The 137,937-nt window shown below is 54.9% G+C and overlaps 7 protein-coding genes across 12 annotated transcripts; 1 reads left to right on the top strand and 6 right to left on the bottom strand.

Annotated features, from left to right (window-relative positions):
- Positions 1 to 7,606: 7,606 nt before the first annotated feature.
- On the bottom strand, positions 7,607 to 9,290 carry LIF (LIF interleukin 6 family cytokine; the record flags this gene model as incomplete). The annotated part of the gene is made up of 2 exons (XM_079942705.1): positions 8,732 to 9,290; positions 7,607 to 8,017 (listed from the first exon to the last, which is right to left on the bottom strand). Exons 1-2 carry the CDS (start codon positions 8,969 to 8,971, stop codon positions 7,607 to 7,609), a joined length of 651 nt encoding a protein of 216 aa, XP_079798831.1. The 5' UTR covers positions 8,972 to 9,290.
- A 17,290-nt stretch (positions 9,291 to 26,580) lies between these two features.
- Positions 26,581 to 29,595, bottom strand: OSM (oncostatin M; the record flags this gene model as incomplete). The annotated part of the gene is made up of 3 exons (XM_079943072.1): positions 26,581 to 27,165; positions 27,788 to 27,921; positions 29,562 to 29,595. The coding sequence occupies 3 exons, from the start codon at positions 29,593 to 29,595 to the stop codon at positions 26,581 to 26,583; spliced, it is 753 nt and encodes a 250-aa protein (XP_079799198.1).
- Positions 29,596 to 42,639: 13,044 nt separating this feature from the next.
- Positions 42,640 to 47,382, bottom strand: CASTOR1 (cytosolic arginine sensor for mTORC1 subunit 1). Of its 2 annotated transcripts, XM_079942147.1 has the most exons (9): positions 47,148 to 47,382; positions 46,483 to 46,553; positions 45,113 to 45,300; positions 44,895 to 45,027; positions 44,497 to 44,620; positions 43,925 to 44,038; positions 43,675 to 43,757; positions 43,485 to 43,579; positions 42,640 to 43,357 (listed from the first exon to the last, which is right to left on the bottom strand). In XM_079942147.1, the coding sequence occupies exons 1-9, from the start codon at positions 47,258 to 47,260 to the stop codon at positions 43,289 to 43,291; spliced, it is 990 nt and encodes a 329-aa protein (XP_079798273.1). In that variant the 5' UTR covers positions 47,261 to 47,382; the 3' UTR covers positions 42,640 to 43,288. The 2 variants fall into 2 exon arrangements, with proteins under 2 accessions (XP_079798273.1, XP_079798272.1); XM_079942146.1 differs by lacking the exons at positions 46,483 to 46,553; positions 47,148 to 47,382 and having other exon boundaries at positions 45,113 to 45,667.
- Positions 47,383 to 48,324: 942 nt separating this feature from the next.
- On the bottom strand, positions 48,325 to 79,953 carry TBC1D10A (TBC1 domain family member 10A). Its single transcript, XM_079941802.1, has 9 exons — positions 79,667 to 79,953; positions 60,684 to 60,783; positions 56,998 to 57,105; positions 53,457 to 53,563; positions 52,659 to 52,773; positions 52,511 to 52,576; positions 51,622 to 51,811; positions 51,349 to 51,503; positions 48,325 to 50,617 (listed from the first exon to the last, which is right to left on the bottom strand). The coding sequence occupies exons 1-9, from the start codon at positions 79,873 to 79,875 to the stop codon at positions 50,147 to 50,149; spliced, it is 1,521 nt and encodes a 506-aa protein (XP_079797928.1). The 5' UTR covers positions 79,876 to 79,953; the 3' UTR covers positions 48,325 to 50,146.
- Positions 79,954 to 83,506: 3,553 nt separating this feature from the next.
- SF3A1 (splicing factor 3a subunit 1) lies at positions 83,507 to 107,115 on the bottom strand. Of its 3 annotated transcripts, none has more exons than XR_013831259.1 (17): positions 106,945 to 107,115; positions 104,091 to 104,212; positions 98,787 to 98,997; positions 97,356 to 97,613; positions 95,205 to 95,279; positions 94,337 to 94,487; positions 93,775 to 93,968; positions 92,678 to 92,795; positions 92,227 to 92,412; positions 91,382 to 91,503; positions 91,035 to 91,280; positions 90,269 to 90,476; positions 89,630 to 89,784; positions 88,519 to 88,620; positions 88,334 to 88,405; positions 85,782 to 87,594; positions 83,507 to 85,391 (listed from the first exon to the last, which is right to left on the bottom strand). XR_013831259.1 is itself a non-coding variant. In XM_079942298.1 (16 exons), exons 1-16 carry the CDS (start codon positions 107,005 to 107,007, stop codon positions 87,493 to 87,495), a joined length of 2,385 nt encoding a protein of 794 aa, XP_079798424.1. In that variant the 5' UTR covers positions 107,008 to 107,115; the 3' UTR covers positions 83,507 to 87,492. The 3 variants fall into 3 exon arrangements, 1 of the variants encoding a protein (XP_079798424.1); XR_013831260.1 differs by having other exon boundaries at positions 83,507 to 85,359; XM_079942298.1 differs by having other exon boundaries at positions 83,507 to 87,594.
- A 74-nt stretch (positions 107,116 to 107,189) lies between these two features.
- CCDC157 (coiled-coil domain containing 157) lies at positions 107,190 to 122,591 on the top strand. The gene is made up of 11 exons (XM_079942302.1): positions 107,190 to 107,339; positions 112,951 to 113,209; positions 115,131 to 115,302; positions 116,003 to 116,648; positions 117,340 to 117,417; positions 117,771 to 117,961; positions 118,287 to 118,463; positions 118,632 to 118,800; positions 119,898 to 120,037; positions 120,489 to 120,577; positions 120,667 to 122,591. The coding sequence occupies exons 1-11, from the start codon at positions 107,294 to 107,296 to the stop codon at positions 120,914 to 120,916; spliced, it is 2,217 nt and encodes a 738-aa protein (XP_079798428.1). The 5' UTR covers positions 107,190 to 107,293; the 3' UTR covers positions 120,917 to 122,591.
- A 211-nt stretch (positions 122,592 to 122,802) lies between these two features.
- Positions 122,803 to 128,625, bottom strand: RNF215 (ring finger protein 215). 3 transcript variants are annotated; one of them, XM_079942299.1, is made up of 9 exons: positions 128,282 to 128,625; positions 127,882 to 128,025; positions 127,328 to 127,399; positions 127,162 to 127,247; positions 126,583 to 126,739; positions 124,504 to 124,623; positions 124,283 to 124,426; positions 123,938 to 124,040; positions 122,803 to 123,848 (listed from the first exon to the last, which is right to left on the bottom strand). In XM_079942299.1, the coding sequence occupies exons 1-9, from the start codon at positions 128,564 to 128,566 to the stop codon at positions 123,826 to 123,828; spliced, it is 1,134 nt and encodes a 377-aa protein (XP_079798425.1). In that variant the 5' UTR covers positions 128,567 to 128,625; the 3' UTR covers positions 122,803 to 123,825. The 3 variants fall into 3 exon arrangements, with proteins under 3 accessions (XP_079798425.1, XP_079798427.1, XP_079798426.1); XM_079942301.1 differs by having other exon boundaries at positions 124,283 to 124,411; XM_079942300.1 differs by having other exon boundaries at positions 124,504 to 124,620.
- Positions 128,626 to 137,937: the final 9,312 nt, after the last annotated feature.

The following is a 137,937-nucleotide window of genomic DNA, read 5'->3' as shown; positions in this document are numbered from 1 at the left end:
GCAAGTCCGAACTCCCTCGGAAGGCTCCAGGGGAGGATTCTCCCTTCCTCTTCTAGTGGCCCCAGGCATTCCTTGGCGTGTGGCTGCATCCTTGCAATTTCTGCCTCTGCCTTCATGTGACCATCTCCTCTTCTTTCCTCTGCGGGCCTCTTATAAGGACACTTGTCCTTGCATTTAGGGCTCACTTGAAAAGTCCAAGATGATCTCACCTCAAGATCCTTAATGACATCGGCAAAGATTCTTTTTTCCAAATATGGACACCATCACACAGGTTCCAGGGATTAGGACACGGATATGTCTTCTTGGGGCCACCATTCAACCCACTGTAGCGGGCGATGAAGGCTATGCCCCTCTCCAAGGTGGGGGAGCAGAGCAGGCAGAGGAGGATGCCAAGACTTCTGCCCATGGGCTGCCCGCATCTGGTCTTTGCCTGTGACACACTCTTCAAAGAACCGTCCTTCTGGGGAACTGGGAGGGTTCCAGCTGGCCTGCTGGGGTCGGAGAGGTGGGGCCTTGGTGAGCAGGGCCAGGAGAAAGCCTGCTGACAGGTAGAGCCCTTCCCGGCTTTGATTCATTGACCATCTGGGCAGGAGCTGGACTGAGCCTCTTGGAATTACAAAAATGCCTCACACATATTTTCCTCCCAGCCGGTGGTTTTGTTCTCAGCCAGCGGAGAAGGCCTGTCTGCTCCCTAAACCCCACTCAGCCTCCCATCCCCTCTCCCGTCTGCGGCTCTCTCTGCACGCCGCCCACCACTCCCCCCAGAGATACCCTCTCCTCACCGCCGTCATTGAGGCTGGACTGAGCAGGCTTGACCGCGTCCTCATAATTGAAATATTTGGCCCCTGAAGTGAGGCCACAGCAGGGCAGTGCTTCCCCCAAGTCGAAGGGACAGATTCAAGCTGCGCTCTGCTCAGGCAGGAGGGGGCACGGAAAGTGTCCTGGACGCTGAAGCCAGGGGCCCCAGGGGACCACAGTGGCCTTGGAGTGAGGTGAGGACAGAGACTCAAGGCCCACCGACCCCCAAACCCCTGCCTGCATCACGGTGCATCCTTCCCACCCCTCTCCTCATGCACCACCCGGCATCACTCCAGCCTCACAGAATCTTCCAGGAGGGAGGAAGTCAGCTGATGTCCATTTTATAGGCATATTATACATCCATAAAAAGGTTTTTCAAAATTCTGGGGATGGGGGTGCTTCTGAGGCATATTCAGCCCCTGCTTCAACCTCAGGACTCAGAAGTCCACTCTTGGGTCGGGCCAGAGCCCCAGTCTGTAACTGCGTTGTCCTGGGCTCTTGTAGAATTCCTGTCATTGGGCTGCATCGGATGCTAAGCATTAGCTTTTGCAAAGACCGCTGCAGAAAGAGCTCCTAGGAATTCACTCACTGCAGTAGGGCCCATCACATCACCCACTACCCCCATGGGTCTCAAGGGAGGAATCCCCTTCAGAACCCAGTCCCAGGACAGGCTGTGTTTTCCCTGAGGCTCTAGAAAGCCTCCTCCTTTTTTTGCTTAATAGATCACATTTCCCTTTTTCCTTTAGCTGCCAGGAATCTCAGAGCCAACTCTGAAGCTCAGCCATGATAATTATGTGGCCCCTCGTGATCTGAAACATTTATTTTCTTTCTCTCTGTGGTCTTAGTTTTCTCACTCTGTCTCTGTCTTCTCCGATGTTGATTCTCTTTATTTTATCAGTATTTTTATAACGTGCCTTCTGTTGCAAGATGCTTTGCATGCTGTTTAGGACAAAGAGGACTATAAATAAGGAAATAAATATATAGTGTTTCCATTACGATGTTAATTTTATTGCTGAAAATGTGGTTGTTTAGCATGATAATATAATTCTCCTTCTGCCTAGTCTGAATCTAGGGCAGAGGTGACCTGGGAAATTCTTTCTTCCACTGCTGACCCTTGAGCTGCTTGGGTCTGAAGCCTGGCTCGTAGAGTCTTGACAAGGTAAGTGGACAGATGATGAATGTAAGGATGAACAAATATAAGGAGCCTCTCTCAACAAGCTGAGTGATGGATGTCAGGAGAGTCCCTTAGCCTCCTGGGGCCTCAGTTTCCTCATCTGTAAAATGGACTAGTACTCTAGTCCCATCTCAGAATGGTTGGAAGGATCTCCCGATGGGTGAGAAAATGCTTTGTAAACTGTAAAGCGCAGGGTCATTACAGAGCCCGTGGGATTGTGCCTCTAGCGGGATAGCTGTTGACAATTGGCTTCTTGGTAAGGGGGAGGGAGTGTCTCTCCTGTCCTGTTGACCTCCCGAGAGCCAGGATGGGAGAGGGCTCAGTTGGGTACCTGGGCTGCCCCTGGCTCCTCTCTGGGCTGGACTCCTCCAGGCCCGCGACTCAGGGTACCGTCGGAGGAGCAATTCACTGAAAGTTTGTCCGCCCTGCTCCCTCTCTTCCTCGTCAGCCTAGCCCCCCGGCCTTGGACTCAGAGCTGTCAGCTCCTCCCTCCTGCACTCACTGGGGGAGAGGACCCCCTTTCTCCTGCAGAGACGGCTCTGGGGTCTGAGGCACTGGGTTCTCTTTTCTCCATCTCTACCTACTGATGGGCCGGCCATGCCAATTCACGCAGCGTCTCGAGTTCCCTGCTCTCGGGTGCCTTTCGGCAGCCTCGTGAAGTAGATAGGATGGCATTCATCCCCGATTCCTCTTGCAGTTTCACAGATAAGAGAGCTGAGTTCACTCTGGAGGGTCACAGGACCGCATGTGGCAGTACGGCGAGGACCCAGGCCTCAAGGGCACAGCCTTCCCAGCAGAGCGGCGGCCTCCTTTCCTCCCACCCACCGACTGTTTCACCTCCTGCGGGAGGATCACCCAATGACCAATTAACCACCCTGTGTTCTCTCTGGCCACAGCAGGGCAGAAAACAAAACACCTGCCCTCTCTTGGGGTGAGAACTCCCCACAGAGGTGAGGGAAGACCCCGAGGGCCGGGCAGCCCAGCCAGCACCCCCAGGATGACATTTAGGATCTGATATCCCTCCTGTCCACTTCCCTCCTGTCTGAGCTTTGGTGTTTGCTTTGTTTTCCTCTAGTTTTCTAGCAAAGGTTTCTTTTGAAAAGCTTCAACCTTGTCTCCCACGAGAGAAGGAGAAGTGGGGGACGCTGGGAGTGTGGCCTGGAGGGGGGATTCAGCTAGCCTGCCCCCTCCCTGCCAGGAGCTTCAGGAGAAAAAGTCTGAAACAGCTGTGGGTTTGGGGGCCCCCAGAAGCCGCCGGCCTCTCCCTCCCAGGCAGCTGCCCGCCCTGCAGCCCTTGGTGACTTACACTTGGCGTCTTGGTCGACTCAGGAGGAGAGGTGGAAGGAGGGCAGAGCAGCCTTTCTTGGGCTTTAACGTGCACTCGGATCACCTGCGATCTTATTAAACGGCAGATTTCAATTCAGCAAGGATCTGCTCCCTCCCTACCCAAGACTTGCTGAATTGAAATCTGCCCTTTAATAAGAGGCAGTGATGCCACCTTCCTGATCACCCCCAGGTGAGGCCAGTGTTGCTGTGAGTCAAGGCCCTTCTTGGCAGAGAAAGCAGAGGACCTCGGCCTGAGCGCCCTGCTGACACCAGGCAGTGAGCGCTCTCTCCGCCTTGGCTCAGCACCTCCTCTGTGCCTCTTCCATCACACACACACACACACACACACACACACACACACACACACACACACACACACACACACACACACACACACACACACACACACACATATGTTCACTCACTGTCCCACTCGCCTTGGAGCTTCCAGAGGCATGAACTCTATCCTACGCACCTTTGGAAACCTACACACGACCTGACACTTACAAACATTCACGAAAGAGCACGTAGGTGGCTCTCAGAAAACTGCCCACATCCCTAAAGGAATCTCAGCTGGGGGAGCCCTGGACCCCAGCAAAGCACCGGGAGAGACTGGGGGCTGCTCCAGAGTCGCTGCGTCTGTGACCATCCGGTTCCAAACTCTCTTGTTCTCCAAGGAAGGGGGTCCCAGGAGGCTGGGAAGAAGGTTGCAGGGAAAGGGGGTCCCCAGATGTGACGCAGGAACAGGGACAGCAGTGTCTGAAGTGGGAGAGCTCCTCAGGCCCAGAAGAGCCCAACAGAAGCCCTGGTTTTGGCCCCAGTGTCCTGCGTGATTCCGAACAGGACCTCCTGGTGGCACCCCATGATCTGGAGCCCCACCCACCTTGTCCTGCCCGTGCCAGCGTTCTGCCCACCCCGCCCGCACCCATGCCGGCACCCTTGCCTGGTGGAAGCACCCCATCTTCCCACCCGCCCGCCCCTGGCCTGGCAGAGCCCCACCCAGCAGGGCGCCCAGGACAGAGACGGTCCCAGCCCCTCCAGCCCCGTCTCCCCACATGAATACAATCTGGAAAGCTTGCCAAGAGTAGATTCTTTATTAATTTCTCTTTTTTTCTTTTTAAAAAAGTATTCCTTCAGTATAAAAAATAAATATTTTAAATATGACATTGAATAAATAAAAATAATCTGTCAGTATGAAACATTCCCACAGGGTACATTCATCAATAGGAATTTGTCCCCCAAGGCCAAGTCCTTTCCAGTAGAAAGGAAGGAGGGAAACACGGAAGGATGCACAGAGCTAGCAGTGTGGATGGGAGTGACGCCCAGGTACTGGGTGTGGGTAAGGGACAGGCGGGGTTGTGGAGGGGGGTGGCAATCCGGAAGTAAGAACATCTGTACCATCTGAAGGGAAATTAACCTCTCACTTGGCTGTGGCCTCCAGCCCCACACGCTATGTCTTTCCTGGAGAGCCAGCGAGGCAGAGCTGGACTGCTTCTATTGGGGAGACATCTCCAAGGAGGGGACAAGGAGAGGGGGAGAAGGATGAGGGGGAGGAGAGACAAATAAATAGTGGTGCTTTCTCATTTAAAAATTTTTTAAATAAATAAGGTCCCCAATACCCCTCTTTCGATAAACTGCAAAAGGACTGTCCTAACCCCTCCTCTCCTGCCGGCCTCTCCCTCCTCCTCGGGCTGGGGCCGTGACCCAGGATGCAGGTGTGGGTCAAAACCAGATAAAGGAGGAAGTGGACAGCTTCCTGCCCTGCAAAGCTTTTTTCCACACAAAGGCTCCAAAATTCAGAGATGCTGTGCAAAGTGGGTGCCCATCTGCCAGACAGGTTCTACAAAGAGCACTGAGGACGAGGGTGAGGGGCAGAGCCGGGGCTACGCCTGGGGGAGGAGAATCGCTTGGTCCCCGAGCCTCAGAGCCTGCCCAGGTGGGCCTGGCACGGGGAGTCTGCGTCCACGGGATGATGAGACGAAGGGGGACAAGCCGGCTCCAAGCCTTCCAAGCCACGTTCACTGAAGGAGCAGAGCGACGGGGGACAGCAGGCTGAGATCCTGGACAAGGCTGAGCGTGACCCTCAGTGTCTTAACCCTCAGTTAAGACAGTGTTGGAAAACATGTAACCATTGTGGTCTCCGCCACCACCCGCCACAAAACAGTCTTGCCAACGGGACGGACAACTCCCACCTCCAGCCCCCGACCCCAGGCCTCAGGGCCTGCCTACTGCCTTGCCCACCTGCCCTCCGATGGACACGGGTAAAGTGCTCGGAGGAGGCAGAGGGGTGCAAAGTGAGTGCAAAGCACCAAAATCGTGCTGGCTGAACGGCTAGGCTCGCTGCCCGCTCAGGGTTTGAGAAGACGCCAGAACCTTGCTCTTAGCAGCTGCCCCAGCTCTGGGCCCTCCTCCCCTGCTCCCAGACTGGAGGGCGTTTCTCCACTAGCCTGGCCCCAGCACAAAGGAAAGGATCAGGTTCCCTGCCTGGGAGCCCAGACATGGGTGGGGGTGTGGGGGGAGGTGGGGCAGGAGGGACCACAGCTTCCTGGTCTGCATCCCAGGGCCTCCTCGTCCTCCTCTCCAGAGCAGGGGCCTCCTCCCTGGGCCGTCCAGCTTCCTGAGGTCCAGCCAGGTCCTCTCGCCCTCTGTGGGTGTTCAGGCCACCCGAGAAGGCACTTCCCCGCTGGGTGCTGGTCAGGACTGTTCCAGGGCCCCCAGACTGCTAGTCTAGAGGCAGCTTGAGGACAAGGAAACAGCAGCAGGTGGGCCACCAGGGCTGCCTTGCCCACTGCTCCAGGGGTGCCATCTCTATGGTGAATGTTGCCTCCAACAGCACAATTCCAGGGGGCGCCGGACAACACAGTGTTGAATGGGCCCCTTGGAGCCAAGCAACATGGTGGCCCTGGGAAAAGGTCCCTTGGCCACTCCACAAACTGGCCCAGCCTGCCTCGCAGCCAGGGTCCCGATAGCCCCAGAGCCAGTTACCGTTAGGGTGGGGGTTGGAGCCGGGTCCCCCGTCCCCTCCCAGACTGACCAGTTCTCTCAGCTCCTGACCCTTCTATGAGCCTCACCCATAAGGCTTATCCCACTTGTAACATCTTCGACTTCCAGACCAGGCCCTGCTAAGGCCTGGCCCCGGCCCCTGCAGAAGGAGCCATCATATTATTTCTGCTGGAGAGGGAGCAGGGAAAGGGGAATTAACTTTGCTATTTAAAGCACCAATAAGTTAATATAAATAGGGCATCAAAATAAATAGACAATCATGCTGGGTCAGACACACAGCACCCTTGGATCTCAGGCTTCCTGAGACCCTGACCTCAACTTCTGCTGTCCCCTTGCTCCGGGGTCCAGCGATGGCCTCTGGTGCCCCTCAAGTACCTTTGTGTGACCTCACGGGGCCTCCGTGGGCCTCAGATGTGAGCTGCCACTCTGAACTACTGCATCCACCCCTCCCTTACAGACCCTTGCCCACAAGACTCTGGGTCCCCTCAGAACCCCCTCACCTGACTTTACAACCCGTCCACCTCCCCACACCCCGCCTCCAGGTCCAGCCGCCAGACCCCAGCCACCGGGACAGCAGGACAGACTGCGGGCTCAAGGAAGAAGAGCCCATCGAGACTTTCAAGGGCCTCTCTTCCTTCCCAGGCCTGAAGGTGGCCTCTCTGCCTCCCCAGGAGGCTGAAGGCCAGCGACCTCCTTCTGGAACCTTCCACCTGACAGTCCTAGGCCTGAGCTCTCCAATCACACCCAAGACAAGGCAGCATCTCAAACCAGAGTTCCCTTTCTAGCCTTCCACTCACCATACTTGTAGGGGCCAAGGATCCTTCAGGATCCCAGCCCCTCTGGGCTGCCTGAGTTCCAACCAGACCTTTCAAGGTCTACCGAAGGGGCAGCGAAGGCACTGATAGTTGTCGTTCTGCTGGGGGCCAGGCAATGCCCCCGACCCCTGCTGTCTTGCCCCATGGTCAGGGTCACTGGAGGCAACTTGTGTGGTTTGCTCACGAAGACCCTGGCTGAGGGGACGAGAAGGGGCCGAAATCCAGCCTGACACCGGGTGCCTGGCTGCAGTATCCCAGAAGAAGGGGCACCTTCTTCTAGTTGGCGCCATGTATAGGTTCTCCCTCTGGGAGTTTTGGCTCTGCTTGGCTTCATCACAGCCCACCCTGGAGGGGAATAGACTGGCCAGGAACCCCTCGGGGTCTGCGAGCAGCCCCCACTTGGCTTGGGCACTGCTCTGGGCCCCGGCCACAGTTTGAGAGCCACCTAAGTCTAAGATCTCAGGTCACTGTGCGCTATGAGACCTCCCGTCTAGAAGGCCTGGGCCACCACAGCGATGACCTGCTTATACTTCCCCAGGAGCTGACAGCCGAGCTTCTTCTTCTGGAAGACGTCCTTGCCTGAGGTGTCTGGGCCGTAGGCCACGTCCACGTGGGCCACGTGGTACTTGCTGCACAGGCGGCAGAGCACGTTGCTGAGGAGGCCCCGCATGACATCTGCCGTGGCGTTCAGCTTGCTGTGCAGGCTGTGGGCACTGGGATTGAGGACCTTCTGGTCCCGTGTGATGTTGCCCAGGGAGGCGCCCAGGTACGCGATGATGCGGTACAGCTCCACCAGCCGGGCCCTCTCCGTGCCATTGGCGTGGAAGGGCGGGAAGTCGGTCACATTGGGGCTGCACAGCTTGTCCAGGTTGTTGGGGAATGGCTCCCCCTGGGCCGTGTACTGAGGAGCAGAGGGGCGGAGGGGAGGTGACATGGGAGTCAGGGATGGGTGTTCCAGCCCTGCCACCAAGCCTCTGGGTCAGCTCTTGGGCTTCAGTCCCCACACCCCAAACACAGTGGCATGAGGACCCAATCACTTGCCCTGTAGGCATCTCGGGACTGTCCTGAGAGCCTGAAGTAATTGTGGGTGTGGATTCCCTTGGTAAAGCATCCAGGCCTATACCATGCAAGGAATTATCCTCCTCATCACAATCATCAGGACCACATGGGGACAGAAAGGAAAACCCCGAGTCTCACCTCCAACGTGTGCACCACACACACTTGCCCTTTCACCCACTGCACTCACCCTCTTCCTGGGCGGCTCTGCACCCCCGTCAACCACAACCCGCCGTCTCTCCCAACAGCACCCTGCCGTCCACCTCACCGCCTCCTTCTCTGTCTCTCATCGGCCTCTCCCTCCACAAGGTGGAAGAATCTCAAGGCTAGAAGTGCCAGGCACCCCCTTCTCCAGGCAGCTCTGCCCCTATCTAACTGGGCACCCTAGGCAAGTGGCGGAGCCTGGGCCAGGGGGTGGGGAGGAAGCTGAGGGAGTCTGGGTGTGGTGGGACCAGTCCCCCTCCCTTCCCTTCCCTGACCAGCCCCGCCAGCCCAGGTCCCTGCAGCAAAGCCCAGCCCCTCCCTCCCTCCTTCCTTGGTTCCCTGGGGGGAGACTTACATAGAGAATAAAGAGGGCTTTGGCACTGCTGTTGAGCTGAGCCAGCTGGTTCTTGATCTGGTTCATGAGGTTGCTGTGACATGGGTGGCGTGTGGCACAGGTGGCGTTGACAGGGGTGATGGGAAGGGGGCTCCCCGCTCCGTGTTTCCAGTGCAGAACCAGCAGCAGGGGCACAACTCCTGGGAACAGGCAGGAGGGAGCCATGAGCAGGCAGGTGGGGGGGTGGGCAAGAGGTCTCATGGTAGAGGATGCGCCTCATCTCCCTCAGGGACACCAGTGTCTCCTCTCAGCCTCCAGCTCTCTCTTCACCCAGCATGGCTGTTTCTTACTTTCACGATGTCACCAAATCTGCTTCTCTGTCCCCCTCCCTCCAGAGCTCTAACCCTCTGTCTCTGCTTCACTCCCATCGATCACTCCCTGCTGTCTCCTGACAGGAGCAAGGCGCAGGACGTGAGCTGTTTCTACCAGTTGGAAACTGGGTGCAGGGTGACACCATCCTGGCCTCTGGCTGGAGGGTACCACGCCCCAGCCCCAGCAGGTCTCAAGGAAAAGAGCAGCCCCTACCTCCCCACCTCCCAGGATGGTCCAGATTCCTAAGTGTTATTTCACACTTCAATCTCCCAGAGTGGGCTTCTTAGGGGACCATGGTGGGGGGGGTTCTGCTGACCCTCATCTCCCAAACCTGTCACATGATTTTGGCTCACTGGGCCCTTTGTCCCCTAATTCTGTGGTTATCCTTCTCCAAATGTGGCCACTACCCTATCTAGGACCCTCAACTCCACCCCAATTCTGCAGTTCTGCCCGCCCCCCACTCCATTCCCAAGTCATTCTTCAAAACTTCCTATCCCACTCTGTACTCCTCCTGGCCTCCATGCCCTCCCACTCCTGTCTACTGGTCCTTGCTCCAGGTTGTGGGTTAGGACAAGGAGAATCCTGGGGTCCCTCAGTCCCCCAGAGCCTTCGGGAGGGCAAAGGAATGGTGCAACCAGGAAAGAAAAAAGGGAAAATGTCGCACGCAGCCAGGTGGGCGGGGGAGGAAGGAAAGTGAAAGGTGACAGGAGAGCTGAGAGCTGTCCGGGCCTGTCCAGGATCGCCCCTCCCCGCCCAGGGCGCCTACTTTCCGCCTCCCCCCACCCCCCTTGCTTTCCAGGTGACCCAAGCATCAAGGGCTGGGGTCGGTGGACCTGTGAGGCTGGAGAACCGATGAGGTTGGGGGAAAGGGTGGCGCGCAGGAGCCGGTTCCCCTCCTGGGACAGTGGCAGCCTCAAGTTCACTTCTGGGTCCCCTGTGCCTCCCAGCATCCCCCGGCAGTGCTGAGGCCCCCGATGGCTGGGGGGCCCCCACACCCCAGGCTCACCTAGCACAGACCACAGCTTTCCAGACACTAGCAGATGGAGGCGGCACCTGCTCCCGTCCCGGACCGGAGTTTGCAAGCTGCTCAGAGGCCGGCGCCCCTCCCAGGGAGCAGCCCGGGACGCGGTTGGAAAAGAGAAAGCGGAAAGACAGAAAGAAAGAAAGAAAAAGAAAGAGGGAGGGTGAGTCCCGGAGAAAGCTGAGCTGGAAGAGCAGCAGGAGAGCCGGCGGAGCGAGGAGGAGGAGGAGGAGGAGGAGGAGGAGGAGGAGGAGGAGGAGGAAGGCTGCGGCGCACCCTCCCTTGCCCGCCAACCTGCGGGCCCCAGGGCGGGCTGGGCGCGCGGCGCCGGGACCATGTGCCTGCTCTCGCTCCCGGCCGCCACCCAGCGCCTCCGGCGGCCCGGCGGGCTGCGCGGGCGCCCCAAGTGTCCATGTGTCTGCGGCGAGTGGGTGTCCCGCTCACGATCGCCAAGTGCCCCAAGTTGCCGCTGCGCCCGTGGCGGGGCGCGGAAGCCGGCGCGGGGCGGGTGGATTTACCTGCCGCCAAGACCTTCATTATGGGCTGGACTCCAGAGGGCCTTGGAGGAGACCTTAGATGCCTGCAGTTTTCAGAGGTTCATGCTCAAATGGGGAATTTGCCCGATTTATATACTGGAGCCTGTGTTGTAAGACAGAGAGAGAAACAGCTATATTTAGCAGGGATCCCCGTCCAGGAAGTTGTTTGAGGTGCATCATAGGAAATTATGAATGGAAGAAAGTGAGAGTGAAGGGGGGGCAGTGAGGGGGGAGGGTGGCGAGAGCAGACTTTTTCCCTCTTCTAAGAATTTGATTGATAAAATTATAATGAACTCTTCAACAAAACACCCTGCGGTTTTCCTGCGTGGCTTGCCCTGGGAGTTGTTTGAAGATGGGGAGGGGGAGGAGGGTCCCCGAGTCATCGGTGTCCCTGGGCAGTGGGTACCCCAGACAGCCCTGACTCACCTGGGTTTGGGGAGGTGGCTTGAAACTAGGCAAGCAGACGGAGGCTGCCACCTGTGGCCCCCTGTTCAGGGGGTTTGGGGGTCAGTGGGGAGGAGGCAGACTGGGGCTTGGCTGACAAGGAGGCTCCAGGAAGAGGGGCTGGGGCCCTGGTGTGGACTTTGGACGGTAAAAAAGCGAAACTGAACGTGGGCGCTGGAAGCCACCGCAGAGGTGGCCTCCTCCAACCTGCCCGCTGCCACTATGCAAAGTGGGGCTCCCGTGGGGACAGGTTGTCCAGGGTCCCACAAGGTCAGGCCTCCTGACTGCCATCAACAAGCCTGCATTGATGACCACAGGTACCTGTGGGGCTGAGGAGGGGGCTGGGAAGATGGGAGGTGAGGGGTTGCTGTGACTCCCTTCTCTGGGGAGAGCCTGGGGAGGAGATTCTGGGAAGATGTGATGTTTCTGGCGTTTACCTAAAACTCTTTGCACCCTTCAGGGGAGAGTGGTCCAGCATTTCCATTTTGAAAGGACATTTGGAGCAGAGACTTAAGGAGGCTGAGCCAGTTGGAGCCAGGTTTGCTCCTCAGGACGCAGAGGGATGGCTGAGGAGAACAGAAAATGTCTTGGAGGGCCCTTGGGGCTCAGCATCAGAGAATGATTATGGCCCCCAAAAGGTGCTTCTGGAGTCTCTTAGGCAGGGTCACAAATACTGGTGTCTATCGTGGCCAGGTAGATTCATAAATGAGTAAGGAGGGGCAGGAAGGAATGGTGAGGACTAGGGCAAAATGAGCACAGCAACTCCTCCCTGGCAAAAAGCATTCAAAACAAAACAAAAGAGGTGGGGGAGTGCTGGTCAGACACATCTGGGGCTATGTGGTCCCACAAGTTGCCAAGGGCGCCCCCGCTGCAGCCCTCCCACCTGACCCCAACCAGAGAACGAGGCAGGAGAGTTGCTTCTCCAAGGCCAGGGAGCCCTGCAGCCTTTCCCTGGCCCCTGATTCCCTCTGCCCACCCCCTCAGCCCTCCTCCATGCCCCCAGCTCCCGCCTCTTGCCACATCCCGGAGGACCTGCCCAGCATTCGTTCATTCCTCCGTGCCAGGACGAGCCCTCCTGCTGCCGCCGTGCCCCCTCCCCCCCACGCATGCCCTGCCCTCTCCAGGCTGCTTCCTCCCGGCTCTCCCAGCTTGGCCTCGGCTGTGGGGCGATAAAACTGCCCATCCCAGCGGGCGCTTCCCAGCAGGGAGGAGGCTGGTAGAGCCCACACTGGCTTTCCTTCCTCCTCCCGGCCGCTCCACACCTTGTGTCTTCCTTGGGGGCCATGGAAGGCCCCAGCTGGCACTCGCCCCTCTCATGCACCTGCTCTGGGGTCTGTGTATGCCCCTAGGAGGTCCAGCCACCCCAGCCTGTCTCAGGCAGCCCCACACCTCAGGACATCCCAGCTCACCTCCCTCCCATAATCCCCCAGGCCCAATCTCTCCTGCAGGAGGGCCTGAGCACGTGGGGAGCGTGAACTCTGGATCAGCCTCCAAACCCCACCCCCACATCTCCCGGACCCCTGTCATCTTCCTCATCCTGACTCTTCTGATGTGGACCCCAAATCCATTTGACCAGGGCCCCACAGAGGCCCCATCTATGGATCCCCTGTTCCCCCGCCCAAGTGTCTCACTGGGTGCCCTGATTCTCCTGGAGGCCGCCTCCTCGTCCCACTGCCCTCCTGCCACAGTTCCTCCCCTGCATCACTCCCAGTGGACTTGCCGGGCCTTGCACTGTCTTCTGGCTGCCCAGACCCCTCCTCAGCCCTAGAAAACGCCCCCAAACGCCATGTAATCTCAGCCCCACCCCACAGGAAACAGGAAGTGGGGCGGAGTCTAGAAGATACTTCACCCTCGCCCTGACTGGCCCCCTCCCCTGCCTCAGTTTCCCCTCTCACGGTACCTGACTTGGTCTGTGCTCCCCAAGTGTTCTGGGCCCCTCGGCACCCCAGGCCCAGCCTCCCTCTCCTGTCCATGTCCAGCCACCACCTGCACCGGGCCTCTCGGGGGCAGGCCGGGCAGGGTCTCGGAGCTGCGGACCCGTGAGCCGCCTGCAACGTGGCCTCGGTCCCCGGGAATCGGCTGCCCAGGCGGCGCTCCAGGCCAGCTTTGGTCTCCTGGAGTTTGTTTTCTTCCTTCCCTCTCTACGCTGCTATGTGTGTGTGTGTGTTTTCCCCAGCTTCCTCACGGAAGGCATCCTCCCTTCTTGGCTGCCTGCTCCCAGGGTCGTGACCCCAGGCCCCACCCTGGAGTGGCAGCCCCAGCCCGGCCCCTTCCAGCTGTGACTTCATCCCCAGCCTGTCCTGCTTCTGCACACTGGGCCTGCTGGGGATTTGACCGGCCTCAGGGTGAGGGGGACAGCTGGGGCCCACATAGGGCACCCTTAGTCTGGGGGGGGCGGCCAGGCCGGGGCTGGGGGTGCTCCTCCAGGCGGCTGTACCATCCACCTGCTCATCTCCAGGAAGCGAGTCCAGGGCCGGCCTGGGGCCTCCCCAGGGCCCCTGAGGTCTCTTTCTCTCCCACTCACTTTGGCGCATGTGGCCATTCAGCCCCTCCTTTCCTTCTGATTCTCACTCACCATCCACAAGTCTCTCTTAGAATGTCAGGTGGGGAAGCTGAGGCTCAGAGAGGTGAAGACACTTGCCCAGGGCAGCACAGAGAGTTAACAAGAGAATGAGGCCTGGAGCCCTGGCCTCTGGCTTGAAGGCCACAGCTAATGCCAGGAGCACCTCATGCTGCGATGGGAGCAAGGGGTGGTGAGCTGCATTCAGGCCGCTTCTTCCGGGAAGCCTCCCCTTCCTCCCACAGCCCAGGTTAGCTGAGTCTGCCCAGTCCTGCCCACTCTCCTTTCAAGTGGGAACAAGTCTCATTCCTCCCTCTTTGAGGGCTTGGTTGGGGTCTGATCCTCATTTGTACTCTTGACAGCACCTGGCTCAGGGTTACATCAGAGCAGATGCTAAGTATTTTCTAAAAGCATTTTAGTTTCCAAAAGCTGTCTGTGCCAAGTCTCTCATGGCGAGAGGAGTAAAGTCTGCTGGTTGGAAGCATGGACTTCAGCCTCAGTCAGAGCCGGGTTAGAGGTTTGAGTCTGCCAGTTATGAGCTGGGTGACTTTGAGGAAGTGACCACATCCTGGCCTCAGTTTTCTCATCTATAAAATGGGAATAATGACACCTGTGCTGTGGGTTTGCTGTGAGGGCTCAGGCTCAGCGCAGTTCTGGGAGCCCAGCCAACCCTCTGCTCGTCAGCATTGATCCTCCTCACCGTGGAGGAGTAGGGGTTCTTGTCCCCATTTTACAGATGAGGAAAGTTGGGCATAATCCAGGGCTAAAGGGGGAAAGCTGGGCAGGAGAGGGGCCTGTTCATTCTCTCCTGATGGATAATGGAAACAAAACACCCTCGAGCCTCCAGCTTCTGGGGTGCCCCAGGAAGATCAGATGGGTTGCTGGGGGGGCTGGCACGGCGGTGGGCTCTCTCTCCCTATGTCCTATCCTGGCCCGTGACCAACCGCACCCCAGGCTTGAGCTGAAGACAGTGGCTGACCCAGCCTCACCGCCCCCAGGAGCTGATTCACCCCCAAGGCCCATCTGAGAAGGAAGGAGACATAGTTCAGCTCAGAGGGGCTTGAATCACCAGCCGCCCCCTGCGGAGCCCTGGGGGGAGTTGTGGAGGTGGGGGACAGCCCCTGCCTGCCTGTCTGTCTCTTTCCTGGGCCCCGGGGCACTCAGGGGAGAGGGTAACATGGCAGTGGCCATTGGCAGGGGGTGGCAGGGAGGTACCCTCACAGCCAGGCATCCTGTGTGGGCAGCCAGGAGCAGTTACTCACCAGGTAAGCAGCTCTCTGGGCATCGGGGAATTCCCCAAGGCTAGTGACCCAGAAACTGAGTGCTCTGGGCAACCCCCATTGCCCAGGCCGGCCCCCCTCCTCCCTCCCCATCCCTCTTCCCTGTCCCCATCTAAGATCTCAGTTCTCTGAAAACTCAACCAGCAGCTGCTCTCAGACATCAGCTCAGGCCCCGCTCCTCGCCTTGACGCTCCCACCTGGGAAATGAGCACAGCGGAGTCAGATGGGCCCAGGGGAGGAAGTTGGGGGCCAGAGGGAGTGGCCCAGGACCAGAGTTGGTGAGGGACAGCCAGAGGAGACAGGAGAAGCTCAGGAATTCCTGGCACAGCCCTGGCAGTTGGGTATCCTGTCCAAAAAGGCAAAAACACCTCATTATTCAGCACTTGAGAAAGGAGGATGTAACTATACCTGCAGGGCTGCCCACCTTCACCATCTATATGCTCTCATGTACTTTCCTGTGACCGCTGGCTCGGCTTTGCAAGTCACCTTTGGTCCCTTTGGGGCTAGGGTGGTAGTACCCATGAGTAAGGGTGTGTCTTACAGCCAGGCAAACATGGGTTTGATTCCTGCCCACACCTGTGACCTGGGGCAACTGGCTTCCTCTCTCTGAGCCCACTGAGAGTGGGGATGCGGTAGCGCCGGGCTCATGGGGCTGTCATGAAGATGTTAAGTGGGAAACACACAGTGCCTGCCACGTGGCAGCCATTCTAACCAGAGGTTGGGGCGGCCACAGGAGGGGCTCAAACCCCAGCCTGAATCAGGGGCTTGGGTTGGGCCTGGGTCCAGGGGTCCATGCTCCACCCGTGATCTGAGAGTTAGGACAAGGAGGGCTCCTGGGTCCTCTCAGTAGACAGAGTGTGGCGTGGGTCCTGGGGGAACAGGCAACCTCTCAGAGCCTCTGCAGGGGAATAAGCAATTCTTCCCACCTTGGGAATAAGCAACACTTCCCTTCCAGCTGTCTTTGAGGCTCTTGAGGTCCAGCTTTGGGCCTATAGTCTGCCCTTCTCACCCTCACCCCATCAAATCTCTGGCAGGGACCAGCTACACACCCTCAGGGCCAAGTGGGAGCCAGAAGCCAGTCTGGCCTCCTGCCAACTGTCCCCGGCATCACCCCGACATTTCCTGACTGGTTCTGCGTCAGGAATCACACCCCTGGAGGTGAATCAGAGTGACTGCATATTTTTTCTTCAATTCTGATAGAAATTGCAAGGGAAGCAGCAGCCTACAGGGTTCCGATCATCAGTGGGGTCAGAGGCCTGCCTCCGAGGTCCATGCCAAGTTGCATGGGGCCTGATTCCACTGCAGGCTCTGTCCTCAACGTCTCCATCTTTAGAATGGGTGTCTCTCCTCCCTGATGGTTCAGGCATCAGCCCTTAATGGATCTGGCATTTTAGCCTCTGCAAGCACTTTGACCTCCCCCAGGCTCTCTCTGAATCTTGAACTAGCTTGAGACCATCGCAGGCAGAGGTAAAGAGCGATATTTTCACACTGTAAGTCTCTGCCTCTTAGTGGATCATGGATTAAATTTAGAGGGTTGCCGCCAGCACTTTTAAAAGAAAATAGAATCGCAAAATCACCCAGCATTGCCCAGAGCGAGGGCAAGCGCCGCTCGGCGGAATTTTGTTTCCGTCGTCTGGATGTGTCAGCGTGTGCATCACCCTCTGGTTGCAAGGTGCAATGTGTTTCTAACTGTGGGTCTCAGTCAGAAACGTTTGTAAGCCACTGGTATCAGTGATGAAAACCAGGCCCTGAGGGGCTAAGGAGTGACTTGCCCGAGGTCACTCGGCAGCTGGCAGCGTGGGGCTCCTGACTGCTCCTCGGCTGCCATCCCTTGCAGCCCAGGAGTGGCAGGAGGTGCTGCGGGCAGGGTGGGGCTGGGCAGGTGCTCACGGTCGGGGGTGGAGGCCTGGCATCACCCGATGCCAGGACAAAGGCCCTCCCACGGCCTGGCCTCTCACCATCCACTCCCTTCCGCAGCCTCAGATCCCCGGGCTCCCCACCCCGCCCGGCCCTGCCCGGGTGGGGCCCGGAATAGTCACAGGCCTTCCTCACTCTGCCACCGAGCTCTTCATCCTCACTCGGGCAGCGGGAGGGGGACGCGGCTGCAGTCCCCGCTCCAGGGTAGCCCGTGGCCCAGAGGCCCAGCCCATTTCTGGGAGTGCCCGCCGGGCTCCCCTTGGGTCTGTCTCTCCGCCGAGTGGGCATTTGCATGTGTGTGCGTGTGTGGTGAGGCCGTTTGTGTGGCTGTGTGTCTGTGTTGGGCTGTGTCTGGCCGTGTGTGCGTGTATGTGTGCGTGTGTGTGTGTGGCTGGGAGGGAGTCGGGGTGGACACACCTCTGGCTGACTTTGTGAGCCCCCTGTGTGATTGTGTGAGTGTGTGTGTGACCGTGTGCCTGGATCCTGTACCAGTGGATGTGAGTCTGTGCGTGCCAGGGGTCTCTGGACACGTGTGGGGAGGCGTGACCCTGTGTGTGTGTGTGTGTGTGTGTGTGCGCGCGCGCGCGCGCCCCCGAGTGTGTCTCCAACAATCCCTGCTCCTCACCCTCCAGCCCCCGCCCCTGGGAACTCTGTGGCAGCCTCACGTCACGGGGGCCACCAGCAGCTGGTTTCCTCCCCACCCCGCCCCAGCGCCGCCCCCCTGCCCTGGCCACCCTGACTCTTGGCTCAGGGACTAAGCTGATGTCAGAGCTGAGCTGACAGCTTCCTTCTCCCACTGGATTTTCCAAAAGAGAGAGACCACAGCCCGGCTCCTATTAAATAATCTCGGGGTTGGTGGGGGGAGGGGGGAGGATGTTTCACTCAGTGATTTCCTGAACTCAGAGGCAATAAACAGAACAGGAAGCAGCCCCGCGGACCCACTCAGCCTGAAACCGGCTGGCCCTGAGGTGGGGACTGGCGTCCCCTCCCCCAGACAAGCTCACTGGGGCCACCCTGACCCGACCCCAGAGCTGATGTCAGGGAAGCAGCCAGGCCCTCTCCCCAAACCGTCCTTCAGCGCCAGCACGGACTGAGGAAACCGTTCTGAGGATGGTGGGTGGGAGGTGATGTGAGCCTCAGGCCTGATGATAAGATGGAAAGAGTAGAGTAGCCCAGTCCCAATGGGCAGGGAGGATAGAGGGGTTGAGGCCCGGCTGAGGTTGGACCGTCCTCCTCCTGGGAAGAGAAGAAAAGATGAGCTCCCTGAAGTCAGGGAGGGACAGGACCAGGTAGGGGAGGAGCTGGGGGGAGCCGAGAGGAGAGGGCCAGGCTGCCCCCTCTGTCCTCCAGGTAACCTGGGTATGACACCCGTCCCCACTACCCTGCACCCTTGAGCCACTCCAGCCCTGCTTCCCATGCTTTCTGTGGCACGTAGCTGGCCCATCACTGACCCCAAAGGCCTTATGAGCTTCTCTCCTGCCTGCATCCCCCAAAGCAAGCAAAGCACTCACGAGAGTCCCCTGTTATCTCCGGTCCTAACACCCATCCCCACGGGAGACACTTTAATCCTGGTTTTACAGACATGGAAACTGAGGCTCAGAAAGTTGAACGATTTGCCTAAGGTCACACAGGGTGCGATGGAGCGAGCTCTCCAGCCCACGACCCCACAGCCTCCCTCAAACTGGAGCCAGGAGGCCAAGTGTGGTCCAGGGCTCACTGGCAGCAGGGGGCCAGGGGGGTCCCCAGGATGAGTCAACCCCAGGATCCCCTCCTTCTGCCTGGGCCGGCCGCTCAGCTGCTTATCAGCTGCAGGACTCCATGACACAATCCCGCTCTGATCTCCTGCCCAGCCTGGCCTCCTCCACCCCTGCCCCACCCCTGGACCCCGTTTCCGCTTCCTCCCTTTCTGGGTGGGACCACGCCCGCCCCAGGATCACAGTGGACTGTCTAGAGAGCTGGAGTCCCGCAAGCCCCTCAGTGGCTGTGGTCTCCCCAGAGTCCACTCTGGTCAGCAGGCTGGCAGCAGGAGACCCTCACATAGAGGGAGGACAGTGGCCTGTAGTTCCTGACCCTTAGGCTCCCCTCCAAGAGCCCACCTACCTCCTAAAGTGATGTTAGCCTGGGAAACTTAAAGACCACCCTGGCCTCTGCCACCTCCATGTCCCCACTTGCAAAGGGAAAAGGTCAGAAATAATGAGGGGGGTGTCAGGGGTGTGGGGCTGGTGGTCTCTTCAATCAGCCAGGCCTCAAGGGCAGTCCTAGCTCTGCCACTCACGGCCTCAGACATGTGACCTCATTGCTCAGACCCCAGTTCCAAGAGTATAAAATGCGACACAATGTTGTCAACCTGAGAGGTTAGCATCACCCTCTGGGAAACCCTGCAGCACAGAAGACATGCCTGAGTGACTGATAGTATTATTATCTTAGCTGTTAAAACTTCACAGGTGGGGCCCAGAGAGGGGAAGTGACTTTTCCAAGGCCACAGATTAATGGCACATCCCCAACAACATGTGGGCTGCGTGCCTCCCTCAGGTTCCCAGACAAGGAGTCAAGAATCCCAGGTTTTAGTCCTGATTAGCAGTGGGGATTCCAGAAAGAACCTTTTAGGAGTCTCGGTTTTCCCGTCTGTAAAACCAGCCTAGAGAAGGCCATCCGTCTCCAAGGATCCAGAAAGGCTCTTTGAGGTGTAAACTACGGGATGGGGTTGTAGAGGATAGAGAAAGCCTCCCAGGCACCCTGGAGCGCTGGACGCAGCGGGGGGTGAGGGCCAGGTCCGGGGCTCGCGGCTCAGCGCTCGCCAGCACTCAGCCACTGAGCTTAGCCCCAAGCCGCGGGCTGCAGCGCCCCCCACTGACCAGTGGGCAGCAGGCACCGTGGCAGGGGCACCTCCAGCCCTGGGTCCACCTGACTGGGTCAGTGCCTCCCTTAGGGCTGGGCAGGGCAGGATTTGGGGATTGAGGAAGTTGGGGTAGATGCCTGGGGCTCGGAATGGAGGGTAGGCCGAGGCCGTCAGCCAGGGCAGGGAAGGAGGCCAGCAGAGGGGTCCTGGAGGGGCCTCTGCCCTGCTGAGCACCTGGCGGCGGGGTGGGGGTGGGGGTGGGGGGGTGTGCATTGAGGACTGGCCACAAGGAGGAGCCAGAGACCTCATGCAGCGGGCCTGGGGTGGGGGCTGCGTGCCTCCATCCAGTGGGAGCTCTGGGAGGAGGGGCGGGGGTGGGGGGGGGTAGGAGGGAGAGGAGGGGGAGGAGGGGGACTTCTGTCCCTTCCCACCCCCCTCAAGCCCCAGGACCACCTAATCCCCACCCAGGACAGGTTCTGGGGACAATGTCCCTGCCCTCCCAGGAGCCTCTCCCCAGTCCTGGGGAACTGCTGATGGCAAGATTGGGGTCCCACCCCTTCTCAGGTTATTTATGCCAAGGTGCCGCCTGCCCCTCTGCCCCCCGGTGCCAAACTCTGTGAAGACTTTACTTACATTTCTCCTTTCTCCCTGCATGGTCCCATGAGCTGCTGCCCCCACAGTTAAGCCCATCTTACAGAGTAAGCAAAGCACAGAGAGGTCGAGTCCTCTCTGGGTCAAGGTCAAAAGCGTAGGGGTCATGACCTTGACCGACCACACACCCCAGAGCCTCCCTTGAGAGACTTCACTTTAGCAAAGACTCACTCTCTTTTCCCGAAAGCAGAGGCAGGCGGGGGCCACCCTGTGACCCACCACAGCCCCTTCTGGGGGGACAGGGACCCTCTACCTGCCAGGTCTCCATCCCAGGGAAAGCTAGGCTGCCACGAACTCAGAACCCTCCACTGCTCTGGGGAAAAGGGAACTTGAGGGCCCCTTGGGAATCCAGGAATCAAGACCCCCAGGGGTGACCCCTTCGGGATGACAAAGCCAGGACTCCGGCCTCCCCATCCAGTACTCTCTCCTCTGCCCTCTAAACCTGCCATGATCTTTAACCCCTCAGGTGTCCACATGACACTTTCACATCTGGTCTGAACTCTACCTCCACAGGCTCAGAGAGATGTGCAGGGCACATCTTACCATGCCCATTACGCGGTCGGGGAGACTGAGGCCTGGAGAGCCGGGTGGGCCATCAGGTGCCCCCGACACATGAGGGAAAAGGTGATGTTTGCCTGTGCTGAGGATAAATTCGGGGAAGCCTACCGTGGTCTGTGCCGCACCGGACCCTCCAGCGTCTGGCGGGGTGCTTGCTGGGTCTTCAGTGGGGCACCATCGACGTTGGGCCAGGCTCCTCTGCTTCTCTCTCCTGCTGAATCTTCTCTGGAGACAGCTCCTCACCCCGCCCCCGACTTGACTTCCCGTCCAGGGCCGAGTAGCCCCGAGGCTCCCCCCACTTCCACCCCACCCCCTGGCTGAAGGGTTGGGGGCAACAGGGGCCGGGAAGCCCAGGTCCCTGGCCAGACTGCACCTGACACAGGTGGGGCAGGGTCTTCAGGCTGGTTGAGGGGAGAAGCAGGGCCAGGGGTGGGGAGGGGTCGTCCTTGGGCCCGGCGGCCCCTGCCCTGTGCTGCGTGGCGAGGCCGCCGGGGCCTGACTCACGGCTGACTTGGCCGCGCCCAGCCCGCCAGGGTGATCCAGGCCGGCATAAGGCGATGACTGGGCAGCCCTCCACATGACCGGCCGGGGTCGGCCTTAGGTGTTTTGACTCAGACCTGCCACAGGCCGTGTGCACCAGGGCCATGTCCCCTTGTCCCCATCCCTGGAAGAGTCACAGGGCTGCAGCCAACCCCCGGACACGGTGCCCCTCAAGCGACCACTCCTTGCCCTGGCACCCACCTCAGAACCCGGGAGCCACCTGGCCCATCTGGTCCGCCCTCCTCCACGGGCTCTGGGGCCCCACCTGCCCAACCCCCTCCCTCAGAGACCTTCGCCCCTCCCCGAGTCAGTGGAGCCCAGCCCTCGGGGACGCCCCAGGAAGCAGGGAGCGGGGTTGGCTGAGCCCAGGGCCTCCCCACTCTGACCGTGGACTGTGACCCTTTCCTCAGCATGGAAAAGGGGTTCTGTGGGCACTCCGGGTCCCTGGCCTGGCGTGGGTGGTGGCGGTGAGAAGGGGGGACAGGAACAAAGACAGAAGAGCTGTGAAGAAAGAAACCAACAAGGAAAAGGGAAAATGAGGGAGAGAAAATAAAGAGGACGTGGCTCGGGCACCTGTTCTGTGACAGCTTATGACGGCAGCGCCAACAGACCCTGCGTTGCATTGTTTCCCAGAAAATCTCTGCTCTGGCCTGGGAGGTGTCCAATTACCTGAGTCTGTTGTGCAGACAGGGAAGCCGAGGCTCAGCCCGGAGGTTACACGGGCCACGGGGCTGGGGTTTGAAGTCATTTTGCTGAACTCCCAAGTACTTTCCTGTCCCTTGAGAGAGAGAGCGTTCAAATCACATCAGAACTGGCGGGCAGCGAAGGCGCTGAGGCTATGGAGGCCAGAGGCCCAGATCTGCCGTTTGCAAGCCGGGAGTTTGTTCTTTAGACAGACTATAAGTGCTGGCACCCCATCCTTGCCTTTTTTCCTGCAGTTTCCCTGGAGGGCCCCCCCGTCCCAGGAAACTTTCCATCCGTGTGTGTCATGTTCAGGGTTGACTAAGGGGCTGTGACTGTCACCCTGAAAAACTTGAGAAAGAAAAGAAAACCCAGCTTGTGGTCGATTCCAGCAGCAGGGTTGCCCGAGGACTCCTTATCTCCCTGACCCTGTACCAGCTCGCCCATGGCCTGCGGCTGCTTTGTCCCTTCACATGAGCCACTTGGGGGAGCATATGCTATTTGCAGGCTCACAGGGCATCGCCACTCTGGGAAAAGCATGCCTTGTGGGGGATCAGCTTCACACTGTGGCACAAAAGCATTATTAGAACCCCTCCCCCGCTACCCCTCATGCCGGATGGTCATGGGAACCCTGATCTCACAGCAGTTGTCGCTGTAGTAGGTGGGGGGGGTGACGATGCAAGAGGGCTCGTTCTGACTCCAGGTGCAGACACCAGAAACAACCCCTGCAAGCTGCCCTGCCCAAAGCCCCAGGGAAGCCCCGCCAGCCACTCAATGGGGAGTTAAGGAGGAGGGGCCTGGGAGGGCGGGAGGAGGGGGAGGGGGAAATGCAGGCACTGGGAGGTCAGGATGCCTGGATGTGTTGGGGGCCAGCTGAGCATGTAGCAAATGCAGAGATGAGCTGGCAAGGTTGGGTGGGCCTGAGAGCAGGGCCCTGGCTGGCTGTGCTGAGGAGTTTGGAATCGATGCCTCGGGCAGCAGGATGGGAGGGAGTCATCGAAGTTTTGTGAGCAGAAGACCTGACAGTGAGATGTGTCCAGGGAGTCAGGACCTGGTTGGCGGTGGGAAGAGAAGGAGGCACGTGCCAGGGATAGGGTGTTGGAGAAATCACAGGATCAATGGGGAGAGAAGAGGTTGAGGCTAAGGGAGGTTGAGGGAGGTGCGCTGGGGTTCTGGAACTTCAGTGGGGGCGATTAGGAAGCAGAAAGGTGTGGGCTTGGGCCTGAGTTCAGCCTTGAGGCACCCACAGGGCACCCAGCAGATGCTCTGGCAGCTGGGTCTGTGGATCTGGGCCCAGGCTGGAGATGGCACCTGCAGCTGTGGTCTCATCAGAAGACAGCGTGGAATTGACAAGTCCTCACTGATAGGACCCCCAAGAACCCCACCCCAGAGTCTGGGGCTCCCTGATCTGCTTCCTGCTGGGGGGGTGCAGCTCCAGTTCAAAGCAGCCCCAGACACCTCTCCCGGGGCTTAGCCACCTCTCTAGAGGCTGGCAGGGGGCCCAGGCAGGGGTGAAGAACAACTACCCTGGGCTTCCCAGCTCTTCCTCCACAGACCAACTTCTATCCTCTCCGTGGGCAACCACATGCTGCCTTAGTGCCAACTCCCCTTCTGCTCCGGGAACCTGAGGGTGCCTGGCTTTCGGTGTCTGCCACCTCCCACCCAGAGATTCCCAGCAGCCCAGCCCGAGGAAAGTCCCCCACCCCCATGCTGGGGGTGCAGCAGAAAAGAGCAGAGGCCAGCCCCTGCCCTTGGCCACACGTGGGTAGCGCCTGTCTAGGCCAGGCTCCCTGCCCTGCTCCTCACTGAGCTCCTGCTGGGTGCCAGGTACTGTGCTGAGAGCAGAGCAAGGCAGATGTGGTTGGTCTCCATCCTTGGAGACTCCAGGCTAGCGGGGGAGGCAGACGGCAAAGCAAACCAAGAGAGGCCCCCCACGCGACAGTTTTGAGGAAAAAAATAACCAAGTTGTTAGACCCAGAACACGGATGGGGGTAAGAATAGCCGAGGATGCACTAACCAAAAACCAGAGCACAGCATTGCAGACAGAGAGAAGAGCACAGGCAGAGACCTTGTGGTGGGAGGGTACCCTGGGCATATTGGGATCCCCAAAGTGGCTGGTGTGGCAGGAGCCCGAGAGCAAGAGAGAGCCCATTGGGGGGCAGTAGAGACCCTTACTAAGTGCTTGGTAAACAGCCTGGAATATATTGGGCGCTTGTTGGTTGAGAGTAAGAGACCTGGAGTTCTAGCCCCAGCACTGCACTAACTCGCTCCGTGACATTGAGCAAGATGCTTCCCCTCTCTGGGCCTTTTTGATAAATCAGCAATGCTCTCACTCACTATATCCTCATCCTTGAATGCTCGGAGCCTTTGCCCTAGCTCTTCCTGCCACCTACAGGCTCCACCCCTTCTCCTGTGCGTCATTCAGTCCTCAGAGTAGACATCACCTCTTCCAGGCACCACACTGACAACCCACGTCACCTGACTCTCACTCTCTATTACATCACCGCTTTCTTTTGCCAAGCTCAAGCTCACACTGCAACCTCAGATGCTCCTGTTGGTTCTTTTGCTTGTCTGTTGTCTGTCTGCCCCCACACTTGGGAGCTCCGTGCCCCCGGGGACTCGTGAAATTGTCAGCAGAGTTACAGAGGCTGAAAGGTGACAGGAGGATGCTCCTGCCCTGGCATCTAACGGGCCTGAATTTAAAATGTGCCCGCCCCCAGTAAATTTGCTCTGAGGACTGAAACTCTCTGAGCCTCGGTCTTCTCATCTGCAAAGTGGGTTATATCTATTGCGGGGAGTCCCACACAGGGCTCTCTTCCACCCCATGTTAAGTCCTGTTCCCACCAGAAATGGGACTGATCCAGGTCACGTTCATCGGCTTCTGTGAGCCCTTCCTTTGTAGCCGCTGCCTCAGCATGTCATCAGCCTATAGATGACCCTTCCGAGGCGGGGCCCTGAGCATCCGGAGAGAGCCAGGTGGAATCCCTATCCACCCCGGGGCCCTTCAGGAAGCAGTTTCAAGCACCTACCAGGTTACAGGCCACATGTGAGGCAGGATCTATTATTATCTTGTCTGTGTCACACAACACACATCAGCACACATACCCCCAGCCAGACACCCACAAGGGCCCAGAGCAACCCATACACTCCATCCTTCCTCCCTCCCCTCTGGCTCCCAAACCCCAACACCCCTGGTCCCCAGCTTCTCAAGAGAGACCCATTCAGAAACAACAAACACCTTGTCTGCGTTTGAGATGCCCCACAGTCAGAGCCCCCAGCTGCCCCCAGCTGACTGGGGTGTGCGACTTCCCTTCCTGGATAGAGCAAGGACCCCCCAGCCCAGGCCCCAGGTGGTGGATGCTTGTGGCCTTACCACATAGGGACCCACCCGCCAAGAGGCTCCCCCAAATCCTGTCCCACAAGGCAGCAGAGAGACACAGGGGCTTTAGAAACCAGGCAAGTTTTAAATATATGTTGGCACAATATTAACATTAAATACACATTATAAATAAGCCTTATAAATAGGAAACAGATAAAAACTGATTTAAAAAATCTATAAATTAGTCATGTCCCTCCAAGGAATTGGCCCAGCAGCTTCTGGGACCCCCTCCAGGAGGGCAATGGTTTCAGCATAAGAAAATACCACGATGTACCACCAGGGGGAGCAGCTAGCACCCAAGACCCAAGACCAGGCGCTTCCAGGTGCTAGCTAGGAGGTCTCTTCCAGAGAACTCAGTCTGTGCCCAGTGGCCATCTGTACTGCGTATCCCCATGTATGGAGAGAATTTGATATCCACCCTATGTCACAGAGTCCCAGCAACTGACAGGCAGAGAGGGCTGTACATGGCCCCCAAGCCCTTCGAATCACAAAGAGAAAACTGAGGTACAGAGAGGTAAAGTGGCCTTGCTGAGGCCACACAGCAAGTTAGGGACCAACCTTGGACCCCCCCAAATCAGTGCTCTTTCTAGTGCACTCTGCCCCATCACAGCTGCCTAAAGTGAGGTCATCCAGACATCCAGGGGTCTGGCCCGAGACGTGATGAGGCATAGGAGGCCAGCTCAGGCCCTGACCTCCCCGCCTTGGAACCAGGCCACTAGGGAAAGGAGGAAGTATGGGGGCAACGGCCCTGCAAGTCATGAGAGGGACAGTCCGGCAGGCCTCCGGGCAGCAGAGCAGGGGGTGGCAGCCAGTCTGGCCATGAGTCATCCTGTGTCATCAGACCCCTGAATCAATGGAAAGTTGGCCCCGTGTGGACCTGACCTGGCCACCCCACCAGACTGAGGAACTCAGGGCTGGGGGGCTCAACAGCCTGACCCTATGTCCCTAGCCCCGCCCAGAGGAGGTAGAGGGGCTGCACGGCTCCCACCCCTTAAAGTGCACTTCTGAGAGGCGGGGAACAGAGGAGAGCATGATGGCAGGCCCTGGGGCTGCGCCATCCTGCAGAGTACCTGCTGACGTTTCACCCTAAGGCTACCGGGGAAGCTGTCCCCTCGGCATGAGTCTCCTGTCCCTCCGGAAGGGCCACGTCCTGCGGGCCCCCCCTCTGCAGGGCCTGGCGAGGGCTGTGTCTCCAGGGGCCCGGCAGGGGCTGTGTCTCCGGCTCCGGCTCCGGCTCCGGCTCCGGCTCCGGCTCTCCCCCCACTCCTGGAGGACCTGCCCCACAGAGTGCATGAAGCGGTGGTAGCCGTGCAGGAACCTGCAGCTCTTCAACTTGTGCTGGAAGGCGTCTGAGGGCGGTGTGGGCGGCGGCGTGGGCCCGGGGCCTGGCTGAGTGGGCTCAGGTGTCTCTGCCTCTGAGGAGCTGCGCAGCAGCTGGGACATGCAATGGATGTTACTCCTGAACCCGCGGATGTTCAGTCCCACCAACTGCTGGGCTTCAGGGAGGTCCTGATACAAAGCAGTCAGTCTGTGCAGGACGAGGCCCAGCGTGGCATTGAGGGTCTGCAGGAAGCCCTGTCTGCTGAGCCCCCGCAGGGCGTCCTCGCTGGGGAAAGCCCCGGGGCGCTCCCTGCAGTGCTCCTTCAGTCCTGGCGTGTCCAGGCCTTGGATGCGGATCTGTGGGGAAAAGACAATGCAGGGGTGAGAGCTGGAGCCCCCACCACACACACACACACACACACACACACACACATGAACCTGCTCTGCTCAGCCTTGAACTGCTGGACCTCATGTACCCCCCCTTCCAATCCTCCCATTGTACAGATCCAGAAACTGAGGCCGAAGAGGGGCGAGGACTCCTGGATCACTGCAGGTGAGGTTAGAGGTATGCCAGGGAGCTGGAGGGGTGACCACACAGGTGGTGATTGTGGCATGAGGTGTGTCATTGGGGAGGTGACGGGAGGTGACATGAGCTCAGGAGGGTGGGACTGTTCACTGCTACATCCCGGTGCCTAGAACAAGGCCCGTGGTAGGTGTGCAGTGAGCACATGGGGCAAATGGACGAATGAGGCAATGGAGTTGGGGTTCACACTCCAGGCCCACTAAGCTGGGGGAGCTGCACTGCCTACTTGGCATCTCAGGGTTAGGCCTGGGATGTTCGCCGTGGCCCAGGAATAACGCGGAGGCTCGTTTTCCCCCCAGCCTCAGATTGAGTAGGGCTTGGGCCTGTCCTCTCTGGGACTCACTGCTGCCCTAACCCCACAGTTCTCTGAGATGCCCCCAGGGGCCGGTCACTCACATAGGGGTCCAGGAGCGTGCTGGTGTCCTGCATAAGGTCTGCCTGACGCCGGAGCTGCAGGAGGAGTTCATGGTACTTGCCCAAGCACTTGCTTGTGGCCGTCATGCTCAGGAACAGGAGTCCGAGGATCACACCTGGGGCAGAGAGGGGACATGTCACCTGCCTTAGTGAGGAAGCCACAGGTGGGTGCCTTTCAGAGAGGAGGTCACTCAAGCGGGCCTCAGAGGGCACAGCCCATCATCCCCAGCTTTTTGCCATTGGGGGCGGGGCTGGGCACGGTGCATGCACGGGGCTACCTGCTGGGAGCTCCACCACCTTCCCAGCGAGTCACTGCCCAACACCCAAAACAGTGGTTGCAATTCACCAAGTAAGACTTTGAGAAGAGGTGGTGGGGCCTGGCTAGAGTCAAGCCTGCCAAACTCAGGAGCTGACCTGGGGTGGCCCAGGTGGGGCTGCTCCCTGCAAGTCCTCTGGGCTAAGGGGTGACCACTGCTGCAGGCCCTGAACCTGCTGTAACAGACCCCACCCCCCCACGCAGGTGCGCTCTGGAGGATTTTGCAGCCCAGGAGCAGCTAGACACCTTGATCTATGTCTGCAGAACCAGGAGAGGCTGCCTTTCCACCCAAAGTTTCCATCTGGAAAGGATACGTGAGACCATCTCGTCCATGCCCCCATTTGACTGACAGGAAAACCAAGGCTCCAAAGGAGAAGGGCTTGCTCGGGTCACCCAAGGCCAGCCCGTGACCCCATCTCTCAGGCCTCCCTCCTCTCTCCGTAAGTGGCCACTTTTGTCAGGCCCACCAGAGATGCTGTGAGCCAGAACATTCTGGGGGGCGGGTATAATTACCACTCCCCTGCCTCCCCCCACCCACCCACAAGGCCCTGGCAGCCACGTGGTCGGAAGGGCCTGTGGCGCAATGGCCCGGAAGGCAGTGACACCACCTTCCCTTCCTAAGAACTGTGGCCCCTTGGGGAAGATGCTGCTGGGGAGGCCAAGGGGCCAGGCGCCTAGGCACAATGACTACCAGGCAGCCCTCGCCGGCCCCCAGGTACCTGCTGCTGGGCTCGGGCAGGGGGGCTGGTGTGGGCACAGCGCACGTGGGACTAGGGTGCCTGCATGGGTGTGCGTCTAGATCTGTGCGAGGCTCGAGGAAACAGCTGGCCACACACAACCGTTGTGTCCCATCCAGGGCAGGGGCCCCGGGCTGCATGTGGGGGTTCCCAGATTGGTGAGATTGAGGGTTCCAGATGACGTCACGTGACTCTGTGTGCATGTCATCCTGTGGGTGTGGCTATGTGCGCTGTGTGATTGTGTGGGCTCCAGGGCCCCCAGGCCCGGCTGACAGTGTCCATTCATCCCAGAGCCTCCAAATCGGGGCAAGAAGGAGGCTCCACAGCCCTTCCAGACATCACACCATGATGCTGCTCAGCTTCTGCGGCTTCCTCCTTTGCCCCAGCACATCTCCCACCTCCCACCTGCTTCCCTGGCTTCTCCCGCAGTGATCCCCTTCCTTCACTCCCTTGCTCCCAGAGTTGACTCTACATCACCCTCCCCGTGGAAGCCCCCTGGTAATATCCTTCTCTACCCTGTGAAGATGCTCTGTTCTCAGTGGATCCCTCTCTTTGCCTGACCCCCTGGCTCTCTCCCCTTCTCAGCATCCTCTGCCCGGCGCCTGGCCTCCCCTATTCCTGGAGGACAGAGGGTGCCCCTGCTCCCCGCTGGCACCCATGAGCACAGCAAGCAGGTGCTGGTGGGGAGGAAGGAAGTACTTACTGAGCAGTGTCCTCCGCATACACTGTGCCCGCATGCTGGGTGACCGAGCTCTGGCCTGCGCCTGCCGGGGGTGACACCTCCAGGCTTGGAGCCCTGCGGGCTGGCAGCCACTTTATGCCCGCCGGGAGGATTGGCCAACACCTCGTGAGGTGGGTGGGGAGGGGGAGGGGGGAGGGCAGGCCTTCTGGGAACATGACCCCAAAAACCAAAGTTTCCACAGGCGGCCAATGGGCGCTGGGTGCGGTGGCATGCCTGCTCCTCCTCCTGTTTTCTTCGAATTCGTTCTTCGAGGTCAGCCCCACGCCCAAGGATGATGCAAACCGCAGCCTCAGCCTTCCTGGGGTGAGCAGGGAGCAAGGGGGTCCATGCTCGCTGCAGGGGGCTGTGCCCGGGGTGGAAGGGAGAGTCCACCAGCTGGGCTCCTGGAGGGCGCACAGCCCAGTCCCAGCCCAGGAGCCATCGGCCTCACAGGCCTCTGTGGTTTGGGGCTGAAGGGAGCGAGACATCTTCCTTCTTGAGTGCCCTTCCCGCCCTCCTGCCCGGGCTGTTGGGACATCTGTGAGCGGAAACCACCGGGCTCTGGGCACAGAGCCAGACCCAGGCTGGCAGCCCCGAGATTGTGGTTCTGGCCCCAGGACCTGCATCCTCCAGTGGGGCTCTCAGCCATCTCCTTTCCCCCACCAGGCACCCCTCACATAACCAGCCTTCCCCATCCCAGGCCCATTGCCCACAGCCAGGCTCTTTTTCTATAGACAGGGCCCTCTAGGGAGAACCAGGCACTTGAGGCAAGAGAAACAGGAAATTAGGGTTCAAGCCCACTGACATGCTGTGTGATCCAAGGCAAGTCGCTTAACCTCTCTGGGCCTCAGAGCCCCACCCACCCACCGTAAAATGAGGATTCGAAAAGTATTTCCCAGCCACCTCACAGGGCTGCTGCAGTCATGGACATACAAGGCAAACGCCCTTTGAAGGCAAAAGGAAAGATGAAAGTCTGATTCTAAGTACTAGCTGTCGGGAGGTGGGGTGGGGGGCCGGAGGAGATGGGGAGTTGCTGCGGCGACCGTTGGGGACCAGGTTTCACTTTCTCTGAAAGATAGTGATCTTGAGTCAGTCCTCTGCTTCTCACAGATGAATGAAGGGGCCAGAGACAGCACCTCCCGAGCCAACCTGCTGCTTCAGCGCAGGATAAACTGAGGCCTAGGAGAGGGCAGATGAGGGGGTGGAGGGGCTGGCCCCGGCCTGCATGCCATGCCCGGCAGCCCCAGCACATCCAGCAGACCTGGACGAGGGTCCTTGGCCTGCACCCTGAGGAGCTCGGTGGGGAGGAGGATGTCAAAGGCTGAGGAGCCAGGGTGGGGCCCCTGAGGGCTGCCAGGGAGGCCTGAGCTGCTCAGGCCCTGTGGAGCCTGGACTAGGAAAGCCAAGGTGGCCAGAAGGAGGAGGGCCAGGCACGCTCCCACCCATCACCACCCCGGCACCCATCATCACCACCAAGGCCGTTCCCACCAGCCCTCCCCTCTGCAGACACACCCACATCGCTCATTTATGCAGTCAACAAACTTTCACTTGGCCGCGCGCTTTGCCAGGTGTTGAGGATCTAGCAGTGGGCAAAACCAGAGGCACCCCACCGCCAGGAGGCTTCTCCTCACCCCCACCCACTCCCTGGTGCCCAGCATGGTCCTCATCACACCGTTGCCACCCCTGAGGGCGGATTCTGCCACCCCTGAGGGTGGAATCCGCCACCCCAGTTCCGGATTCTCCTCCCAAGAACGTCACTTCCGCTCGATTTCTCATCTCGGTGCCCACCTCCAAGAGGCGGCTTCCTGGGGCCCCGGCCAGTCCGGGATCCTGCTTCATTTCACATCTCTGATCTCATCTTGCTACAGCCCTGGGAGGGAGAGCGGCCGGCAGGGATGCCTCAGCTCTCTTTAACGAGGAAACGGAAGCTCGGAGAAGCTCAGGGCCGGGCTCCAGGCAGGAGAGCCAGGTCTGGCTGGAGAGCTTCGTGCCCCTCTCAGGGGCTCCTTGCTGACCGACCTCCACAGTCGTGGGACAGCCCGGTGCTTTCACCCCTCGGTCCAGAAGCCATAAGATCTCCTCGGTTTAAAGAGGCCTCCAAGACCCAGAGACGTTGAGGTCGCCCCTCCTTCAGTTGCCCTTTGTAGAAATCTTTAAGAGGAGGGGGGCATTCAAACTAGGACTGTCACATCTGAAAGACCTCGCTCTGAGCACGAGGCTTTAAACTTATATATTAGTTTGCTTGGGCTGCCATAACCAAATGCCACAGACTGGGGGGCTTAAATGACAGAAAGGTATTTTCTCACAGTCCTGGAGCTAGAAGTCTGAGATCAAGGTGCCGGCGGGGTTGGTTTCATCCTAAGGCCTCTCTCCTTGGCTTGTAGACAGCCGCCTTTTCATGGTCTCTTCCCATGGTCACCCCTCTGTGTATGTCTGTCCTGATCTCTCCTTATAATGACACCAGTCATGTTGGAGTGGGGCCCACCCAATAGCCTCATTTGACCTCGATTACCTCTTTCAAGGCTCTATCTCCAAAGACAGTCACATTCTGTGGTGCTGGGGGTTGTGACCTCAACACACGAATTTGAGGGACACAATTCAGCCCCTAAAAGCTTGCAAGAAGAGGGCATGGTTGGAGGGCAGCAGGGAGCGGGGACACTGGCAGGGGGAACCCGGAGCTGGGTGGGACACTGGCAGGGGGAACCCGGAGCCGTGATGTGCAGGAGGGCGGGGAGTGCCCCCAAGGTGAGGAGGCCCCGCTCCCCAACCGAGCAAAGCGTGAGGGGAAGATGCGTCAGCGTTTCTGGTGAGGTCAGCGCCCGGTGACGTCCCTCTCGCCAGCAGGAAGGGCTTGCAACACGGCCCTGCCGGTATAAATAGGTTCCCCGACCACAGGGTCCGGGCTGTCCCCTCTTCCCAGGCCACGTCAGGCAGGTCCGCGTGATTCGGAGGGGAAGAGAGGCCCGGCTTGGTTCCTCAGAGCTGCTGCTTCCTTGCCTTTCCGGCCCACCCTCCGGCTGGGGAGCCCTCCATCTTTAAACGCAAGGACAGGATTCGGCATGGCCTGAGGGGCAGGCCAACACTGGAGCAGGGGGTCACTGGGCTGGATGCAGAGGCCGGCGGGGTGGGGGGCAGAGATCAACCCAGTTCTGGTCTCCATCTGCTTGTGGGCCCAGTGTTCCTGGCCCAGTCACACCCCCTTTCTGAGGCTCAGTTTCCCCTCTGTAGACTGAAGTGCCACAACTTAGTACTAAAGAGACAAAACAACCCAGGTTTTAAATGGGCAAGTGATTTGAACAGACATTTCTCCAAACCAGACACAAATGGCCAAGAAGTACCTGAAAAGATGATCAATATCATTAGGAATCCGGAAAATGCACATCAAAACTATGAGATGCCACTTCACCCCCACCAGGGCAGCTATAATCAGAGACAGACAATAAGAAGTGTTGGAGAGAACGTGGAGGAGTCGGATCCCTTGTGCACTGCTGGTGAGAATGGAAAAGGGTGCAGCCACTTTGGAAAAAATATGTCTCTTCCTCAAATGGTGAACATAGAAATGTCATACAACAAACAATTCCACTCCTGAGTATACACCCAAGAGAACTGAAATCATATGATCACGCAAGAACTTGTGCACAATTGTTCACAGCGGCATTTATTCACAAAAGCCTGAATGTAGAAGCAACCCAACTGCCCATCAACAGAAAATGGATTTTAAAATGTGGTCTATCCATACAATAGAATATTATTCAGCCACAGAAAGGAATGAGGTACTGATGCATGCTATAATGTGGATGAACTTCAAAATCATCATGCTCAGTGAAAGAAGTTAGTCACAAAAGGCCACATAGAGACTCCCTGGCAGTCCAGTGGTTAAGACTCCACGCTTCTACTGCAAGGGGTGTGGGTTTGATCCCTGGTCAGTGAACTAAGATCCCATATGCCACACGGCGCGGCCAAAAAAAAAATTGACGAAAGGCCACGTAACATTCTGTTTATAGGCAATGTCCGGAATAGGTGACTCCATAGAGACAGAGAGTAGATTAGTGGTTGCCAGGGAGTGGGGGATCTGGGGAACAGGGGTAGTAGCTTATGCGTACGGGGTTTCTTTTGGGGGGATGAAAATGTTTTTGAACTAGATGACTGCACAGTCTTGTAAATATACTGAAAACCACTGAATTATACACTTTAATGCATTTGATGGTATGTGAATTGTATCTCAATTTTGAAAATGCAGGAGCAAATGCTGCCTTACTGGATGGTCAGTGTAATTCAGTGAAGAGTGCACGCCAGTGCCCGGCCCATAGCAAGTGTCCGATGACCACTTATCCCTCCTGCCACTGGGGCAGATGAAGGTGCGCATTTGCTTATGTCACAGGGTGACTTTGAGGGCGGTTGGGAAACACGTGTTACATAAACACCGGGTGAGCAAGGATCTTCCAGGGCCCCCACGAGGTCACTGAGGTCACTGTCAGCTGGGGGGTCATTTGACTCAAGACCTGCCACAGTTCTTCTGGGACCTGGTATGTCCATGGGGATGAGACTCCATGCCCTCCCCTGCACCCAGTGGCTCCGCCCAGTTGGGTGACTGACTGGTCCTCCTTCCAGGGGCCTGAACACCTATTCAGGGAAGGGCAGAGGTGGGGGGGGAACTGGCTACTGTGCAGGAGCCTCACGCCAGCCATCGGCCCCCAGACCAGGCCCTGCCATGGCGAACCCCTAGGCCGAGAGGAAGGCAGGTGGGGGCTGATTCGTCTACTCTGAGGTGGGATAACCAGGAGCTGAGGGTGCAGACGGCCCCCACCCCCAGGCCACCCTCTCTGAGCCCAGGGGCCCCTCTGTAAGATTTGGGGACAGGCGAGATGACCACAAAGAACCCACAACCCTATAACGCCCCAGGGGTCCCATGGCAGCTCTAAACACTGAGATGGCTCTGTAAAGAAAAGAAAACCTAATCATTAAACTGGATCAGGAAGTCCAATGGAGTTCTGACTTTTCTCATAATGACAACATACGACGCCTATTTTGAAACATATTCTTTTTTGTTTTTAAATAAATTTATTTTTGGCTGTGTTGGGTCTTTGTTGCTATGCACGGGCTTTCTCTAGTTGCAGCGAGCGGGGGCTACTCTTCGTTGCGGTGCACAGGCTTCTCATTGCGGTGGCTTCTCTTGTTGCAGAGCACAGGATCTAGGCGTGAGGGCTTCAGTAATTGTGGCACGTAGGTTCAGTAGTTGTGGCTCGCAGGCTCTAGATCTCAGGCTCAGTAGTTGTGGCATGGGCTTAGTTGCTCCACGGCATGTGGGATCGTCCCCGGGCCAGGGCTTGTACCCATGTCCCCTGCATTGGCAGGCAGATTCTTAACCACTGCACCACCACGGAAGTCCCGAAACATCACATTCTTGCCAAAAATGTCTTGATGTCACAGGAACGTGCTGTCTGCCCAGTGGTGACATTCGAGACCATTTCTGCAGCTCTTCTGGGTGCCGGGCCCAGTTCTGGCCCTTTCACGTGGGCCAGATCTCTGAATCCTCAAAACCTCCTAATGAGGCAGAAATCATGGTCTCCGCCCAGTACGTGGGGAAACTGAGGCCTGAGAGGTGGGGAACTTGGCGGAAGGTCACACAGCTGGGAGGGAGCAAAGGCTCAACAGAAACAAAAACCAGCGGCTCCCAGAGCCGGGAGAGGGGAGGTTGGCTCTCATGGGGGTGGCTGCCTGGGGAGGACTTGGCGACGGAGGTCAGTATTTCTGCAAGTTTGCAAAGACAACGTTGGTTTCATTGGCGGAAAGGCAGAAAAGAAATGCTACAAATTCCACGTTGAGAGAACTGCATGAGCTGATGGGCAAATAGGACCTCACTGGACCAGTTTAGAGAACAGCTGGTGTGGCTGGAAGTCGAACAGGGAGGGAGGAAGGCAAGGAGGGAGGGGAAAACCAAGCCACCACAAAACCACTTTGCTGCCATTGCAGCCCCTCCGGAGGGGCTTGTACAACACAGCTTGGTCCCATCCTCTTGCTCAAAACACTGCCTGGCTTCCTGTTGCCATTCGGATAAGGCCAAAGTCATCACCTCAGTCCCCCAGGCCCTGCCCACCTCCCCAGCCTCACCCAACAGCTCTCTAGCCCACCACTTTCTCTGACCTTCCTCAGCCCCACAGAGGAGCTGAGCTCTCACCCCAGGGCCTTTGCACATGCTGTACCCACTGCCTGAACACTCCACCTACTGAACTGCCATCAGACAACAAGTTTCAGTCCAAGCTTCACCTCTTCCAGTGACCTTCCTTTACCCCAGTCTGGTTCCTGCTCCCTGACCCCACCCCAGAGTACCACGTACCCGTCTCCGTAGCATTTTTCAGAATTGTAAACTCTTACAACTGTGGAGTTGTCTCCCCAGCCAGACTGTAAATTCCAAGAGGGTGCCTGTCTCCAGAGCACAGCACAGGCCCCAGAACGTAGTAGGTGCCCAATAAATCATTAGTGAACGGATGGATGCATGGCCATCTGCAGAAGCCCCAGGCTTCAGGGCCCCAGTGCAGCCCCATCCCATATCCAGTACACCTGCAGCCAGGCCTCTGAAATTGCAAGCCCACCTCGCTGCCAGGTGGGAACAGGCCCTCTTGGAGCCTTTCTCATGCCCTCTCCCCAAGGACATCAGAATCATATCACTCACAATACACCAAAGCATGTGATCTCTTTTTTCAGGAAGCCTCGACTTTAAAGACACTCACTTTTTCTTTTATGATGATTTTTCTAAAGCGAATTCAAAACCTATTCTTTAGCCACTGCAGATTTCAACACTTTCCTGGAGAAACAAACTGAAAAAGAAAAAGCCAAGGCATTTCTCCTGCTTCCTTTAAAGAATTCATTTCAGAACAAATTCTACATAAGCGGCACCTGACAGTCTCGTAGAAAGGGGCCGGTCTTCACTGGAGACAATCCTACAGTCCCTCATTCAACCTGTATTTAATAAGTAACAGTGGCGGGGGGGGGGGGGCACCAGGCCAGGTGCCAGGGATAAATCAGCAAGAAAGACAAGGCTAACCTACAGGAGGGTGAAGTTACCGTGAAGGATGAATAAACACACAGGCCGATATCCAGCACATGGAGGGGCTTGGAAGACCCATTTGCCAGGCTGCCCCTTTCTTGCCCCAGGAGGGGTCCAACCCAGCCTGGTCTTCGTGGTACCCCGGGGTTTAGCAATGCACCTGCATCCTGAGCAGGTCCAATCAGAATCCTTCCCAGGAATAACGGCAGACCCAGGAGACACGCCTCCCTCACGTGGCTGGGGTTCCTGCGCTGGGACGTCACGAGGCGGGGGTGGGGTCCTGCCGAGTGGGCAAGAGGGTGGCTGGTGCAGCCAGGAAGGCCAAGGGATTTCCCTGAGTCCCTGGTCCCTGCAGAAAGCCAGGGCCAACCACATGGCAGGTCCCAACTACACAGGACGTGATGAGAGTCCCGTTTCTGCTAGTTGAGCCGGTTTCCCGGCACTTGCCATGGGGAGTCCTTAGTCCTCACAAGCATGAGGTTGGGGGCAGGAGGGGTGGAGGGCACGGAGGGAGGAAGTAGGATGGGCTGCGCCTGCTCTGGGTGCCAGCTGCAGACAAAGCTCAGAAGCTTTGATCAACAGAGAATGCAGCTGGAAGAAGATGGGAGAACAAGCCAGGGTCCTCATGGGGCTGTCTACGAATTGGGACACAGAGGCAGGACTCACTTGCAGGGATGCCGATTACTGGTCTGGAGGAAATGACCTGGGACAGGTGCTGGGAAGACTTGCTTTCTTCCTCTTCTTGTTCTTGGGGACACGCTAAGGAAACTCTGAGCATTTATCTTGATATGAAAAAACAAACCTCCTGCAGCTCCAAGGGGAGAAAAGGCCATCAAAGCTTGCTCTGTCCAAGGGCCAGCTGGTGGCCATTCAATGGGTGATGGGGTGTGACCAGCTGGCGCCAGGTCACCCTGTCCACAGACAAGTGTGTAAGGAAGAGAAGGGGGACAGTGTGTGGCATTAAACACAACTGCGGGGCATCCCCACAGTCAAGAAGGCAGAGTTTAACAGGCAAAATGTGGGAACCCAAATGTCCATCAACAGATAATGGATAAAAAAAGTGGTTATGTCCATACAATGGGATATGATTCAGCCATAAAAAGAATGAAGTACTGACACACACTCCCACCCAGATGCACTTCAAAAAACATCATGCTGAGTGAGAAGGCTGGACACCAAAAGTCACATATTAGATGATTCCATTTACAGGAAATGTCCAGAATACTGAAATCCATAAAGACAGATTGGTGACTGCCAGGGGTTGGGGGAGGGGAGTGGGAAGTGACAGCTAAGGGGTATAAGGTTTCCTCTTGGGGTGATGAAAATGTGTTGGGAACTAGAAAGAGGTGATGGTTGCATAACACTGTGAATGTACTAAATGCCACTGAGGTAGCTATTCACTTTTTTTTTTTTTGGCTGTGCTGCGCAATCATGCCCCAACCAGGAATCGAACCCTGTGCTCCCTGCAGTGGGAGCGCAGAGTTTTAACCACTGGATTGCCAGGGAAGTCCCACTATTCACTTTTAAATGGTCAACTTTATATTATGTGAATTTCACTTCAATTAAATAAAAATTTAAGGCAGAGTTAAGAACACGACTCCAGGAAAACCAAGAGGCTGGGAAGCAGGAAGTCGACTCCAAAGGGGCTGGAGAGTCAGAGGGTCTCCCACAGCCCCTCCTGTGTTATTGCCCAGTGAGCACCTGTGCATGGGCTTTTTTTTTTTTTTAAATAAATGTATTTATTCATTTATTTTTGGTTGGGTCTTCGTTGCTGCACACGGGCTCTCTCTAGTTGCAGCCGAGGGGGCTACTCTTCGTTGTGGTGCGTGGGCTTCTCGTTGCAGTGGCTTCTCTTGTTGCAGAGCATGGGCTCTAGGCACACGGGCTTCAGTAGTTGCGGCACATGGGCTCAGTAGTTATGGCTCACGGGCTCTAGAGCACAGGCTCAGTAGTTGTGGTACACGGGCTTAGTTGCTCCACAGCATGTGGGATCTTCCCGGACCAGGGCTCGAACGTGTGTCCCCTGCACTGGCAGGAGGATTCTTAACCACTGCGCCACCAGGGAAGTCCCTGTGCATGGGCTCTTGTCAACTTAGAAAAGGCACACCTAAATTTAAAAGGCCAGGGTATGCCAGCTCAGGACAGGGCCTGGAAGCTGCCTGGAGTGGAGGCTCCTGGTGTGAGGAGAGAGCAAGCATAGGTGAGACACTGGAGGGGGAGGGGGGCCAGGGGTGGGGTGGGGGTGGGGGTGCTGGTCTCAAAGACAGAGCAGGGGGGCTGCGGAAGGCTGGAGACAGGGGAGGGAGGGAGCACACTAGTGCTGGGGAAAATATGCTTCTGCAGCCAGAGGAGAGGGAGACCCAAGCAGGGAGACCAGCGGGAGGTCTGGGGTGGCCACACAGGCAAGGACAACCGTGGGCTGACTCAGCTGGGAAATGGGGGGTGCTGGGCTGCAGAGGGCACTGGGGCTGGGTCACTGCAGAGAGCTCAGGCTGAGGGGCATATGCACAGGGGGACAGAAAGCAGGGCTAGACTCCCTTTGGGCTGTAGACAGAAGAGGGACAGAGAAGTGGGCAGAGAGGGAAGAGGGAGACGGGAGAGGCTGGGGGGAAGGCGGCCAGGGGCGGAGGGCAGTGGTGAAGAGGTAGGGCTTGGGGGGCTGGGCAGCACAGCCCACCATTCCCCAGGGGACGGCAGGGAGCTGGGCCTTCTGCTATCAGGGAGAGGGAGAGCAGGGGGCCCTGAGGGAAGTGGGTCCCCAGAAGGAAAGTGGACAAGAGGGTGTACACGGGCACAGGTGTGAATGTGAAAACAAAAGATGCAGACGTGTGCACGCACACGTGGACATAGAAAAACTGCCCCAGCCACAGACAAAAACAGACACACAGAAATACATGCCACAAATGCTCACACACAGGCATAGATGCACACACCAGCCACACATACACAGGACACATGCAGACACGGAGCCAGGCACACAGCTGATGTTTATAAGAAATTGGATGCATGCACAGCCACAGACATCCAGACCTCCGACATGGAGCCATAAGTACAAGGACACATGGACACTGAGACACACGGACACTGAGACACACGTGTAGACAGACACACATACACACACTTTCTGGCCAAAACAGACTTGCCTGTAGATGCCCATGAAGGCCTGCACACTGTGAATGCACACACCAGTGCAGCACACCCATCCATGTGGCACCGTGACCAACCCCCTGGGAAGGGAGCTCTGGGCACCCCCATTTAAGATACCCCTGGCTCGGGAACCCCAGCACCTGGGCCTGCCTGGGAAAGTGAGACACAAACCCCGCCTGCTGCCCAACGGGCTCACCCAGCCCAGCCCAGGGTCAGGGAGGAGGCAGGGCTATGCCTCACGTGCCCGCCGACACACCCATTGCCACGCACCCATTGCCACCAGCGGTAGACACTCAGTCACCAACGCAGACAGCTGGGATTGAGAGGGATCTTGCAAAATCCTCCCGGTCCCTCAGGGTTCAGCTAAAATATCCCTTCCCCCAGGGAACCTCCCCCGGCCCCTAGGGGGCCCTATTGATCTTCTTTGTGAATAATGGTTCTGCCATGCCCAGCTGTGCGACCTTGGTTAAGTCACTTCACCCCTCTGTGAAGTGCTTCGTTTCCCCTCTGTAAAAGGGGGATAATGAGAGCGTGTGTTGAATACATGAATTAATGGAACACACCGCTCCCCTCTCCCACATATGGATGGGGAAGCAGCTTCCCTGGGCTCACAGTCAGTCAGCTGCAGACAGCTTCCCCTCCTTCCTCCTGCTTGGACCAGTCCCACCCGGTGGGACCAGGTAGAACATGGAGAGGGCGTGGCCTTATTCTCCCCTCTACGCAGGAAAATAACCCCGCTCTGGAGCAACTTGGTGAGCGTGGGACCTCACGGCCCTACCCAGCTGGGGTGAGGGTGAAAACCTTAAACCCTGAATTTCTGCTCAAATGCCTTCAAGGAGGGCTGAAGAGGTCACTTCTTCTGTATGAGCATGGAGATCAGAAAGGGTAGAAATGAGCCTGGGACTCTTCACGCCTGAGGTTTGCTCATCTCCCGTCCCCACCCACCCAACAGCCCCCCACCCTGCAGATGCCGGACGTGGGGCTGAGGGGCTGAGGGACTGCGGGCAGGGCCCTCCCCGGGCATGGGCTGCATCTTTCTGAGAACAAGCGCTTAGGCTCCGTGGTCCTCGGCCTCATGCTCAGGAGTGGCCGCGCTGAGGCAGACAGGTGGACTGGGGCTCCAGGTGAGCCAGCAAGTGCCCCCAACCTCAGTTATAAATGACCCAACCCGAGGCCTGGGCTGACCAGACCGACTTCCTTTTCCCTAGAATTCTCTGGAGCCTGGGTGGACAAGGAAGTGGTTCTGCGAGTCCCCCTCCCCTGGCCCAGGACAGCTCAAGACCTACCTGTCAGACAGCACCCAGCGCATCAGCTGTGCGAGAAGGCCAGGGTCATATCCCCTTCCCAGAGAAGCTGTGTTCTCCAGGCACTTCCCAAGCCCTGTGCCCCAAGCCCTGTGCCCCAACCCCAGGGAGGTCTCAGTCTCCTGCACTCCCTGAGCAGGTCTCCCCATCTGTAACCTGCCAAGAAGGCCGAGAGCCGGCCCAGTGACCCCCAAGGACCCTAATGCCCTGGGAGCTAACAATTCCACACACAATTGCATGCGTCTGGTGGAGACGCAGGTGGACATGCTGGCCTGTAGGCCTGGGCCTGAGTTGTACCAGCCCACTGGGGCAGGCCTGTGGCCTCGCACCCAGCCCAATCCCACGGGCAGCCGCAAGATCTAACCATTGCCAGGTTAGGACCCAGTGTGGGGGACCAGGTGAGACCTCACACACTTGGAAAACTGGGATGACAGAAACACCCAAATCAGGCAGTGACTCACAAACTGACAGACAGATGGACAGACCCCCAGAGCTGGACGTGCGGCCAGGAGCTCTCTAGCTACAGGTCAGGCAGCCCCAAGAATTCTGGTTCTAAAATCCCCATCTCAGCCCAGGACATCCCTCGAGCCAAGGCCCAGGGCGGCCCCTCCAGGGAGAGAAGCAGGACCCTCCCCAACCCAAAGACAAACTACAAACAAACACCCCCTTCCCAGGGTCCAAGGGTATAGGATCCTGAGGGAGTTGCCTCCTAGGTCTCAATGCACTCGGGGAAACGGAGGCCAAGGGGAAGGGGCTGGCCCAGGGCGCCCGACCGCCACTCACCGGGCTGGGCTGCGCTCCCTGCTCCTCTGATCTTCAGCCCCCACGTTCCCAGGGGCAGGGTGGGCGCACTGCCAGAGGTCTGGACCCGTTCTGGCTTTTCTGGGGAGCCACCACGACCTCTGAGTACGCTGAAGTCACACCCTTCTTCCCTTCCTGAGCGCGGGCGGGTCTGGGCTGAGGGTACCCGATAACCTCCCCAGCACATCTGTGGGGCCCCATCGGGCCACAGCGGAATCCCAACTCACAGAGCAGGGAGGTGGCCCCTCTGTGACAGGAAACCCCGGCCCAGATGTGCAGAGCCTCTGGCCCCAGCGTGCAGCCATCGAGGGGAGAGGGGGCTCCAGGTGGCCTCCAGGCCCCTGTCCTGTCCCCCCAGCCAGGGGAAGCCCAGTGTACAGACTCCCAGGTGCACACTCTGACTGGCCCCCTCCCACCCCTGCTCCAGGAGAGCCCTGGTTGCAAGAACTGACTGCTCCCGTGAGGGACAGAAAGAACTCAGGCGTGGTCCAAAAGAAAGCAGGCAGCAGCCTGAAGGAGAGGTGCTTTAGGGCTCCCCTCCTTGAGGGGATTCTGCAACAGGCCAGCCACACCCAAGGTCCAGGGAGGCTGGGGGACCCCCAGGCAGGAGGGTCTGGGAGTCTCTTCCCTGTTCTGAACCTTCTGGGCTGTTCAGAAGCAGCAAGTAATGAAGAGAAAGCCTGGACCTCAGAGCCAGGCAGCCCTGGACAGGAATCACGTGACCCTGGCTAAGTCACTCCACCTCCCAGCGCATAGGTCCTTTGTCTGGAGAACAGCAATAGCTCATCTACGCTCTTGAGGTGAGAACTGAGGGAGGTGAGGCCCGGAGCCGGCAGAGCGGGGAGAGTCCAGGACCTCAGGCAGAGGGGCCCTGGGGAGCTGTGGGGCAGGCATGGCCAAGGCCTGGACAACCCCAAGGACCACAGCCTGGCCTGCTCACTACAAGCTCTTTATTAACAAGTTGATTAAAAAGAGAGATAGAGATGTAAAAATACTTTTTTTGGAGGCCCCAGGAAGGGAAGGCACTGTCAGAATTCACTTGGCCAGGAAAGGCAACAGAGCCAGAGGCAGAAGGGAGATCAGGCCTTCTGGGGAGCAGCCGGCCCACCCAGGGCGCTGAGAGGGGGAAGGCTCTGGCCTCAGGCAGGGAATGTGCAAATGCCGAGGCCCCGCAGGGAGTGATGGGTTGAGGGGCTTCCTGGAGGAAGCCCTGAGCACCGTGTTCCCCTGCGATGGGCAGACACGCGTGTCCACGTGAGAGCCAGTGTCTGCACGCAGCTTACATACACAGAGCGGAAGGAGGAGTCCCCCAACAGGAACATCCCAGAGCTTGAGTAAAAAGCTTTGAGAAGTCTCTGGAAGCTTGAGGACAAGGGGAGAGCCTGGAGGCTGCTGTTCCCCTCAGGGCCTCAGGAGCCCAGACCCTCCTGCCGATGCTGGAGGACCTTGATGACACTGCCAATGCCATCCTCAGGAACCTGCAGGCAGGTGGACAGAGGGAGGGGTCAGGGCTGCCCAACTTCCTGTGCCAGCTGGGGCCACCTCCTGCCACCCCACCCCCTCAGCGTCCCTCCAGGGGCCCTGGCCCCAGCCAGCAGCGCTCACCAGGGCATGGTCGAAGTTGAAGGTACTGATGTAGTAGGCGGAGATGTCGGCCGCAGCCAGGGGACCTGCGATCTGGGCCACAATCCCACACTCATCTGAGGGTTGAGGAGAGGTCCATGTGGATCGCCCTGATCCCCACCCCCACCCCCAGCCCTTCCCAAGCCCCCGACACATGAGGTGCAGCCCTCACCAAAGCCCAGGGGCTGTCCGCCGATGCGCACCATCCTCCACAGCTCCCCTGAGGAGCTGGTCAGCAGCAGGTCACTGGGGAACCTGGGGAGGCAGGTGGGCAGTGGGCAGGGCACCCCTGTCCCCTCCTTGCCCCACTATGAGCTCCCTGGGCAGGTCAGCCTGGTGACCTCGGAGTCTGCCGCTCTACCCCCTCCCTCCCTGGGGCTGACTTAGGGCCTGTGGCCCACCTAGGGTCAGGGGTCACATACTTTTTCTGCGTTTCAGCATCCATGACAATGGAGATGTAGCCCTCAATGAGGGAGAAAGCAAAGAAGGTGATGGAGCTGGATCCAGGACCACCGGAGGCTGCCTCCTTAGGGGGACTGGGGAGGGAGAGTAGGCTCAGGTGCTCTGTCCACTCCACCTCCCTGTTGGTCTCCACACCTGGGAAGGGACTGGCACAACTGGCCCTGGGCAGACCCTCCTGTCCCTGGGCCACTTTCTCCCCTTCCAAGCACCCTGACCTCCTGCTGGTGTAGGTGGGGATGGGGGAAGATGATGAACCCTGCTTGTGCCAAAGACACAAAACCCAGGGCCGGAGGGCCTGCCAGGGCACAGCTCAGGGGTGGCTCTGCCCACACCAGAGGGGAGGGCTCCAGCTGCGGCATCAGGACCTTGCCTGAACCTCAGTGCACGATACATGTGCATCGCAGGCTGCCAGGAACCCCAGATACAGAACAGGGCACAGAATCCGCAGAACCAAGGGATGGGCGGAAGGTGGTGGGAAAGAGCACGGGGAACAAGATATGAGGACAAAGAGACAAACGCAAACAAGGCCCACCTGTGTGAATAGAAGAGGACATCAATGAGGGTGGTGGCGATGGCTGGCAGCGTCTCAGGGTCCAGCGTGAGGACACAGAAACGGTTCTCTGGGCTCTGGATGGGATGGACCGTGGGGCTGGGCCCTGCTCCGGAGGGACAAGGTGGTGGCAGGTGAAAGGGCGACTGTGGGCTGCGACGCCCCCTGGTGGCCAGCCAGAGAGGAGGCCTGGGCTGGGTGCCGGGTCACGGTCTACATGCAGGTACCTGCCTGAGTTTTCCTGGCCCCATCTCCCTATCTTATGAGGGGGTCAGTGTCAGCTGGTCTCCCTAAGCCCACAGACCCACCTGCACAAGGGAAGGGGCCCAGTGGGAAGAGAAGCCCCTGCCCAGGCCTGGGTGTCAGAGGGCGGCCCTCACCATGCTGGGCACGGGGAAAGCCGTTGCTGGAATCATCCCTGGCAACGGGCACAGGCTCCCCGCCCACCTCTCGATAAATGTCGAACTCCTGGGCCAGCGTGTGGATCACCACGGACAGGTCCTGCTCTCGCACCTGGGCCACAGGAGATGGCACAACACATGGGTCCCCAGGCACCCATGCCCACCCTGCCCCGCACCAGCACCTGCAGGAAACTCACCAGGATGAAGTCTGTCTGGTAGGTGGACAGCATCAGCACCGACACGTGGTGCTCGGCCAGCGGTGCAATTACTGAGCGGGCGATCTTGGTGACCCCAGCAGCCTGCACTGCTGCGCCACTGTGGGATGACACGTTCAGCACCAGCCACGTGGCCTCAGCCACTTGCAGGAACTCAGATGGGGGCAGCTCTGTGGGGCAGGGGGCACATGCCCAGTCAGGGCCTACAGGGCTGGACCCTGCCCTCAGTTTCCCTGTCTGAGCCTTGGAGAGTTCTACCAAGGTCAGGTCAGGTCTGGAGACTGGAGCTGTCTTCCTCCCCCAAGTTCTGCTCCTGAGACCTGCATGTCTGCAAGGACTGAGAGGTGCTTCAGGTGTTGGCCTGTCAGGGATTGTAACTTCCCAGTTAAGATCGGAGTTCCAAATCCAGACAGAGCTAGGTTCCAATCCCAGCCTCACCATTTACTTTTTGCTGACCTGGGGCAAATGATTTAACTTCTCTGAGCCTTAGTTTCCTCCTCTGTAGAATGGGATGACATTGTCCTGTGGGATCACAGATGCCTTATACCACATGGCACCACCAGGGGGAGCCAGCAGACCACGTTGGCTGGGGGACGCCCTTCCCTCTGAGCAGACCCAGACTTTTCTGCTGCACAAATAGGGAAACTAAGGCCTGAAGTGGTGCTATGCGGGATGGACCAAGCCCCAGTTGGCTGGCCTGAGGCTCCAGGCCTGTCAGGATGGGTCAAGCTGGCAGGAGTAAAAGGCAGATGTCAGCTCCAGGGACCAGGGAGGAACCAGGCTGGCGTCCAGTCCAGAGCAGGGGCCACAACCAGGCGGGCTGCTAATCGCCCAAGCACAGCTAGGAGGCCGGCCAGGATCCTGCCCTGGGCTGGCTGCCTGCATTCCTTCCCCAACCCTCAGACTCCTGGAGTCGCCAGACCAGTCCAGGAGGGGGTGACCCACACCAGGGAGAGAAGTCCAAGGAGAAATAGTCCAAAGGCAGATGGGGGTGGTGGTGAAACAGCCACAGAAACCCGATTCTTGCTCCAGAACTGTAACTGAGGCCCTGTTGCTGGCCTGCGGCTGCTAAGTGTCCTCCACACACAGCCCCATTATAAAGCCCTCGTGGGACCCTATAAGATCAGAACCGTAACTATACCCACTTTACATAAGCGGAAACAAACAGCTCAGAGAGGGGAAGTGACTTGCTCAAGGGCACACAGCCAGTGAATAGTGGAAATGGATTCGAACCCAGATCCATCCTCCTTCAAGGCCCCAGCTCTTGCGACCTTGGATCCTAACATTCGGTGAGAATCTGGCAAAGAACGCAGTTTCCTTCCCCTACTCCCCCTCCCCAGCCCAGCCCCCACCTTTGAAGCCCTCCTCGTCCACCATGAGCGTGTAATCCTCGGGGGTCTCCGTCAGGCTGAAGAACTTGCACCTGGTTGGGGGGCGGGGGCATCTTCAGCCTGGGTGGGGCGGAGGGGGCGGGTAGACCCCCGCCGGGCACCTCCCTGCCCCCTCAAGCCTCAGTTTTCTCCCCAGGACAGTGGGGTGTGTGCCCCATCTCCGGAACTGCGGACTCCTTTCCGCCTCCCCGACCTCTGCAGGAGCCCCCTGCCCCTCCATTCCGGGAAGGAGGAAAGGCTCACCCGCGGCGACAGTCCCGGAGCGTCGGACCTTGGGCCCCCAAGACCAGCCCCTCTGACCCGATGGGAGGCATCTGTAAAAAGCTCCCCGCGGTCGCCAGGAAGGAATGCCCCCACCTGACACCACTAGGAGTTAAGCATTGACCATCCCAGGCTGTTTGCGCCTTAACCGGCCCTGGGAGGGGGCCTCACGGGGCCGGATAGGCGGCGGTCCCAGGGAGCGTAGGCCCAGGCCGGATGGCGGCCGGGGGCGGGGGGAGGGAGGGTGGCAGAGAGGGCTCTCCCCGCCTGCTGTCGCTGGCCCCGCGGCGGTCCTAATCTCCCGACCCCGTCCCAAAGCGACAGTGGAGCCCACCCCCATATGTGCCCCGAACCCGGGCTCGCACCGGCTTCGGCGGGGCAGGAAGAGCAGCTTGATGAGCGGGTGGGTGTAGAGCCAGAGACCGGGGCGGGCGAGGCTCAGCACCCGCACCCGGTGCTCTAGGATGTGCAGCTCCATCGCTGCCCGCACGGAGCCGACCCTGCTGCCAACCTGGCCCAGGCCGTGCTGGGGGCGGGTCGGTGCCGGGGGGCTTAAAGGAGCCGGTGGGCGGCCGAGTCCACGCCGCCACCTACGCCAGCTCCCTGACGGCCACGCCGTGCGGGACGGGCGGCCAATCCAGGGTGGCCACGCCTCCTTCTAACGCCGGAGCCACACTCCTCTCCTTCCAGCCCGCCGAACTCCGCCCCTGCTGCCTCCTCCCCCTCGTCAGTGGCTCGGGAATCACCCTCTGACCCCACCCGCGTCGAGTCCTCTAGGCCCAGCCCGTGCCTCGCCCCCTCTCCGGGCTCCGCCCTTTCCGTTGGACGCCCGCTGCGGTGGGGTCCGGAGCCAGCGGATGCTTGGGGTCATTTCTGTCCTTGGGCCCGCATCTTATGATTAATTTCACTGAGCCTTGGAGGGCCACAAGACGAACCGGGGCTGGGCTGGGACAGAACGCTGCCCCCAAATCCGTGGAACACGGAGGGGTGGGGTCCACTGTGCAGCCCAGGCGACCCTGTGGTTCTCAGCCAACAGTGTCCTGGCGTCTTTCCCCCTCCTTCCTCTCATGGCTCAGCATGGTGCAGGGCCACCAGTGCTGGCTGGGGTGGCGGAGACAAAAGACCCCCAGCAAGGGCTGTCCAGGACTGGTGTTGATACGTACCCCTCCGTGCTTTGTGAACCCTGTCAGTGGACTGACAAGGTGAAACCTAACCTGGACTTGGTGGCCCCCACATCTGTTCCTCTCACCCAACTTTCAGAAAAGGGAGGGCTCCAGCCACCTCTGAGCAGCATGCTGTGGGGTAGGGAGCTGAGGGTGGCCAGGCCTAACACTTGCCCAAAACTCAAACTTTGGGGGAACAGGGCTATGCATCTGGGGCTCACTGGGTACTCAGCTCTCAGCAGAGACTTAAGCCTGCAGTCATTAGCAGAACTTACGTGGCCTGAGCACATCTAAACTTGCTTCATGCCCAAGCAGGCCCCCCCAGCACTGGCAGACACCCCAGATCTGAGGCTTGATAGTGCCAACTTGGGCTCATTTCAACATTAGGGCTGGCCTCCTCAGGTCTACGAAAACCCCAGTGCTGAGCAGGCACCAGCACACCTAGGCTGGCTCCTAGCAGGATGGAACACGCTCCAGGGGCCCTTGTCTGGCCTGAGCGTCTGCAGGCCTCAGATGCGAGGCTTTGAACCAAACAGGTTAAAGCAGGCCTCAGGTCTGATTGGGATCCAGCAGGCCTGAGCAGGCCTCCTGCCTGCTCGGGGGCCTCTACTGTAGGCGAATGAAAGTGGGGCAGCACCTTTCCCGCTGGACTCTCCGGCATGGTGGATCCCAGTGGAACACTGAAGCCACCACATCCTGGCCAGTCCCCTGGAGGGCCAGGGGGAGGGGAGTGTCCTCTGAACCCCTCATCTCGTTGATGGCAGGTGCAGATGGGGTAGGGAGCCACAGGGGTGAGGGGTAGGAGGTAGGATGTGGATCGCTTGCTCTGACAGGTTCATGCGACCCTTGACCTCCTCAGGCCTCAGTATCCCCAGCTGTACCAGAACAAGATGTTCCAGGCTGAGGCCCTGCAATGCCTAAAAGCTCCCAGGGAGGCTCTACTCCTCTCTCTCCCCCCTCCCCCATGGCCTGGCCCAGCTTGGTGGCCTGCCAGGAACAGCCACTATTGTTTGACTGGAAAAGCTGCTTCCTCAGCAGAAGGGGGGCCTCTCCCAGGGACACCCTGTCCTCGCCCTTCTGGTCATCAGTTGTGACCACAGTGCCTGCATGGGTCCTCGATGGCAGAGTCCGGTCACCCTAGTCAGGAGAGGTAGTGAGGGGCTCTGGGTACAAATCTGGATCAGCTTCATCTTTCCCACTCAGCTCCTCTGTTTCCTCATCTGTAAAATGGGGATAATAATAAAGCCTACCTGATCAAACACGTGACACAACCAGTGCAGCCAGGCATATTATAAGTGCTCAGTAAATGGCAGGCGACCTTTTATCACAGATCCAGATTTCGCCCCGCACCCCTCTAACTTTGATGGAGGCCTGGGCTGAGCATGTGAGGGCATTCATGATCACCCACCCTTGGCACCAGCACCTGACCAGAATGAGCACTCAGTACCTTACTGGGGCCCGAAGTGGCATCCAGGCCAGCCCTTGGAGGAGGAAGACCCTGAAAGGACCTCCTTAAGGAGCCCCTCCCCTTCTGTGATGGGTAGGCATCAAAGCCTGGGAGCAGGCCCTGCTTTGCCCCAGCACTGGTGACCCTCCCTCATCCATGGCAGATGGTGGCCATGGGGCAGAGGGGATGGAGTAAGGGGATACAGGGGCCAGGAATAAGGGCTGGCCCTAGACCTGGCATCTCCTCTGGCAAAGGTACTTCTCAGAGAGGTTCTAGTGCTGGGCTGTGACCAGGATGGGGGGCTCTGGAGGGTGTGCAGAAGAGATGCTGAGCACCAGGGTTGGCACCCCCTTCCCAGTCCCTAGCTGCACAGCAGCTCTCTATACAAGCGTTGTTTTATTTCTGTACAAAACCATGTTTCTATTTTACACAAAGAGCACCCCACCCTTTTCCCCTCCCTTTCCCCTCACGTCAGTGCCCTAGCCCTGAGGAGCATCCCCTCAGGAGGCGGGTGCTGAGGGAGGCCCCACCCATCGGCCCTCACTTCTGCCTGCCCCAGCTGGGCCGGCCCGAGCTCCACTCTGGAGAAAATAAATAAGGAGGCTCAGGCAGAATCTGTGCTGGGCCAGCTAGACTCTCTGCCGCCCAGGGGCCAGGCAGCCAGGCCCTCAGAGAGTGGGCAAGCCCTGGAGTGTCAGTCCGTGAACCGTGTAGGTGTGTGGAGACCCCAGCCCAGGGGCCTGAGCTGCCAGGGTTACAAGTAGGTGTCCTCACTCTCCTGGGACGTCAGGCTCTCCTGGGAGCAGTGGTAGGCTGAGTCCTGGGGAGCTGAGTCTTGGGGGTCCTGGTAGACCGGGTCCTTTGGGTGCACATCCCGTGGGGGACATGCGTCTCCCGCAGCAGCTGCCACCTTGGCTTGACTTGGGGTCGGGGGCTTGTCCCACTGCCCACTCGCCTTCGCCTGCTTCCGTTGCTCCTTCTGGACCTGCTTGGGCGGCTTGTACTTGCCTTTGGAACCAGGGAGGGGGGCATCTGGGGGCAGGCGGATGGACGGTGAAGGTTGCAGGGTGGGCCACGGGCCTGGCTCTGCCTCCAGGATGGCCTTGGCACCGTGCAGCCTGGGTGGAGAGTGGCACTGCAACTCACCCCGGGTATCCTGCCAGCGCCGCAGCTGGATGAGGTGCTCACGCTCTATCTGACGCTCTGTCACTGGCAACTCTACCACCTGTGGGGGCAATGACAGGCGGGTGGGCACCAGGAAGAACCTTCCCTTTCTGCGTCCCAGCCTGGGCCCCTGCTCTCCCTCAGCTCCCCAAGCCCTGGTCACTAAAGGCTGACCACGGGAAGGGTGGCAGGTCTGGACCCTGTGGTGGTCACAAGTCCCAGAAGTGAGTGCCAGGTGAGCCAGGCACTTGAGACCCATTGCCTTAGAGGAGAAAGCTCATGAGTCCACTTGCCTAAATATGTGTCACCTCATTACAGCCCCAGAGAGACAAAAATCCACAAAAGAAAGAAAAAAAGGCTGGGACTTTGGTGGTGGTCAGTGGTTAAAACTTTGCCTTCCAGTGCAGGGGGTCCCTGGTCGGGACCGCTTCCCTGGTCGGGAAGCTAGATCCCACATGCCTCGGGGCCAAAAAACCAAAATATAAAACAGAAGCAATATTGTAACAAATTCAATAAAGACTTTAAAAATGGTCCACAAAAATAAGAAAAGAAAGCCAAGGCCATGGTTGTAGGGCCAGGGAGGATGCGGGTGGTGGGTTGCACCTACTTTTATTCCCTAGAACCTAGGCCTGTTCCCCCTCTTCTTGTTCAGACAGAAGAATGGGGCCTGTCCACACTGCTCTGGGCTGCTGAGCACAAGGCCTCAGGGGTAGAGGGCTACCAGGCCCCCCGCCAAAGGGCCCTCAAGTCTCCCCCCCCCTCCCGGTGGCGAGGGGAAGGTGTGGGCTGTACCTCCTGGACCAGGAAGGCCTCCTGCATGATCTTGGGGCTGAGGCTCCGCAACTGCTCGATGGTCTCATACTGGCCTTGGCAGGCTTTGAGCTTCTCAGGGGAGCCCAGTGCGTGCTTCAGCAGCACCAACCCCACCCGGAAGATGATCTTGACTCCTGCATGGGGGAAGCGGGCAATGAGTGCAAGGGGTCCTTTAGAGAGTTTCTCTGGAAACAGAGGCCTCCTGTGGGCTGGGCTGGGGGCAAGGGTGCTCCCCTGAGCCCAGCCCAGTACCTTCGCAGAAAAACATGTCCCAGACACGCAGCACGGAGCTCCAGGGCAAGGTGCGCGAGAAGGCACACATGAACCACTCTGTCATGTAGAGCAGCGGGTCGATCTTCTGCTGGCTGAGGTGCTTGTGGGCCACGGGAGACACCTTCTGTAGCAGCGAGAAGAGGATCTCCCCATCCAGCTGGATGGCCTCCTGGGGGGACAGTGAAGCCACAGGGCCATAACCATGGGCCCACAGCAGCCAGGGCGGGAACTACGCCCGGCCCCAGCTCCAGGCAGGCATCCATTCGTTCCTCAGGCGGCTAATGTTGCAGGGTGTCAAGCTCATGCTGGGTGCTGGGATACAACAATGAGCCAACCAGACACAGCTAAGTCCCCCTCATGGGGCATGTCGTGCAGAGGGCCAGACAGACATGAATTACAGAAGCAATGAGACCAGAGGGAGGGAAGAGGGAGGGGGCTGAGTGACCAGAACATGGCAGGAACAGGAACACTGGGGGAGCGTGTGCCGGAGGTGCCACCTGTCAGAGTCAAGGACAGCTCCGGAGGGCTGAAAGCTGAGGGAAAAGTAGAGTTAGAAGTGGAAGGAAAGGGGCAGAGGTTTAAGCCTATGACAAGGCCGAGGCAGGGAGGAACTCGGTGCACTGGAGGAACAGCGATCCTGCCCAACAGCCTTGCGGCTGGAGGCAGCAACGGAGGGAGTGTGGGACTGATGAGGCTGGAGCCTGGGAGCCCTGACCCTGGCAGGCCTTGGGACTTCAGCCTGAAAGCAACAGAAGGCTGGGAAGGACTTAAGCGGGGACAGGAATGGCTTAGAGAGTTAAGGCCTAGACAAAGGGCAACCAGGCTGGGGCGGGTCTGAGGCCAGGGCCCAGGCCCAGCAAGTACTCACCAGTTTCTCACTGTAGTAGCCGGGCAGGTACTTCTCACAGATCTGCACCAGGCACCAGAAGGCTTGCTGTGGGCAAAAGAGACGTGAGGCCTTGCTGCTGGCTGTTCCCTGCCCGCCAGCCGCTTGCCCGCCCGAGGCCTGGTGGTACCTCAGCAGGCATGTGCATGAGCAGGACGGCGGCGATGGGTGCCTGGGCCTGGCAGTAGCCCTCCTCAGGTCGGTACAGTGTGTAGGCCTTCAGCACACGGAATAGGTCCTGCTGGCTGTGGAGAGGCCAAGCGGGGCAGGAATGACAGGTGTGACTCTGCCACCCACTACCCTCACCTGTGCCCCACCAGATCGGACCTGTCTCAGAATTGCACTTCCCTGGAGAGGGATGTGACCTGATTGTGGTCACCAAGGGGTCAGTCTCCCACTGTAGCACATCGACTCTCACCTCCCCCATTTGACAGGTGAAGGCAGCGGCTCAAAAAGAAAGCAGGGGTCAGGGCCAGGGCAAGATGCCAGATACAGGGTAAGGATGTGTCTGGGTTGGAAGTGTGGGCCCCTCACTCAGCAGCTGTGGCCTCTGAGTCAGACCAGCTTTGTTCCAGATGTCTGTCTTGGTCCCAGGGCCTGGCTTGCCATATCTCTCCTCTCCTACATACCCTCTGCCCACCCAACTCTCTCTATCCTTCTTTCTCCCCACCAAAACCTGTTTCCAGAAGAAGGCAAGGCCAGGCAAGCCCTAGCACTCTGGGGAGTAAATGATGAAGTTGCCCCAGACGTAAGAGGAGAAACTAAGAGGACCCATCAGACTCAAACCAAAGAGGGGAAACTAACAGTGTAGTTTGGGGACCCCAACTCCTGGGACCCCAAGATACCCTCAAACTCATTTTACCTCCTCTCTCCCCCTGAGGGAAAGGGCGAAGAGCCACCTCCAGCCCACAAGGCCCAGCCTGCTCACCCATGGCCCCCCCGGGACACAAACATCTCGTGGAAAGGGAACTGCCGGTGCAGGTCACGCTCAATCACATCCAGCCACTTGGGGTCCCCGGGGGACATGTCCAGCTCCTGGAAGCAAGGTCAAGAGCATCTCTTAGGAGTTAGGGATGGCTAGGAGGATACAACTGTCCCAGGTTTTGGAGGAGCACCCACCACCAGGGAAAATGTCCACCCGATCCCATCAGAGACTGGGTCTTCCCAAGGACAGGTCAGAAAGCTTGGGCAGGGGCAGAGACAAGCAGAGCAGAGTCCTGGAAACCCTGACAGGTGATCCAGGCTCCAGGAAGACCAGTGTGGGTAAGAGTGTCCATCATAGCTGTGGCTTGAAATAACCTCTAGGCACTTCATTCAGGACTCAGACACCTTATGTTACACCCTTAAGATGGAAGGCGACTATCAAAGCAATGGCTACCACCTGGAAGCACCACTCTGAGCACAGTTTAAGACGGCACCCGTGGGCCTCACTGACTGTCCTCCTCAACCCCCAAAAGGCAGGTCCTATCATTACACTGTTCACAGATGAGGAAACTGAGGATCAAAGAAAAGCTACTTGCCCAATGCCTCGTGGTTAGAAAAACGGTGTTGCTGGGCCTGGAAGCCAGCTTGACTCAGAGCTGTCAATCCCAACTCCTCTGCTGCCCATCTCCCTGTACAAGTGGTGCCACATATTCAGGAAGGTGTGTGTGTGTGTGCCCTGCTGCACTGAACACTGTAATGACACCTGTCAAACCATTAGCCTTGGAGCTATCTCTGGGTGCTGGGGTTTCAACAAACTTTTACTCTTTTCTTTGAACTTCCGTGAGCATTTTAGCATGAGTTCCATTTATAAAAACAAAGCTACTACACACAAAACAGTCACTACTTGGTCATTTGAAATGTTCTATATCTTGACTTGCTTGTTGGTTACATGGGTATTTATTATTTGTCCAAACTCTGAACTGCATGGTCAAGATCTGTGCATTTTACTTTACGTAAGTTCATACCTCAACTTTAACCAAAGAAAGAAAAAAATCAACAGGAAGGAAACCTAGAGGGCTGAGCAGAGAAGCAGACAAAGTACTCATAGCCTGCCATGCTGGGAAGTGTCAGGAGAGGCCCCCAGGAGGAAGGCTGGGTCCTCAGCAAACACATGGATGGGTGTAGACCCAGGTACCTGCCCAGCAGATGACTTCATATAAGTCCCTTTTGCCTTTTGTGCCCCCTCAGTGGGGGTGTCCCAGCACTGAAATATGGACCCTCGGGTGCCAGGTAACTTGACATGAGAGAATAAGTACTGAGAGAAAAAGCTGACGCAGTGCTGGAGGCTGGAGGGTGGAGGGAGGGGCCAGGCGCTTCCACGGAGGGCCCTGGAGCAGGCACATGGCTGAAGAGGTGGACGTGCAACCTGTAGAGCCCCACACACCCTCAAGATGGGGGCCTGTGTGTGTCCTATGCACCCTGCAGGTCAGGCCCAGGGCTGGATACTGTCTGAGTACAATGCAGGTTTGCTTTTGTCGGAGGGAGAGGAGGGTCCCACAAGTTCTCCTGAAGGTTCCAGTGAGGTGGGGACCTGGGAACCCAAAAGGTCAGTTGCTAGGATATGCTCACCGGCTACCTCACCAGACCAAGGCACTCGGCCACACAGGGGTGGGTGAGAAAGGAAAAGGTGTAGCTGAAGGGCCTGCAGGGAGAAAGGGTACGGGGAATCAAAGGCAGGTGTGGGCCACTGGGGATGATGCAGGTACCGCAGCCCCCAGGGAGCCTGCAGGCGCTGGCGCCATCGTGAAGTGAAGCCAGAGAAGAAAACCAAGTAAGAAAAAGGCTGGAAGGTCCTGCTCTGCCTAAGGAAGGAGGAAGAAGTAGCAAATGCTGAGAAGAAGGAGCCACCAGGGGCTGAGGAACCTTCCCTGACAGCTGAGGTTGGGGTCAGCTGCCTGGGTCTGTGGGGGAGCACAGGAGCAGGATATGCTGCCACCACCAGCCCCATCACTGCACCCTTGCCTCTGGGCTCTTGTGCCCACAGCAGCCAGAGGGAGCTTCTCATCCCCGTCCACTTCCTCTACCTCACCCACAGGCAAAGTCCTTCCAGGTGTGTTCACAAACCACTGTTCTGGCCCCCAGGACTGCTTTGGGGACCCACCACTCAGCTTCAGAGCATCTTGAAGGCCTTTCTTGGCAAATCTACCTCCTCCCACAAGCAACCTTCAAGACCCCACAGAGGTGGTCAATTCCTCTCTGGACGTACCACTCCCCAGACATGTAAAGCACAGAGAACTGCGTGCTCCGCTGCTCACACAGGATGCGTTCATGTCTGCTAACTGTGGAACCAGGAGGCTGACTGGGCCACCCAAGTCTTGGCTCTCATGCCTGTGCTCTGGCAGCCAAAGGTAAGCTATGGGCTTGGGTTGAGACTCCCACCCCTGAACCTCCCACTCTGTCCAGAATGCAGCCCCCTGAAATGGAAGAGATGGAAGACTCTGGAGTCCAGAGGCCACCTGAGTGGGGCACAATATTGGTGCTCTGTGGGACAGTCCAATCGCCCTGATTCAGGTCTGACCCCGGCCAGACACTCCACCAACCCCTGATCCCCCGGGGCCAAGTGCTGCCAGCAAACAGCTTTCACCTCCTCCAGGTCAACGGCAGAAACTCTAGGCTGCCCTGCCTACTCTTCTCAAGGAACAGGTTTGGCGGCACAGGAGTGTTCACTGAAGCATGAAGCATGAAGCATGTCAACAAAGAGCTGGTGGCTGGCAGCTCTGTCTCATTGCCTGTTACCAGCTCCAAGAGCCTGGGAGATACCCTGATGCCTGGGGCCAAGTCTGGCAGGTGAGCCAGGGCAACCCCGGGGAAGCCAACTGACTCCCCTAGTTCCCTAGAGGAGCAGGCTAGAGGAGCTGCCCAGCCCACGTGGGCCCCAAGAAGCCCCATGAATGGCGGTGGTATTCTTCACACTGGCAATCATGGAGCCAGGGGGCAGCAGGAGGGGAAGGCATGGCTTCAGAGGGTAACCTCTCTGACCCTGACTGGCTTCTAAACTATAAGGATACTGGTTTGGCTCTGCCATCCCTAGTGCAGACAAGCCCATAAGCAACACAGGTGAACCATGTCTAGCTGGCTTGGACAAGGCAGCAGAAAGAGTAGAGGACGGGAGGCCAAGAGGTGTTAGGGTTCTGTGGTCCTGCTGGGCAGGCCCCCAAAGGCCCAGAGCACAGGGCCCAAGGCAGTCTGGGAGGTGGCCCACTGAGTCCAAGAGAGCAAACCTGGGCGGTTGTCAAGAGGAAGAGCTGGAAGTGGGGAGCTTCAAATCTGTCCATCCCACTGAGGCCTTCTCAGGGCTGGAACCTCAGATGAGCAGTACCCCCAGGAGTCAGAGACTGACCAGGCCTGGCAGTCAGGCTCTTGACAAGTGATCTCATCAATCACTCATACTGCTGAGGTCCAGGTGAGCACACAGAGGATCACTGCCACGCAAAGGAAGTCAAGAGACGAGGAAGGGAGGACAGGGTGAAGGAAGGGCAACTCACGTCAAACTTTCCAGGGTTCTGCTGCAGCTTCACCTTGCCTCCAGACAGGTATTGCCAAGCACGGCCCCGCAAAGAAGGTGGGATGCCCTTCTGGCACCGCAGACGGATCTGAAAGTCAAAACGAGGGCTGTGCCTATGCATCCCACTGGGCTGCTCCCCCAGAGGCTGTGTGCTAGCCCACCCCTTCTGCTGGTGCTTGTCAGGCCTTCAGTGAGCATGTCAGCAAGAGCCGAAAAGGGGAGAAAAGAGGACTTCTCCCCTGTTGCTACAATATTGCAATCAGATATGCTGCCACCAGGTGATGGCAGAGTCCCCGTGTTCCCTGGTCCAGTGATAACACAGGTATTCTTTTTATTTTTTGACCACGCTGTGCGGCTTGTGGGATCTTAGTTTCCCGACTACCAGGGATTGAACCCGGGCCCTCAGCAGTGAGAGTACGGAGTTCTAACCACTGGACCGCCAGGGAAGTCCTCAACACAGGTATTCTTGAAGTCTACCACAGGATTATGAATCCCCATCACTATTTACCGAATCAAAATGGAACCATACAAGTTAGAGGATCCCCATGGGATGTCACCAGGAAGGGATCTGCACAATGTGGAACACAGCTCAGCCACAGGGTGAGTAGCTCACGAGATGACCCAGAATGTGCCCAGACACATGGCCTGGGCACTTTCATGGGAGTGTTTGTTTAAGCAGCTATGTGGCAGGACACATCCGGCCTAGAGAAAAGACCTCAGCAGAATTCAGAAGGAAGATGGGAGCTGATCAAAATGGCTCCCTCTTTGTTTGGTCAAGAATCCCCTCTCTTCTGCTCTCCCTGACCCTAAGCTCCCAGGATTACCAGACCGCGGCCGAGGCAGCTGGCCTGGGTACAAGTCCTGATTCCAACCCTTGCTAAATAAAATGGCACAGGCTTTCCCCACTACTCACAGCGCTGACCTTACTTAGCCAATCACTTCTCATCAACAGTAAGATCAAAATGATAACAACTAGGATTCTATTAGAAGTGGGGTGGTGGCAGGGGGGACATGCCTAGCCTGACACAGTCTGAATTCAATAAATGATGGCTTCATCTCCACCCCTCCAATCCCAGAAGGATGCCTGACACAGAAGCCCTGGGCCTCAGGCTCTCACCTAACTAACTTCCCCTCACCTGGAAACCCCCTCAAAGAGTCCCAATGGAAGCTCTCAGAGGAGGGAGCACAGAAGGCCCGGGCTTCCTGATGACCAGCACAAACAAGGCAAAACTTTCCAAGGGTCAGAGAGAGTCAAGAACCAGGAAGGAGACAGGCAGACAGGCTGAGGGCAGTAGGGGAAGAGCAGAGTGGCTGGTCATAGGAGCCAAGTTGAGCTTCTGGGACTGCCTGCCAAGTGGGGAGAGGAAGGGAGCAGAAGGAAACTGCCCCAGACTCCACGAACAGTTTCCTGCTGCTGTGGGACAAGGGTCTCCTGAAGGAAGCCGCTTGGTCTGGGCAGGCTTTGGCAAAGGGAGGCCCAGAGCCACAGGCCCTTTAGGCTCCCCTAGGGCCAAGCTCAGCTGGAGCCAGCCCCCACATATCACAGCCCTATCATACTTGGCCTGCCCCAGGGGAGCCCAGGAATACCTTCAGTCCACTAAGTTCTCAAAGAGGCCGCACCCTCACCCAGGCCCAAGGCTGGGGAGGTGGGGATGGAGAGCCAGGAATACAGCCAGCCTTTCCCACTCTGGCCTCTGGAATCCTCCTCAGCACAGGGGTGTTGGCGATCATAATCTCCTCCTTAGGGAGGAGGCAAAGGTGGGGATCAGCAATGATAAAGCTAGAGACAGTGCTCAGCAAACAGAAAGCACAAGGGATTATCATTATCTGAGGTAAGGCCTTAGGAAAGGAGAGATGTGAAGCCACACCCAGCCTGCTGAACTCCAGGAGGGCAGGGCCAAACTTTGAGCAGAGCCCTACAGGGGAAGACAGAATTCCAGCTAGAGCCTGCCTCCCTGCAGGGCCTGGTCCCAGTCCTGGGGACTCAGGATAAGTGCAGTGGGTCTGGATCCACTTCCTGTTGCAGGTGTTGTCCTTCCTGTGCCACAACTTCCTGACCATGGGGAAAGCCTAAGCCTGCGCAGCAAGGCAGTAAGAGCTCCCAGGGCCAGCACTGCAGGAGAGAAGCAGAGGGCTAGGGCCTCTGGGGAGGGGAGGGTGCAGCCTCCTGCAGTGGCCCCTGCTGGGCAGGAGTAGCCTTGGCCTCTAACCACAGTGCCAGGGAAGCAAAGGGGAAGAGGAAGTGATGCTGGCTGCTCTGCTGAGAGGAGCTCCCCAAGGCTCCCCTCTGGAATCCCCATCTGCGAGGGAGGCTGGGGTGAGAATTCCACAGCCATCTCCCTGCCAGCCAGTAGTCACCACAGCAGACAGTGGAGAGGGAGCTGAAGCTCAGCATAAAAGCCCGAGAACTGAGGAAGCAGGAAAACTGACCCCAGAGTCAGGCAGGAAGCAGCTGAAGAACAGCTGCTCTAAAAAAAATTTTTTTTTAAAGTGAAAGTTTTTCTATATTAGCAAAAAATGAATGCCCCAAAGCCCACATAGAACAGCAAGGAAGAGCCCTGGCCTGGGTGCACCTTTCCTCCCATGGACTCAGGGCTTTACAGTAGAAGCCTTGCAACAGGATTGTTATTCCCGCTTGACCAGGGAAACTGAGGCTGAGAGGGTGAAGTGACTCACCCAAAGTCACACAGCTAGCCACAGGCACGAAGAGAGGGAGGTTGTGGGGCTGGGCCCAAGCCGTTATGTGACCTTCGGTCCTGGGCTTTCTGCGAAGCCCTGCAGCCAGCTGTGCCAGCCTGGAGACCAGCATGTCAGCAGACAACAGCAGGCCAGCGGGGTCACTGTGCACTGGGTACTTGTGCAGAGAGACCCAGCTGTGGGACTGTGGACAGGCCTCCGCTAGGCCAGGGAGTAAGTAGACCCTGTTGAGGTAGACAAGAGTATCGACACGTACATGTGGTGGGCAAGGATGTTCCTACTGGGTGATAGAGCTAGTGCCTAAATATAGCCCACTAGAAAAGGACCACAGGTTATTTTCATTTTTATAAGACCATTAAACTGTGAGGTTACTTTTCTTTCTTTTTGCTTTGTCCAAGGGGTTAAGAGGGAACTCATCAAATTAATCTAGAGGGTAAAGAAGGCCCCTTATTGTGGTGGTGAAGAGTGCAGGCACTAAAGTTAGACTGCCCGGGTTCAAACCTTGATTCTGTAACCATCCATAAAGTGCGGATACTACCACCACCAATCTCACTGGGGTGTTGTAAGGATTATCCAAGTCAAGTGCCCAGCACACTGCAAGTGTATAACATACATTGGCTATTATTAGTGTTATAAAGTCCTCCCTGATAAGTGGTGAGTAGCAGTAAGGACTTCCCCCAGGAGAGCTGAAGAAAGCTGCCTGAAGGGCTTTTGGCTAAGAGCGGCTTTGAAGTTTGACTCCAGGACAAAGTTCTGTGAGTGTCTGAAGTCATCTAGGAGGACCAAGTGAAACCTGGGACCTGCCCTCCAGCCAGCTTCTGTCCCCATTTCCAAGCTGGCAGGTGGGGACATCTAAGGCAGCTGGCGGTTGGAGAAGCTCCTGCTCCTCCAAATTGATGCAACTCTTCCCTCTTTACTTCCTCCCCGAGCTGTGACTCCCAGCCTGAGGCCCAAGGCCAGGACCCTCACCTTTTTGTGCTTCTTGGCCATCCACTTGTCCCAGTTGTTGAGCATGTCCAGCCATTTGGACTCCCTCTGCCTCAGCACCTCCAGGGGGACTTCCTCTAGCCTGTGGAGCAGAGGGCAGGGCCTGTCAGAGGTGCCAAGAGAAGCAAAGGCCCTGGCTAAGGCCCCAGCCACCAGCCTGGTCGGTCTCCATTCCTCCCCCTGCCCTCCATCCCTGCAGTTCCTTTTGGAGCTGCTAACTCATGGACACCCTAACACAGATGCGAGGGAATGCAGCCCCCTCCCTGGCAGGCATAGGCTGGAGAGATACTAGGTTCAAGTGCTCAGTCCCCCAATGCATCAAGGGGCCAGGAGTCACCGTGCCTCTCTGGGGCAAAGGCCTGAATGCCTGCACCTCTGCACCACAGCAAAGCATTCCCATACTGGGTCTGTCCCGATAAATAAGCCTCTTTGCAGGGCCAGCATGCAAGGTTCAGAGCTGGATGAAAAAACTAGTCAAACAAGTACAGAAATAACATGCTCACCTCTGCACTCTACAAAACTAGTTACTCATAGTTTCCCCAATTATGCCCTGGCCCTTTCCCATCTCTCAACCTTTGCTCATGCCAGTCCCTTTGCTGGAATGCTCTCTGAGTTGTCTCTACCTATCAAAATCCTAAATATACTTCAAAGCCCCACCAAATGCCACTTGTGTTTGTACATCTACTAACTGTGCAGTTGTCACAGCTACACAGGCATTGTTCTAGGGCCAGGGTACCTGACCCTAGAAGCACTCCTAGAAGAACTCCTGTGACAAAAACAAACTCCCAGCCCTCCTACTGGCCTCTGAATGCCCGCTAGAGCTGGTGGGGAAAACAGCTCAGCATGAAGACCCACGCCAGGCAGCACCAAAGCAGCTGAGGTAGGCTGAGGCGAAATCCCTGGCTTAGAGGGCGCTTCAAGTGAGTGAGCTTCTTCCAAGGAGTGAGACCCTGGAAATTCCTGAGTTCACGTAACTAAGGGGCAAAGAGAAGAAGGAGACTAGTGTTTGTAGGCTGCTTCCTTATTTAGCCTACAGAGCAATATTGGTAAGAAAACAACACCGAAAAAATATATATATGTGCACTTCTCTACACACACATACACACTCTCTTAAAATTATTTTTAAAGTAGTGGATTATGGATCTTTTAAATTACTTTTTTGTGCCTTTTTTTTTTTTCAGTTAAAAAAGTACTGACATTATTGAGAGGCAAGATACCAAGGGAGGATATATTGCTTAGAGTCAAACAGCAAATCAGTGGAAGAACCCAGACTCAAATCAAAGTCAGATCCTAGTCAAGTGCCTGCACTCAGTGCTGCCTGACCTCCCAGGAAGGAGCTGCCTGACCTCCCAGGAAGGAGTTGAGGCACTCAGGCAGCTGGGAGGAGGCTCGCAGGAACAGGACATGGTGGGGCTAGAGTTTGGCCCAGGCCTTGATTCTCTGATTCTATTTCTCCCGGAAGGAAATGCACTGCTCTAACTTTTACTGGTTGGAAGAGCAGAGGGAGGGGCCCTGGCAGAGCAAAGGTCCCCAGACACAAAAGGGCAGGTCCTCTTCTTAAGTGTTCTTTATCTGGAGAACTGCACAGCCCTGAGAGCAGCCTTGGAGCTGAACAGCCAACGAGAGACAAGAGCCTTGGGCAAACTTGGCCCCTTCTACACAGGGACACAGGCTACCACCCTCTGGAACTGCTGACTCTCTCACCACCTACAGACAGAACCAGGGCACAAGGATACTCTCCTTCCTATCCCTCCCCATAGGAGAAAACCTGAGACCATATCTTTAGATCAGGTAAATTACAAAGGAATGTAAATTATTCATATCTCCAGGCAGCCCCCAAAACACCCAGGGAGCGGAAACCAAAGGCCCAGCATCACAGGCAAGGTCCCCTCCCATCACCTACAAAGTACTCACTTATACAAGTCAGGGGATGAGCCTTCTAGCTGACTAAACAAAAGCGGTACCCACACTGAGTTAACAGGAAGTGCTGGCAGTTATGGATGTGGATAATATCTGATCCAATCCCTCCCTAGAGCAGATGAGAAAATGGAGGCTCATAAGAGGGCAAGGCTTTCGCCTGAGATTACCAGTTTCCAGAGAATTCCCATCTGATTAAATATACACCCATTTGATACCTCAACCCTCCAGTCTGTCTTTATTGATAAGATCTGACAGCAGGGCCCTAGAGATACCCATTCTCCCAACTACAAATACACAGGAGAACACGTTCAAGTTCGGTGTTCTTTTAAATGATTCCAGATAACAGCTTTGGCAGTTTCAAAGCCCCAACATCAAACCTCAAACCGGAATTCAAATGGGTACAAAACAACCAACCATATTTCCTGGATTCTAAGACACTATTGATTTTAAACTACACCACTGATTTGGTAAGATCTGCTCAGAAACAAACAAAAAACCCACCACTGCTTTAAATGTACATGTCAATTGAAAGATCCATTTTGATTTTTAAAATCTTAAATTGGGAAAAATCTGAGGAAATATGGTCATTTGAGTGCCTTCTCCAACAGCAGAGGAGTTTAACCCACCTGGAGAGGGTGGGAAGGAAGACACTAGAGGTCTGGAGGTCTGGTTGAACGGAGCACTCAGCACTTTACATGCTCTCTAACTACAGGTAAGCTTCTCTTTACATACAGGATGTGTGCCTGAAAAGCTTCAGGCTACCCATTTTTTAAAAAATCAGAAGGTTCACATACCCTTCAGTCTGGTCAGTCAGGATCTCAGAAGGCATCTGATCAGACTGCTGTCTGATATAGGAATCCCTTCTACAATAGTCCCTTGCCCTCTCTGAGGCTATTTCCCTATACGATTGGATGGCCTGCATCGTGAATTGACCCTCAAAAGATGCCCAGAAAGGAGCCGTGAGATGGAGTTGGGGTCTGGGTATCCCTGCAAATGGCATAAAGGTGTAGAGGCCCTGAGGTGGCTTCCTCCTAACAGTGGGGGGAGAGCATGAGCCAGTATCCAGTGACAGGGAAGCTGACTAAATGGCAGTTTAAGGAACCAAATGGCCCATGGGGGATGCTTCAGGTCTGAGAGTTTCACTCACCCTTTCAGAAAACCCCTCTGACCTTAAGGTGACCTGACGGAGTCTCTGCAACCAAAAGAGCCTAATGAGAACAGTCTCTAGTGGCCCAGCCTCTGCTGGAACTCCTCCAGGGATGGGGCCTCATTATCTCTAGGTAAAGCCACCCTTACTGTTGAAGTTTTTACTGTTAAAACTTAATTCCCCCAAATTTTCCTGGTATCTTCTATGTATAATCTCAATACCCCCTTCTAAGGCTGCACAATTCTCAGCCAGATCAGCCCCACACCAGGCACACATGTACTTATCCCTTGTCACCCACCCATCCCTACCTGGAATGCCCTTTCCTCTCCCCTCTCCAAGTCACAGCAACACTTTCAGGGCCCAATATAATAATAAAAATGACAACTTCAACAATAACAGCAGCAATAGTAGTTACCACCTGTACATCATTTACTACTTACCAACATCTTCCAAAACACTTATATATACCCATTTTCCAGAAGTAGAATCCAAGACTTAGTAAAGTTCAGTGCCTTGCTCAAGGCCATGTAGCTGCATTCAAACGCAGGCCTGCCTCACTCTACAGCCCATGCTCCTGTGTACTATACTCCTCTGCCTGCAAAGATCAAGCCCTTAGCCTCCACGCAGCCTCCATGCCTGCCCAGATCTTACTGGCTGTCCTCCAACCTGAAGACCTTCATCCTGACCTAGAACACCATTTCTCAAAGGTTTTAAACTGAAACTCCCAGTAAGAAATACATTTTAGACTGAGACTACACACACACACACACACACACACATATAACCAAAATACATTTTATGAAACAATTTACTATTATATGTACTAATGTACCAGATATTTTCAGTTCAATTTTTATATTATTCTATTATTTTTTTTAATTAATTTATTTTTTTTAATTTATTTTATTTTTGGCTGCGTTGGGTCTTCGTTGCTACACGCGGCCTTTCTCTAGTTGCAGCAAGCGGGGGCTACTCTTCGCTGCGGTGCGCGGGTTTCTCATTGCTGTGGCTTCTCTTGTTGTGGAGCACGGGCTCTAGGCACACGGGCTTCAGTAGTTGTGGCACATGGGCTCAGTAGTTGTGGCTCATGGGCTCTAGAGCGCAGGCTCAGTAGTTGTGGTACACGGGCTCAGTTGCTCCGCGGCATGTGGGATCTTCCCGGACCAGGGCTTGAACCCGTGTCCCTCGCATTGGCAGATGGATTCTTAACCACAGCACCACCAGTGAAGCCCTATATCCTATTCTATTTCTTTTTTCTTCTTCTTCTTTTAATGCTGGTCACAATCCCTAAAACCGATTTCAGCACTAAATCACTAATGAATCAAGACATGGTCTGAAATGAGCATTTCATTACAACTTGGTCATATTGCTCAGCACTGTCCCTCCCTAACTGGACTGGGTCTTGAACTTCTGTAACTCCCACCATGTACCTCACAGGTGTTCAACAGATGCCTGCCTGGTTTTCTCCATGATATTATTTTCATCTGTATTGCCTTCAGGGCTACAAGCCACTGTTGCCTACAGCAATTTTATTTGTGCCCCTAATAGCCCAGTGAGATCCTCATAGATTAATTACTATTTCCATTAGACCCATGAGAAACTTGACCCAGTCAGAGAGACTGTATGACTTGGGCAAAGTCCAAAGCTATTAAGTGGCAAAACCAGGGCTTTCCTTTGCCATAGTGACTCATGTGTTGCTTCTCACTCCCCTGGGAAGGCTGTGAGGAAATCAGGCCGTTCTCCAGGTGCCACTGTGGAGCTCTATCTCTGGCCCCGAAACCCCTGGAGACAGTCTAAACCCTCCTCTAGCGTTCTGACTGTCTCAGTGAGCGGCTTGCCCCTACGTAGCAATGCTCAGTGAGGCCAATATGCTGGATGGGCAAAGCTCGCAAGCACACCCTCGGCCACCACCTCCTAAGGGAGAGAGGCACAGAGGAGAGAGAAGTGGGCAGCCAGAGAGTGACTAAGCCCAGATTCTGTCGGGCTCTCAGGCTGAGCTAGGCTTAGCCGTGCTGTGCCATGCCATGGCCCAAGGCAGCAGTGACACTCCATCGACACCAGGCTCTGCAGGCTCCCTAGCCTTCTCCCCAGACCCAGAAGCTAAAGACTTCCAAGAGCTCAGAGGGAGAAGACCAGTTCCCAAGGCTACTCAAGACCTGGGCTCTCTCCGCCTTGTCCTTCCAGCCATGTATCAATACTTTCCACCCAAGCACACCTCAGCCCCTCCGGTTGGCAGACTCAGCCAGGTGTGGTGCCTGTGCCCATGACCCCTTTATCGAAAGGTGTCAGATAAACTTTGGTCCCAAGGAACCAGTGTAACCGCCTCCTCCAAGCCTCACTCTCTAAACCAGCCCAAGCAGAAGGCCCAAGGTCACAGACCTCAGGATTGATCCTCCTCATCTCAACCATCGGGCGGAGTGTGGGAGAGAGTAAAAAAAGTGGGGACCTTGAAGCCAACCAACCTAGGTTTCCATTCCAGATCCTCCAACTGGGAGACAGACCTCTAAGTCTCAACTTCATCTTCAAGTGGGACCATACACATACCTCATACTTTATAAGGCCTAAATGAAGAATAGATGTGTATAAGGACCAAGCCTCGTGGGTGGTCAGCTAATGGTAGCTTTAGGTGACTGGTATTTGCAGCTTACCTAGCACTTTCACATCCCTTTTCTCATCTGACTGGTCCATACACACACGCAGCAGGGCACAATTATCCCCATTTTACCCATGAAGCAATTGAGGTCCCAAGCGATTAAGTCATTTACTCAATGACACATAGACTGTAACTCTTGGTTTCTGACCCAGCTCTGCCACTTTGTGACTACTCCACTCTCTGAGCTTCTGGTTCCCCACCTGTAACATGGGGGCAATACCACCCCTTCAGAGGGCAGCAGTAAAGACCACATGAGACAGTAAGAGCTGATACATTTCCAGCACTCGCTCTGTACTAGCTCTGCCAAGCACTACATAGGCACACAAGTCCCCAAGGAAGTAGTTTTTATTATCTCTACTTAATAGACAAGAAAACTAAAGCTTAGCACAGCTGAATAATCTGTCCAAGGTTACACAGCCTGGAAGTAGAGGCTGCCAACTGAGTGCTAAACTATCCAATAAATATAAAGTGACCCACATGTAACAGGGCCTCAATACCTGTTACATTCCCTTCTTTTTCCTTTATCACCCAGTAAAGTAGAGAACCACTACCCGCTGTGCTAAGACGGCAAGAATGAGCAAGATGAAAGTGCAGAAAATTGGGAAATGGATGTGCAATCACAGATCCAGGGACAACAAAGATGGGGGAGCTCCCCTCTCCCACCCAGAGCTGGAAAAAGAAGTGAGAATAAACAAGAGGCTGACCTACTTTGCACACTCAGTAACAACCTCTGGAGTTCATTAACCTAAGAGGTGGTAATGACTAAAGTATAAATAGCTTTTATGCCAGCTCCATAATAACCAATGGCAGGAAACTGGAATCAAGAGAGGGTGGGTTGGTGGTGTGCAAATGGCTGATGGTCAGGGCTGGGAGGCCTGTGAGGTTACCTAAGGAGTCCACCCACTCCCCAAACAGCCAGGGAAGCCTGGAGACCAAAGGGTAAGTGATCTGCCCAAGGCGACGCTGTGAGTCAGGGTAGAAAAGGAAGATGGTCTGCAGCAGCCTGGTGCTCCCTCCTGCGGCCTGGCAACCCCTGACCTGGAGGTAGGGCAGTGTCCAGGCTGCCTGTCTGGGTGAGACAGAGAGTCTGGTTTGCTTCACTCTCCCCCACTCCTGGTACAAGCTAGTTCCGGGCCTGCCTCCCTTTCCCATAAGGAATTCCCTGGCTTTGCTCCTTCCAGCCCTGGGTCAGTGCACAATGGTAAACAGTTTCTCTCCACCCTTCTCTGGCCTCAGTGCCATGGGCCTCTGCCCAACTCTCCACTCTGCACAGCCCCACCCTCCCCCCCCCCATGTCAGAGGCAAGAAATGGTTCCTTTAAGCACCAGCCTTGCTGGCTCCAAAAAGCAAGGAATCCCCCTCCCCAACCCCCACTCAGCTAGGGAAAGGCACAGACCTTAGCAAAAACTCCCAGGGGAGCTCTCCCTGACAAATGCAGAGAGGTATGGAGACTATTCTCAACAGAAGACATCCGTTCCCCAACCCCCCACCCCTATGGGGCAGAGTACCACTTGAAATTCCCCACCGGCAACTGGGTCCTCAGGTCACAATCTCACTGTGGGCACCTGGGGGCCCCCATGACTCAATTACAGCCCCCCTCACCCATCCTTACAAAACTGCTAAATTTTATTGATAGAGCTTATCAAATCAGTCTTGATTCACTGCTTATCTCTGCCAAGACTCCTTCAAGGCTCCCTACTGCCCTCCTTGTTCAACAGAAACCTCAGGCCCTGGCTCCTAGGCCTTCCTATTCCCTCTACACATCCTTCTTTTTTCCCAGCCCTATTTCTAGATGGCCGTCTCTCTGAGCTGCCCTCCCTCCCCCTCCCCCAACTCTAATTCAGTCCCACTCATCTTCTGAGGCCTCCTTCAGAATACCGTCTCATCTCTACAAAGCCTTTCCTAACCACTCCAGGAGCAGAACACAATCAGCACCTCATTACATTCCATACACATCTCTCTAGAGCCTGTGTTCCAGGCCCTGAATCTACAAAGTTGAATAAAATGTAGTCCCTGCCTTTAGGGAGGTCCATCTGGCAGAGGAGACAGACGGGTGAGTAAATAACTAGCACACACAGAGGTGCTATCACAGAAAAACTAGAAGGGTAGAAGGTGCTAGGAGACTGCAAGAAGCCCTCAGGGTGGGGGTGGGGGGAGTTAGGGAAAGCTTTAAAGGGGAGCTGACTTTTGAGATGGTCCTTGAAGGATGACAGGAAGTGGCCAGGGTAAGAAAGGGGAAAGAGCACATCAGGCAAAAGACCCAGTATGGGAAAGCACAAGTGAATGGAAAAGGGCCTGGCTTGTTTGGGGAATGTGAGCAGTCCAGTGGAGCGAGTCTGGCTTCTCCGCTCGACTGTCCACTCCACTGAGGCAGCATTCCATGAGAAGGTGCACTCCTGGGGGACAGAGGCTCTGCCAATCACACTCTCCACAGTGTGTCCTGGCCCTAGAACAGAGCCTAGTACCTAAGCTGGTGCTCAATAAATGTGTGTTGACAGATTCATTTGCTTTGTGACCTCAGGCACTCTGAGTTTCAGTTTTCTCCCCACTGAGATGGGAATACTATCCTCTACCTTCAGATCAGATGGGAAAAGCACAAGCACAGAAAGTGCTTCATAAAGGGCACTCCCTCTCTGGCCTGATACCAGCTCTGGATCTTCTTTGAAGCCCAGCACAGGGCTGAGTTCAGATGTGCTTGATGATGGCCTTTTACAACATTATAATTCTATATTCAATTAACATAATTGAATGTTTGTTATAACACTTACCAGGTACTTGCTATGGACCAGACATGGTGCTCAACACTTAAATTATTTCATTTAATCCTGACAACAAGCACATGAAATAGATCCTCTAATTATCACCTCCTCTGGCTTCTGCAGATGAAGAAACTCAGGTTTTCAGCAAGCCAGTAACTATCCAATGTCCAGGGTGAGCAGAGGACAGCTCTGGGAGGTATACCTGGGCCCTGCTCTTCTGCTCTGTCACTCAACTCTGGCACTGACTGCTATCCACTAGGCTGGGTGAGCACAAGCTTTGCTCCCAGGGAGCTTGGAACTTAGTGACCTCAGAGCCATATACTGTGTGATGCTTGGCAAGTCACTTTACCACTCTAGGATTTGGTGTCTACCTCTGTAAAATGGAGATTATGATGATAATAACTATATCTCACAGAGTTAAATGAGGTGGTATTGGTGAAAGCATGGTCCACCATGCAGGCTCTTCTGTGAAATGGCATTACCATGTGATTATGCTGCGAGGTTGGAAGGGGTCACTCAGAGGCAGGACAGGAAGCCAAGGATGAAAGTCTACAAGGAACACAGGAGGGTGGTGGTAATTATGAAGCAAACTCTTACTCCTTCCCCAAGTGACTGCCACTACCCAAGAGGGCAGAGGCCCCAGGCAGCCCTACACTTGCATGCTTTGAATTGAATCTTTCAGGAGACCCAATTTTGTTCTCACTTCTGCTTTATCTTCACAGACCAAGGAGAAGATCAGGCCCTCGCATCAGAGTCTTCAGAGTCACCTGAGGGCTCTGTTCCAAATGACTCAATGAGGAACTGATTGGGGGATTCCCAACCTGCCCTGGCAGGACAGAAAGCTCCAGACCACAAGCAGAGTGGGATTGGCTCCCGTTTTACCCCCAAGGTCCAAGGGTGGGTAGGCAGAGCACATGAGGAAGTCTGGATCTTCACACCCACACTGCCTTGTTCTCTCACCATTATGCCAAAGGCCTGAAGTAAACCTTAGAGGATAATTCACACTCGAATTATAAGAGCCACCATGTACCACTGAACTCTTACTTTGTGGCATACACTGTGCTGGGTGCTTTACCAACATTTCCTTCCTTAATACTCATAACCATAACTGGCATGGGGCCAGTTCCCTCTCCCAATGCCACCACCTGGCCCATTTACAGACTCAGAGAGGTCACATGGCTAGAAAGTGACAGAGCCAGGGCTTGAAGTCAGGTCTGCTGGTGTCTTGAACCCAGGATCTCCCAGGTCCAAATTTAGTTTCTCCTTTTTTGTAAAACCAAGACAGAGAGGAAAGGGAAATATACAGCATCCTCCAAAAGAGGCTGGCTAAGAAAGATGGCTTCTGGACACACAGAAGAGGAGGAACAAGAGTTTTCCATACTATGTTCCTGGGCCCCTTACTACCCAGCTGCTCCTGCCTTATCTTGGGGTATATGTGAGGGGCTGTGTGTGGAGACCTGGGACAGGAAGTGTGCCATCCATTATAACAACTCAACAACAAAAACAACTCGAGAAGCCTACTAGGAAAAGTGTAGACACTTGGGGCTGGACTGAAAGTCCTAAGGCTGGGACAGGAAGAGGGAGGACAGGCCACACAGTGGCAACAAGCTTTGGTAAGATGGAAAATTGGGAAGAAGGAACCCTGGCTTCTAGGCACAATTCCATTACTTGTTCAGCTTAGGTTTCCTTGTCTGTAAACAGGGCAAAATAAAACTTACCCTACTGACTTCCCATTGCTCCTGTAAGGATTACTGCAAGGCAATGAGAAAGAAAGCACTTCGCAGAACAAAGAGGTAGACAAATCAAAGCATTCTTTGATTTGACTGCACTCCCAAAGACATGAGGGCCACTGGTCTGACAAAGGGAGGTCCTCTCATAAGAGGAACAGAGCATGCTGGAAGCATTGGCCTTTTGGGCTGTGCCCTGATGACCCCTTGCACTTGTGTGGTACCTGATAAAAAACTTCTCAAAGCCCCTTTCATATACTCCAAGGTCAGTCTCAGAATGTTAGAAGCAGAAGACCTCTTCAACATCACCCATTAAAACTATCTTAGTTTACATGCAGGGGAAACTGAGGTTTAGAAAGATTAAGCAACTTTCTCAAGGTCGCAGAGCTAGTTAGGGGCCCAGGGAAGCCCAGGACTCAGGTCTCCTGATCCCTGTTCAGCAGTGTTTGTTTACACATGCTCCTAATCCAGTTATCTCATTTGATCCTCACAATCCTTTTGTACACAGACCACACCTTTATCTACTGTTGAATGTCTGACTTCCCTGCTAGGCTCTGGGGTCTTGGGACGGTAGGACCAAGTCCCCAGAGCCTAGCACATGGCTGCACACGTAGTATGTGCTGGATGAAAAGCAGGGAGCATTAGCCCCATGGTCAGGTGAGAGGACGTGCTTAAGTCACACACCACCAGGGGCAGTGGTGGAGCCGGCACTGGCACCTTGACCCCTGGGTTCAGAACCCTTTCCCATATTAGCCTAAATCCACATATCCAGCCAGAATCATCTCTGAGAAATGGCTGGTGGTGCCCCGAAGGGCTGAGGGGTTCACTTTCTCATAGGCACTGGACTTGCTTCCACCTCCCAGCTGAGGCACCAGCTCCAGGAACAGAATAAAGGTGAGATGAAGTAGCCCTCAGCTGCCATCTACCTCCCCTTGATCAGCTTAGGCTGTGCCTAAAAGCCCCAAACCTACCCTCCCCAGCTACATACCGCCCTAAGGTAGGCTTTCCATGCCCTCAGGCCTTACTCCTCTCTCCTTGGAGAGGAGTCTAGCCCTTCTTGCAGCCTTCCTTGCCATCCAATATGTTTACTGGGCAGAGACCTCAAAGCTCAGTTCCACTCACCCCACCCCCTCCCAACCAGGCCAAACCCACTCTTACTGGAGAGAGACAAAGAAACCCTTGATGTGCCCTGAGCGTGCCAGCCATGCCAGGCACCTTGGGGAGCCCAGGGCTGTGACAAAGCAGAGTCAGCAGCAGTCCACTGTCCGCTTCAAAAGAAGGCCACAGATGGCCTTCCTTCCCTGTGGTCAGGAGGCCCCGGAATGGCTAGGGCCACTTCAGCTTGGCCAAAGCCTTCCCAGTTCCCCTCAGGCTACACAGCCAATCAGGCACCAAGCCCTACTTGCTGACTTCTTCATCCTTATAGCTCCAGGACTCTTCCAGGCCTCTCTACAGCCCTTTCGGGCTGTCCCAACCTCTCCCAACTGCTCTCACTGCCTGTGGCCCAGCTCCTCTTTATGCCATCTTCCATGCCAGCACCAGACTGACCTTGATGAAACACAGGAGGCCTCAGTCTGACATTCAAGGCTAGTCACAGTCTGCCCAACCTACTTTGCTACCCTCCCCTTGCTTCACGTCATCCTCCCGCCTCCCATTCTTCTTGTCACCTCTTGGCACACCACATTTCTCAAACAGCTGGCTTCTGGGGGAACTCTGCACACGGGTCCCCCTCCCATACAACAGAATGGCCTTCCTTGCTCCTTCTCAGGCCTGGATCAAATGCCACTTCTTTTCTCTGGGCTCCTATGGATGGAGCTTGCTGCTTCTTCTTCCTATATATTCCCAGAGCAACCACATGCCTCCATTACAGGCTTTATTGCTCAACATTGTAATGATTTGGTTGTGCTTCTATTTTCCAACCAGTCTGTGAATGCTTTGAGGACAACAAGACACAGATGTCTTGATCAACTCTGTATCCTTAGTCCCTGTCACAGAGGCTGGTAGAGTAGGGGCTCAATAAATGTTTGATAAATAAACTCACTGCTAAGATGGATAAACTGGTGATAGTAAAGCCTTGGCTTTCTCTCCCAGGCTCCTGAGTCTGCTGCCTACTTCCCTACATGAAGAGCAGAGAAGAGGTAAGCTGTGCCTCTGAGGAACTGGACAGAGCATGGAATAGAGTAGGGTGGGGTGGGATAGAGAAGGGAAAGAGAACGATTAGAAAAGGAAAGCCTAAGTTGGCAGCTTCCCTAAAATCCTGGAAAGGGGGCTTCTAAGCAGGTCAAGCATCAGGAGAGTTGGTTTGCCAGTAGAGCAGCCAGGAGTTTTCTCCCTGCCAGGGTCTCCCTCCCTGGGCCCAGGATGGCAGCAGATTTGCCAGGGGCAGACAAAGCAGCTAAAGGAGGCCTCTTCCCCGTCAGGTGTGCTGCCAGTAGGATAAAGAGAGTGATCAGCTAGGACACTGACAATGGGTGGATGACGACTGGGTTCTGCTCTGGTGGGCAATGCATCCTGGCCTGAGGTTCAACTGGCTTGGAGTGAGGGAGAGAATGGGCAGGTCCACGTAGCTGTGGTAGCAGTGGGCTGAGAGTCAGAAGATCTGGGATCCCTCCCAAATCTGGCTCCACTGTTAACTAACTGCAAGGCTTCTCCAAGCCTCAGATTTCTTACCTGTACGGGGTGCATAATCCCTGCCTCACCTACAAAGAAACACTTCTTCCAAAAGGCACACACTAGATATCAAAGTCAGATGGTCATTACGCAGTATTTTGGGGTCAAGAGCAGTGTAGACTCTGGCCTATGGGAGGGCTAGAACAGGCCTGATCTGGCCAGGCTTCCAGGGCCTCCCCAAGGATCTTCACTGGGTCTTTCTCTGGCCTGGCTGGCCATGGACTTCGACTGTACTGAGAGACCTGCCTTGCCTTCCACACTGGGATGGGGAGGTAGCCAGGTTCCTGCTAACTGCTGCTCTGGGTGTGGGGGCCTCAGGGACTGGTGAGCACCTGGCGCCCCGCCGGCTTCCACCTTAGCAAGGTTGTCACTGGATTCAGTGTCGAGAAACAGGTTCTAGCCCCAGTTCTTCCATTTACCAGCTGGCAAGCCTTGGGCGCTTTCTTCTTAGAACTTCAGTGTACTCATCTACAAAATGGGATAACCACCCCTCTCAGGGGAACGTAAGGGTTCACCATGGGTTAGGGTTCACTCCTGCCCACAGTGGATGGACCTCACTGACGCTCATCATCACAGCCAGAGATGGAAAGTAGGAAATGAAAAGACAGGACCGCTAGCTACTCCAGTCTCTATGAGGAGGTAGAACATTCATTGAGCATTCATTGACAACACCTATGGTGTTGTCAGGCTCTTTTCAAACATCAGTTCATTTAAACCTTACAACAACCCTGCAAAGTCAGTATTATCATAACCATTTCACAGTGAGAAACTGGGGCTCATAAAAGTGAAGCAATATGTCCAAGGTCACACAAACAGCCAGACTTCAGAGCTTAGGTGAGGAGGGAGCACAGAGCACCTTTTTTTCCCACCGCGGTGTAAACAGATTGCAAGGCTGAACCAGAGCCAGGCCTCACTGGCCCCCTGAAGGTCCTGTTTCAGACCCAGATGCTGGGAGGACAAAACATCAAGCAGGTCCCACCGCTTTATCTCTTTCCCACAGCTTAGGATTTCCTAGCAGGCGGACACCCAGGCACCTTCCCAGGGCAGCAGCTAGTGTGCTGGCCCCCTCCTTCACCAAGTCAAGTCTTGTCTGAGGGCCTAGAACACCCACAGGGCTACCAAACCGGATTTTCCTTTGAAACTGGAGGAAGAGAAGGAGGAGAGAAAATGAAGGATCTGTGGCCCAGAGTCATAGACCGGGGCTCCACATGTGCAACTGTCTCTTTCCAGATGGGCTACCCAGGGACCACTCCACTGCCAGCTCCACGCTCTCCTGGAAACTGTAATAGCTCAAGAAAAGAGGATGTTCTGAACTTACAAACTGGAGAAGGTGGTGGAAAAGCAGGGAGGCAGGCCCTGGCCTGTCAGGAGGGCCCTGGCCCAACAATAACTGGCACAGACCAAACTATCAGGATGTCAATTAAGCCAGTTCTAAGATTTCCAAAGTCATAGGGCTGCCATAGTTGGCTATGAGTAGTGGAGGGCCCAGGGGACAGGGGAACTAAATCAGCAAAAGACAATATTGCTGTTCCAGATGTTTCTCCCTGGGCCCAGTTCAGATCCCTCTATCCCCTAACAGGAAGCCAACACCCACGGGACCCCAGAGAGCATAGCTCCTCACCTTATCTGGCCTGAAGCACTGAGCAGACTGAAGCTGGGTGGGAAACTCCAGCTTCAGGAGGCCAGTCCTGGCAATCACATAGGAAAAGGAAAGGGAGGTCAGGGATCCACCCTTCTCAGGCCATCTTGCTCAGGCCAGAGACCTGGTATCCAACTGATATCCTTCTTTCCCCTCCTGACCAAGTCCTCTTTGCTGCAAAAGGGACCCCCCACCCCCCCACAAACAGGTCTGCTCTTCCTACCCCGAAGTGATAGGAATGGTAACATCACTCCTCCCACCCTTCCCTGCTGAGGATACTTCTTTCTCCTCCTCTGGTCCTTCCTGGGCTTCAACAACCAGCTCAGTTGCCAGCCAAGCCAAAAGAACTAATGCTGCCAGCATTCCTGTCTGTGCCCATGCCACCACAGGGTCCTTCACTGGCTGGCTGCTTTCTTGCCTCTCCCCACTCACTGGCTACTGCTCAAGGGCAGGCAGGGACCATCGTGGGCCCAGCAAAGGTTCCCTGTAGAGTAGCCTCAACAGACAGACAAGGTGGGACTTCCCTGGTAGTGCAGTGGTTAAGAATCCGCCTGCCAATGCAGGGGACACGGGTTCGAGCCCTGGTCCAGGAAGATCCCACATGCCGCGGAGCAACTAAGCCCGTGAGCCACAATTACTGAGCCTGCACTCTAGAGCCCGCGAGCCACAACTACTGAGCCTGCATGCTGCAACTACTGAAGACTGCATGCCCTAGAGCCCATGCTCCACAAGAGAAGCTACTGCAATGAGAAGCCCGCGCATCACAACAAAGAGTAGCCCCACCCGGCTCACCATAACTAGAGAGAGCCCACAGGCAGCAGCAACGAAGACCAAACACAGCCAAAAAAAGAAAAAAGAAAAAAAAAAGATGGACAAGGTGAAGTAGAAAAGGCCTAGGGCTGGAAATCAAGAGTTCTGGGTTTAATTCCTGGTTTTGCTCCTAATTGACTGAAGAGGTGAGGTTAATCACTTCTCTTAGGCCTCAGTTTACCTATCCATATGAGAATGGCCATCTCTAAGCTCACTTTCAGCTTCCTGATTTGAAATGTGTGCCGGTAAATGTCACTCAATAAATAAATATTAATTGAGCATTTACTTCTCTGCAGGCCTGAGGAAAAAGTGAATAAGCCTGGTCCCAGGGAATTCCCTGGCGGTCCAGTAGTTAGGACTCCACACTTTCACTGCTGAGGGCCTGGGTTCAATCCCTGGTCAGGAAACTAAGATCCAACAAGCCGCAGCTCCCCCGCAAAAAAAAAAAACGCCTGGTTCCAGTCCTGAAGCTCATCAGTCTAATGAAGTGGTAATGACAACACAGCCTTATCCTTGCTGGGCCATCCCTGTTAGCCTCCCACACTGCTGAGGGAGTCAAAAGTGCTGACCTGAGCCAGGGAAGGTGAGGGCAGACAGGTTCTTCTAGGAACCTTCTATTCTACCTGTCCAGCACTCGATTTACTGCTGGGGCCATATGCCATATTAATGGGTGGTAAAGGCAGTGGAAACGGTCCTGACTGGGGAGTCAGAAACCCTGGGTTCAAGTCCTGGTTCTGATACTAATGTACTGTGTGATGTTTCTTTTTTTAATTTATTCATTTTTGGCTGCGTTGGGTCCTCGTTGCTGTGCGTGGGCTTTCTCTAGTTGTGGCGAGCGGGGGCTACTCTTCATTTTGGTGCGCAGGCTTCTCGTTGTGGTGGCTTCTCTTGTTGCGTGCGGAGCACAGGCTCTAGGTGCACAAGCTTCAGTAGTTGTGGCACGTGGGCTCAGTAGTTGTGACTCGCGGGCCTAGAGCACAGGTTCAGTAGTTGTGGCGCATGGGCTTAGTTGCTCTGCGGCATGTGGGATCTTCCTGGACCAGGGCTCAAACCTGTGTCCTCTGCATTGGCAGGCGAATTCTTAACCACTTGCACCACCGGGGAAGCCCTGTGCTATGTGATCTTAAGCAAGTTATTCTCTTCTCTGGACCTCAGTTTCCTCATCTGTATAACAAGTTAGGGTTAAGCTGGTCAAACTTGTAAGATCCCTTCCAGCGTTAACAGTCTATGATTTTATGATCTACTCATGCCAGGTACCTAGCAATCACCTGAGTGGGGTAGCTTCTGATCTGCTTTCTTCCCCCATCCCCCTAACCCCTGGCAACTGCCAAAACTGATAGTCTTGAGACAACCTTTGGCCCAGGATGGCTGAAACAGACCTTTAATCTGGAGCCAGAGTCCCTGCCATCTCCACTGCAGCCATCAGTGCTAATGTTTCACTTCTCTGGGATAGCACATGGTCTCCTAGCCCTCAACCACGAGACTGGGTTCAGGGCAGTCACCCTGAAACTTCCCATAACTTCCTCTTTTACGGCCTTGAGCAGGGACTTACTTTTGGCTTTTTTTGAACAACAATATAAACTATACAGGGAACATCCAAGCTTTCAGACACCAGAGATTTTAGGTTGACCAACAGGGTCAAGAAAGTGAGGCAGGCAGAGAGGAAGGGATGTGGAATCCCACCTCAGTCCCAGCGCTACAGACACCAATTATGCAGACGGTGTCATTGGTTTGCGGTTGGAGGGTGGGAAAGACAGATGTCTGGCTGCTTGGCTGGGGACTACAGCCAAAGGGAGGTGCTTCCACTGGGGCCTCTCTGTCCACAAATACCAGAGGTACGCACTCATTTTCTCATCAATTTTCAGACCCTTAGAAGGAAAAGAAAGGAAACAACATTTTCCTGGGCCACTACTTGAGCCAGGCATTATGCTAGGCACCTTCGAATACTTCATCTTATTTAATCCCCATAGTATCTTGGAAGTAGGTATTACTGTTTCCCTTTACAGTGACGAAGCAGGCTCAGAGATTCAGGAACTTGCCCAAGGTCACAAAGCCAGCAAGATTTCTTCCTAAATCTGGCCTTTTTCCACTATATCACACTGCTCTGTACCCTGATACCTGGTTAACTGCCTGATAAGCATGGAGTAGGAATTCTTATCTCCCAGAATTCACCAGCAAATCTGAGCTCTTCCTTCCAAGCACCCACAAATGCAACTGGGAACTCCTTTCCCACTTTTCTAGACCTCATGCCTCCCAGGACCCTGATCCCTGGTGTCTGCTCTTCAATTCAAAAATATACCCTAAGTACCCTTTGGGTTCTCACAAGCTAATCCCTGGGGAACTGTGACAAAGCTGCAAGTCAGGGTGAAGGATCAGAATAAGGGGTGCTCTCTGAGTCCTGGACTGGACTAGCCTTAGTTTGCTATGAGCAAGTGGGAAGAGGCTGGAGGAGAGAGATCCAGTGGGTAAAAGAGAACTCTCCTTAGGGGAGGGGCCTGCATTTCTCTCCAACTCTCCAAAGGAGAAGGAGGCCTGGTGAATGTGAGGCTTTGGGACTGCGGAAAATCCCAGAAGGGACCTTTATGGGGTGTGGGGTGGGGATCTTACAGATGGTTAAGGCTCTTCCATAAGTCATAAGAGAGCCTGATAGGACAGCTGGGATGGGAATGGGGTCTAGAGTCCATCTTTCCTAAGGGCATCACCAGCCCATACATACGATCTCTGTGAGGACTGGACTCAGGGAGTTCTGTGGGGGCAGAACGTGGCTGCTCAGCTTACTCCGCTTGGAGGGAAGGTGCTGCTCCACTGCCTCACATTGCTCTGCCTGCCAGCTGGGTGCCTGGGTGTGGGAGATCTGGGTGTGCTATGAGCAGGGACCCTGCTGTCTCCTTGCCTGCCCCACAGTCTGCATTTGGAGAGGAGGTGCATGTTTCCACAGCATACACAGAGACAGCTGACAGTCTGTCCTAGAGGTGAGGTACCATCATCCTGTGGGTACTGGGAAGGGGCAGTGCCTGCCCACCTGCTGCTGGTGACAGGGAGAAACCTGCCTCTGAGGGGGGAGAGGGGGGCACTCTCTGACCCTTCCATGAGGGGAAGGGACTGTCTGTCCCAAGCTGACCAATGTCAATTCATCCAGAGGTCCGTGTGTCTTGAGGTGAGGGTCAGTCTGTCCCGGAGTGCGGTGGGGGCAGAGCAGCCCGTTCCTCTGAAGTCTGCCTAAGGTGTCCCCCTGAAGTGGGGGTAGTGGGGTGCTGAGACAAGGGCGTCTGTGGGTCTTGTGGGAGGCTGGGTATGGAGAATAGCAGCCTGCTGGGGGAGGGGCGGCCACTTGTGAGCCTGTCAGGGGCTGGCTGACTCAGCCAGCCCTAAGGCGAGGGTGGCAGTGCTGGGGTTGGGACAGGTATCTGTCGACCAGCCCGCACTGGTGAGGAGAGCCCTGTCGGCCCTTCCTAGGGGTGGGTCAGTCCGGCTGGGGGGGAGGTGGGGGTGGGGCAAGGGAGACAAGGGGTCGGTTGTTCCTGGTTGGAAGGGAGACGTGTCTGTCCTTTCTGAGAGCGGTTCTGTCCGCGTCGAGGACCCCCCGCGGGTCCCGCCCCCGGCCGCCGGCCCCCCGGCTCCGAGCCCCGGAGATACTCACGCGCCCTCGGCGCCCTGCGAGCCCACGATGAAGCCGAACTTGTCGATGCGGCGCTCGGCAAAGCCGTTGGCCTCTGAATCGGAGCCCAAAGAGCTGAGTTCGTCGGCGGCTGCGGCGTCGGGGCCCGGGGCCAAGCTCTCCCGGGTCCCCGACAGGCTCCCCCCGGCTGCAGGCGCGCGCGGCCCGTTCTCTCCGTGGCTCTTCGCCATCCCGGCCGCGCCCGCCGCCTCAGCCTCAGCGGCCACCTCAGCCACCTCAGCCGCCCGACCTCCGCCGACGCCACCGACGCCCTGCCCATGAGCCGCGCCCATTGGTCGCCACAAAGCCGGGGGCGGGGCCCTAGGCCTTCCCTGGCACCTCCTCCCCCCCATGCCCAATGGGCGCCGCAGACCCCGGGACCCGCCCACCTCCCCCAGGCTGGCGCCAACAGGCCCGACGTGAGGGGGCGGGGCAGCCGTCACCCGAAGCCCTCCCCCCTGGGCTGCCAATCACTAGAACACCTGAAAAAGCTTCTCGGGCCTTTCCGGGTTAGCCCGGGCCTGGTCCGACACCTGCCGCACCGCCCAGGCCGAGACCGAGGGCTCCCTCTGGGAATTCCGCCTCTGCCTCCTGAACCCCCACACCCCTCGCGAGACCCTAGGGACGTGGGTGGGGATTGTCCTCCCATTCATTTATGAGGAGCTCTGAGGAGACGCGGGATGGGTCCGGGGACACGCCCAGGGACACTCGGCGGCTTAAAGACCTAGGCTGAGCTATAAGTTCAGCAGCCCCTTCCTTCCCCCTGCTCACTGTTTCTGGGGCTTTAGAGAGGCCTAATTAGTAAGATAATGACCAACGACTATTGAGCTACTCGCTGCCCCGAGTTCTACCTACTTTCTCTTCTAATTTTTATTTTTCCAACAGCTTTATTGAGATATAATTAACATAACATAAAAATCGCCCGTTTAAAGTGTATAATTGTTTTAAGCATATTTATAGTTGTGCAACCATCCCCATTATCTAGTTTTAGAACATCTTCATCACCCCAAAAAGAAATTCCTATCTTTACCAGTCACTCGCCATCCTTCCTCCCCCAGTCCCTGGCAACCACTAAAATTTCTGTCTCCATAGTTTTGCTTTTTCTGGACATTTCATATTAATGGAGTCATACAGTATTTGGCCTTTGTGTCTGGCTTCTTTCACCTCGCATGTTTTCAAAGTTCATCCATGTTGTAGCATGTATCAGTACCTCCATTCCTTTTTGGGGCCAAAAACCATTCCATTGTATGGACATATCACAGTTCATCTATTAATCTGTAGATGGACATTTGGGCTGTTTCCACCTTGTGGTGATTGTAAATAGTGCTGCTATAAACATTTGGGTAGAAGCTTTCGTGTGGACATTTATTTTCATTTCTCTTAGGTAAATAGCTAGGAGTGGGAATTGCTGGGTCTTTAACCTTTTCAGGAACTGGCAAGCTGTTTTCCAAATTGGTCACACCAACTCTTATAATCTTTTAGCAAGGAGGTAGATACTACTTTTAGTCCCACTTTACAATTAAACTGAGGTGCAGGGAAGTGATGTCAGCTGCCTGAAGTCCCAGAACTAGTTTGTGGCAGAGCCAGGATTTGAACCTAGCTCTTACCAACATTTTCTACTGGGAAGCATAGGCCAATTGTATCTAGACTTAGCTCCCAGCAGCCTACTTCTGACTCCATGGATTATCAACTCATGGAGTCATGATGATAGCTCCTCACTTAGGTCCAGCACTTTTTGGCTCTTAAGTCACAACCATGTTGTCATCTGACACTCCCCTGTAGACCTATCAGGAGACAGGCCCAGAGAGGGGAAGGGACTAGAAGAGCCAGGCCTGAGCTGCAGAGCCTGGGACAGGTTGCTAAGGGGCCCAAAGCAGCCCTAAGAGGGGAGGTCTTAAGCCCTGAGTGATCTCACCAGCCGTTTCCTTAATGCCATGTGGCCCAGACATTCTTAAAGACTTCACTGTGCAGTCTTGACATTCCATAGGCTTCTGTTTTCCATAAACAGGGCAACAGCAGACACATGCTATTTTGGTCTTAAACTCTCAGTCTGGGAGGACGTGTTCCACCTCTCTAGTAGTTCCAGAGTGGTGGGCTCTTAGTCCCAGCTCCCAGGAAGGACAGAGTAGGCCTCGCAACAGGGTGTGGGCCTATCCCAGGGAAGGGAGAAAGAGTCAGACGCACATGGATCAGATGTGAAGCACCAAGCCTGACAAAGTACCCACAACCCTTTGACTATAATTCTGGTTCTAGGCTCCTATCCCAAACACGTTCAGCTCTGTGAGGCACATGTACAGTGATGTTCACTCCAGGGGTATCTGGGGTGGGGTTGGAGGAGCAGGCCAGAAGCATCCAGGGAGACTGGCTAGATATTGACCTCAAGTTAAGGCCTTGATGCTCCAGCTTCTGATTTTCTTACATAAGACCACCCAGGGGAATTCCCTGGTGGTCCAGTGGTTACAACTCAGCACTTTAGGATTCTGCAAGCCACACGGGGGGTGTGGCCAAAAAAACTCCCACCACCCAGGATTCAAATCTCTGCTGTCACTGTGTGACCTTGAGCAAATCACTTCTGAGCCCATTTCCTTATTTGCAAAATGGAAATGATGAAAAAATATCTCCTTGGAGTTGTTGTTCTGAGACTTTTAGTGTGATGGTACATGGTAAACATCTGGCACATGGAGATTCCCAGTAAATGGTAGCCAGAAGTCGTGGCATTTGTAGTTTGCCAAGCACTAGCAAATTCGTTATTGTCTTGAGTGTCTCCCACCACAGCCTGTGGCTGCAGCAGGGGAATTTTCCAAATTTAACTAACGGCACATTGCTTGGGAGACTTCGCTTCATGGCTCTGCCCCTCAATAACTGGATGTTCTTATGCAAAACTGTTTAGCTTCTCAGACCCTTTCCTCTTCTGAAAAACAGGAATGTCAGTAATTACTTGAAGAGTCAAGCTTCCAGCACACAGTAGATACGTAATAAATGTTAGCTCTTTACACTTCAAAATCCAGAGCTCTTTAACTTATTTGATGTTACCCTAGTAACCCCTGGGGGAAGGGGTGGGCAGAGGTGGGGGCAGAAGGAAATGAGGAAGCCTCTGTGCAGGGATCTGGGAGAAGGATGTATGAGAAGCAGGGCAGCAAGTGCAAAGCCCTTGAAAGGGAAGCAGGCTCAGAAGATGGTGTAGTTAGACTGGAGAAAGAAAGCAGAAATGAATGAATGAATGAATGGTCCAAAGGAATGCCCTACAGAATCACATGGTTCACTGGAGTATAAAATAAGAGGCCTTTGGCAATGCTGTGAAACGTCCTGGTAGACTGGCTGTTGTAAATGTTCTTTTGAGGATGAGATGCTTGGCCAGGGCTACAGCAACGTGTTGAAAAACTCGAGGCTCGGGGCTTCCCTAGTGGCGCAGTGGTTGAGAGTCTGCCTGCCGATGTAGGGGACACGGGTTCGTGCCCCGGTCTGGGGAGATCCCACATGCCGCGGAGCAGCTGGGCCCGTGAGCCATGGCCGCTGAGCCTGCGCATCCAGAGCCTGTGCTCTGCAATGGGAGAGGCCACAACAGTGAGAGGCCCGCGAACCACAAAAAAAAAAAAAAACAAACTCGAGTCTCATCCTACTGGGGTCATTCCTAGAAGTTTTGCCTCAGGCCCTAACACGAGTCCCTGCACAGTCCCCTCTCCTGGATCCTGGAATGTGCTTAGGAAATCTGTCAGTGTGCAGTGCCAGGAGCAGACAGATGTCCAGATATCAGCCTTTAGCCATAATGAGGGCAGAGCTGAGGTTCAGAAGGTACGTACCTGGTGCCCAGGAACCTATGAAAAGTAGGCAAACTATAAAGCTTCTTTATCCCTACACTGAAGATAACAGTTAAGAATCTTTTGGTAAGTGGCAGAGAACACAACTCAAATGGGTTTAACCCAAAACTGCACTTAGTGGGTCCCAGAGCTTAAAAACATTCACAGGTGCATAAGCTTCAGGAGCAGTTTGATCCAGAGACTGTCACCAAGGATATTAGCCTTGTTTTCCCTTTTTCTTTTCCTGTGGTTGCTTTATCCTCAAGCTACAGCCCCTCATGGCAGCAGCTCCAGGTTCACATGCTTCCTCCATACATACATACAATGGATGACTCTTCTGGTAGCTTCTGCTCCATGGTGGGGAGGCTGCATTCCTTCACTCCATACGAGGACACATGCCTATCCCTAATCTAATCATCCCCACAGCTCAGGGCTAGGGAACACAGACTTGCTTAACTGAACTTAGCTTAAGGCAACAGTAGTACCTTCTTGTAATATGATAAAGAACAGGAGTGTAACTTGTCCTACTTCGAGATTGTATGACTCAGGGTACCTAGAATTACTTACACGTATTTTTAAAATAAAACAATTACATATAGTTAAGATCAAATCCCCAAATCAGTTAAAAATCTGAACTTTAAGAACTTACATTTCACTTTTATTTCTAAAAAGTAACTTTTAAGAATCTTAAATACTAACTCATGTACTTTTTATTATTTTTAAATAAATTTATTTATTTTTGGCTGCATCAGGTCTTCATTGCTGAACACGGGCTTTCTCTAGTTGCAGTGAGCGGGGGGCTACTCTTCGTTGTGGTGAGTGAGCTTCTCATTGCGGAGTACAGGCTCTAGGCGTACGGGCTTCAGTAGTTGTGGCACGTGGGCTCAGTAGTTGTGGCTCATGCGCTCTAGAACGCAGGCTCACTAGTTGTGGTGCACGGGCTTAGCTGTTCCGCGGCACGTGGGATCTTTGCAGACCAGGGCTCAAACCCATGTCCCCTGCACTGGCAGGCAGATTCTTAACCACTGCGCCACTAGGGAAGCCCCTCATACATTTTTAAACATGAGCTATATTGTACTTTTTTACCTTTTTGATTTTTGCATTATAAGGATAAATGAAATATTATCTGTAAAGATTGCTATAATTACAGTATATCACATATTTCAAGTATCCTAATATAACTTTTGTACACATTCTCTTAATACAATATGTAATTTTAAAACGTGAAATGGGTCTAATCATTAGTAGCCTCCTCTGGGCTACATGGTAATAAGTGCTCATTTCAAGCAGCTGGTGGAACTGAAAGTGAAATTTCTTAATGTCTACTCCTCCTAGAGCCCTCTTCATGCAAGTCTTTAAAATTACAGTGAGCCTGAAAGCACCAAGACATGCCCGGTTTTCCAAGCAATCTCACAACAGGAGCATTTCTCCCCATTTCACAGTCTGGTCTGGCAAAGTGGTGAGGACAGTGTGGTCACCAGGAATAGAAGAGCTGCTCTGGCCTTCCAGAGCCCTCACTGGACTTGGGTATCCACCTTATCTAAAAAAATGGGCCAGATAATCCTCAGAGGAATGCAATGAGAATCAGAAAAACTGTGCAAGCAAGGCGATGCCTACACGCTGCGGGTTCTAAACAAGAAGTGCAGAGCACTGGGCTGCACGCTGGGCCTGCAGCCACTGACGATTGCAAAGCTGGTTTGGTCAATGGGTCTTCTGCAACTGAGTGAGCCAGGACAGATGTTCATTCAGGAACTCCAGGAAGCTGAGATTGGGCCCCAGAGAGCAGCTCAAAGGACCCATTCACTCACATTCCACCCAGCAGCATTCCTGGCCTCCAGTCGCAGCCTCAGTCATGGAAGGCCAGTGAGATCTGCCAACCTGTGAAGGAGAGATTGGCCCCAGAGCCAATCCTAGGAAGAAAGAAGAGCTTGGAGTACGGGACTCCCCCAGCTCTACTGACCCCTTTCCCTCTTGGAACAAGACCCAGGGGGTGTTCATGGGATTTCTGGTGTTAGCTGGGGAAAAGCAACCAGCAGTGGGCTCACTTCAGGCACCCAAGCCTTGGAGCTTCAGGAAGCCAAATTTCAGCCCTGGCCCCTAGGGGAAACTTCTAGCTACCAGGCGGGAAGCAAATGTCAGAGTGAGGAATAACATCCCACTGACCAAGTTTAAAATGTGAGCAGTTTGTAAAGGAGCCACATAACTGGCACTGCAGAAGGGCCACTTGAGCCCTAGGTCTAGAGTTGGAAGCTTTGAGCTTGGTGAGGGGGTGGAGGGGATGGTGACTAGAATACTGTTACCTTGGGAATGGCTTCACCCCTCTGAGCCTGGGAGATGACTGCACAGGATGAAATGGAAGGACTGCAAAGAAAAGGCACTAGGAAGTCTCAGGGGATAAACACATGAGATCTTCAGAATGAAATCAACTTTAGGTTTAAAACCAGGAAATGGTTATCAACAGGCTCTCACCTTCCTCCCTGTGAACACCCACCCACAGCAGCACCTACTCCCTGTGACAGCACAACTCCAAAAATAACAGCCTGTGTCTGGCCCTTACTAGGGGGCAAGGACTGACAAGTGTTTCGCACACATTCTCCTTTTATCTTCTTACTGTGTGACAGTGGGCATGTGATTCAGAATCTCTGTGCCTCAGTTTACTCAAGTGTAAAACAGGAACACCCACGTCAGGATTACATGAGTTAGGGAGTTCCCTGGTGGCCTAGTGGTTAGGATTTCAGGCTATCACTGCCATGGCCTGGGTTTAATCCCTGGTCAGGGAACTGAGCTCCTGTAAGCCACATAGTGCAACCAAAAAAAATTTTTAAAATTTACATGAGTTAAAATTGATAAAGTGCTTAAAACAATAAGGAGTAGTTGGCTAAATTTTATAAAGTTCTTAAAATAGTTCATGGCCTTGGCACAATGAAGTATTTTTAAAATAAACACATTTTTTTAAAAAACCCTCATCATAGGGCTTCTCTGGTGGCGCAGTGGTTGAGAGTCTGCCTGCCAACACAGGGGACACGGGTTCATGCCCCAGTCTGGGAAGATCCCACATGCCGCGGAGCGGCTGGGCCCGTGAGCCATGGCCGCTGAGCCTGCGCGTCTGGAGCCTGTGCTCCACAGCGGGAGAGGCCACAACAGTGAGAGGCCCGTGTAGAGCAAAAAAAAAGAAAGAAACAAACAAACAAAAAACCTCATCATATACTTGTGCTCACTCAGGATAAGCAACCTGCCCAAGGTCACTTATCAGATGATGATGAGTGATCCCTGGCCTGCAGGAAACTGCCACCCTCTAGTCTCATCTGCATGCTGCCCACTGACCTAGGAACTACATCCCATCTGTCTGTGTTCTTTTGTGGTCCTGGCATGTGGAAGGCATGTTATATGTATTAGTCTGTTATAGGTACAGGGCTATGCCTTTGGGGGATCCATGTGTTTCAAAAAGGCAATAAAAATATATCGAAGAAAGAGTCATAGAAGACTTGATGGCAGCAAGAATGTAGTTAAAAGCCCAGCATTCCTCAGAGCAGAAGAGGAGCCACAAGGCACTGTGCCATGCTCCTAGGTCTGGGCAGGGCACAGGTGGCCAGGAGACAAGTCTCATGACATTAACTTCACGAGAAGGGTCGGAGAGGTTTATTAGCCCATGGCAAGATACAAAATGATTAATGATAACCATATTCTACCAGCCAAGTGTCACTTGGCACTATGATAACATCCTATAGGACATCCCTGGTTTCACTTTCCCTAATGGGCTACCTGAAGAAATGACCCCTCAAATCAAGACCCAAACACAAAGGGATTCCAGGGGCCACTGGGGAGGAGAATGCCTGAGAAAGCCCTCTCTGATCAATGTGGGGAGGGAAACTCTGCAGGACAATCTGGATTTCCAAACTTAGTAAGAGGGAAACAAATGTGCAAGGCAGGGTCTCCTGGGTCTGGGACAGGGGTAGGGGACAGGAGAGGCAAAACGGCAGTAGTTGGGACCTGAGAGCAGGTTTCTCTCTTCTACTTCTTCCTCCCGCCTCTCTCCTTGAGCGCCAGGTGGATGATGGCACCGTTAGCCATGTTATAGTAAGCCAGCGAGTTGGAATCCTTGATGAAAATGCCCTAGAAAACAGATGTAGTGCCTCAGCCCAGGGCAATCTGGCCTTGAACTCAGAGAGCAGCCTCACAAGTCCCAACACTCTGAACTTAGCAAATACAAGGGCTTGAAGGAAGGTGGGGTGGGAAAGGGAGTGGCACAGGGCAGGAATGAAGGTCTCTGCTTCCTCCCAGAATGCTTTGCTTTTCCTTCCTTCCGACCAAGCCATGCTGTCAAGACCCCAAAAATCTGGCCCTGACCAACCCCATGGAATTTTGACTCTCAAATCATAAGACCTTTAGAGATCAACTAGTTCAACAGCCTCACTTTACAGAGGAGGAAACTGAGGCCCAGAATGGGGATTTGTCTAAGTCCAAAAAGGGAGAACACAGCAGTCGTCTGTGACCTGGCAGGCACCAAGGTGAGCTGGACTATCACCTTTGTGTCCAAGCACAAAGCCAGGCTACCTGAGACCACACTGACTGGGATGGCTCTACCACTGGGACAGAAACCTACCAGAGCACTCTAAAGTCTGGTCCCCAGATGTCACTGAGGCATTCAAACCCCATACAAGACTGTGCTGTGACCCCGCCAGAGCCTCACCTTGTCAGACTAACCTGTCCCAGCACCCCCCACCAGCATCATCACTTCCAGGATGGACTCAAATGACCACACCCAGGTGTCTCCCCACTCCTCTGATTCCACAAGGGATTTATTAGCTTCTCGGACAACAGAGGGGGCAAGGACTACAGACACCCAACTCACCTCATACTGCAGCTTCTGTTTCCCTGCCGGCATGCCCGTGGCTTCGTGAATCTTCACCTTGATGACAGAGACCTACGGGACCGAGGAGAGGTCAGTCACCTCTTGCTAAGGTCAGCTGCAGGAAGCTTCCCCCTGACTCTTTGGTTCCCCTGTACCTGATACCACTTAGGGAGAGCAACTCATACCTGGTCTGTGAGTGGGAGGGTGAAGACCAGCACCTGTCCGTTCAGCTTCCATTCCGTCTTATCCTGCATGTTGGGCACCTGGACTTTGATGGACACTGGACCCTGCAAAACAGGAGGTGGCCATTATGCCTGGGGAGGCCTGAGTCAATCAGCAACTACGCTCTCCTATTCCTGGGCCAGTCGAGACAATGTCACCTGTCCATCAGGGCTCCTGGACTCTGGCCTGTTTCACTACTGACACCACTTGTGACACAGAACAAATCACTCCCCCTTTTCAAGAATTGGTTTCCCTTGTTTAGAAAAATCCCTGCCTACTGGTAAGGCTGGAGCTGAAGAAGAGACATGAAAGTGCTCTGCAAGCCTCAAGAAGTACCACAGGAGAAAAGAATATGAATTGCGAGGTCAGAAGACCTGGGTTCCCAACTCAGCTTCCCTGCTAACTAGGTCTCTCTGAGCCTCAACGCCATGTCTGTAAAGCAGTTGATCACAACTGCTGGATGGTGATGCTGTGAGCATTCAACAGACCAAGTACCTGTAAAATGTGTGGCTCTGCCCCAACACTTGAGTAGGTACTCAAGAAATGGAAACTACCATCAAAAAGGAAAAAAGAAAAAAGCTTTGGTCAAATGCACTGGGCGGGGCAGAACGTTTCTGCCTCCTCACTGGAGCTTCCCCAGGCACCAGCAGTGCCAAGATTCCCAGCTCTTATTTCTAGTACCCCCACAGGATCCCCACAACACACCACCTTCTAAGGGCTGGACCTGGAGGCAAAGGCCACAAAGAAATTAAGAATCGCACCCAGGATTCCCTCCAGTGTCCAGAACCCCTTTCACACCTGAGTCCTACTGCCTGTGCAGCTGGGTCTCCCTGCTGGCCTCTGCGACAGCTCACGCCAGGGGGACTACTGACAGCTGTCTGTTCTGGCTGCTGACCCCCCCATCTAGTGTGTGCTCAGAAGTTTCACGGGCCTCCAATGGCTGGCCCAGGTCCCAGAAGCCAAAACCATGGAAGAATAGGGTGGGCCAGGGAGCGTGTGACTGGAGCAGGACTGGACAACCCCCTCGCCCCAGCTAGACACTCCAGGCTGTGGGCAGCACTCTGAGATGCATACCTTGTTTCTGCGTAGAAACTCCTCTTCTGGCATGAGGCTGTCCTCAGTCTTCAGTTTCTTGGAGGCAGGCTCATCTTCCATGGGAGGTGGTGGGTGGACAGGCGGCATAGGGGCTGGAGCTGGGACGGGTGCCACAGGTGGTGCTGGCACGAAAGCTGCAAGAACAGGAATAAGCAGCCACGTGAGTGGGAGGAAGGGCCCAGGACTCAGGGCTGGTGAGAGTGCAAAGGGGATTGCAAAGGTTTCCCATTTCTCCCAGTCAGAGGTGTGAAGGACCACTCCTTACTGAATCTGGCAGCCAGTAAGTTACCTGGCAGGGGGACCTGGGAGACTGCCCAGATTGGGTAGCAGGAAACTGAAGGAAGGGCAGGACCGATGGATGGAACAGGTGGCAGCCAACAGCAAGCATCATCAGGCCTCTGTGCCTGTCCAGGCTGACCCCTCTGGGTGCACAGACCCCAGCTCTGCCATATCAGCCTATCTCCCCCAGGAGCCGTAAGTTCCTGGCTCCCAGCTCAGGGATCTCTCACATGGTGAACTCAAGGCTCTCCTTTGGGCTAGACCACCAGCTGGAACAGCTGGCAATACCATCAGCCACTGCTCTGCTCAGGGCTTGGCCTGTAGTCCTGACCCACTGACCTGTCGGCACAATCATGGGTGGTGGGCGGGGTGCCATGATGGGAGGGGCCGAGGGAGGCATGGGCACCACGTTGATCCTGGGCGCATGGATGATCGGTGGCATGGGGGCGATCACCGAACCGGGAGGCAGTCGGACCACTGATGCCATCGGGGGCCGGGGCATGACGGGTACTGCAGACACAACTGTGGTACGGACGGGAGGTGGCATCTGTGGGGGTGAAGACCCACAGGTCACAGGATGTCAAGGCTGCACTCTAAGGGCACACACAGCTGGCAACTCACCACCTGCAGCTTTGAGGATGGGGCTGGATAGCTTTGACTCAGCCCCCTGGGGCTGTGAGTGCAGCCTCACACTGGGCCCTGACAGGAACTATGCTGAGAGAGGCCCAGGGCAACCCTCTTTCCACTTGGGACTCAACCAGCTGCTCTTGGCAAACACTGAGAGAGCCACTGAAGACACTGACCTCCATTTAGCCCCCTGGAGTCAGGCCAGCAGTCCTCCAAGACCCATTAAGCCCTCCAGCCCATCCCTGACCCAAGCCTACTTCTCACATTTGCCACTCGCCTCCCTCCCTGTTCCAAGCCTCCCACACAGATAGAAGATCAGGCTGGAGGTTCCCACTCCTAACTAAAGGGTTCTTTTTCTCTCGACTTGACCCACTCAGCGCTTGGGCCCACTGTGAGACAGCTGCCCTTCTCAGCCTGCAATGTCTAACCCCAAGAACCCAGCTCTGAAAGACCAGTCACAGGGTGGCTGCTGGCTAACCGCAGGTGGCCGGGGCACCGAGGTAATGGGTGGGGCTGAGCTGGGGATGTTGGTGGCTGAAGACGGAGGTGGTGGCTGCTGGGGGATTTCATTGGGCTTGCTGGGGCCAATCTTCTCTTTGGTATCATCTTCTGGCACCAAGCCCTTAGCCTTGTGGATGGCCTCGATCTGCTCCTGGAGGGTGATATTGGCCTGGGCAGCCTGCTGGGTCCGGGCCATGCTGCCGGAATGGCCATCCCAGGTCACCTGCATGGGAAAGCAAAGCCACAGCTTGTCAGGGCTCCTGGAACTGAGCCCAAGTGTGAGTCTGACGGCAGGGAAGGCACTAAGAGTCATCCGAGCTGCACCTTTTCCTCTGGCTTCTGGATCTCCTCCTCGCCAATCTTCTTACCAATGGCCGTTTCCTCTACACCAAAGATGTCGGTACGCCGCTCAGCCAGCTGTTTCAAGCTGCTCTCAATATCCAGACCTGGATATAGTCACAGAACGGAGGCAGGGGACAGAAAGGGAAACTAAACCAGATGCCCTTCTGACAACACAGCAGCTCTGCTGGTGAAGGGTGGAGGCTGTTCTCATGGGACAAGGCTATCTGTGGGTCCCAATGCAGCACGCCTGTCCTCTGAGCCTAGGGAAGGCTGCCCAATGAGCACTAAGCCTGTAAACCAGGGCTTGTCCAACCCCTTGACTTACAAAAGGCAACTGAGAAGACAGGGTCACATGAGTGGCATGGCAAGTAGCAGAGTCAGGAATAAAAGCCTGGTCTCCTGCCTCCGGGACAGTTTCCTCCCTCCGTATCATGCTGCTTCTCACACACAGTCAAGGCACCGTGTCTCATTTCAAGGTGCTCAGTGTACTCCAGCCATCAGAGCCTTCATTCTAAGACAGCCCTGAGAGTGAGCACCTCTCCCAGCTGTAGTGAGATCTTGCACTAGGATGTCAATGGACACATGCTATCCACATCAGGTGCCTGCCTTTGGAAGAATCCCTATGAAGAGTTCTTCTAGAAAACAGGAAGTTATTTTGTAGTGTCATAAGCTACATCTATCCTCAAAAGCTTTTAATGACCTCAGTTGTTACCTTCTATGTTTGATTAAAGCATAAAGTTGATCAGAGATTCCCCATGGGCCAAAGTGAGATGGGGCTGAGTCAAAGAAGGGGTGTGGACAGAGTGGGGGATGCCCCCCAACCTCACCTGGTGCGTACACCTCATCATCACTCTGCTTGTCACGAAGGGAGCGATCTCGCTGCTCCAGCCAACGGGGGTCAAGAAGCCCAATGCGCATGTGTTCCTGCATTTTGCTGGCAGGGATCTTCTCCCCAGTTATGGGGGACACGAGATATTCATCTGGAGCAGGGGCTGGAGGCAGGGGCTTGGAAGCTAAAAAGCAAAAGAGATCCTTGAGTGAGAATACTGGGTGGCAGCCCAGGTTAAAAGGGTGTTATTTCATTCGTGCAATATCCATTCAGTGCCACGCTGCACCTGGCACTATGCATTGCACCAGAGCACCAGAGATGACGAAGTCCCATTCCCCATTGTGAGGCCTATGACAGAGAAGCTATCAATGCCTTTATGACAAGCCACCTCGAGCCCTCCTAAAAATGGACAGGTCTGAGGAACATGAGGGCAGAAGAGCAGAACCAACCTTTTGGGTCATAGTCCTTCCGGACAATGACCTGGTCTGGAGTTGGGGGCAGAGGCGGTGGCATGGGTGTCTCTGGAGGTGGGGGCACTTTCTGCCCTTCTTCTTCATCATCTGAACCCTGAAAAGCAAAGTAGTGGCAGGACTCAGAGAGGGGCTGAGAAGACACCTCCCTGCAGCTGAGCCCTGGTGGCTCTCAGGGTGGCAAAGAGCCTAGGCCCCTGCCAGTCAGCATCCATGTGCTAAGCCTCCCAGGGCAGCCGAGGCCAGCCGGCAGCTGGCCAAGCTGCTTCCTCACAGCATGAATGGGAGTGCTGGGGGCTGTGGTGCTAACACTCTGCCCAGGCATTTCCAGCAGCTGGCACCAGGCAGTCACAGGAGGCCAAGGGCACTTAACGTGCTGGAGAGGGGTGCGGGGAACAAGTCAGCGTTCAATGGTAGCTGCTCAAGAAGCAATGCTGGGAGGGAGAGAAAAAGTCAATTCCCAGACACATGCATCTTTATTCTCAGGCTGCACACAAATTCTTTCCGAGAGGAGGAAAGCAGTTTGGCTCTGCAGACTCTATGCCTGTTTGGAGGGCCTGCCTCGATGGGGGTAGACAAGGCCAAAAGCCACTTAAGCAAAACTCTGGAGGACTTCCCTGGCGGTCCAGTGGTTAGGACTCCGTGCTTCCACTGCAGGGGGCATGGGTTCAATCCCTGGTCGGGGAACTAGGATCCCACGAGCCACATGGTGTGCACCCCAACCCAGAAAAAAAGAAAAGCTCTGGAAACTGCTGATCATTTGGGCCTCAGCGCAAAAGCGTCAAAGTACATGGTAGAGGTTTCCCTAACTGAGAGCCAGCCTGGGGTCGGCAGTGAGCAAGGCCCCTGGGCAAAGGAGGAAGGTCACAGAACACGGCCAGCACAGCTTTCAGATCCTTGCCTATGAATGAATCTTTGTTGCCTGAGCTGGAAAGAGGCTCTGTGCTGCCTGGGCTTGGGCAGCTACTCAGCCAGGACTCCTTCTTCAGGAACCCACACTCCCTTTCAAGATTCACAAGGGAGCTGGACTTCTCTGGAGGAGAGCACCCCCATCTCCCTGGGCTCCAGGAGCATACCTCATCCATGTCTTGCACTTGGGTGTCCTGGTCCAGCTGGGACGGAGGCTCCTCCGCCTTCTCCTGTTTCTCGTCCTCCTCATCAGACTCGACCTCCATCTCAACCTCCTCACTCTCCCCAAACTTCTCGTAGCGCTCCTGAATGAGGATTCGGGCCCCCAGCTCCTCTGGGGTGGTGGGGGGAGGGAAGTTCCCTGGCAAAGGGTGAGCCAGAGTCAAAGGCAGGGTTCACACAGACGCTCCTTATCAAAGGCCCATCTATCTGCTCTCTCTACACTGTTAGCTCTCTGAGGGCTGGAACTGTCTGATTTCTCTCCTATCTCCAGAGGCCCACCCGTTGGGCCATTATTGTCAGGCACGATAATATTTGTTCAATTGGGTTTAACTGGGGCAATGGGGTAGAAGTGAAGTCTTCCAGAAGCAGAAAAGAAACAGATACCCATAGAACCCTCTGAGGGATTCTGCTGCTCCCTGGGGACAGCTGGAAGAGATCTCCCAGGATGGCTCCTAGCTCCTGGCTCCCCTAACTGGAGTCACAGACCTACCTTCCTCATAGACCTACCTTGCTCATTGGGTTGGAAGTCCACTGTTTCCACCACCACAAAATCATGCCAGTCAATCTGAGCATAGGCCACCCGTTCCTTTTCCTTCTCCTCCTCTTCCTTCTTCCTCTCACGCTCCTGAAACTTGGCCCACTCCACTCGGTAACATACCTGAAGGGATGGGAAACAGCGTGGTGCTGAACTGAATCAGGGTCTGCTCCTGAGGAGGCTATCATCTCCAAGGCCTTCACCAAAGCCAACGTCTCCTTCAGTACAGGAAGCTGATCTGCCCATAAAGGGGAAATTCCTGGGGCAGACTATGGTATTTGTATCTGGTTTCAGCCAGGCCCAGAGTTTGGACAGGATGAAAATATGAAATACCACAGAGACCTTCTGTCTGGGGCCCACAGAGACCTTCTGTCTGGGTAGCTGTTTGTTATAACCTCAAAGTTTTCTGCTTGAGTTGGCGAGTGGCTAGCAAACTCCCTCCCAGAAGTTTGCATGACAACCAAGTGCCCACAAAAGCAGCAGCAGTCTGAAAGCCTGCAAAACAGAAGTCACCCAGAACAGCCAGCACCAATATGCCCTCTCTCTTCGACTCTGAAAACCTGGGACTTCAAAAGGCAGTTGTCACCAGAGAACTCGTTCAAAAGCTGGCTTCTAGCAACAGAAGAAAAGAAGAGACTGAAGTAGACAGTAGAGCAGAAAGTTGGAGAGCAGAGAATCCAGGTTTCTTGGTCTTTGTAGACTCAAGGCCTTTCCTCCCACCACGACTGTGCCTGGACCATAACAAGGTACTGGTTCGGAGACTACTTCCAAACATACAACAGAACCTACACAATGTAACGTTAGTGCCGTCAGTAACTGGTTATAAGAAATTTAGTTTACCTGGTCCAAAACTTCCCGGGGGTTCTCTGCCTCTTTCTTGAGTTTGGTAAATAAGCCTTTGGGTGGAATCAAGATCTGAAACACATAAGATTTAAAGCAACTATCAGTGCAGCACAACACGGGACAAAGAAGTGGCCTTCCTGGGCCTGTGGAAAGGCACAGGAGAAAGGAAAGCATGGGATGCTGGGATCCAATCTCAGCTCCACTTGCCTGTGCAACTTTGGGCAAGTTACTCAACCTCTGTAACTTGGTTTTCTTCTACAAAATGGTGACACTGCCACTTAAAGTTCGCATCATCAACTTAAAAGGTTGCCAAGGGTAGCAGGAAAGTATGCAAAACCACCACCAGATGGCTGAGCATACAGTCAGCATGTGATGACTGCTCTCAGGGGGCGGATCTGCCCTTTACCCTTCTGCACATGCCAACAGGCCCCCTGATGACTTTATTGAAGACTACAGCCCACAGGCTCCACCTCCCTAGACTTCTATCCCCTGCTTTCTGTTTACCATTTTCTCCATAGTATTTATCACCATCCGACATACACTTACGTTGCACTTGCTTATTGCCCCTTCACTAGACCAGTCTCCACAAAGACAGGGGTTTCCCTGTCTTCGGCTCACTGCTACCTATCCAGCACCTAGAACAGTGTCTGACACTCAAAGCATATTTGCTGAGAACAAATGCTGGCTTTGTTTAAAACAGTCAGTCTTTCCAACTGCCCCAAGCGTATCCACTCTCACTGGAAAAGCAGCTCAGCCCCTCTCCATCCTCTCTGTCCTTCTTCCTCAGGAATTGATCTGCTCCTAGAGTTCCCAGGCCTAGAGACACACCGGTGCCCTCAGATTAGAGTAATGAATGTCAATACCCAAATTCTGAGGGAGAAGGAATAAGAAAGTTAACAGAATAAAAGGAATCTGCGGACCTTTAACTCTGGAAGCAGTCCACTGAGAGAAATTAACCCAGGGCTCACTTAAAATTGACACTGTGTAGTTACAATAACCCTTGGGTCTTATGACTTGAATGATTGTTATTTCAGCTACTCTCCTAGCTTCTGGACTTCCTAAACACAAACATTTTTGTCATTCTTTCTAGTTATATACTTAACGTGAATGAAGTTAGAGAAAGTCATTACATAACCTTTCAAGTCAGATCTTTAACATATTGTTTCTAGATATCAAAAACAGATGTGCAAACCATGCCACTAAAAAGGAAAGACAACCTCCATTATGTGTGTAGCAAGAAAAATGTTCCACAGGCATATCTATACCAGTGTACTTTTTAATAAATTAGCGATCTGATTATTTTAAATACCAGTATTGACTTGTCTGTATTCTTGATTGCAACAACGCAGCATGATAATTAAGATCTTAGGGTCTGGAATAAAAATGTCAGCACTCAAGTCTCTGCTCTGCAACCCCCTAGCTGTGCAACCCTGGTCAAGTTAACTTCTCTGTACCTCAGTTTCCTCTTCTGTAAAATAAATATAATAACAGTGGCTACCTTATAGGTTATTAGGGATTAAATGAGAAGATACTACATAATATAAATACTCAATACTGGCTACACTTATTTATTTTAAATTGATTCCCAATGCCTATTTAAATGATACTTCTAATTCAAGGTACTTTTTAGGGTGGAAAACAACAGAGGTTTCAGAGTCAAATGTTGGTTAAATCTCTGCAGCTACTTACTAGCTGAGAGACCACAAGTAAGTACTTCACCTCTCTGAGCTTTCTGAAATAGGAAGGAAAACACTTACCTTATGGATTCTTGTGAGGATAAAATTAGGTAATAATAGGAGGCAACTATTAAGAGCTTGCTTCTTCTCAAGCCCTACTGAGGCAACTGAAATTTAATTTAAATGTACATAAAAGCAACTAGCATCACTTGGCCTTATCACGCAGCAGGCACTCACCTAATGAGTTATCAATCACACGTTTCCTTTCTCTTTAGAAACAGCAGTCTACGTTGCATTTACTAGGAAAACTGAATAGAAATCAAGATTTTATACTGAACTGGGATATTTAACATCTGCCTGGGGGCCCCACACAGGAGCGGGGTCCTTGCAGACAGTGAGTGGATAGAGTGCTGATGGTAAGATGCCTTCCTTCCCTGGGCCCAGCACCCCGGAGCCCGCCCTGCCCAGGCACCTTGGTATACTGTTCCACCAGCTTCGTGAAGTAGTTGAAAAGGCTGTGTTGCGGGCGAAGGAAGTCAAATTGGTAGTTGCGCTGCTCTTTCTGCATCAGCTGGGTCAGAAACTGGCGCCCATTCCTGGCCACAAACTGAGCCGTCAGCTTCACCACGTCCAGGTCGAAGGCTGAGATAGAGGGGGGGTCTGCAATGAACTCGAACTCGGGAGGGGGCTCTTTGGGCACGATGGTCTCTTGGATCACTTGGGCTTGAACCTAAGATGCAAAGGGAATGTGAGGCAAGAGGCACAGGGGTGGTGGGACTCCAGAGAGGTGGCGGGGACGCACCCCCAGCAGACGGCACAGACCTCTATACTTCTGCTGATCACGAACACGCCATTGGCACGTGGTGTGAGAGAATCCTAACTCACAAGGGCACCGATTTCTTGGCCAACTGTAGCCTCGACTCGCTAAATGGCTTTCTGAATGAGAACCGAGTCCCTCTGTATCGCTGCTGCTGCCCTGAAACTGAGCACCAAAACTGGGTGGCAGAAGATCTAACAGGAACACAGCTTATGAAACCCCGCCCAAGGGAGAGAGAGGATGTGGTAAGCTCTACATGTGTGCAGAAGACCCCACTGGCCAGAAGACTTCCACGTTTGTTACCTCATCTGGCCACTACAGGAACCACGAGGTGGACAGAACAAGTACTGTGAATTCTTTTTATAGATGAGGAAACTGAGGTCACCTGAGGCCCTAGGAGTAGTAAATTGCAACACAAGGTCTCAGAACCTATTCCAACTTTACTTCCCACTGTAAAACAAGGGGCAACCTTTGCCACCATGGCTCAGGAGTGAAGCAAAGAGAAAGGACTAGTCCAAGTCTACACAGGAGGCAAAATGTGTGGGCCCCTCCTGTCCTCACTGACAGCCCTAATCGTCCCTAGTGCTAAGGGGGTATTAGGGCAGGCCAGAAAGAGGGGCCCTGGGAAGGTGAGACAGTAGAGAGGGATGCCCAAGAAGGGGTCCACAAGCCACACTGCAGCACTGCCCTCACGCCACGGTCAAGGAAAAGAGTAGGAACTGAGAGCATGGACTTTAGGGTCCTGACTCTGCAGCCTTGGGTAAACTGTGCTTCCCTAAGCCTCAGATTCCTCATCTGAAAAATGGTCACTTTACTGGCCTCCTCATGTAGCCGCTGTGAGGCACCAATGAGACAAGGCTCCCAAAGCACTGAGCACAGAGCGTGAAGGGCAGCATTCAGCAAATGCCAACTGTCAGCAACACTTTGCTGTGTGAGTCTCAGCATCTGCCTCTGTAAGATGGGGATAAAGACCTCAAGTTTCTCTCTGGGTGGCAGTGAGGTCTGGACAGCAGAGTTCATTATCTTCCCCTCCCTGTCCCAGCCTCCCTTAGCCCTGGGGAAGCGAAGGGAGGGGCTGGCTCCAACCTTCTGGGGCAGCTGCTGCTGGGTGGCTTGCTGCTGCTGCTGCTGCATGACCTTGGGGATGGCAGCCGAGGGCTCCTGGGCTTTCCCCTCCTTGAACTCGCTGACCTTGTGGCGGTAGTAGGCATGGTAAGGGTCATTGGGGTTCAGGAAGTTGAACTTGGGGTTGTTGATCTCGTTCTGTCGTATCCTAGCTTCAAATTCAGGTCCGTTTCTAGAAAAAGGAAAAAAGAGAAGCACTAATACCACAACCCTTGCAGCTGCTCAGACCAGAACACTGCCCATGCAAGCCCCATTCTTGCCACCACCCATCACTCAAACTAGCCCATCCCTCAACACAGCAGAGGTCCTCTTCGAGACTCCTGGCATCAGCGGCCAGTGCCCCCTGCCTCCTTCGGCCTGCGCAGGCCTCCTCTACCACAGGGTCTCCAGACCTCCATCATTCCTGCAGCTCCTCTGCCAGTCTTGCCATTTCCAAAACCATCTGGACTATTTCTTTTTTCTTTTAATAAAATTTATTTACTTTAAAAAATGTAGCTGGAAAAAAAAAAAAATGTACCTGGGCTTCCCTGGTGGCGCAGTGGTTGAGAGTCCGCCCGCCAATGCAGGGGACGTGGGTTCGTGCCCCAGTCCGGGAGGATCCCACATGCTGTGGAGCGGCTAGGACCGTGAGCCATGGCCACTGAGCCTGCGCGTCCGGAGCCTGTGCTCCGCAATGGGAGAGGCCGCAGCAGTGAGAGGCCCGCGTACCGCAAAAAAAAAAAAAAAAAAAAAAGTACCTAAGAAGGCACGGGAATTCCCTGGGGTCCAGTGGTTAGGACTCCGTGCTCTCACTGCTGAGGGCCTGGGTTCAATCCCTGGTTGGGGAACTAAAATCCCACAAGCCATGGCACAGCTGAGGCGGGGTGGGAAGGCATGTATTACTACTTCAGATAAAAATCATTATGGCTGGGCTTCCCTGGTGGCGCAGTGGTTGAGAGTCCGCCTGCCAAAGCAGGGGACAGGGGTTCTTGCCCCGGTCCGGGAAGATCCCACATGCCGCAGAGCGGCTGGGCCCGTGAGCCATGGCTGTTGAGCCTGCGCGTCCGGAGCCTGTGCTCTGCAATGGGAGAGGCCACAGCAGTGAGAGGCCCGCGTACCGCAAAAAAAAAAAAAAAAATCATTATGGCTTTACTAACAAAAGGCAGTCATAAAATTCAATACAATGAAAACAAAGTAACATGGTTAAAGTTTACCTGAAGTTTGCTGAGACTGAGGCCAGTTCTCTTAGTTAAAAATGGGATGACTGAGTGCTGGGGAGGTATTAAAAGATATGCTAGCACCAAACTGAGACTTTGTCCTTTGGGTAACAAGAAAAAAAAAATATGAAAATTTAATGGGATTTAATGCCTTGTCCAAATATTGGCTAAAATCACCTCATTTACTACTGGGTGAGGCTCATATAGGAAACACTGTTCTCCAAGGACCACATCTGTGCTGCTGCGTAAGGTGCATTCAGATGACAGGGGAGTGGTGAGAACGGCAGGGAGGTCCCCATCTCTCTCTGTATCTGGAATAGTTTCCCACATACACCCTATGTCCCCAGTTTGTATGCATTTTTAAAAAAATTAATTTATTTTTTTATTTTTGGTTGCATTGGGTCTTCGTTGCTACACACGGGCTTTCTCTAGTTGTGGCGAGTGGGGGCTACTCTTCATCGTGGCTCGCGGGTTTCTCATTGCAGTGGCTTCTCATGTTGCGGAGCACGGGCTCTAGGAGCACGGGCTTCAGTAGCTGTGGGTTGCGGGCTCTAGAGCGCAGGCTCAGTAGTTGTGGCGCACGGGCTTAGTTGCTCCGCGGCATGTGGAATCTTCCCAGACCAGGGCACAAACCCGTGTCCCCTGCATTGGCAGGCAGATTCTTAACCACTGCGCCACCAGGGAAGTCCCCCAATTTGTATGCCTTTAAACACTCAGAATGAAAAATGTCTCTCTCATGATGTGTAGGAAACGCTTATTTTTTTTAAAGAATCCCAACAGTAATATTTCAAGGTGTCACACACCCACAACATCTGTGGAAATGCACTAACCTTAAAGACACAAGATGTGGACACATTCAAGTTTTGGGTTCACTACTGACTCACCAAGTTACCAAACTTCTCTTTGACTCAATCTCCCGTGTGTAAAATATGGCAAAAACCACCTTCTCTCTCTACTTTGAAATTCAGAGAAAATCAAATTAGTTAATGAGATGCCAAAGTCTTTTTGAATCATACAGTGGCCTGCAAATGCCACGGACTGTTACTCCTATGAAGGCTAGAAGGGGCTGTCCTATAAAGATGAGAGATGATCTGGGGGACTTCCATCACTCCTTTGACCAGAGCCCTGCACTCAGAGGTGCCCCAAATACACCAAGGGACAGCTCCAGAGGCTGGTGGCACCTGGGTCACTCCACTTTCATACCCTGGCCCTGTCAGTTGAAGACAGGGCAGGAGACAGGGTGCAGGTGACGCTGTGCCCCAGTTTAGCCACCATGGCAGTGGTCATCAGCATCCTGGCTAGCTCCTCCACAAGTTCTGGTCACACTCTGCAGCGTGACTAACACCATGAGGTCTGGATGTGACAATGCATTAGTCCAGCTGAAACCCCATGCCTGAGGAAGAAGCATTCTTCCACCCCCTTAAATAATGCAAGCCACACAAGGACGAGGGTAAATGTGCATTTAAATATGGCTAAACTAGGCCACCATACAAAGGGCTGCTAGAAAAGGGGGCTCTGGTTGTCTCCTCTACCACCGCCTCCTAAGCCATAACCTCACATCTGGGAACAATCTGAAATATAATACGAGACCGCAGGCATGTTCATTCCAAGCTACTCTGTTGCTTTAAATTAGCTTAATGTTAATTTTAGAATTATATTCTCTAACACAAGGAATAGATTTCAGCAGAAAAAGACATGATTCTGACTCAACCTAGCTGGTGGGACTTTTTAAGAATAATTTCCCTTAGTTTCTTGACAGTAAAATACAGGGAAGAGAAGACCAAACCTAGAGAGAAAAAACTCCTTTTGGAAAACCACACTGGGTTGGTGATTTTTTACTCTATGCTCAATCAATCAATACATGTGAACCCAACAGAAGTAAAGCAGAGGGTCCTGCATGTCTGCTTTTAACCCAGAGTGGGATGCTGCTCTGTCCCTTCACGGCAACATAAACAAAAGCAAGTCCACAGATTTCAGAAATGCCTATAAGGCAATCATCTTAGTCAAAAATAGATCTAGAGATGTGGACATATAGATTTATTATTAAGGGAAGTTGGAGATATTCTTATGTTTGGGGCTGGCACAAAATTATTGGAAAGCTACTTGGCAAAATAAGAAATATTTAAAAATGCTCTTTTAGCCAGTAATGTGCCACACAGAATTTTCTTCTAGGAAAACAATCTAAAAGGGAAAGAAAATGATCAGAGACTTCCCCATAGCTTCATTTGCCAAACTGAAATGTTGGAAACAACTTCAAAGGAAAATACAGAGGAGTCAGCCAAGTCAAGGAAGGCCCATCACCTTAACATGGTGCATCCTTTCCAGAGAGGACCACGCAGCACCAGGAGACCATGGAGCAACACAGGAAAATGCTCACAACACAGTGCAAATGGAAATAGCAGGATATGAAAGTATCTCTACTAGTATTACAAGAATCTAAAAAAGGATGCCAAGGGCCAGAAGGAAACAGGAAAAAGTGAAAACAGCTAGTAGAAGCTATTCTGGTCGTGAGACTGTGGTGATTCTTCCTCTTACACTCTTTTCCTATTTATTGTTTTAAATAGGAAAACATATCAGGAGGTGGACTTCCCTGGTGGCGCAGTGGTTAAGAATCCGCCCGCCAATGCAGGGGACACAGGTTTGAGCCCCAGTCTGGGAAGATTCCACATATTGCGGAGCACCTAAGCCCACACACCACAAATACTGAGCCTGTGCTCTAGAGTCCTCGAGCCACAACTACTGAGCCCATGTGCCACAACTGCTGAAGCCCACATGCCTAGAGCCCGTGCTCTGCCACAAGAGAAGCCACCACAATGAGAAGCCCGTGCACCGCAACAAAGAGTAGCCCCTGCTCGCCGCAACTAGAGAAAGCCTGCACGCAGCAACGAAGACCCAATGCAGCCAAAAGTAAATTAATTAAAAAAAAAAAAAAATCAGGGGACAAGGGGAAGAATAAGCGTTGCTATGAAATATTAAACTTATAAACACAACACCTGCTGCCCTAAATCTGACATGGCCTAATAATGTTCAATCAAGCACAGAGCTGTTTTAACCCAATATCCAGGTTGGTCAAAGCTGTTGAAATGTGAAAGGTTCACCCGCATGTAGTCTGACACAGTGAAAGACATCAACCAGAGTAACCTCTTTCTATGTTTCATTTTAAAAAGAGGTTGAGAAAGGAAGGACCCATCTGTTAAATGATGTATCGTGATGGGGATGCTGCCTCAGGGTCAAGGTGTGGCTCCCTGGAGAGCATATGCCCTGACTGAGGGCAGCAGTCTGCTCAAGGCCAGCTACTGCTTCCACGCAAGGAGCCGTCCAATTCATCAAGAGAAGCCAGAAATCCAGATTTACTGTGCAATCTCATTTTTAAACAGTGACAACTAATTCAAAAGTTAAAAAATTATATATTGTTGAGAATGAACAAAAAGATCTGTAGGCTGGATGCGGCCTGCTGGCTGCCAAAGGAATACTTGAAATGCCCTAAACTAGGGGATGGTTGACCTTTGGAGTCAAGTGGCCATCAAGAAGATTCCATCTGAGGAAGTGTAATGGGGAGGAACAAGAGTAAATCAAGCGGATTTTCATGCCATCTGAGGTAACAGCTACATGATGTACCCGAACTGCACTCAGTCCCCTCACCCCTGCCTCACAACAATTCTAGGTGTTATTTTATTCTGTTTTGCAGATGGGTCAAAGGAAATGCAGTCCTTGCACAATGAGAATCATCAACTCCCTTTTGTCTTCCTAAGGCCTGCAGCTCAGATACAGACACACATTATCCATGACAAAGCAGCGTTCCAGGTATTTCCTCAGGCTCGGTTTGGAAGCACAGGTTCTTGGTGACTCTGGAGCTGGGTGTGCCTTGTACTCTGCCACCACCATACCATGTTAGCGATGCCAGTCCTGCCCACTGCCTACCTCACACCATGCTGTGGGTTTAGATAAGCTGACAGGCCTAAGCCAACAATACCACTCTAAAAACCCAAGTGTTACCCTTGTGCAAATTCAGGAGCTCTTGATGCTAAAATCTACCCGTGACCCACACGAGCAGGAGTAGCTATGTTACCTGGCCACGAAGCTGGCAGTCTTGTCAACGATATTCCTGACCTCTGGAGGAGGGTAAATAATACCCACCACTGGCTTGGAAGGGGTAGAATCCTCCTTTGAAGATGCTTCCTCTTCTGTGGGCTGTGAAAACAGGAAAAGGAAGGTCTTAAAGTTCCTGGCTTGGTGCCAGATGCCCACCATTAAACTCCTCTAGGATATTATTGAGAATACAGGCTCTCCCGCCCAATTCATCGAGACTTTCCTTGAGTCAGGAACCTCTGCTCCAGAAGAGCCACTCTCTCAACTGCTCTGTGCTTGCATGGGACTTCCCCAGGGAACCAACGAAAAGAGCAGCCTCTCTGGCTCCCCTCCAGCTAGAGCATCTCTGTGACACTGGGAATCTGCATTTTTACCAAGTGTCCATGTGATTCAGATGGAGGGGGGAAATCTAACCACGTTCTGAGAAACCACATTCCCGAATCCAGAAGGCCATGCCTGTATCCCCACCCTTGGATGTGCCTGATACGGGATATGTAAGAATTGTCTGCTGAATAAAGAAATGGGAAACTCCTTGCTGGCCACTTCTTCTGCCTTGAATGCCCTTTCCCTCTGCATCCATTCCGTAGTCTAAACCATCACTTAATGTTCAAATGTTTCGTGAAACTCCACTGGAATACTCAACATTAACTGCCCCATAAATTCCAATATTCTTTCCTCACCAGCTTCTTCCCCTTAGTAAACAAAGGTTCAAGTCTCTCATTTTGGAGAAACAAAGTTTCTCCTCTGTCCTCATGCTCCTTTCTGCTACTGCCTTCTCCCCGCCTTCCTCTGGTAGCTAAACAGCCTGAGTTCTCTCAGCCTTGCCGTTCCCACTTGCTCAGCTCCCATTTGATCCCCCTTCATTTCAAGTGCTCATGCCAAAGTCAAAAATGACGGCCTACAGCCAGCTACATCAGTTATCTGGCCGTGTGACCAGTGACCGCTCCTTCACAAAACTCTCAACTCCCAGGTCCCGTTCTCACCTGTATTTCCTTCTTGCTCACCATTCCATCCAAGTTTCTCTCCTGGCTCCTGTTTCACCTCCTGCCCTATAGTGTTAGGGGGTCCCCAAAATTCTGTTCTTGGTTCTCTTCACACTATACACACTGTCCTCAGTCAGGCACTTACAAAACGTCCTCCACTTCCCCTAGCACCTATAGGCTGAACCATTCTACCCCCGTCAACGTCCCACATCACTCCTATGTGCCACAAAGCTTTAGATCCAGCAGTTCTGGGCACTTTCATCTCTAACCGCTTTCCTCATGAACGGCCAACCATGCCTCCAGTCATCCCGGGCAGAAACGTGGGTCTCTTCTCCCTTCCTCAGCCTACACATTCAATGATAAGAACATTTATCAAACATAGAGTAGGTTCCATATACTTTCCTAAGCACTTTAAGCACATTAGATCTATAACCCTTACAGAGCTCTAAGAGATTAAGTACTCTTATTATTATATTATTGTCTTGTCATTTTACAGATGGACAAACTGAGGAATGGAGACCTTAACTGGCCCAATGGCAGAACCAGGATTCGAATGCATCACTTTGGAGGGAGAGCCTGCACCACAGCCCTTTTGTGATCTGAGCTTGCCCATCCCCTCTGTCCCATGCCCCAGCCACAATCTAGGCCAGGCTCTCAACATCTTTTGAATAACATGACTAACCTGTCCTCCTAGCAATTCTCCCCATCACTGTTTACCTGAATTTCTGAAACACAAATATGTCACTATCCGGCTTACATCCCTTCCTTTTCTCCCAATAGCCTGCTACGAAAACTTCAAATCCCCAGAAATACACCTCTTAACCACCACTTTCCCAACCCTATGCTTTAACCTTCTTTACTCTTGACAAGAGGCACCATCTGATTCCCACCTTGGTATCTTGGCACTTATCTGGTATTACCTTGGTTATTTTTCCCCAAGATACTGGGAAAATGCCAGGGATACATAGGTGTTTGCAGTGGTCAGCATACAGGATGTGCTCAATAAAGTTTTTCTAAATGAATAAAGAATGGTATTTCCCTTCCCAATCACCTATCTGGTGAACTACTGATTCATTCTTCTAAACGCAATTTACCTTTCACGCCGGTGGGCTTCACCTACCTTAATCTCCCCTATATCCCACCAAAGCAATGTTGATTAGAATTCCTGTCTCCTTTGTACTTGATACTTATATCACACTGCAATTACTGACCCACGTCTTTCCTCCTTAGCTGACTGAGATCTTTTGAAGGGCTGGCTGAAACTGTATCATTTATGGTAACCGAGGCAATAAACATTTATTGAGTATTCACTTATATCTGTCTCCCCACTAGTGTGTGAGCTCCCTAAATAAAGCAGGAACTGCGCTTCATTCATTCCGTCAGAGCCTGGCACTGTGTCTGGCTTAGAGTAAGCACTACACAGATGCTGAGAATTAACGTTCCAAGATGCACCGTGTAGGCTGGGAAATTAGGGACTCCTGGGCAAAGACTGGGGGCCGGTGGGCCCAATTAACACAGAAGACCGGTGGATGCGCTGGATCAGTGCTTCTCAAATTTTAATGAATCACCTTGGGAGCCTGTTAAAATGCAGATTCTGATTTAAAAGGTCTAGGGTGGAAACTCAGAATTTCTAATAAACTCCCAGGTGATGCTAGCCGGTCCGCGGACCACACTTTGAGAACTCCTGTTCTAACAGGCTTGCTTCGCTACCAGAAGGTAGGCGGGAAGCGCGCTGCCTCCTGGGACCTGGAGTCCCTCCAAGCCCTCGCAAATCGCCGTTTCTTCCTGCACGAGTAAAGAGGGCCCGCGCCCGAGGGGAGGGCCCAGGTCGAGGTGCGGGGGTCGTGGTACCTGTTTGGGCTCGGTGGCCGCGGGCGGCGGCGGGGGCACCGCCTGCACGGGTCCGGCCGGCATGACTGCGATGCTCAGGGCTGCCAGTCCGCCTCTGTATAGGTGAACGGTGTGGCGTCAAAGCGGCTTCCCCGCTCCAACAGTACAACAAGCTCGCAAGATGGCGACGGCCGAGCGAGTCGTCGCCGAGGGGGGCGAGGCTGACGCACTTCCGGGGCCGCCCCTTCTCCGTGACGTAAATTCCCGCCCCTCCCTCTCGATAGACGCCGTTGCCGTGGCAGCGGTCGGGGAGCCGGGATGCGTTTTGCCGGGGATCCCAGGAGCGGCAGGCGCGCCTAGGGGCAGTTTCATGAGCCGACCAGACACAGTGGCTGAGGCTGCGACGCCGGAGACTGGTGAGACGTTTTACATCTCCCGCCGACGCCCTCGCACGCACCCCACGGCCCCGGCCCCCCTACCCTTTACTCCACCAGAAGATTCCTCTCTCTCTCCGACCCCCGCCTTCCAAGGCCCCCGCTCTCTCCCATTGGCCTCCCACTTTGGCCAAAGCCCCGCCTCCCTATTCCCCCAGCCCCCTCTTTTGCTTTCAGGCCCACCTCTTTCAGACCCCCTTCCCAAATCTCAATCCCTAATTCCCACGGGTCCCTTTTCCCACGGGCCTGCCTTTTCCAGTTCCACCCCTGGCTTTCATAGTCCCCCCCTCAAACCCCGTAGACCAACTCAAATCAAGGCTTCCTCTTTAGGCTCCACCCCTCACGCCCGCAGGTTGGTCCCTGCGGACCACTTTCCCGCTCCGCAGCACACCTCGAATCCCGCCCTTTTCGCTTCACCTCCTGAGATCCTCTCCTCCCTTTCCCCTCTCTCCCAACTCCTGAACCCTGGCCTGGACTTCAATTTCTTCACCTGTGAAATGGGGGGTGGGGGAGGGGGGATAGGAAAAGATGCCCTCCCAAGTCTCCTCCCCGTCTCTCTTCCTCACATACACACCATAGCTGGTTTATGTCATTCTTATTATTATTGTTGAATTATAATGATAGTTAGGATTTATTGAACCCGTACCATGAACCAGACCATGTGCCAAACACTACATGCATTCCATCATTTATTTCATATAGCAACTTACTTACAGGTGAGGACAGAGAGGTTCACATCCTCAGTTCACATGGTGGAGTGAGAATCCAAACCCAGCCCATTCTTCTCTATTAGTGCAGTTACTTACTCCTTTGTCTTCACTGGATTCCTTCAGTGTCCCCAGGGATCCAGGCAATTAGCACTCCTGAGTCAGAGACTGACACTGCCATTTAGATGGTTTTAGAGTTTCTAAAGTGTTTCCATGGGTGCACTGGCCAGGAGGGAGGCATAATCTTTACCTGAGGGGTAGGGTCCCAGCGGTCTCGAGAGAGAAGCGGGAGAAGAGAGGGAAAGGACTCGAATGTTAAACGGGAGTGCAGGAAAGGCTCCTTCACTTCTCTGCGAGTTAAAAGTCCACCTTGGGCTGAGGGGCCTGAGGAGAGGCAGAGTTACCTGCTGCTCCCACACCAGGGTAGTGGTGGCTCAATTAGTGCCAGCACTTGTGTGATCTCAGGAACAGTGCGGGGCTGGCAGCTTCAGGGAGAGGGTTCTACTCAGGACCCAGGAATTACAGAGAAAGCCTGTGTCAAATGTTCCTTCACTTGACACACACACACACACACACACACACACACACACACACACACGTTTCTCAAAACAGGCTTGTATCTGCAAATCCCCACTGTTCAGAAGAAACGACGTAGGGTAACCTCGGATGTTTTTCAATGTTGTGTTTCAGAATGTTTCAGTCGGTTTTTCTGTTTGTTTCTGCCTCATTCTTTGGGGACATAACACCTCATGGGTGGCAATATCTTATGAGAGGCCATCACTGAGGCAACATTTGTATGTGGGAAGTGGACCTGTGTGTGTGTGTGTGTATTGTGGGGACTCATCACCCCACCTGTGGGTGGAACTGTAGAGCTGACACACCAAGACTTGCCCCCTGCAGAGACCCTCAGACATAGATGGTGCTTCCTGGGGGACAGTGCTCTGTGTGCCCTGCTCTGTCCCTATCCCTGACACAATGCCCAACATGTAGAAGATACTCAGTCACCATCTGCTTAATGAACACAGGATCTGACCCCCTACCCCTGCACTGTCCAATATAATAGCCACCAGCCCATGTGGTGCTGTATATGAAAATGGTGGCTGGTCCAAATTGGGATGTGCTATAAGTGTCAAATAGACATTGGATTTTGAGACTTAATGCAAAAAAATAGACTTAATATTTTATATTGATTTAACATTGAAGAGATATTTTGGGTATATTAAGTTAAGTAATATGTTATTAAAATTAATTTACCTCTTTCTTTTTAGTTTTTTTAATGTGGCAAGTATAAAATTTTAAAACCCATACATGGCTTGCATTATATTTCTTTTGTCCAGTGCTGGCCTGAAGTAGTATGGCCTGAAGATGTAGGACTCAAGAGTCTCAGCTCCCTGAGTGATCTTAGGCTAGCCCCCTAACTTCCCAAAGCCTCAGTTTCCTCATCTGTTTAAAGGAGGTGGACTTGGGGACTTCCCTGGGGGTCTAGTGGTTAGGACTCTGCGCTTCCAATGCAGGGGGTGCGAGTTCAATCCCTGGTCAGGGAACTAAGATCCCACGTGCCGCGTGGTGCAGCCAAAAAATAAAAATAAATAAATAAAGAAGGTGGATTTGGAAAGTGGCCGACAGTAGGTCCTCTAGTCAGAGCCAGCGGTGCTCAGGCTCAAGGCTGGCAACCCCACCTGCCCTTTCCCTTGCCCCATCCTCCAGCCTGAAACAACCCCCTTCGTCTGGGACAGCCTCCTCCCTGCCCCCCACTCCCAGGAAGCCCTCCCTGAGTGCCCACTCCCTCACTCTCCCTACATCCAGTCCCAGGGACTGCAGAGCTGGACACGGGAAGCCAGGCACCTGGCTGAGCTTCTGACCCTGAGCCCGAAAGCCCGCAGGCAAGTCCAAGAGCTGGGGGCACTCAGACATCCAGCTCCACGGACAGGCACCTGTGCAGAGGTGAGGACAGGGCCCAGTCCTCTGGGAGGCCGGAGAGGCTGGCTTGCCCTCAGGAACCACCCTGGGGCCTCTGGGTTTCCCTGCACCTGTGGGCACAGGCAGGCCCTCGGGTCCCAGCCCAGGTGGCCAGGTCATACCGCAATGAACTAAAAAATGGTCTACGTGCTCGCAGGGAGACAGATTCCCAACTGCAAATAGTGACTCAATGATTCCATGCCACTGTGGTGTGTACTGGGAGGGAAAAGCACAGGCTGCTTTGAGAATGTGTAACAGGGGACCTCACCAGCCCGGGGATCTGCGGGAGGCATCTTATTTAGACAGAGTATGGGGAGGAAGCATATTCTACGGGGGTGAGACGCCGAGGTGCGAGGGGGTGCTGGGGAGGGGAGAGGGCGACCCTCAGGAAGGCTGGGGCAGTGGTCTGGGGGAGGTGGGGGGTGTGGAGCAGTGTTGATGGACAGAGGTGGCGGGTTCTCAGAGTGGGTGGGGTGTGGAGCTAGCAGCACTGGGTGCCTGGATGTGGGGATAAAGGAAAGGGATTCGAGGAAGTGCCCAGGTGCTTCCAGTGAGGGTGCCATTTTCTGCAATGAGGAAGGTTGGGAGATGGAAACAGGTTGGAGGAAGAGAGGTTTCCCTGCCCGGCCTGGACTTCCTGGGGGCCTAAATCCTGCCCAAGCAGCCCCTACTGCAGGGTGGGGCTTTGGTGCAAGGAACTTTCTGCTGCTGAGAAAACCACAAAGGACAAGGGGCCCCCACTGCAGGGTGGGGAGGGACCAGGGCTCAGCATCCACAGGGCTGCTGGCTCTGACACCTGCTGTCAGAGGCCTGCGAAGAGCCACGGGAGGGGCCAGACCTTCTGAGTCAAGGGCCAGGGATGGTTCATCCAAATCACTGTCTTCAGATGTCCACACACGGCAAAGATGGAAGGGAAGCAATCTGTGCGAGCCGCAGGGGAGAAAAGGAAATATGGAAGGTAGACAGCAGCTCCAGACAAGGATGGTCTTTGCTGTTGTTACTGCTAGTAATAGTAATCACAGTAATAATAGTTACTATGGCTGCAGAACTTTTACTGGTGCCTTGCCCTGGACCGAGCACTTTTTTATTTTTTTTTGTTTTTTGCTGTGTTGGGTCTTCATCGCTGCCTGCGGGCTTTCTCTAGTTGTGGTGAGCAGGGGCTACTCTTTTTTTTTTTTTTTTTTTTTGCAGTACGCGGGCCTCTCTCACTGTTGTGGCCTCTCCCGTTGTGGAGCACAGGCTCCGGACGCACAGGCTCAGCGGCCATGGCTCACGGGCCCAGCCGCTCCGCGGCATGTGGGATCTTCCCGGACCGGGGCACGAACCCATGTCCCCTGCATCGGCAGGCGGACTCTCAACCACTGCGCCACCAGGGAAGCCCAGGGGCTACTCTTTGTTGTGGTGCGCGGGCTTCTCATTGTGGTGGCTTCTCTTGTTGTGGTGCATGGGCTTCAGTAGTTGTGGCACGAGGGCTCAGTAGTTGTGGCTCACGGGCTCTAGAGTGCAGGCTCAGTAGTTGTGGCACACGGGCTTTGTTGCTGCGCAGCATGTGGGATCTTCCCAGACCAGGGAACCAACCTGTGTCCCCTGCATTGGCAGGTGGATTCTTAACCACTGCACCACCAGGGAAGTCCTGGACCAAGCACGTTACTTGCAGATACCACCTTGCCTGATGGGGGATGGTGTCCCCATCTTACAAGTGAGACAGCTGGAGCTCAGAGGGGTGCGGTGACTTGCCCATGACCACACAGCCAGAAAGGGGCAGGACTGGGACCCCTGTATCAACATATAATGGACCCCCGTCACTAGAATGATTAGGATAGCTATCCATACAAATTTTCAGGTGTTCCTCTCTTACACTTCAGGACTTGTTTTCCTCCCAAAGTCAAGGTATTTTAAATTTTCTTTGTGGATTCTTTTTCTTTTCTCCGTTCAATTACTAGTCGTTCATTTGTCAGTGAGCATCTGCAATAGGCCAGGCCCCAGGCTGCCATACTGGGGATACCACAGTGACTGAGGTGCGGTGAGAACCTGTCCTAGAGAGCAGAGGCCGTTCCTGCAGAGAGCAATCAGGGCCAAGATGGGGAAAGCCCAGAGGGAGTATCTAAGCCAGCCTGGAGGGTGCTCAGGGAAGGCTTCCTGGAGGAGGTGATGTCCGGGAACCCTGAAGGATGAGAGGAGTTAGGCAGGTGATGGGAATTGGATGGGGGAAGCATGACTCAGATGGAAGAGACAGATGGGCATGGATTCAGAAACGAGTGCCTGCACACACAGGAGCTGCTGCTTGTAGCTGATGGTATGTGGAGTGGAGGAGAGGGGAGGGGAGGGGAGGTGACGAGAGAGGACAAGGGGAGGGGTGTGCCTGGAGGTAGCCTTTCTCCCAAGGGCCAAAGTGAGTCCTGAGGGGTTGTTGGCCAGTGTGATGTGGTCAGATAGGCTTGGCCCAGGTCTCCATAGCAGAAGTGGATCAGATTCCAGTGGGCAGGCCTGTGGCCCAGCTGGAACTGCTGCTGCAGTCCAGGCAGGAGACGAGAGTGGCCAGGGGTGGTCCAGTGCTCCCCGTCATACTATAGCTACAACTGTCTTTTTGTTGTCAGTAGCCGGTCCAGTGCTTTGCTCAGGGAGGGAAGGACAGCAAGTACAACCTCATACACAGCTGTATCCACCCAGCACTCAGCAGGGGCCAGGCACACACAGGTCCTCAGAGGGACTTGTGGACCGAGGAAATCAGTAGTGTGGGCGTGGGGTAGGGTGGATGAGAGGGAGGCTGGTGAGGTCACCCACAAACAGGTCCCAAAGGGGCCAGGGAACCGACTTCTCCCCAGGGTCGAGGTTGGATTTCAGCAGGTTTTCTGGGGTTTTCAGAAGCTTCCTCCAGCAGCAGCCACGTGGCTCTGGCTAACGGGGATCCTCTCTGTCCACCCCAGGAGCCACGAGGATGGCACACCTGCTGGGCAGCCAGGCCTGCATGGACAGCCTGCGCAGGGACCTCACCGACCTTCAGGGCACCATCGTGGACGTGTTCTCGCGTGCCGGGCCCGTGCACTTCCCCTCCTGGAAGTTCCCTGACCGCATGGCCTGTGACCTGGACATGGTGGCCCTGCTAGAGCACTACGACCACGTGCCAGGTGACCCCGAGTTCACGCAGCTGTCCCACGCTGTGCTGCTGGAGTTGGTCATCGACAGGTGAGAACCTGGACCAAACCTGGTCATCTCAAGATGCTGGCACCCACCCCATAAACCAGTAGCAGCCACAGGATCCGCTTCTGGCGGGGTGATGACATTGATGACAACAATCACCTTTGACTGAATACTGTCAGGGGCCAGCTTGGTTCAGGGCCCTCATAGCGATCTCATCTGTGTCACGCTGTGCTGTGTGTCTCTTTTTTTTTTTTTTTTTTTTTTGCAGTATGCGGGCCTCTCACTGTTGCGGCCTCTCCCGCTGCGGAGCAGAGGCTCCGGACGCACAGGTTCAGCAGCCACGGCTCATGGGCCCAGCCGCTCCACGGCATGTGGGATCTTCCCGGACCGGGGCACGAACCCGCGTCCCCTGCATTGGCAGGCGGACTCTCAACCACTGCGCCATCAGGGAAGCCCCTGTGCCGTGTGTCTTATAGTCCACCTTCAGGGAGTTGCTGGCCACCCTGTTGGTCTCTGTGACACCACAGCTCTGACGGCTACTTCTCCAGCCACCGCCAGCTGCTTCCTTAGGGTTTCTGTGTGTCGAGGACACTACAGATGCTGCTCAGACTTTCCATCCCAGGCTGTTTTTCCTGTCCCTTCCATGTGTCACAGGGCCAGACACGGGATGTGCTTTTCCAAATCCTGGCCCTGCTGGGAAGGAGGCCAGTGGATTCCCCTGTAGCCCCACCACTTCTACACTGTCTTTCACATTAGCATGGTCATCAGCCTCCACTCCCTGGGGACCACAGCCCAGGCTCCATGTGCTCCAAACCCTGCATGCTAATGAAGTCACGGGGGCCAGACAGGCAGGGACCCCAGCAGTTTGGGGATGACCTGCCTGGAGACAATTAGAAGCCAGGGTAACCACTCAGAGGCCTGGAGGAGCCGACGGTGTGAAAGCACTACCTGGACCCTGTAGGGGGCTGAACATGTGTGAGCCCAGAACACACCTTCCTTCCTTGCTGTGCCCTCTGCTAGGAGTGCCCCGCCTACTCGTCCCTGTGCTGGCCGAGCCCGTCAGGGCCCGGATCAACAATCCGCCTTCTAGAAAGCTGGAGCTGACCCGCCTTCCCACCCCTCGCCTGGCCCGTCTGTCCAGGTCACTCTCCACCCTCCAGTGCTGCTCATTCATTGTCCCCATTCACAGAGGAGAACACCTTGGCCTAGAGAGGGGTATGGCCTGGAGCGGTCAGCAACCCTCCCCCAGGCCCTCTCTGCCCAAGGGCACAGTTGGTTTGGGATGACCCTCCTGCACCTGCAACAAGTTGAGGTCACTTATCTGCCCATATGTTTTGTAAACACAGTATCTCTTCTTTTAAAACAGCCTGATTCCCATGCAAATACCTACTTCTCTTCCCAACACCCCTTTTCCTTACAATTAGCCCCTGACTCAGGGTAGGATAGGGACCTGGCTCTCTCACTCTAGTCTCCGTTGTGGCAGAAGCAGCTCATCCCACAGGAGGACCCCCACCCCCAACTAGAATCAGGAAACTGCAGGGCACACTGCCCTGCACACTCACCCTGAGGCCGTGTGCAGCCTCCTCCGCTTTGGGGGTCTCAGCTGGGTCCTCTGCAAGGTGAAGGCTCTGAGCCACACGGTGGAAGGCAGCCACTTACCCAGCACTTTCTGAGGACTCTGGACACAACCAAGGCAAGGCCCAGCCTCCCAGAGCCTCCTAGTCCAGTGGGGAGCAGCCAGGCAGAAGTGCTGCCACCCAGGAGGTCCCGAAGGGGCCCCAAGCTTAGCCTTCAGGGAGGGCTTCCTGGAAGAAGTGGCTCTTGGGTCAGGCAGAGCGTATTCTGAGACGCTCCGAGTCCCTGACGCCCGGGCCGGTTCCCAGAGCAGGAGGCTGCCGGTCGTGTGGTGTGAGGGCACACTGGTGCTGGGCTCTGCCCCAGCCAACCTTGCCATCTCTGCCCACAGGCTCCTGCTGCTGCTTCAGAGCTGCGCGAGCTACTTGGAGAACCTCAGCGTGGAGCAGACGGTGCCCCCCGCCAGGGCTTCCAGGCCCTGCATGTCCGTGGGGCTCACAGTGCGGCGCTTCTGGAACAGCCTGCTGAGGCTGGTCATGCTCATTCGGCAGGTGGCCCCCCAGGTGGGTCAGCCACCCGCTTCCCCAAATGCAGTCACCCTCACATCAGTCCACCTGCCCCAGGCTCCTCGCACACCACATGTGCACCTCATCTGTCGCTGGCTCCACTCTGGAGCCCCCACTCAAGGCCCATGCAGCCTGGCAGTTCACAATGCAGGCCTTGGGGGTCATGTGTGGGCCATCTGGTTCTGCAGTTTACACTGTGGGGCTTTGGAAAAATCCTACCTAGTCTGAACCTCAGTTTGTTCATCTGTGCAGTGGGGGTGATAACAGTCCCTACCTCCCAGGGCATTGTTGGGGAATGGTGTTTGTATCGACCCCATTTGTTATGGGTTATTCCGTAACCCTCACAACCACCTGGTGGGCAGGACCACTGTCACCATAATGGGAAGGAAACTGAAACTGACAGTGGCTTCAGCAACACAAGAGCAGACAAGTCCACTAAGCAAGGGCCCAGTATCCGGCAGCTGTGTCTGTCACTGTATTACCCTCCCAGTGCCATGCATGTAACATAATGGAGCCTGGGCTTGGTAAGCTGAGGTAGCAGAAAGGAGAAGGCATGCTCTCTCACTCACCTTGGTATCAGATATCATCTGAAGGTCTGAGTATCAGGAGTGGCTGCTGTCAGAGAAATCCCCAGAGAGCTGGTCACCTCCAGGGCCCATCTCCCTCACCTGCTTTCCCTTTCTCTTCCTGACTACAGAAAAGGGCAAACCAAGGGGAGACCCCCACCTCCAAGCCCACAGCCAAGGGCGAGCCAGCCAGGAGCCCTGAATTTGTGACCGCCAAGCTCATCAAGCCCACCTCACCAATGCCAGGCTTGCCCCAGACCTGCCAAGAGCTGGACAGACTCCCTGTCAGCGTTTCCCTGCAGTGTCCAGCCAGAACGGCCGAAAACACCAGGAGTGTCCACTCCCAGACCATGGAGACAGCCCTGGTGCCCTGTGATGCATGCACCAGCGTCCAGGGCAGCCTGCAGGAGGTGGGCAAGATGGTCATCAGCCTGTGTCAGAGCCAGAACTTGCCCTCATCCTTAGGCCAGTTCCAGCATCTGGTGCAGGACAGCATGGGGCTCAGGCCGCTGCCGGCCACCACCATGGGCCACTGGGCGGCCGAGCAGAGCAAAGACCTGGCACGCCTCAGCAAGCACATGGGGGCCCTCACTCAGCTCATGGGGCCCCTCAGGGCCCAGCTGGAGGAGGCTAAGGGGCAGAAGGACAGACTGAGGAAGCAAGTGGGTGAGCTGGAGCAGGCCCTGCAGCAGGAGCAGGGGGCACAGCGGCGGCAGGCGGACGAGGCCGAGCAGCGCCTGGCCCAGTGGGAGCGCGACAGGCGGCAGCTGCTCGCAGGTCTGTGCCTGAGGCCGGACCCTCAGTGCCAGGCTCTGCCACAGCCTGAGCATGGGCTCCCCCGGGAGCAGACCCCGCAACAGGGCTGTGGGTGCTGGGAGTTGGTGTGGAAGAAACCTGGACTGGGAGTGGGCAGCAGACGCAGGGAAGGGGAGGCAGGGGAAAAGGGGTGTGCTCATCAAGCCGGTTACACTGTGGGCAACTGGAGCTTAATCCCACTGGGGAACGCAGGAGCCTGTGTAGAAGTCCGAGTCGTCCCACGAGAGGGGTGAGGGAGCGGCGGATTCATACACTCACTCCTGTCAGTCACCAAAGGGGACTCCTGGGAAGTTCATCCCCCAGGTAGCTCCAGCCAGCTGAGGCCCCTCTTTGGCTTCAGTAGAAGCCGTCAGGCAGAGATGCAGCTATTGCACTCACAGTGGGCCAGCTCCTGCTGAAGTTGTGAGGCCTGAGGGAGTTGGGCAAGTCACCCCCATGGAGGACACTGAAGCCCAGAGAGTCAGCCAGCCGACAGGAAGCAGAGTGGACAGGGACCCAGGCCTCCTGGCACCTCCCCAGAACTCCTCCCACAAGCCCAGGCACTCCTCCACTCTGGCTAGGGCTGCCACCATGCTGTGGGGTGCACTGGGCGTCAAGGCTGCAAGCCAGGCCCAAGGGAGCCTCTGAAGGGCGTCTCTCTCGGCTGCCATAGAAACAAGTGACCTCAAGACAAAGGTGTCCACCCTGGAGGGGGAGCTGAAGCAGCAGCGAGAGTCTACGCGGGCCGTGGGTGAGGAGCCCTGCCATGGAGCCCTGTACTGTGTGCCATGTGCTCGGTGGCTGGACCAGCACTCTCTGTCTCCTGGGCTTTGGGGGCAAAGCTAAAGGGAACCACAGAGGAAGCTGGGTCTGAGAGGCCACACTGTTGGGTGATGCCACCTCCCACCCAGAGAGTACCTACTGTTTTCAGAACCCACCTCAGGCAGGGTTCAGAGCCCCATTTTGTGGCTGAGGACACTGAGGCCCAGAGATGTGCTGTGACCACTGCCCCCCTTCCCAGGTCTTGTCCTGGGTCAGAGGCAGTGCAGGAACTCCCCAGGGCTCCCCCGCTCTACCCCCTCCCCCGCCCGCTCAATCCTGCAGAGACGAAGGCCCAGGAGCTGCAAGAGGAGGCTGAGCACAGGGCGGAGGCTGAGAGGCAGGTGCAGCAGCTGGAAGAGCAGGTGCAGCTGCTGGCAGGGCGGCTGGACGGAGCCAGCCAGCAGATCCGCTGGGCCAGCACAGAGCTGGACAAGGAGAAGGTCCGTGTCGATAGCATGGTCCGCCACCAGGAGGTGAGGTCAGCGCCTGGTCTCCTGCAACGAAGGGGAGAGAAAGGGCTCCCCACTGACGGGGGGAGACACTGGAGACCTAAGGAGAATTCCTGAGTGGCGACTGTGACTGGAAAGAAGTGGGGGCGAGGTCTCCAAGCTTGGGGGTCCTGGCCTTGCCAGGGTTGGGGTCTGCTCCCTTCTTCCCTCCACCCCTTCTACTGCACACATGTGCACAGACAAATGTAGCACAAGGGGGTGGGCTTGGATACAGCTGCCTCCTTTGTCCTGCGTGTCTGGGCCTGGCCCCATGGGCCTCATGGCCTCCCTCCTGCCCATCCCGGCTCAGTCCCTGCAGGCCAAACAGCGAGCCCTGCTACAGCAGCTGGACACCCTGGACCAGGAGCGTGAGGAGCTGAGGGGCAGTTTGGCTGAGGCCGAGGCCCAGCGGGTCCACGTGGAGAAGCAACTGCAGCACGTGCAGAGCGAGAGGGAGCAGGGGCAGTGCCAGCTCCGGGCCCAGCAGGTGTGAGCAGGCAGGGCGAGGGGGCAGGGGCGGTACTTCCCTTTCTCTGGAGGAACCTGCAGCCAGCTAAGCACCTGCGGGCCTGCCCCGTGCCTGGGGAGTGGAGGTGATGGGGTGTCCCCAGCAGGCTGGGAGCCGGTCCTCAGCTCTGAGCCTCCCCTGCCCCAGGAGCTGCTGCAGAGCCTGCAGCGAGAGAAGCAAGGCCTGGAGCAGGCAACAGCGGATCTGCAGCTGACCATCTCGGAGCGAGAACGTGAGCTCGTGGAGTTGAGGGAGCGGGAGAGGCTGCTGGTGGCCTTTCCGGACCTGCACAGGCCTGTGGAAGCCCAGATCCAAAGTAGGGGCCCGGGGTTGGTGCAGAGGGCACGCTGGGGCTGGGGGTGGGCAGCTGAGGGCTCATCAGGGCAGGACATGGGTCCACAGCAAGGGTGGCAGAGCCCCCCCCCCCACACAGGTGCTCTGCGTGTTACCCACTCCTCTGTGTGGATGGGGACACAGAGGCCCAGTGGGGAGCTGACTGCTCAGGGTCACCCAGCCAAATCCAGACCCAGGTCTGGCTACCTGTGTAGCCTGTGCTCTTTACCACGTCACAGGCCAGTCCTTGCTCAGCTTCCATGTCCCCTGTCCTGGCATCTCCCCAAACTACACCATGGGGCCAGCTCCAGGGAAACAGCCCCAACTGTCCAGTGTCCATGGGAGTGCTAGGGACCCATCTCAGTGGAAGACTGACTGCCCGGCGGCCTGGGTTCTCGTCCCAACCCCTCCAGTCCCCTGAAGCTCTGGGGTGAATCCCCGTGCAGAGCTGTTGGGATGATCCAGTGCAATCTAGCTTGTCATGATAAGTCATCACTTGTGAGTGCTGGGCCCTTGTGTCACCCTGTCAACCGCCCCGCGAGGCAGGTAGCAGCCGCTTGTGACAAACCAGGAAACTGATAACCAGAGCAGGCAGCACCTTGCCTGGGTTCAGAGTCAGGGGGAGCATCTGTCCCCCCAGCAGTGGGAAAGAACATCCTTGCTGAATTCCTGAGACTCATATCCAAGAGCCGGCTGTGGCTTTGAACGAGTCACTGTCTCCCAGGCCCTCCGGAAACAGGTGGCCTTGGAAGAGCTTCACTTTCTTACCTATGTGCTAAATATTTGGTGAGCTCCAGGTCCCCCTCAGCTCTCAAATTCTGCAAGGCTTTGGTCACCTCCCAGCAGGCACGGGAGTAGGGAGTGCAGGGGGAGGGGGGGAACAAGGCCTCAGGAGAAAAAAGATGAGGTGGGAGGTCCAGTATGCTGACCCCACCCACCTGCAGGGCCACCGGCAGGGGACCCTAGGCACGGGGACCCTAGGCATGTACCGGCTGGCGTGTCTGCCCTCTGAGGTCCTGTCTCGTTGGGCACAAGAGGCAGACCTGATGGGGTGGGGTGCCAGAAAGTGGGTCTCCACAGGCTCTGGCAACGTCACGGACGACATGGAGAGGCAGGTGCAGGCCAACGACATCCGTATCCGGGTCCTACAGGAGGAGAACAGGCGGCTGCGATCCATGCTGTCTAAGATCCGGGAGGTGGCCCAGCAGGGGGCCCTCAAGGTGGGCAGCATGGCTCCCCCACCTGAAAGGGGCCGGCCCTTGGGGACTTGGAAGAGGCCCCCAACCCAGCAGAGGTCTTCAGCTTCCCCCAGGGACTCTGCCATCAGCCCAGCTCATTGCACATGGGGCTCTCAGGTGGCTTTAAGCTGTGCTTTTGTGAACCATCTGCCATGATTCAGGAAGGCATGAGGATGTTACCGTGCCTTCTAGCTCCAAATCCCCCCTCTAGCCCTTTGAACCTTTATTTCAAGTGCACCAGGAGCCTTATGAGAAAGCAAACCTTCCCACCCTTACCACGGCTAAGGACAGGTCCTGGAAGGCTTTCCAAACTCTGCCCCTCAGAGGAAGGGGCCATGGCGACAGGTTCAGGCCCTCCCGCCTCCTCTATGACACCCTCTCTGTTCGCTGCAGAGGGGATCCTGGGCCTTTCTGAGCTTGGTTTTCTTTGCAGCTGATCCCACAGGACCAGCTCTGGGCCCCTCCCAGCAAGGGAATCCACAGAGCAGCGCCCCCAGCCCAGGCCCAGAGAGCATCTCCAGGGTGAGTGAGGCTTTGTCAGAGGTGGGGCATGTGGGGGTGGGGTGGTCCCCCTCGCTCACAGGGGATCTTGCCGTCTGATCCTCCCTCAGGCCCCTGGGCAGGCAGCACTCACCTGGCAGCAGGACGGCCAGTGCGGGCAGGACCCCACCGGGCCAGCCCCAGGCCTCCCCGCCTCAGCAGCCCTGCAGTCGACCCAGCAAGTCCTCCCTAGAGGATGTGACCCACTCGACCACCTGTGCCCAGAACCCCATCCGGGCCTTGGCCAGGCTGAGAAGGAGACTGTCACCAAGCCGGGGCCAGGCCAGCCCTGCATACCAGCCCCAGGAGCGGCCCACGTAGCCTGCAGTGGGGTGGGGCTGGAGGGCGGGAAGCTGGCAACCCACCCCATGTAATAAAGCCCAGGCCATCTGCTCACAGCGACCTTGGCCTCACCACACTGGCTCAGCAGAGCAAGAGTCCTTCCTTCCCTGTCCTGAGTCCCCAGCCATGTGGGTCATTGGCCAGCAGAGGTCTGGCACACTGTGCACCCTCAGTAAATGGGAGCTTCCTGCCTCCCTCCTGACAGGGACAGTGGAGGAAGAGGACACACTGAGGGCAGAAAGAAGCTTCTAGCACCTGGGCGATGTGAAAGGCAGTCTTTTGATCCTCACTGCAAAGACTAAGGGGTAACATGGACTCAGTGACCCCCACCAATAAAGAGCAGGGTCAGGGTAGGGGGTGCGCAGGGGAAGGAGAGCAGCCACCACGGTGGGCCCAGTGAGGACACCTGAGGCAAGGAAGGAGTCAGAGGCCAGGGTTCTGGCTCAGGCTCACAAAGGCAGGCAGGGACCACCCAGCTGTGAACCTGGGCATGGGGACATTAAGGATCCAAGAAAATCAGCCCCCCTTTCACTGCGGAACGCCTCACCTTCAGGAAACACAAGTCAGAAAGGGTTTCTCTAAATCCAGGAGGCTGGACCCCCAGGCCACTGAAGGCAGGGCAAGGCTTCACCCAGCCAGAGAGCGGGACACCCCAAGCCAGCCCTGGCTTTCCCAGGCCGTCCCTTGGGGTCAGGGCACTGATGCCGCCAGGCACACCAGGCCTGCAGTAGTCCAGTTTTCCTCACGAAGCCTCCAGCCTGTCCTGAGCTACCCCGCCTGTGAAGGACAGGCACTAAGACCTTGCTGAGGAGTTCTGGGTGTGGGGGTGGGATGGGGGATGCTCTCGGCTTTCTATGACAGTTTTCCCTGGTCAGGAGGCCAACAAGTAGAGCACCTCAGTTTACAGAGAAAAGTCAAGAAGAGCTGTGTACGTAGCTGAACTGGCATGGCCACAGGCTGCCCAACTCTTGCTTCTGTGGAGCCCGGGGGCTCGCTGAGGGAGCCTGGGCTGTCTGGACTGGGCCCCTCCCAGGTGAGAGCCAGCCCTCAGGTGTGCTCCCTGAGGCAGGGGGCCCAGGCCCAAGTGCAGGGGGAGGACCTGTCACAGCCTGGCTCCTCTCTGCATCCATTCAGTAGCTCACAGGTCTGTAGGTCAGACGTCCGGGCCCTGTGTGGGTGGTTTCTCTGCTCAGGGCCTTACAAGGCTGAAATCAAAGCATCTGCCAGGGGCTTCCCTGGTGGCGCAGTGGTTAAGAATCCGCCTGCCAATGCAGAGGACACGGGTTCGAGCCCTGGTCCGGGAAGATCCCACATGCCGTGGAGCAACTAAGCCCGTGTGCCACAACTACTGAGCCTGTGCTCTGGAGCCCAAGAGCCATAACTACTGATCCTGCATGCCACAACTACTGAAGCCTGCACACCTAGAGCCCGTGCTCCACAACGAGAAGCCACCGCAGTGAGGAGCCCGCGCACCACAACCAAGAGTAGCCCCCGCTCGCCGCAATTACAGAAAGCCCGCGCACAGCAACAAAGACCCAACGCAGCCAAAAATAAAAAATAAATAAAATAAAAAAAGCATCTGCCTTTCTTTTGCAAGAGTGTGGGGCAGAATCCAGGCTCATTCTGATTGTGGGCAGAATTCTGGTTCTTGCAGCTGTCGAACTGATGTCCATTTCCTTGCTGGTCGCTGTCGGGGCTACTCTGGGCTCTGAGAGGCCATCCAGCTTCTTGCCACATGGCCCCTCCATCTTCAAGTCGGCAACAGAGAATTTCTCAGGCATTGAATCCCCTCCATGGTTCAAATTTCTGAATTCCTCTCCTTCCACCAGCTGGAGAAAACTCTACTTTTAATGGGCTCACGTGGTTAGGTCAGGCCCACTTGGATGCTTTCCCATATTAAGGTCAACTGTGCCATAAAGCAACCTAATCATGGGAGTAAAATCCATCAGCGTCATAGTGCCAGGATCACATAAGGCGTGTCCAAGGGCTGGGGGAATGTTGGGGGCCATTTTAGAATCTGCCTCCCATGGGCAGTAGACTCCAGGGCAACTTGTTTATCTTAAAACAGCCACACAAATTTTACATCTTATGTTAAAATATATCCATGTTTAATATTAAATCTCCCGTACCCCAAATCTAAAAAAACGGATGCCCCTGTAAGATGTACCACATTTATCCTGTGGCTTCAAGTATCCTGGTCAGCAACCTGTAACCCCACGGAGAAGCACAGGACTAGATGGTTTCTAAGGCCTCTGGTCCCAGCCAGGCCCCAGAAGGGAGCCCAGCTGGACAGGCCATGGGACCTGCAGCTGCCGGTACCCAAGGACCGAGGGTTAGCAGGCAATGGAAGGGCCGCTAGGTTTAACATCATAGCCTTCAAGATGTGTCATGGAACATGGTCAGGTTAGAGTGCCCCCAAGGCCAGATAGCTCCTCTCCCAACCCACCCCCAATAAATAAGCACAAAACCTGGCCACTGCAGCCTCAGGCCCCAGGGATGCCCTGACAGGCAGGTCAGAGAGCTCCCAGAGCCCTGGGAACAGCAGCACTGCCCACACCTTCTTCCCCAGGTCCCTGGCCAGAGTCCTGGGAGCTGTCTGAGTGGAAGGCAGGCACACCCCGGGATGGCAGAGAAAGGCCCCAAAGCAGCCCCTCTTCCTGCTGGGTCTGGGCCCTGCATCCTCAGCCTGGGGGCTGTGGTCCCTCCATCCCAGTGTGGATGTGGTGGGCACCTTGTCCCTCAGCAGGGGAGGCCCCTATCCCTCCTTCCACCCATAGGGTTTTCTGTCCTGTTCCCCCTGCCATCTTGTTTCAGGCACCCAGGGCCCAGGGCCAGGATGCAGATGGAGGGATGCAGAGATCCCACATGCAGAGATCCAGCTGGGGCAGCTAATCATCTGAGTAGCGGTTCCCTGAAGGAGAGGAGAAAAAATATCAGGGAGGGAGGTGTCAGGTGGGAACCAGGTGGAGATGGTCAAGGGCCCCCACCCTTGGTGCTCACCCAGGACGTTGAATTTGCACAGCGGGCAGGTCTGCTGGATCATCAGCCAGGGGTCCACACAGTCTCGGTGAAACTCATGCTTACAGGGCAGCACCCGGAGCCACTGCAGGGTCGGGGAGATGGCTCAGGCCACAGGCATAGGCCTCCAGTGGGGGTAGCAGGCCCCACGCCCACACCTGAGCTGGGGAACTGAAACCCCTGTGACCTGCCCCACCCCCATGCTGCTTTCCATAGCTCTGGTGGGGCTGGGTGAAGGTCTGGTTGGGGTACTTCTCAGGTCTCTTGGGAGCAGGGTAGGGGGCATCACGTGTCAGCCAAAGGCTGGCCTCTGCCCAGGGCACTAACTTGCTTGTTGCAGAAATAGTCCAGACACACGGCGCAGGTCTCAGCACCAGGCTCCGGGGGGTCCAGTGCCGCCCGGCCCAGCCGGCAACGCCGGGTCTTGAGGGACGCCAGCCTCTGCACCACCTGGCGCTTGAGCAGGTCCACCTGTGGGGTAAGGGCACACAGTTCCCGAGGGCTGGGGACACCAGGGCTCCCGAGGGCCCCCGAGGGCTGGCTCCCACCTGGCCTCGGGGCTCCCGCTGGCTCTGCCGGGATGCCTGCCGCTGAGCTTGGACCACGAGGCCTGTGCACAGGAGCATGGCCACCAGCAGGATGGTGTTCCACAGCTGTTGCAGGGGCTTCTGGGGAGAAGAGCAGGGTGTCAGGGGCACTGGAGCCACCCCACCCTCTTTACCCAGTAAATCCACCCCAAGGACCAGGCAGATGAGGTCCATGGGCACCATGACCCCGGAGGCGCCAGGCTTCCTCTTCTGAAGCTGATGTCCCCCGCCCCTGCCCCGTGCTCTCTCAGGGGCTGCCCCAGATTCACCCTACATCAGTGCTCAGCCCAGGCCAATCCTGGGCAACAAACCTGGTGTTTGTGCACTCACAGAAGCATCTACTTACTGGCAGCCTCACAGACTCCCCAGCCCAGGACCCCCATCCCTACCCAGCACTCCTCCTGGTCTGCTTTCCTGGCTGCCATCACCCACCCACCCACGCCCATCCAGGCTGAGCGTTCACAGCCTGAGAGGGCGCTAGTCCCTAGGCCCTGTCTCCTCACTCCCTAGAGGCCCCGCACGCCCCTCCTCTCCTCCCCACTCTGCTGCTCTTCAGGTGCCCTGCTCAGGCCTCACCCGCCCAGGTCCCACCCACAGTCACAGGGATCTCACCTGCAAACCCGATTACACAGCACCCCTACTTGACCCTTCCCTCTGATGCTCCCCTCCCACCTCCTCCACATTCCCCATCCTCAGGAGGAAACCCAAACTCTTCTACCAGGGGGCCCTCAAGGCCCTTGATCTCCACCCCTCCCCCCTCCCCCATCCCATGCTCCTTGCCCCTCCCACGTCTGTGCCTTTCCACACTGTTCCAGGTCTTGGGAACTAATGCTCTTCTTCCACGCTCCCTCCCTTGGCTTATGGCTTTGGACACCTCTTGCTCTGGAAGCTCTCCCTGACCAACCCTGCCAGGCAAATGTTCCCCCCTCACCTCCCCTGCCACCCTCCTCATACCCACTCTGCCCTCAGCGGTCCTCCAGCTCCCGCTGGTGGGAGGGAACCACGTCTGAGGTACCTCACTTCGCCTTTGAGAGGCCCCCAGGGGGACACACTGACCTAGACTGAACTGCCACCAAATCCAGTGCGGCAGACAGGCTGTGACCACTCAAGAGCTGGCTCAGGAGGTGACACAGCGGAGGAAACAAGACCCAGCCGCTAACCCACCAGCACACGGGCCTGCGGACGTGTCACAACTAATAAATGCATTCGTTTAAAAGTTTTGTGCCTTGGGCTTCCCTGGAGGCGCAGTGGTTGAGAGTCCGCCTGCCGATGCAGGGGACATGGATTCGTGCCCCGGTCCGGGAAGAACCCATGTGCCGCAGAGCGGCTGGGCCCGTGAGCCACGGCCGCTGGGCCTGCGCGTCCAGAGCCTGTGCTCCGCAACGGGAGAGGCCACAACAGTGAGAGGCCCGCGTACAGCAAAAAAAAAAAAAAAAAAAATTTTTCTGCCACCATGTTCTTCCCCAGCCAATGCTGAAGTTCAACTGCCAACACGTGGTGGGAGAGGGGCTGAGAAATGATTTGATGGGCAAGGTTGGGTGTTGTTAGGGTCATAAGATGTTGCTTTGGTTCAGGGTGGAAGCACTCTGGGGGCCACTGCCAAGAGGGGTCTGTGAGCCCCAGCTTCACACTCTGTCCCACCCTCGCCCCCTGGCTTGTGTCCGCGTCCCCTTTCGTCCATGGAGAGATGGTGACACCTGCTCAGGAAGCTCTCCCGAAGCCCCTAGGCTGAGCTCAGGCGCCTTCACCATGCCTGGAGGGCCATGCCCCTCACCAGCTCAGTAATCACCCCAACAGGTGACAGTGTCTCTGGCCTAGTTCCTCCCCTGATAGGGCCGCATGAGCCCAGGGCTGGAGCTGCCCTGTCCTCATACCCCCTGCCATGCTGAGCCAGGCTGACACGTGGCAGGTCTCGCACGACCTTTACACTGTAAGCTCTCTGGGGCAGAACCTGGAGCTCTGTGCTTTGGAGCGGCCAGTGAGTTCTGGGTGGGCCGAGGGTGTGGCTGGCCTGGAGCGCTCCTCTCTCCAGGCACTCACCTGCTCCTGGGCCCGACTGCCTCCCAGGCACACCAAGTCCTGCCATCCTCCGTAGCTGTCCTTGGAGAGGCCACAGGTGGTCCACAGGGTCAGCTTCCACTCGATGTTGGCCGACAGGGACTCTCCGCTGGTGATCTCAGCTGTGGCCTGGGTCCTCCTGAGAGGGGAGGCCAAAGGGGCCAGACAGAAGGGCTCTTGCGAGGAGAGGCCCGGACCCACTCACCCCAGCCTTGTGGGAAAAGGATACCCCTGAGTATCACCCCACAGCCCTTCTGCTTTGGCCCCCACGCCTTTCCCAGCCAGTGGTTTTTCTAGTTCTCATAACAGCCGGCCAAGGAGGCTCTCAAGCACAGGGAAGAGTCAATCAGGAATCTGGCTTCCTCCTTGCTGGAGCCAATCACCTCCACCTATAGAGCCCATAGAATCATCTCCTTCTAGTCCTCTCACCCGTTTTTCAGACTAGGAGGCTACAGTCTCAGACTAACAGGGAAGGCCGTGGTCCCAGGACCCCTGAGCCCACGACAAAGCCAAGGACCCTAGCACCCAAGCCCAGTCCTTTGAGCCCAAACCCCAACTCACTGCAGCAGTGCCTCCAACAGCTTGGTGACATTGGAAGAATAATGGAGGACAATCACTGGCCTGAGCAGAAGTTGGGATATGTCCAGCTGTAGGGGGACAGGGAGGTCAGCCAGGCCGGGTCACCCATTCCCCAGCCTATGTGCCCCAAAAGCCTGATCCGGTTTACCTCTCGGACCACGTTGTGGTTCAAGATGAGGAGAAGCAAGGCAGAGGCTCCCAGGAAGAGCGCCCTCCGCATCTGCAGGACAGAGGCAGAGGCTAGCACACACCCTGCCCACACACCTGTCTCACCACCTGTGGTCACAGTTGTTCTCAGCTCCTGGCTCGCGGTTAGCATTTCCTCTGGACAGATCAGCTATAAGCTCCCTGAGATCAAGGGCAAAAACCCTTATTCCTCTCACCTTCCCCCCAGATGCTCTGTGGGACCCAAATAATACTGTGCTTTCCCTGGTCCAAGCAGGGCAGGCTTGCCCACCGACCCCCAGCAGGAACTCCCCACTGTATACTCTCAGAGTCTGGTTGAGCTTCCTGACTCTCTCTAGCCTCCTCCCACCTCTCTGCTGCCAACCACACTGACTCCAGTCTACCCCTGGGGTCCCTTGCCCCAGCCAGGCCCAGGGCTTCTCTGGAAGCTCCTTAGGGGCCCACCTGGTAGTCTGGCTCTAGCAGTTGCCTTGAAAACCCTTCCTCCAGCCCCTTTTCCACATACACCCCCTGCACCTGCTGAACCAGAGCCTTAGGATAGGCCTGTGGGCCGCTGTCCTGACTCTCCTGGTGAACCTGGGCCTCCTGCTCCTTGCCCACGTATGCCACTGCAATCCAGCCTTCTACGGGCACCTCCTGCTCAGCATCCACGATGTCCATCTGTGGGGCAAGGGGCCATGGTAGAAGGAGGAGGGGGAGGAAGGGGGATCGGTCACACAAGCGATGCAAGGCCAGGGTTTGGGAATGAGTCTGGAGGGGAGGGCATCTGATCTCAGGTTCTGGAAGCCGGAATGCTGGGGACCTGGGCAGCCTGGGGAAGGGGCGCTGGGCTGACAGGGCTTGGTCCAGGATGAAGGCTGGATCTGGGTGCAGGGTCTACGGCGGGGCGGGGGCCATATGGCTCAGCGGCGCTCACCAGCAGCAGACGGCCACCTAGAGGGAGCGCCGGGTCGGCCTCGGGGCCAATCCTGACGCCCTCCAGCAACAGAGCGTCCTCCCGCGGCAGCCTCACGTCCACCCGCACGGCGCGGGCCGCCCCCCGCCCCGCCCTAGCAGTGGGCTCGCTGCCGTCCGCCGCGGCCCCGGGCCCCGCCAGGCCCAGCCAGAATGGCAGCAGGGGCAACAGCAGCAGCAGTGGCGACGGCGGCGGCGGAGGAGGCGGCGGCGGCGACCTCGGCGTGGGGCGAGCAGCGGGGCCCATGGCCGGACACAGGAGCGCCGGGGGTCCTGGGTGCGTGGGGAAGCGGAGGGAGCCAGGCCGCAGCCGGACGGGGCGGGACGCCGGGAGGGGCGGGGGCGGGGGCGTGGCCGGACGGGGAGGAGCGCCGGGAGGCGGGGTGGGCTCGAGGCGGCTCCCGCGCCCAGACCCGGCCGCGCGCGCCCCCTGGTGGCCGTGGAGAACACAGGCGCCGGCGGTCAGCGGGGCTGCAGCCGGGCGGAGCCCAGGTCAACTGGCAGAGGTGGGAAGTCAGAGGAGGCGCTCCCAGCTTTTGGTTGTCAGACGGCGGAGACCAGAGGAAGGGAGACCGACGGAGATAGTTGGAAGATAGTTGGCGACCTGGGGAGCCGGAGGCACGATCGGGGCCCCAGAAGGGCAGCAACGAGGAACTTCTGGGGGTCTGGACGCTAGCCCTTGCTCTGGAGCCGCCTGATGGTCACACGGTTGGCCTGGTTCTCCATTTCTCCACCAGACTGAACTCCAGAGACTGGCCTGACAGGTGTTCCGGGGGTGGGGAGGGGCGAGATTGAGGCAAGGGTCTTGGAGGGGCAGAGAGAGGGGCCAGGGACCCCCAGCTAACACAGTTCCACAGTGGGGCCCAGAGGCTGAGTCTTCAGGCCTTGAAATGGGCACGATAGAAGACCAGCACTGCCTCACCCCCAACAAGTCATGTCTGATGCCCACCGGAATGTGAAAGTTCCATGGACGGTCCTAAAATTCATCCTTCTCTCCCAGGGGTTGCTGCTGCTGGGAGCTGGCTCAGTCTGAAAACTTAAAAAAAAATTGTATCGTGATAAAAGGGCAAAGGCCTGAGGAGCCATGACACTCTTTCCCCCAATATTTTATTATGAAAAATTTCAAGCATGCATAAAAATGGAAAGAATTTTACAGGGAACACTTGGATAACCACCAACGTTGAACTATCAAGATGCTCCTGAAGAATAAGATGGAGAGAATAAGACAGTCTGATACCAGCCTGAAGTCAGACAAATAGGGCATCAAACGCAGAAGCCAGAAACTGACCCGCACACAAAAGCATGGCTGTGTACGAAGAAGCGTTGCATTTGAGGAGAGGGGAGGAGGCAGTAGGATGGACTGTTTGATAAATTGTGCTAAGGGAATGGGTTACCATAAGGAAAATAAATGGTATTAGACTCCTACTGCACATCATACACAATCAATTCCATGTGGATTAAAGACCTAAATATGAAAAGTAATACCCTAAACATTTTTAGAAAAAAAACATAGGAGAATATCTTGGTTACTTCAAGGTCAAGAGAGATTTTTTTTTTCTTACAACTTTATGGAGATATAATTGACATACAGCACTGTATAAGTTTAAAGGGCTACAGCATCATGATTTGACTTACGTACATTATGAAATTATCATAAGTTTAGTGAACATCCATCGTCTCAGACAGATACAAAATTAAAGAAATGGAGGACTTCCCTGGTGGCATAGTGGTTAAGAATCTGCCGAGACCGCTAGGGAGGGTGTCCCTCCCCAATTACATCCCACACTGGTGAACTGAACTTTGTGTTTCTCATTTGCCTGATATTTTTAGAGTTTTGTTACAAGTGAATGCATTCATTAAAAGTACAGACAGTCCTCCGGTTTCTTTTGCTATTGAGATGAGTTTCACACAACATAAAATGAATCATTTTAAAGTCAGAAAATCAGTGGTATTGAGTACATTCACAACGCTGGGCAACCAGCACCTCTATCCAGTTCCCAAACATTTTCGTCACCCCAGAAGGAAACCCCGTACCTGTGAAGCAGTCATTTGTTATTTCCCCTTCTCCTCAGCCGCCGATCTGCTTTCCATCTCTATGGATTTACCTATTCTGGACACATCATACAATAATACATGGCCTTTTGTGTATGGCTACTTTCACTTAGCATAATGTTTTCAAGATTCATCCATGTTGTCATGGATGTCGGCACCTCATTCCTATTTATGACGAAATAATATTCCAGCTTATGGACATATCAAAATTTGTTTACCCATTTATCCACTGATGGACATTTTGGTTGCAAAACTGTGGGTAATGAGTCAAATCCATTTCACCTGCCTTCACTAATCAAGGTCATTTTAAGATGCATGTTCTCCAAGCAGCAGTGGCCTAAACAATAAGATTTGCCCGAGTTGTTTTCCAGAAACTTAGAGTCAGCTGTGCCTAGTTCGAGGTGAGCTGGTTAAGACTGGATAGGACCACCGACCCTCCAACTGGGCATGCTCGAGTGCCTGCTTGGTGACCTTTTGATGTCAGAGGGCCAAAATTCCACCCTCAGATTGTGCTGTGAACGTGCAGAGACCTGTAGTTCAGTTACGCCTGTGCAGAATGAAGATTACCACCCCTTTTTCCAATCGCCTTTCCCTACACTCCCCACACTCCCCATGCCTCAGACCGCCCTGCTTGCTTTATCTTCATCCCATAAATACCCCGGAGCCCCTTGCCTTCAGGGAGGCAGACTCCTATCTCCTCACTTGGCTGTCTTATGAATAAACCCTTTCTTTGCTGCAAACCTCAGTGTCCCAGCGTTTCGGCTTGTGCAACGGGCAAAACGAACCTGGTTCAGTAACAGTTGTTTTCATATTTTGGCTATTGTGAATAATGCTGCTATGAATGCTGGTGTACAAACACTTGTTTGAGTCCCTGCCTTCAATTCTTTTGGATATACCCAGAAGTGGATCAGATGGTAATTCTTTTTGTTTTGGCTGCGCTGTGCAGCACGCGGGAATCTTAGTTCCCCAACCTGGGATGGAACCCATGCCCGGCGTCTTGACCACTGGACTGCCAGGGAAGTCTCTCCCAGATATTTTTATTCTTTTGAATACTATTGTAAATAGAATTGTTGTCTTAATTTCCTTTTAGGATTATTCATTGCTGGTGTATGGAAACACAACTGATTTTTGTATGTTGACCTAAAGTTGATTTTTTTGAACTTAAATAGCATGTATTATTTGCAGACTTGCTTTTTGAGCTAAGCATTCTGTTAGAATTATCCATGGTGATACACATACCTAGTCCATTCATTTTTCTCTATTGCATTGTATGCTACACATGAAGATATCACGATTTATCTCTTTAGTGATTGTGAGTCGGGCTGTTTTCAGTCTTTTACTATTCAAATAGGGATGTTCTGCACATGCCCAGGGAATGGTTCTCAGCCAGCAGTGTCACCTGGTGTGCAAGCTTTTTAGCATTTCCAACAACAAAGGCCCCACCTCCAGAGATAACAATTCAGTTGATTTGGAGTAGAGGTTGGGCATCAGTAGTTTTTAGAAGATCCTTAAATGATTCTAATGTTCAGTCTGTGTTGAGAACCACTATTCTAGAGTGCACAGTATACCCAGGAGTGGAATTCCTGAGAGTATGCATCTTCAGTTTTATTTGATGTACAATTATTACCAGCGTGGCTGTCCTGTACCAGCACAACCAGGCTGTACGCCCATCAGCAGTGTACAGGTCCACATTCCTACCAGCACTTGGCATTGTCAGACTTCAAATTTTTGCCAGTTGATCTCTCATAAGACCTTAATTTGTATCTCTCTGATTAATGATTAGGTTGAGCATCTTTTCATATTTATTGACCATTCTTGTTTCCTCTTTTGGCAAATGCCTATTTGTATCTTGTGCCTATATCTATGTATTTGTATATTCTGCATATGAATCATTTGGTTGCAAATACCTTTTCTCATTTGGTGGCTTTCCCTGCCGCTTTATTACAATGTTTGGGTTAACAGAGTTTTTCATTTTTTATTGTGGATGAATTTTTTAAAATATTTTCCTTTATAATCTGCTTTTATGTAGTAAGAAATCTCTCCTGGAGGAGAGGGAATTGGATAAAGGCAGTCAAAAGATACTACAAACTTCCAGTTATAGGGCTTCCTTGGTGGTGCAGTGGTTGGGAGTCTGCCTGCCGATGCAGGGGACAGGGGTTCATTCCCCGGTCCAGGAGGATCCCGCGTCCCACATGCCGCGGAGTGGCTGGGCCTGTGAGCCATGGCTGCTGAGCCTGCGCGTCCAGAGCCTGTGCTCCGCAGTGGGAGAGGCCACAGAAGTGAGAGGCCCGCGTACCGCAAAAAAATAAACAAAAAAACCTTTCCAGTTATAAGATAAATAAGTACTAGGGATATAATGTACAACATGATAAATAGAATTAACACTGTTGAATATTATATATGAAAGTTGTTCAGAGTAAATCCTAAGAGTTATCATCACAATTTTTTTCCATTTCTTTTTTTTTAAAATTTATTATTATTTTTTATTTTTATTTTTGGCTGCGTTGGGTCTTTGTTGCCACATGCGGGCTTTCCCTGTGCGCCGCAACTACTGACCCTGCACTCTAGAGCGTGCGAGCCACAAATACTGAGTCCGCATGCTACAACTACTGAAGGCCATGTGCCTAGAGCCTGCGCTCCTCAACAAGAGGAGCCACCTAAATGAGAAGCCCGTGCACCACAACGAAGAGTAGCCCCTGCTCACTGCAACTAGAGAAAGCCTGCATGCAGCAACAAAGACCCAATGCAGCCAAAAATAGATAAATAAATTTATTAAAAATTAATAAATTAAAAAATAAAGACGAGACCACAGGGAAGGAAGGGATCCCAGAAGGGATCCCAGCTGGGGGAGGAGGTGGGTCACGGGGCCTGGTGCTGACCCTCAGGCCACTCTACTCTCAGGGATGGATGGACAGGATGCTCAGCCCTGCAGACCCCTCCAGAGGAGCCAAACCCCCAAATCCTGGCTTGCTTCACTTCTGGGGCAGGGTAGGGAGCTGGTAGGGACAGAGCCATCAGTTTCTCAGCCTGTGCCTCCAGGCAAGCCGCTTCCCTTTTCTTGGCCTGTGTCCGCAACTGGGAGTTGGACTAAAAGTTTGGGGGGTGGGTCTTTTCACCAGGCATGCTGTGATCCCAAGTGGCTTGTGTCTTGGAATACAAGGTTTCCTGGCTCTGGGCTGGGCTGTGAACTGTGTGGAGGAGGCCCCCCATCCCCCATCTTTCCTCATCCCCCCTAAAGTTGCAAGGGGACAGAGAAAGAAATGAAGCCGTTAATGAAAGTGTGAGACATGGTGTGCCTTACCCCAAGCACTAATGGGGCAGGGGCAGGGAAATGGTTTAGACTTGGTACCAGGAACGTGATACGTGGTGAGGCTGGCACGAGCCCAGGGCTGCTCTTCCTCTGCTGTGAAACTAATTCTTCATTGTGATTCCAGGCTGTGCATAAAATGGTCAAGCATCCCATGAGTCCATGGATGGTGGTGCTGGCAGAAGGATGAAGGGCAGGGAAGGCAAATCCATGTTCAGAATACAGGTCTGCTCCAGTGAGCACGAACCTCGGCCCCTGTGGTGGAGGAGCGCCAATGGGATTGAGCTGCCACCAGGTGGCAGGCTAGTCCCCAGGGAATGGGGCCACACTGGGGCCCAATGTTGGTCTCTGCTGTTTTTACAAAGGGGACTTGAGGAAGGCAATGCCTTGCTCACAGGAATGTACCACCCATGGGGGTGTGAACTAAAAAGGCTGCCTGCCATATCAGTAAACAAAGGATGTCGCAGCCATCAAGCTACCACATTATAGCCACTCCACCAGTGAGCCCTGAGGGAACTCAGGATGAGAAAACAAAGGATGCTGGCCCCTTGTAGCTGAGGTGCATATCAAAGAAATGATTTCAGTGAGCCCAGACTCTTCCCGTACACAGAAAAATGCCACATTCCTTAACTTAAGATATCTGATTTTCTTATCTTAACGGGAATCTTTTGATGTTCTGACTACCTGGTCTTTGTTGCAAAAACTCCTACGTATCCTTGCTTCCCCACCTTCCTCTTCGGAACAGTTTCTCAGAATTATCTGAGATGATGTGTCCCGGGTTTAAGTCCTCAGATTTGGCCACCGAATAAAACATAATTTGTAGATTGTGCTTTTTTTTTTCAGTTGACAGGGGCTTCAAGCCCAGTTGTAGCAACAGAGGGCTAGGCTGGTGGGAGGACTGTATTTTCAGAACTCAGAGGTCCCTGAGATCTCTTCACCTTATAGGCACAAGCCCCAGAACACATAAGAAATCATCTTAGAAAAATCTTAGACTGTCCCTTGGTTGCCTGGTTTCATCATCACCTCCGTCTACTCACCCAGACGCCCAGCGAGGGGTGCTGACCCACCTGAGATCATATATTACATAAGGAATGTAAATGTGGTGTGGCAAGGGGAGGGGCTTCAGAGTAGAAGGTGTGTCAGGGTGGTCAGGATCCAGTCCTAAGGGGACAGAGTGAGTGTTGGGTCATGCCCACAAATGGATGTTGACCACCTGCGGGGTTCTAGGCACTGGGCATGTAGCCATGACTATGACCAGCAATGGCTCCTGCCCTTGAGAATAGATGGTCAACCATAACCATGTATTTCAGACCATGGTAAGTGCCACCTGAAGGAGATAAAAATAGCATTAGAGAGTGACCAGGGCTGGGGGCTGCTTCAGCTTCAGTGCCAGGGAAAGAAGGACTGTCCAAGAGCAGTGTAGTGAGGTTTAAGACCTGAATGGCAAAAATATCTGGAGGAAGAAGCAGGAAGTTCAAGTAAAACAGCTGATACATGTACTATGTTCCAGGTACTGTTCAAGCGAATTGCTTGAACTAGCTCATTTAATCCCATCACCACCACATGAGGTAGTAAGATTGTCATTGCCATCTGATGGAAGGGAAATTGAGGCACGGAGGTCAAGTAACCCCAGTAAGTGATGGACCCTGGACCTGAATGCAGGTGGTCTGGCTGCAGAGTCGGTGGGCTCACCCTGAGCTGTCCTGCTTCTCAAAGGCACTGGCCGGGAATGAAACTTCTGGCTGTAGAATCTGGATTCTGTCTTGGGTGTGGGTAGAAATGACAACCCACTCCTCCCAGGGGAAGCCTCCAGGCTTGTGCCAGTTAGTGGCAGAGCCAGGGCAGAGTCTCCAGCACCCCTCCTGCCCTCCCCTCCCTTCTCCTCCTCACCCCTCCCCTCCAGGAGCCCTGAAATGCCTGCTCCCTGCCCCCAGCCTCTTGGTTCACAGCTAAGTGGGCCACCTCACTCTAAAGGGATTTGACTCCTGGAGAGAACTGGAGACTGGTGAGAAAGGGCTTAGGGATTAGACAATGATACCCGGGAAGGTAAAGGACTTAATTAGGGGGGTTCGGGTGTGGGAAGTGGGGCAGGGAGAGGATTTGTGTCTTTGCAAAGCCAGGGTAGACTGCGGAAGTGAGGAGGAAGTGGGCTCCTGGGGAGGAGCCAGGCAGGCTTGGTTTCTCATGTTCTGTTGTGCCTTCAGAAATAACACATAATAGATTATAGTACTGATAATCCCTCCCATTTGTGCACCCACCACTTTTCCAGCCATTATTTCGCTTGGAAATCTCACAGCAGCCCTGGGAAAGAGGCAAGGATTATTTTTCTCCCCAGGTGACAGGCACCCAGAGAAGGCAGGTAGGTGACTTTGCCACCGGAGGAGCTAGGGTTTGGCTGCAGGTCTCCTGGCTCCAGGTCCAGGTCTGCTGCCTCTGCTTTCACAACATCAGTGCAGGGGGAGAGGCAAGAGCAGGGGATCAAGAAGCTGCCGCAGAAGTCATCGGGAACTCAGGCTGCCACCTCCTAGACGGAAGTGCCTGAACACTTCTGGCCTCCTTATTTGGGGGTGGGGGGTGGAGGGTCAGTGGGGGAAGCAGGAGGGAGAAAAAACCGTAAGGTAATAGACAGGTTGCCATCCTGTATTCCGGGCAACTAGGCAGGGCTGCAGCTGGAACCCGAGGGGCCTGCAAAGAGGGCTCCTTATCCTGCCCCCTCCCCTAGATATAACCCTCTCCCCAAGAGAGATCCACGTGTGTCCCTTCAACCTACAAAGGCACTCTCATCCACAGTCTGAACTTACCCTGGTGGATTTTCTATTCTTGTTCAACATCAAGGATGCCCAGTCACGAGAAGAAGAAAGACCACCCACCTTGCTCAAACATCTCAGACTAGGCCCTCCCCACCACTCAGAGGTCCTTCCTGACGCCCGGCCCTCCTACAGCCACATCCCCCCACGCCCTGACTCATTATCTGGCCCCCACTGCCCCCTCACTTCTCCACAGCCTGATCTCAGTCTGGGCATGCCCCCCACCAATACTGTAATTTCCCCAGGCATAGTTTTTGACTCCATGATTAGCACAGCGCTCAGTTAAATAAGTGCCGAATGAATGAACAAATGTATGAATGAATGAATGAACATTTGAATAAATGAATGAATGGTCCCCAGGCCTCCTGCTTCCTCCAATCTGGCAGAACCCTGCTCAGCTATCAGGTCTCTGGGAAACCAAGGATGATCCCGTCCCCTCCCCTCTGCACCCGCTGTGGCGGCACTGGCCACTCTGTACCGAATGGTCTTTGGCCTTGGCTGTCCCCCTGTGGACCAGGAACTCCTGGAGGGCAGGACACATCCTCTGAGGTGTCCCCATGCCTGGCCCCATGCCCGCTGCATAAGTGCTGGTGGAGCAAAGGCATGAAAGGTGCTCTAGCTTCAAGCTCCACTCAGGAGCCGAAGCCTGGGTTGCCTGGGTGGGGGGGAGGGGCAGGCACAGGAGTGGGTCCCTCACCACTGCTTCCTCATTCTGCTGCTGTCACCTCCACTGTCCAGGCCGTGTAGTCCTGGGTGGTGCAGATTTCTTTATTCCTTCCCCACTTTGCTGGAAAAAGACTTGAGGCAGCACGTGGGCAGGGCTGAGAGGAGGCTCAGAGTCAGGGCCTTTCTGCATGGCCACCCACAAGTACAAGGGCTTTCCAGAGAGTTCCAGCTACCCCAGCCTCCTGGAAGTAGAGTGTTCCACAAATATTTGTTGAAGGGTTTAAAGGACTGTTCTCTCTGACTCTCAAATCCCCGTGCCAATCTCCGCACCACCCCTTCCCCGTTGGCACCACAGAATCAGAAGGCAGGGCACCCAGGGGCCTCCAACCTCCTGGTCAATGCCCTTGTTTTAGAGAAGAGTCATCCAAGGCCCAGCTCAAGGGCAGATGGCCCCAAGGAGGCCCCCTGCTGAATAGTCACTGCAGCACATTCACTGAAGAACATGGTCTAGGGACTTCCCTGGTGGTCTGGTGGGTAAGACTCTGCAGTCCTAATGCAGGGGGCCCCGGTTCGATCCCTGGTCGGGGAACTAGATCCCACATGCGTGCTGCAACAAAGGATCCTGCATGCCACAACGAAGATCCTGTGCTCCACAACTAGGACCTGGTGCAGAGAAAATAAATAAACAAACAAATGAATAAATAGTTAAAAAAAAAAAAAAAAAAGAATGTGGTCTAAAGCCCAGGCTCTGGACTCCCAGTCCAGCGCTCCTGCCTGTGTTCAGAG

The sequence above is a fragment of the Stenella coeruleoalba genome (assembly GCF_951394435.1).
Source record: "Stenella coeruleoalba genome assembly, chromosome: 14".
Taxonomy (NCBI): domain Eukaryota; kingdom Metazoa; phylum Chordata; class Mammalia; order Artiodactyla; family Delphinidae; genus Stenella; species Stenella coeruleoalba.
Note: the sequence above shows the minus strand (reverse complement) of the source record. Positions and strands in the feature narration are given on the sequence as shown.

Bases quoted from the DNA above. Each gene is read 5' to 3' on its own strand.
- CASTOR1 (XM_079942146.1), bottom strand. From the start codon at position 45,571: ATGGTGAGGCTGGGATTGGAACCTAGCTCTGTCTGGATTTGGAACTCC. The intron at 45,028-45,112 runs GTGAGTTTCCTG...CCTGTGGCCCAG, and splicing joins ACCAGACAGACTTCATCCTG to GTGCGAGAGCAGGACCTGTC. The intron at 44,621-44,894 runs GTGAGGGCCGCC...CCTCCGGAGCAG, and splicing joins CTTTCCCCGTGCCCAGCATG to GGCCCAGCCCCACGGTCCAT.
- TBC1D10A (XM_079941802.1), bottom strand. From the start codon at position 79,875: ATGGCGAAGAGCCACGGAGAGAACGGGCCGCGCGCGCCTGCAGCCGGG. The intron at 52,577-52,658 runs GTACCACCAGGC...TTTTGCCCACAG, and splicing joins TCATGCACATGCCTGCTGAG to CAAGCCTTCTGGTGCCTGGT. The intron at 51,504-51,621 runs GTACTGGGCTGG...TCCCCCATGCAG, and splicing joins GGACATGTTTTTCTGCGAAG to GAGTCAAGATCATCTTCCGG.
- SF3A1 (XM_079942298.1), bottom strand. From the start codon at position 107,007: ATGCCGGCCGGACCCGTGCAGGCGGTGCCCCCGCCGCCGCCCGCGGCC. The intron at 91,504-92,226 runs GTGAGGTTGGGG...GACTATATCCAG, and splicing joins TGATGAGGTGTACGCACCAG to GTCTGGATATTGAGAGCAGC. The intron at 91,281-91,381 runs GTGCAGCTCGGA...TTTCCCATGCAG, and splicing joins TCCAGAAGCCAGAGGAAAAG to GTGACCTGGGATGGCCATTC.
- CCDC157 (XM_079942302.1), top strand. From the start codon at position 107,294: ATGAGCCGACCAGACACAGTGGCTGAGGCTGCGACGCCGGAGACTG. The intron at 116,649-117,339 runs GTCTGTGCCTGA...CGGCTGCCATAG, and splicing joins CAGGCGGCAGCTGCTCGCAG to AAACAAGTGACCTCAAGACA. The intron at 118,464-118,631 runs GTGTGAGCAGGC...CCCCTGCCCCAG, and splicing joins GCCAGCTCCGGGCCCAGCAG to GAGCTGCTGCAGAGCCTGCA.
- RNF215 (XM_079942299.1), bottom strand. From the start codon at position 128,566: ATGGGCCCCGCTGCTCGCCCCACGCCGAGGTCGCCGCCGCCGCCTCCT. The intron at 128,026-128,281 runs GTGAGCGCCGCT...CTTGCCCCACAG, and splicing joins TAGGTGGCCGTCTGCTGCTG to ATGGACATCGTGGATGCTGA. The intron at 124,427-124,503 runs GTGGGAGCCAGC...CTTACCCCACAG, and splicing joins AGCGGGAGCCCCGAGGCCAG to GTGGACCTGCTCAAGCGCCA.